This window comes from Apodemus sylvaticus, chromosome 14 (genome assembly GCF_947179515.1).
Source record: "Apodemus sylvaticus chromosome 14, mApoSyl1.1, whole genome shotgun sequence".
Taxonomy (NCBI): Eukaryota; Metazoa; Chordata; class Mammalia; order Rodentia; family Muridae; genus Apodemus; species Apodemus sylvaticus.
This window is the reverse complement of record NC_067485.1, coordinates 278,013-422,191: the sequence shown is the minus strand read 5'-3', so window position 1 is coordinate 422,191 and position 144,179 is coordinate 278,013. Positions and strand designations below refer to the sequence as shown.

The 144,179-nt window shown below is 39.3% G+C and overlaps 3 protein-coding genes across 5 annotated transcripts; 1 reads left to right on the top strand and 2 right to left on the bottom strand.

Moving 5' to 3' along the window:
* The first annotated feature begins 6,969 nt into the window (after window positions 1–6,969).
* LOC127664415 (spermatogenesis-associated protein 31D4-like) lies at window positions 6,970–11,461 on the top strand. The gene is given in 5 exon segments (XM_052156378.1): window positions 6,970–7,146; window positions 7,793–7,835; window positions 8,819–8,879; window positions 9,174–11,220; window positions 11,222–11,461. Coding segments are annotated over 5 exon segments (2,568 nt in total).
* Window positions 11,462–28,830: 17,369 nt separating this feature from the next.
* On the bottom strand, window positions 28,831–35,985 carry LOC127665157 (putative serine protease 47). Its single transcript, XM_052157587.1, has 4 exons — window positions 35,819–35,985; window positions 33,397–33,674; window positions 30,394–30,557; window positions 28,831–29,273 (listed from the first exon to the last, which is right to left on the bottom strand). Exons 1-4 carry the CDS (start codon window positions 35,962–35,964, stop codon window positions 28,956–28,958), a joined length of 906 nt encoding a protein of 301 aa, XP_052013547.1. The 5' UTR covers window positions 35,965–35,985; the 3' UTR covers window positions 28,831–28,955.
* A 28,492-nt stretch (window positions 35,986–64,477) lies between these two features.
* On the bottom strand, window positions 64,478–127,564 carry Mfsd14b (major facilitator superfamily domain containing 14B). 3 transcript variants are annotated; one of them, XM_052156900.1, is made up of 12 exons: window positions 127,089–127,564; window positions 109,360–109,455; window positions 105,956–106,018; window positions 84,369–84,496; window positions 80,894–81,008; window positions 76,862–77,080; window positions 75,354–75,467; window positions 73,778–73,849; window positions 72,164–72,276; window positions 68,953–69,050; window positions 67,130–67,272; window positions 64,478–66,173 (listed from the first exon to the last, which is right to left on the bottom strand). In XM_052156900.1, exons 1-12 carry the CDS (start codon window positions 127,200–127,202, stop codon window positions 65,925–65,927), a joined length of 1,524 nt encoding a protein of 507 aa, XP_052012860.1. In that variant the 5' UTR covers window positions 127,203–127,564; the 3' UTR covers window positions 64,478–65,924. The 3 variants fall into 3 exon arrangements, with proteins under 3 accessions (XP_052012860.1, XP_052012861.1, XP_052012863.1); XM_052156901.1 differs by lacking the exon at window positions 127,089–127,564 and adding an exon at window positions 126,623–126,642; XM_052156903.1 differs by lacking the exon at window positions 67,130–67,272 and having other exon boundaries at window positions 66,007–66,173.
* Window positions 127,565–144,179: the final 16,615 nt, after the last annotated feature.

The following is a 144,179-nucleotide window of genomic DNA, read 5'->3' as shown; positions in this document are numbered from 1 at the left end:
TACATAATGAACTCAGAATTGCTGTGCCTTTCAGATGTATTGTCCATCTCATTTCTAAATTGGGAGCTAAGGGTCAGTAAAGTTCAACACAAGGTCACAAAGCAAGGAAAAAGCAGGGCTAGGTAGAAGGTGGAGATTACTGTCACTGGCAAATCTTCCACAGTTCTGAAATCTACCCTCATTTCTAACCCCAGTCAGTCACAAGATACTGCAAAATATACTTCCCTCTACTATACAAGTTAATTCCTACTTCCAGAATAGGATCTGGGAAATCCAGATGACTCTTGAGGATTCTACTTCCTTATTAAATTGTAGTTTGAATGTCTTTTCCCTTTCTTGTACCATTTGCCCCTTGGCTAGGATGAGTTATAAGTGCTTTCATTATATTTACAATGAACTCACCACACAAGACCAGATACAAAATACACAGCTTTTATGTTATCTGCCATGTTTGAAACAATGAAGCATATGCCCTAACCCTTCATTTTGTTCCCAAAGTTTAGTACAAAAGCTATCTAGAATTGACCATTCTACTTCTTGTGTCTGCATGTTTCCCAGTCTACTAGAGTTTTCATCCTTTTCATTCTACTGAATCTCCTCTGGGCAAGACTAAGTAGATTGGTGAATCTACTTAATCCTAAAGCAGCATTTTGTTCTCAAGGATTGGGCCTATAGGATACATCTGGTATTTTCTTTAATATCCTTCTTTGTCATTTAGTTTTCAAAAGCTGTCTTTCCAATTGCCATTGTTAATGAGCCTTACTCTGCTCACTCTGTGAATGTGCCATTTCCTTACTATATTGAATCTTGGGCTTAAATGGCAGGTTTCTATTTGTGTGTGATGAATATTAGTAAAGACCTAGGAAATGAGGAAAGCAGATTTAACATTCCGTCTGTTTCCACTCTTGTTTGAAGTATATATTTTCCTCATGAGCAAGAAAGAACTGGATAGCAAAAGCTGAGGATGTCTGAGAATCAAAACTTATACAGAACATTACCAGAGCCAGAAGACCAAGCTTCATTCAATTTAAGGAAGCAAGGTTGACATCTACTAGTACTTGAGCCCAATGTCATAATCTCAGGAACTACACAGGTCTGGGAACCTCTCAAGCTAACTTCTTAGCACTTATAAAGAGGTCTCACTGAGGGCATATCCACTGGAAGCCAGGCACTGAGAGATCGTCCTCACATGGTAGGCTCATTCAGAGCTTCCAGAACTTGAGGTTACTTAACTTTGGTCAAAGAAATGAATAAAAGTGGTGGTTGTCACGTTCATTAATACTCTTTTGAGTTGCTAAAAGTAGACTGGCTTAGAGACCCATGCACTAAATATGGGCAATGTAAAGTCAGTGGTATGCTTCGGTAGAATGTAGTATGGTGTGCAAGCATGAGTGGAGAACATTCTGAATCTCTCTAGGTTCAGCACTGAGTATCTTTGTGATTAGAGAAGTAATTTTCACCCCCTAGGAATAACCTTTGTGAGCAAAAGATAAGTATGTGTTTCTCTGCTTCCATTGGCACCACTGAAAACATGTGTTACAGTATGACACAAAATATTAAGTGAATATTTTTACACATTTCTCATGAAAAGTGGCATAAGGAATATGAGCATTTTTATTGGTCAGTAAGAACTTAGGTGATTTTTGGGCCCTTTTACTTCTACACAGATTTAGGGATCCTTTGTCAATCACATTGAGACAATTTGTTGTTTTTTATGGTTTATTCATTAATGTTCTTGGAATTTTGCTTATGTTGATTATTCTATTGTACTAGCATGATAAATCTTTATAACCATTAAAGTCTTGATTTGTGTCCTTCAACTGTTAAATTCTTTATTACATGTCTTCCATTATTTTAGTTTAATTCTAAGGGCTTTGTCTACAGTCATCTTTCAGTTCATAATGAGGTTGGTATTTTAGTGTCTGAATCTGTGCTGTGATGCCTAATGAAAACTATGAAAGCTGATACCAAAGTGATTCACTTCATACTTCATTTAAAATGATAATATTCAGAATTCTCACTTTATAAGACTAAGATGTAAACATCAACCATTATTTTGAATATTTAAAAAAGCAGAGACAAACATGTTTATTAAGAGCTCACTTTGTACTCAGAAATAACATTATAAACTTATAATGTAAATTTAGCATCTGTCAAAAATACTTAAGGTTTTTTTATATTCTTAATTTTTAAGAGGTAAATAAATTCAGAGACATTAGCTAACTTTAGAACTTTATAACATCTAATTGTGGAGTCAGTATTCAAACTCAGGACTGCTCTACTGATTCTAAGTTTTATTAAACTCTGCTTTATATGAATAAAATTTCATGAGCTAAGAAAACATGGAATCCTTTAAACTTGCAAATAGAAAATAGTCATTTTAATACCATCAAATAACTCTAAAGAAATATACAACTGTTACCAGCAGGTCATCCTTACAGTGTGTTTAACAAGTATTATTAAGTAATTTTTTGCATTAGCATCAGCAAAGGCTGGGGCCTCCAGTAGAAAGACAGAATTGAGACTCCCCAGTATCACAGACCTCCATCCCTCCTAAAAAATCTGAAAACAAGAAAATTGACTTATTCAAGAAAGAGAAATGCAACAAGAGAAAAACAAGAGGTGGGTTTTAGTGGATGCAGACACAATTCCAATAAGCTGAGCCTTATTAACTGGTTCTTATATCAAGACTTGATTCATGGCACAAAATATACTCGAACCACTCAGAAAGAAGTTAACCAGCATGAAGTGGGGGCTGGCCTAATGCTTTGACTGAAGACAGCATATCCTTTGAGGTGTTGTGTATGATGGAGAATCTCCTTCTAATTTCCATATCAGTAGCTTGACAATTTCCCTATAGCAGATATCCTTCACTGCATGGAACCCTTTGCCTTGATATACAGTTTGGGAGACTTGCTCCAGTTTGTTTATTTGAGAATATACTTTGAATATTAGTGGTTTTGCTTCTATACTTCCATGTTACAGTTTCCCCAAGTTAAAAAAGAAAATGCCAAGTGTCCAATTTTAAGAGATTACAAATTTTGTCATTGAAGAATGTTAGTAACAGAAAAGAAATAGACATATGGTCCCAACAAACACAAAAAATGCAATGGGGGCTAGAGAGATCACTCAGTGCGTTAAAATACTTACCGCATGAGCATGACTACCTGAATTCAAATGCCCGCATCCACATAAAAATCTTCAACCCTAACACTGTAGCTGATGGAGAAAGGATCATTTGGGCTAAGTAGTTAGCTGCCATATTAGATCTAGGTTCAATGAGAAATCATAACTAAAAGGAATAAGAGTAACAGAGCAAGATTCCCAACATCAATGCATAGGCATACACAGAGGGGGGGGGAGGGAGAGAGATGGAGAGAGAGACAAAGACAGAGAGAGAGAGAGAGAGAGAGAGAGAGAGAGAGAGAGAGAGGGAAACAGATACAGACACACAGAGAGAGAGGGGGGGCATGGGTCCTCACTCCACCAAATATTGCCAAAGGATCTTTTTAAATTGTTGTGGAATACAAAGAATTTTAAATTTACCATTCAATTCTAAGTTCACAGTTCAGCATTAAGTACATTCCCATTGCAGTACTGTCCTAGTCAGGGTTTCTATTCCTGCACAAACATCATGACCAAGAAGCAAGTTGGGCAGGAAAGGGTTTATTGAGCTTACACTTGCACACCGCTATTCATCACTAAAGGAAGTCAGGACTGGAACTCAAGCAGGTCAGGAAGCAGGAGCTGATTGGAGGCCATGGAGTTCCTTACTGGCTTGCTTCCCCTGGCTTGCTCAGCCTGCTTTCTTATAGAACCCAAGAATACCTGCCCAGAGGTGGTACCATCCACAGGGGCCCTCCCCCCTTGACCACTAATTGAGAAAATGCCCCCACAGCTCAATCTCATGGAGGCACTTCCCCAACTGAAGCTCCTTTCTCTGTGATAACTCCAGCCTGTGTCAAGTTGACACACAAAACCAGCCAGTACAAGTACATTGTGCTCCAAAACCTTATCATCCTACAAAACAAACTATTTTCCAGTAGACAGTTGGTCCTCATTTCTTCCATCCCAACCCTTGGCAACATGAATTGAGTTTTCAATCTTTGAGTTTTACATACAGGAATCATATAGTATTTGTAGCTTTGAAACTGGTTAACTTTGTGTAATTTAATACCCTCAAGGCTTATTAAAGTTAAAGCATGAGTCAGAATATTCTGGGAGGAGCAGGGAATAGAAAGTCCTTAGAAAAATGAAGAAAGGTCATTATTCACTAAGGCTAAGAGCCAGTTCCAGAGCCAAGGCCACTGGAAGAGCCCTTCTTCACACTGCCATGTCCTTAGTCAAGTGTTCAAGGGCAGAAAGTGTATCTGTATCCAGATGAGGTACATCATTAAGCGCTATGTCATCTCTGTAGCCAAAGCTTAACCATAATTCCCTTCCTGAGAAGCTAAGTAAATAAAAGAAAGCTTTAAATTTCCACTAAAGATTTTTTTAATTCAGAAATTATCCTATAAAAGTTCTCCTGGTACAAGACAGACAAGAGCAATGCATGATATGAAACTGGCAGAAATTGTAAGCAACACATTTCTGATTGGTAACCTGAGGCATATAGCCCTGCACAAGTAAGCAGATCATGGAGACAGGAAAACAAAGATAAAGATAAAGAGGGGACATATATATATATAATCAATCTTGGTAGTAGTGGATGGTTCTGAGGACTATGGGAAAACTGGTAGCCAAAAGGTGTTTGCAGGAATAAATGAAGGATATCCATGGCCAAGTACTCTGATGTGCTTTCTATCTCCAATAAAGAAAACTCAACAATATAGCATCCAAAGATATCCATCTTGACTATCAGGAACTAATGACTGAGGGGTGCACCACAGAGGAACTAAGTATAAAGTGAAAAGAGAAGCATTGCACTATGAATGTGTACCTCTTGTTTGATGGACTCAATTCTGGAGAAGAATATTCTTCCAGGTGACACCACCTTACTCAGGTACATGGAGTCTGCTGCTGTTCCTTTCCTTACATGGTCCTTCATCATGATCATGTTCCCCTCGTCCACTGTGATATTTTGATCATGAAATAAACTATTACATAGCAGCTTTCTGTGTACCTACCTAGAAAATGGATATCTATGGTCCAGGTTTAGATCTGTGATAAATTAGAACATTTTGTTTTGAATTGTATGTACTTGTCAAGTTCTAAGGCTCTCTATTAGTTGGGGAAACCAAGTGCTTGAGAACTTCTCTAGCACTACAAGTGAGGGTAAAGCAGAGATGAGCAGATCAGGCTGGGCATTGCCTATGAGTATGTTTAAATCTCCTGAAAAATTAACAGGATGTTATTGACAGTTTCATTTTTATAATCATAAACTAGTCCCCCCCCCCTTTTTTTTTTTAGAAATGCCCTTTCTTTAACATTTGTTTCTAGCAGAATTAATCTGAAAATGAAATGTTTGGGGCATCTATTCCTTTTTTGATTGCCTAAAGAAAGAATAAAAAGTTAAACTTTTTCTATCAAAATCTATGCTGAGCTGAAATATTTCAATAACAAAAGGAATAACATTGGAAAGATGGAAGAAGGATAAGAAATTGTCCTCAAAAACTGCCATGAGAGCAGGATATGGTGGCACAACACACCTGTGAGGATCAAGCTCAAGTTCATTCTCAGCTACAGAGTGGGTTTGGGGACATCCTTATCACACAAGTCCCTGTCACCAATCAGATAACCAGCCAAAACCAAAGTAAAAGTCTGCTGAGGAACTGAATGTGACTATGTATAAACTCCAGTCCTTGAAAAGCTGAAACAAAAGAATAGCTTACAAGGTCAGGGATAGCCTGGGCTATATGGTGAGACCCAGCTTAGCTTAGGCTATAAAGTGATACTTGTGTTAAACAAAACATAAATGCCACTTGATGTGAACAAAGCTAAAGGTTAGGGACAGGCAGCAGATTACAGATGTATATATTTCCAGGTAGGAAAAAACTACCTGGAAAGTTGGTGGATGCTGGATGTTCAGAGTTCAGTGGATGGCTGGTGAGAGAACAAAACCTAGAAAAGAAGTGTAGTTGTCTGTGAAATCTTGGCCAAAAGCTTCAATAACTTCAGAAAAGTAAATGGAATAGCCCACTAACCCAGGAGGTTTGAAGTTGTAAGTTTGTATATACATGTTTTATCTGTTAGTTTTGTGATTCAGCCTGTCCCTCTGATTAAGAACACTAAATGTTAAGTGAAGCAAAGTTCACAAAAGTAAATGTATGGGGAAATAATTTTGTTCTATAGCTGAATTAGAACAAAAATTCTGTAGAGAAGAAATATTATATTTGAGCAGTGGTTCTCAACCTTCCTAATGCTGTGACTCTTTAATACAGTTCTTCATGTTGCAGTGACTCCCAAACCATAAAATCACTTTGTTTCTACTTCATAACTGTAATTTTGCTACTGTTATGACTCATAATATAAATATCTGACATGCAGGTTATCTGATATTTGACCCCTATGAAAGGCTCATTTGATAGCCAAAGGGGTCATAACCCACAGCTTTGAGACTGCTATGTTAGAGGGAGGACATTTGAGCTGCTGAGGCTAAATATCTGGGCCAAAGCAAAACTTCCCAGCATAGTTTTGGACGTTTTAGTCTGGAGAATTGATGGAGTCCAATTCAAGAGTTGCAAACACTAAAGAGTGGGTTGGCATCCAGATTACAGAGGTAACACAAAAGTTCCATGAGGAACATAACGTGAGATCAGGAGGGAAGGGTAGAAATGGAGCAGCAGTCTCAAGCAGAAGTCAGTGATTTGGCTTGGAGGAGGGGGAGGGAGGAGCTGAGGAATCACCCTTCTCTCTGTCCTCACAAACCCTCTATGACTCTCCCTTGCTCTGTGATGCAGACCTAGGCCTACAGTGAAGCCCATGCAACTTCAGAACTCAGATACTTCAGGCATCCATGTGACTCAGTCTATGGAGAACATCCTCTCTTTTCTAAATAGATCATGGTCAGGCTTTGGATCGGCATTCTTGGATACTGGCTGCAATTACATCTTTCTGAGTGGAGTGGGGTCTATTCTTCTTTACCTATGGTATTTGATATTGAAACCATTCTTCCCACTACCTTGGAAAAGTCAGGACATCAAAAAGGTGAGGATATATGATGAACCCTCAAGAGATATTTTTATTGGTATACTATAGAACTCAATGAGTCCTGGATTAGTACTAGATGAAGTTGTCTCAGAGACCTGACTGAAATGGGATGCTGGGGAGAAAAAATAACATTGCTATTCTAGGGCATGAGTCCTGGCTTGGGAAGAATACAGAGAGGACTAAAGTTTCCACTTAAATTCAAAGGAGAATAGCTTCTCCTGATGAGCTCCTAAATGAACATCCCAGGGCTAATTCTCACCCTGCCTGTACATTTACCTGTCCTCTAGGTTGAGCTGGTCAACCTAGAGTGCTGACTTGATGACTCTGAGTAGAACCTGAAATCCGAGCTTTGTCCCACTGGACAACGGTGTTTCCAAAAAAAGCATAGATATTGCTGCTGTCCTCGTATTTCTGAATGATAATCCCAAGTATGGCTCTTACAGAAAAAAAAAATCCTCCTTTGATTTCCCAAAGAAGGAAAAACAAAACATCAGGCCACCTCCAAAAGTTAATTTAAGAAAGAACTAAATTTCATTAACTGAACAAATGTCGTAATATTCTTGGTTTATGAAATCTGGGATTATTCAGAAGATAAACATGAGGAAAAAATTCTAACACCTTGTTCATTTCTCTGTGTCCACAGTGCCAGGGCATAGCTAACAAAGGAAGGAGGAGGTCACTTAAAGGTAGGTATCTATCTGTTGGATCTCTTCTTACCAGTTTCCCATTCTGTCATTTCCATAAGGTCCTAGGTCTATGATCTGAGGACGTAAAGTTGCCAGATAGTCAACTGACAAGAAATAGTCCTCAAAGGAGAGACTCACAGGAAGGCAGCATGAAAAACATGCCAGAGTCAATTCTCTCTCTCTGCACTCCTGTGGACATGAAGCTGCCACACACCATCAGGATAGTGGGTTCCACATATGCAATGAGCACTGGTTATATCCAGGGAGTACTATGTGTTTGTTTGTTTGTTTGTTTGTTTGTTTGTTTGTTTGGTTGGTTGGTTGGTTGGTTGATTGGTTGGTTGTTTTGGAGCCACACATTCCTGCCTCCTGATATGATACACATGCTTAACACCTAGGTGCAAATATACCTCTGAGGAAACCAAGACTTGTGTGCTTTACATGGCATTTTAAGTATCATTACATGGGATAATGTAGATAAAGATACTTTTTATATAAAGTCACATAACATGCAAGTCATCTTAATATTTATTTATTTATTTATTTATCTAATGTATATGAGTACACTGTAGCTGTACTGATGGCTGTGAGCCATCATGTGGCTGCATGGGAATTCTGAATTCAGGACCTCTGCTTGCTCCCATTTACCCCACTCACTTCCGCCTAAAGAAGATTTATTGTTACATCTAAGTACACTATAGCTGTCTTCAGACACACCAGAAGAGGGCTTTAGATCTCTTTATGTATGGTTGTGAGTCATCATGTGGTTACTGGAATTTGAACTTGGGACCTTTGGAAGAGCAGTCCATGCTCTTAACCGCTGAACCATCTCTCCAGTCCCATTTGAGTCCTCTTAATGACAATTTGACCTTGTTTACTTCTTGTTGATACTTTCAGACTTTAATAGCCTAAGTATTTTCCTTTAAAATGACTATTGTTTGATATTTCTTTCTTCCCTACAACTAATACTTCTGCTTTCCTAGGGTGTAGAACTACCCAGAGAAAAACACAGGAGCAGAGGAAACTGCTGTCTGTTGTGCAAAGGTGATTATTCTCTTTTTCCTGGGCCTCATTTTCTTATGATCAAAGCATCATAGAGACTCAGCATAGCTTGCTCTTGTCAAGGGAAAGGCATCCAAAGGGACAAGTACACAAATGAGAAGCATGAAGAGAGTTTATAGCATCTCTAGAAGCCATGGGTGTCATTATATATATATATATATTATTATAGCATTATATATATATATATGCTCTTCAAATATCTCCATCACAGCTAAGCAAGAAGGCCCTTTTCAATGCTGGTCTTTACAACAGAATTGAAATTTCTATCTTCCACAGCCCCCTAGGTGAGCTGTATGATTCCTCCAACTTTCCGCAACTACTATTTCCAGATCCCTTCTGTGGTGTGTGTAATGGAGCAACTGCTAAGATCAGTCGTCTGCTTTGTCAGGCCACCCTCCAAGATGGTGCTGCCTCTATATCCAGTATGGACTCCACATTTTCTGCGACTGAGACATCACTGACTTTATCCCTTTCTCTCCCAGAAAATGCTGTAGGATATTCAATTTCAGACCCTACATATGAGCCTTCTCTGCAGTCTTCCTCCATTATTTTACCTCATCAGAGTGTGCACCTGGAAGACATACTTTCTGCCTCACCACTGGATGACACTGTACTATCAGAGTCTATTCCTCCTGTGAATGCCAAATCCCTACTGGACCATGATTCTCTCCATCCATTTGCCTCTTTGCCTCTTCCACAATATGCCACTCAGGAAACAGAACTGCTTCTCCAACCAACAGCTATTCTCTCTCTGGTAGGCATTCCTGGGGAGCTTTTTACTGATGTCCCAATAAACAACAGCATTTACAGTTCAAGTCATGCAGTGTCAGAATTTATCCAGCAGCAGACTGATACAGGCAACTCTTCCCAGTTGGAGCCAGCACACTCAGTTAACCAAGAGCTTCTTGATCTCCATTCTTCTGAATCCTATTTATGGGGAAACACCACAACCTACCTCAAATTGCCTGGAAACCTTCACTTTTCCAGTTTTGGTACTGTGGCACTACTTGAGACACAAGATGGAAGGAAGGCTGATTCACTTAAAACTTGGGGGAAAACCTCGGAGTTTGATCATCAGAACTTGGCAGTTTCCCATCCTTTGGGGAGCAGCAAAGAGAGACTTCACATACCCCAGCAGCTGTCTTATTCCAAGACCTCTGAAGATCAGCTAGAGGATAAACACACCCAATTCTTCTGTGGACTCCCTTCTCTACACAGTGAGTCCATGAACTCTATTGCTACTGTGTTGACTGAGAGTTCCCTGACCTCTAGATGCTTCAACAGATTCTCAGATTCCCCAGTACTTACCCACCATGCACCTCTGCCCTTGCCTGAAAGTCAGCTACATAACTTGTCCCAAAGTCTGTCCCAATCTCAGTCCCAACTTGTACCTCAAGTCAATCCCCAGGTCCAGCTTCAACCCCCAATTCTAGTGCTGTCACCGTCTCATTCCCAACTCAGAATCTGTGGGGTGTATTTTCACAATCCCCAGGATGAGGCACAACTTCTTGAGCCATCTGCAATCCACTGTCTGGAATACAACATCTTGAAAAAGAAACAGGAAAGAGTATGGGGTTTACTCACTGTAGTCAAAAAGTCCCAGCAAAAATTTTGTCCCCCACCTCCCAATCCCTCATTGGTCAGTCAGCCCTCTAAGACCCATGTTCCAAGGTCTATCTCTTTTGAAAACTGTCTTATCACCAGTGAGCTCCGGAAGAAATTTGAGCACCACCTCCGAAAGAGGCTCATCCTACAACGCTGGGGCCTGCCCAAGAGGATCCGTGAGTCTTTGTTATGGAAGAATCCTCAGGCAGAACTTCCAGAGTCACCCTCATCCAAAAGCAACTATGGGCTTTCATGGATTCCTTTCTTTAAGCAACAGTGCAGGAAAGACCTACACAACATTGTATTGAGCCAACCTGGAAACTTCCCAGCAAAGCAATTAGAGAAGAAACTGTTGAAAGCAAAGAGATATAGCCTAGATACTGTTGAAAACCAGAAGACATGGAGTATCACTAAGGGCACTCTAGATAATAGCCTGCAGTCTGGCTGTGAGACAAACCTACAATGCCACTCAGACATTCTTTCATGCAAACTCTCAGAGACCTCAGAGGTGAGCCAATGTCAGAAAAAACTTGAAATTTCTATGAAAGAACATTGGACCATGCATCTCAATAAAACCAATGAGAATCAGATAACTAGCACTATGTCCAAATCAAGGCATGGCCCTTTCCCTTTTACCTCTTATGTGAACAAGGAAGACCGCAAGGCCCAGAAGTCTTCTGATAACAAGGATGGGTATATAAAGACCATATCTACAGTGAAAAAAGTCTGTCATGCAACAGACATCCTTTGACAACACCAGCCTGGAAGAGTAAAAGGGCAATAGACATAGCTCAGATATGCCCAGAATGTTGGCTGAGGTCGACCCCGTGCCATTGGGTAAGAGACTAAATTCTGGCAAAACAGTCCAGTACCCTCAAGAAACAAAGATGACTGGCAAAAAAGTATTTGTATCCAATAAGGTTTGTAAGGGAGGGCATCTCAGTAGTCTTCAACCATGATCTACCAAGATCTTGAATACCAGCCAGTCTAAAAGTGCTCAAGGGGCAGATGTGAATACAACAAAAGCACAAAATACACTGTTAGTTGGAAGGGCCTGAAGAGATTATCAGGTCCCCAGGAAAGTCAGGCATCTGACTTTAATGGTCAGGTGTCCAGGGAAGAGAAACTTAAATCAGAAAGCAGTCAACCCATCAAAGCTCTATGGCCCCAAAATGACATGCTTTCTGTCTCAGATAAATTCACTTACAAACTGTTACTCATTTGTGACCAGAGCCTTTCCAAGTGGACCCATGAATAACACTCAGGTGCATCAGGTTCACTTGTTCACAGCAGAGTTTAATGCAGAATAGCAACAGGAGCCCTTAATGCTTCCATATGTCTTAGACAAGTGCCAGAACAAAGGACTTCCCTCCTACAGCCTGCAAAACAGGAGAGCTTGGTGCGGGTGATGCTTTTATTGGTCAAAAGAAATGGATAGGAGACAGTGACAGACAGATCCATACAATTCCAGAAATTCATGGCTTTACAGAAGAAGCTACTGTGTTAGAGGCAGCACCCATCCATGCCCCCACAGTAGCCAGAGATTCACCAATCTCATCTGTAGGTACCTTCAGTTGCAACCCTGAATTGTAGACTCTCTGCCAGGAAGCACATCTCAATTTTACAACATAAAATTCTTTTCCTGAATTTCTCCCAGAAAAAAAATCTCTCCCAAAATCAGTACTCCATCCTTTATTGACAATACTGATTATCCCCAATAAATGTTCAGATAAAGTGTTTATGTATGTGTGTGCTTTCTCCATGTGACATGGCTTTCAGGTAACATGGAGCATGTGCTCAGAAAAAAAGACAAGTCAGTTTGCTCTCTCTTATTTCCTTGATGGGCTTCTGAAGTATGACTTGATTTCCTGAGGCTCATTTTGAAGAATGGGTCTGATATGTTGAGAGAGAACTTTCACTCTCTGGTGATTTGTAGAGGCGCACTGCTTCACACCTCTTAACTTAGCCTTATTGCCAATATATAGCAGCCTGTATCTTCTCCCTCATTGACTTTTGTATCCTTAAGAGCAGAGGTCTTCTTACTATGTTGTGCCACCTACAAAGAACAAGTACATGTGTGAGATTTTTTGGGTGATTTTGTAATTTTTAATGTTTAGAATTTAATACCATGTACTTTGATCATTTTCACTCCCACTCCTCTTCCTAACTCCTCCCATATATGTTGTGCGGCTTTGAGGGGGAGAAGCTGTGAAGCCATAACACAGCATAACTTCTTAATTCTGGCCCACAAGGAAACAGCTAAAGGGGAGAGTGGCCTTATTTCTCCAGGCTTAGGACATGATCTTTTTTAAATGATCTGCAAGGGGATCATTGTTAGGAAGAAGCCCGTTAACAGCTTTTAGAATATCTGCCCTATGAACCAACAAAAAGCCCAGTAATAATGAGTATTTTTGCCTATTGTCCTACTTAAGTTGGTTATATAGCTTAAATCTTATAAGATCTTTTGTTATAGTCAAAAATTGAAAACCACATTCATTGAAATTGTATAAAATATGAGTGTCCATTTTTTCCTTAATTTTCTTTCTTTTTTATTTTATTTATTTATTTTTATTTTATTTCTTTGAGGCTTATGATGAGGCATTTATTAAATACAGCTTTTACTATACTGGAGATCTCAAGAGATACTTTGTCTTTGTAATGTTTTATAAAAACAAAGGTACACACACACAAAGTTTTAAACTCAGGCAAACAAAACCTAGCCTTAAAATGTGTACTTAAGTAATCAGACCTCTACTTATGTTTGTATTATGGGTGTTCTTATGAACAGGCTGGGCTGTGGGCCTACATCTGAAATCACATTTATAACCCCTGATTCTTAAACCCAGCTCCAGTACTAAAATGCATGTTGCAGCATGTTTCTGAAATTCTCCACATCCTTCAGGAATGAAGAGCTCCCTGCAAGGAAGAGGAATGACATTTGGAAAACAGGAACTGTCTGTGCACCTTGCAAGGTTATACCCCTCTTCATTTCTGTCACCAAATCTTAGAACTTGGGGCCAGGTGGAGACTAAAGGCTGGTGGCTAACCAGTTAGCTAAGGCCACTTTCCCTGGAGGAGTGAACAAGGCAGGTGAAAAGTCCCAAAAAGCTGAGAAGCGATGACTGCCACCTGTCCTAGGTCCAAGTGTGACCAGGGTACACAGCAGGGATGGATTTATTTTTCCTTATTTTTTATCTGATCTGTTTCCTTAACTGTTTTGACTCTGATTCATAGGGACATTACCTATATATTTTAGGCTACAAATAGCTTTGCTTATTTTGTTCATTATTTGTGCTATATTTAAATGCCTTAATATTTAAGAAAACAAACATATGTATATTTCTTCGAGCTACAATGTTAGACTGCCCTGCCATGATCCTAAGGCCTATCTTGACCTTTACCTTGAGAGTTTCATTTCTCTGACTAGAAAGGTAAAGCATGCAATCCTTCAGGAAATCTATATCATCTATCCCTGTGATGGTTTGTATATGCTTGGCCCAGGGAGGTATAGCCTTGTTGGAGTAGGTGTGTCATTGTGGAGGTGGTCCTTAATCCCCTTGTCTTGGCTGCCTGAAAGTCAGTCTTCTGCTAGCTGCCTTCGGAACAAGAGGTGGAACTCTCAACTTCTCTAGCCCTACATCTGCCTGGATGCTGCCATGCTCCTGCCTTGATGATAATGGATTGCACCTCTGATCCTGTAAGCCAGCCCCAATTAAATGTCATCCTTATGAAAGTTGCCTTGGTCATGGTTTCTGTTCACAGTGGTAAAACCCTAAGACAATGCCTGATCCCACAAATGTCTTAGTCAGGAACTTATAAGTGACTAAGCCAAGTAGACATTCTTGAGAGTAGATTTATATGAATGTTACTTCTAAATATCTTTTCTTTTCAGTTAAAAATTTATGGTGCAAACTGAACATACTCAGAAGCATTTCTGTTTACTTTAATCATTTATGTATTCTAAGACTTTGAACTAAATGCCCCCCAAAATAAATCTACAATAGCTTAAGATCAATATGCTTAAGAATTGGCCTATCCACATTTGAGTACAAATGGCATCCCATAGTAAAATCCCATGCTTCTTCTATTTAGGGGGAAAACATTGTTTTGGGAATCATTCCTATTCCTTACTCACCTCACTTGCTGCAGACAAGTTTGCTCTACTTTTTTGACATCATGGCTGTGCCTATTTTAGCTTTGTATTCACCAAGTTTTGAATTCACCTACTCAATTGCATTTGGTCACATTCCCAGCACCATCTCTCACTGAAGTCGGTTCATTTCATTTCACTCCAAAGTATGACCAAACTTTACTTTGGCAATATGAATAGTTACCATTACATCATCATGGAGGACAGGGCTAATTATAGATCTTTCTAGTCTTCCTCTCTGGTGATACCCCCATTATCTAGCAAGCCTAATCCCAGGTTCACTGACACTATACTATAATATCTCCCAGAGTTGATATCTAATGCTCATTCCCAGGATATGTCAGATTAAGCCTTTATTTACTAGAAATATGAGGCTTGGGCAGCAGGCTGTAGGTAGTGTTGTAACTCAACAGACTCCTCAGGGTCTGAGTTCAGGTGCACAACTCCTCAGCACACAGCTTGACAAAAGATTGATGCAAGAGCATGAGGTTTTTTGTTCCACGTACGTGGGGTCACTCATCCTCACAGGGAGAGTTTGCCCAGAACACAGAAAGCAGACATCCATGTACTCATGTACGTGGGGTTGCTCAGCCATGCAGGCAGAGTCAACCCCGAACACAGAAAGCATGCATCTTTTATACCCTATTTGCAAGGGTTGTGGATTACTATGAGTAATATGTTTTTAAATTTACAGGTCAAGAGAGATTTTTGCCATAAGATTGTTGATAGTTTGTGGCTTTCCCTGGGACCCAGCAGCAGGAGGGGCTGGGGTGGGGGTGATTCAGGAAACTGTTATTTTTATTTTGTCTTGTCTTGGTCAGAATGGTCAGAATAGCTTGGTCACTTTGTACGTTAAAACTTTATGTTCTCAAAAAACTCTGCTCTCTAGCTACCAGCAAAGGTCAGGAGCCTGTCAGCTCTTCAGCCAGGCTGATCACTGTTTCTTTTTTTTCCATATTCTTTGTTGACATTCCAAATGCTTTCCCTTTCCTGGTTCCCCCTCTTCCTTCTGCCCATTCCCCAATCACCACCCCCTACCATGTCTCTGTCCTTGTACTCCCCTAAAATGCTGGATCAAGCCATTCCAGGACCAGGGCCCTCTCCTTCCTTCTTCTTGGGAATCATTTGATATGCTAATTAGGTCTCGAATATTCATAACCTTTGGGATAATTATTATCTACTTATCAGTGATTGCATTCCATGTGTATTCTTTTGGAAAATAGGATGATATTTTCCAGTTCTAACTATTTGCCTAAAAATTTCATGAATTCATTGTTTTTAATTGCTGAGTAGAATTCCATTGTGTAAATATACCACATTTTCTGTATCAATTCCTCCATTGAGAAATATCTGGGTTCTTTTCAGCTTCTGCCTATTATAAATAAGGCTGCTATGAACATAGCGGAGCATGAGTCCTTGTTGCGTGCCGGGAAATCCTCAGGGTATATGCCTAGGAGTGGTATAGCAGGGTCCTCAGGAAGTGTCATGCCCACTTTTCTGAGGAACCACCAGACTGATTTCCAGAGTGGTTGTACCATCTTACAATCCCACCAGCAGTGGAGGAGTGTTCCTCTTTCTCCACATCCTCATCAACACCTGATGTCTCCTGAGTTTTTAACCTTAGCCATTCTGACTGGTGTGAGGTGAAATCTCAGGGTTGTTTTGATTTGCATTTCCCTAATGACTAATGATATCTAACATTTCTTAAGGTGCTTCTCAGCCATCCGAATTTCTTCAGGTGAAAATTCTTTGTTTAGCTCTGTATCCCATTTTTTAGTAGGGTTATTTGGTTCTCTGGAATCTAACTTCTTGAGTTCTTTGTATATATTGGATATTAACCCTGTCAGATGTAGGGTTGGAGAAGAACTTTTCCCAATTTGTTGGTAGCTGTTTCATCATTTTGACAGTGTCCTTGCCTTACAGAAAATTTGTAATTTTATGAGGTCCCATTTGTCAATTCTTGATCTTAGAACATAAGCTATTAGTGTTCTGTTCATGAACTTTTCCCGTGTGCCCATGTCCTCAAGGGTCTTTGCCAGTTTCTTTTCTATTAGTTTCAGTGTGTCTGGATTTATATGGAGATCCTTGATCCACTTGGAGTTGAGCTTAGTACAAGGAGATAAGAATGGATCAATTCGCATTCTTCTGCATGCTGACCTCCATTGAACCAGCACCATTTGTTGAAAAGGCTATCTTTTTTCTACTGGATGTTTTCCTCTCCTTTGTCAAAGATCAAGTGACCATAGGTGTCTGGGTTCATTTCTGGGTCTTCAATCCTATCCATTGATCCACTTGCCTGTCACTGTACCAATACCATGCAGTTTTTAACACTATTGCTCTGTAGTATTGCTTGAGGTCTGGGATACTGATTCCCCCAGAAGTTCTTTTACTGTTGAGAATAGTTTTAGCTATCCTGACTTTGTTGTTACTATGAAGAACTGAATTGGGATTTTGTTGGGGATTGCATTGAATCTGTATATTGCTTTTGGCAAAATGGCCATTTTATCTATATTAATCCTACCAATCCACAAGCATGGAAGTTTTTCCATTTTCTGAGGTCTTCAGTTTCCTTCTTCAGAGACCTGATGTTCTTGTCATACAGATCTTTTATTTGTTTGGTTAGAGTCACCCCAAGATACTTTATATTATTTGTGGCTGTTGTGAAGGGTCTCATTTCCCTAACTTATTTCTCAGCCTGTTTATCCTTTGAGTATAGGAAGGCTACTGATTTGCTTGAGTTGATTTTATAACCATTTTGCTGAAGTTGTTTATCAGGTGTAGGAGTTCTCTGATGGAGTTTTTGGGTCATTTAAGTAGTCTATCATATCACCTGCAAATAGTGATAGTTTGACTGCTTCCTTTCCAATTTGTATCCCTTTGACTTCCTTATGTTGTCTGATTGCTCTAGCTAGAACTTCAAGAACTATATTGAAAAGATATGGAGAGAGAGGCAGCCTTGTCTAGTCCCTGATTTTAGTGGGATTGGTTCAAGTTTCTCTCCATTTAGTTTGATGTTGGCTACCGGTTTGCTGTATATTGCTTTTACTGTGTTTAGGTATGGGCCTTGAATTCCTGTTCTTTCCAAGACTTTTAGCTTGAGAGGATGCTGAATTTTGTCAAATGCTTTTTCAGCATCTAATGAAATGACATGTGGTTATTTTCTTTGAGTTTGTTTATGTAGTGGATTGCATTGACGGATTTCCGTATATTGAACCATCCCTGCATCCCTCAGATGAAGCCTACTTGATCACAGTGGATGATTGTTTTGATGTGTTCTTGGATTCGGTTGGCAAGAATTTTATTGAGTATTTTTGCATCAATATTCGTAAGGAAGACTGGCCTGAAGTTCTCTTTCTTTGTTGGATCTTTGTGTGGTTTTGGTATCAGCATAATTGTGACTTCTTAGAACGAGTTGGGTAATGTTCCTTCTGTTTCTATTTTCTGGAATCGTTTGAAGAGTATTGGTGTTAGGTCTTCTTTGAAGGGCTGATAGAATTCTGCACTAAAACCATCTGGTCCTGTGCGTTTTGGGTTGGAAGGCTTTCTATAGCCCCTTTTATTTCTTTAGGGGTTATGGGACTGTTTAGATGACTTATTTGATCCTGATTTAATTTTGGTATTTGGGGTCTGTCTAGGAAATTGTCCATTTCCTCCATATTCTCCAGTTGTGTTGAGTATAAGCTTTTGTAGTAGGATCTGATTTTTGAATTTTTTTGAATTTTCACAGTTTCTGTTGTTATATCTCCCTACTCATTTCTTATTTTGTTAATTTGGATAATGTCTCTGTGCCCTTTGGTTAGTCTGGCTAAGGGTTTATCTATCTTGTTGATTTTCTCAAAGAACCTGCTCCTGGTTTTGTTGATTCTTTGTATGGTTCTCTTTGTTTCTACTTGATTGATTTCAGCCCTGAGTTTGATGACTTCATGTCTTCTACTCCTCTTGGGGAAATTAGCTTCTTTTTGTTCCAGGGCTTTCAGGTGTGCCATTAAGCTGCTAGTGTATGCTCTCTCCAGTTTCTTTTGGAGGTACTCAGGGCTATGAGTTTTCTTCTTAGCACGGCTATCATTGTGTCCCATATATTTGGGTATGTTGTGCCTTCATTTTCATTAAATTCTAAAATGTCTTTGATTTCTTTCTTTATTTCTTCTTTGACCAAGGTATCATTGAGTAGAGTATTGTTCAGGTTCCATGTGTATGTGGGCTTTCTGTTGTTTTTGTTGCTATTGAAGACCACACTTACTCCATAGTGATCTGATAGGAGGCATGGGATTATTTGATCTTCTTATATTTGTTGAGGTCTGTCTTGTGACCAATTATATGATCGATTTTTGAGAAGGTACCATGAGGTGCTGAGAAAAAGGTATATTCTTTTGCTTTAGGATGAAATGTTCTATATAAATCTCTTAAATCCAATTGGTCCAACGCTTCAATTAGTTTCACTGTGTCCCTGTTTAGTTTCTCTTTTCCTGATCGGTACATTGAGGAGAGTGGAGTGCTGAAGTTATCCACAATTATTGTGTTAAGTGCAATGTGTGCTTTGAGCTTTAGTAAAGTTTGGTGCCCTTGTATTTGGAGCATAGAAGTTCAGAATTGAGAATTCTTTGTCGTGGATTTTTCCTTTGACCAGCAAGAAGTGTCCTTCCATGTCTCTTTCGATGACTTTAGGTTGAAAGTCAATTTTATCTGATAATAGAATGGCTACTCTGGCTTGTTTCCTGAGACCATTTGCTTGTAAAATTGTCTTCTAACCTTTTACTCTAAAGTAATGTTTGTCTTTGACACTGAGGTGTGTTTCCTGTGTGCAGAAAAATGTAGTCCTGTTTCTGTATCCAGTCTGTTAATCTATATTTTTTAATTGAGGAATTGAGTCCATTGATGTTGAGATATTAATTAATTAATGATTAGTGATTATTACTTCCTGTTATTTTTGATGTTATTTTTTATATTTGATTGGTTATCTTCTTGAAGTTTGATGTAATTCTGATACGTCTTCCTTTATATGTTGCTTGGCCTTTTTATTTTACTGCCTTTAATATTCTTTCCTTGTTTAGTATATTTGAGGGTTTGATTATTATGCAACGGGAGGTATTTCTGTTCTGGTCCAGTCTGTTTGGAGTTCTGTAGGCTTCTTGTATATTCATGGGCTTCTTTCTCTTTAGGTTAGGGGAGTTTTCTTCCATAATTGTGTTGAAGATATTTGCTGGCCCTTTAAGTTGTAAATCTTCACTCTCATCTATACCTGTAATCCTTAGGTATGGTCTTCTCATTGTGTTCTGGATTTCCTGGATGTTTTGGGTTACAAGCTTTTTGCATTTTGCATTTTCTTTGACTGTTGAGTCTATGGTTCTATGGTACCTTTGGCATTTGTTCTATGGTATCTTTGGCATCTGATATTCTTTCTTTTATCTCTTGTATTCTGTTCTTGATATTTACATCTATGGCCCCTGATTTCTTCCCAAGGTTTTCTATCTCCAAAGTTGTCTCCATTTGCAATTTCTTAGTTGTTTCTACTTCTGTTTTTAGATCCTGGATGGTTTTGCTCAGTTCCTTCACTTGCTTCTTTGTGTTTTCTTGTAATTCTTTAAGAGATTTTTGTGTTTCCTCTTTCATGACTTCTGCCTGTTGACCCAAGTTCTCCTGTATTTCTTTAAGTGATTTTTATATTTCCTCCTTATTGGCTTCTATCTTTTGACCCATATACTCTTGAATTTCTTTAAATGATTTTTGTGTTTCCCTTGTAAGGGCTTTTAACTTTTGATCCATTTTCTCCTGAATTTCTTTAAGAGATTTTTTTATGTCCTTTTTGTGTTCCACAAACAGCATCATGAGATGTGAATTTAAATCCAAGTCTTGTTTTTCTGGTGTGTTGGGGTATCCAGGCCTTGCTGTTGTTGGAGAATTGGGTTCAGATGCTGCCATTTCGCCTTGATTTCTGTTAGTAATGTTCCTACGTTTGCCTTTTGCCATCTGGTTATCTCTGGCATTAGTTGGTCCTGTTGTCACTGGCTGGTGCTTGAACCTCCTGTGAGCCCATAAGGCTATTTCTGCACCACTGGATGACTGGGTTTCCCCTGGCACAGATTTCTGATGTGCTGCCCTCCTCTTGGGGGCTGTTGGAGCCCTGGTGTGTCTTGCTCCAAACAATGTTATACTCGGGTTGTCTCTGTGAACCTGGTATTGCCCGTCTGCTCAGTCAGGGAGCAAAGATGGTGGCGGGGAGCCCCTCCAAATGCTGACCACCCTGTAGGGCACAGGACCCACAACAGGTTGGCACACAGATGAACCGCCGATCTACTTAGGTCCTGGTCACAGGCAGCAGCCCAGCAGTCTGCATCCCCAGAGATCTTAAACTCGGGAAATCTCAGGAGCTGCTTGTCCTGTCTGACTAGGAGCAAGGATGGCGGTGGGCTGGATGTTTCTTATAAACAAATCCTAGAGGAACTAGCCCAGACTTAATGGCTCAAATACCTTAAGAGACCTAGCAATGCAATACTCTTAAAATATCTCTTACATTCTAAGAGTCAGGAACTTTTGCTGGACCTCACAGGCAGAGTTAATAATACACCCTGATCTCTTAAACGGGAAGCTATAGATTAAGTTTTCAGCAGCTCATCACAGAGAGGCACTGTTACTGGGAAGTAACCTTGCCTTCCACAGTAGATCCTGTAACAAGAGAAGGTATTTAAGCCTTCTTAAGAGGTCTCTGAGGTTGATCCTTGTTCTAATACTTACTACTGATACCCTCTCTGGGTAGTTATTCAATACTAATAGAGTTTACTTTACCTTCACAAGAATTTGAATAGTGAGTACTTCATATGGTATAAAGTTATAGATAAATCAGGCTAAGCTAGAACCGAGTTTTGTTATGTTCTTTATTGGGTTGAGAACTACAGTTTAGACGGTAGAAACATTGTGGTGGTTTGAATAAGAATGGTCCTGTGTTTCTTTTAGACAGGAAAAGTTTAGGGTCAAAAATTTTGTGGGTAGGCTAGTGTCCTTATTCCTCCATTGGAGGTCCTTCCTGAGTACAGGAGGTAACCTCTTTAGGTTCCATGTTCCCACTCTTAGGCATCTTGGCTAAGGTCACCCCCATTGATCCTGGGAGCTTCCTCCATCTCAAGTCTCTGGGACTTCCTAAAGATCCCCCTGTCCCCAGAAGCTGCAGATTTCCATTTGTTCTCCTAACCTTTGGGTTGTCTCTTCTGTCTCTCCCCACACCTGTCCCTATTTCCCCTTATCTCCTCTCTCAGGCACTTCCCTCCCTCCTTCTGCCTCCTATAAAATAGTCATTTTGTTCCCCCTTCTAAATGTAATTTATGCATCTTTGCTTGGGCCTGCCTTTTTGTTTAACTTCTTTGGGTCTGTAGGGTATATCATGGCTATTCTGTACTTTATGACTATGTACTTTTCAGTGATTACATGGAGCAAAGACTAATGGAATGGCCAACCAATAACTGGCCCAATTTGAGACCATCTTTTGGGCAAGGACCAATCTTTAACATTATTAGCAACACTCTATTATGCTTTCAGACAGGAGCCAGGCACAACTGTCCTCTGAGAGGCTTTATCCAGCAACTGGTTGAAACAGACTCAGTTAGCCACAACCAAACATTGGACATAGGTCAGAGACTCTTATGGAAGAGACTGGAGAAGGATTGAAGGCACCAAACGGGATATAATCCCACAAGAAGACCAAAAGAGTCAAGTAACCTGGGCTGGAGCTCTCAGATACTGAGCCACCAACCAAAGGAAACACATGGACTAGAATGAGGCCCCTCATACATATGTAGCAGATGTTCTGCTCAATATCAATATGGGGCCCCCAACAACTGGAGCAGAGGCTCTCCCTAAAGCTGTATCCTGACTGTGGTATCTGTCCACTAACAGGGCTGCCTTGTCTGGCAGTGGGAGAAGATGTGACTAATCTGGCAGAGACTTGATATGCTAGGGTTGGGGGATAGATGGGGTAGGGGGCACCCTTTCAGAAGAGAAGGGAATGGAGGATGGGGAAGGGTCTCTGTGAAGGGGGAACTGGGTGGGAGACATCGTTTCATCTATAAATTAAAAAAAAGAGAGAGAATAGCACCCTAAGGTAAGGCTCATATATAAGAATGCTTAGTCACCTGGGAATAGAACTCTGAAAGGATTAGAAGGATTAAGAGGTGTGGTCTTGTTGGAGGTTTGGCTTTAAGAATTCAAAACCCCAGGTTTCTAGAATGTGAATAGTCTGAGGGGATGTCATGGTAACTATAGGGCCAGTGAAGGAACTCATAACTCATATTGAGCCACCTGAGCTTCCTTGACTGAAGAATATGTATGGAGCATACCACTGTCAGCCTAATGTCTCCATAGACTTTAGAGCTCTCAATAAAGAGAAGAAACTACTAACTGGCATGGCAGAGTCGTAATGAATTTTGCTGCAGGACCCTATGACCAGGCTTGTCTCAGGTGAATGGTTTCGAGTTCTTAATTCCATAGATCTTGGAGAAGAAAGGTATAGTACTAATACGGATGTATAAGTTGCTATAGAAATAAGAGTTGATGCCATATGCAGGGTCTGCCAAGAAAGTCTCTAGCAAAAATGGACTAAGAAGATGTGTGTGTGTGTGTGTGTGTGTGCGCGTGTGTGTGCGTGTGCGTGTGCGTGCGCGTGCGCGCACGTGTGTGTGTGTGTGTGTGTGTGTGTGTGTGTGTGTGTGTGTTTAGGGGGTAGGGGCCAGGGACACATGCTTTTATGCATCTCAGGCTCACTTGGAACTTACTGAGTAGCTGAAAATGTTCTTGAGATCCTCAGCCACAGGGTAGTGTGGGGAGACAGCTAGCCTTCCTGGGGTGCAAACAGGTCTGAGAGTGCAGATTGGACCACCCCTGCTGCTCAGAGGAACAGGCCTGCCCGGAACACTTAGGCAGGAGCCTTCTGGTTTCTGTCTGCTGCTGTAGACCATCCTCGACCACAGGGCTGCATACCCAGGTGGCACAGGGAGATAGATAGCCTTCCAAGAGTGTGATCAGGCCTGAGAGTGCAGGTAGAACCACCACTGCTGCTCTGAGGAGCTGGCCTGAAACCCTCAGGACACAAGAACCCAGGGATAGCCGGGGACAGGAGTCTTCTGATTTCCATCTGCACCCAGAGCTGATCCTGGACCACAGAGCTACATATACAAGGGAGCTGGTCTCCCAGGAGTGCTCACACACCTGTGTATACAGAGAGAACTGGTCTCCCAGTAGTACTGATACACAGGCTTGCAGGACAAACAAGCCACAGTCAGAGACAGCAAGAGCAGCTAACACCAGATATAAACAAAAAGCAAATGTAAGAACATTATGAACAGAAACCAAGGCGGCATAGCAGCATCCAAACCCAGTTTTCCCACAACAGCAAGTCCTGGATGCCCCAACACACCAGAAAAGCAAGATTTGGATTTAAAATCACAGCTCTTGATGCTGATAGAGGACTTCAAGTAGGACAAATAACTCCCTTAAAAAATTATAGGAAAAGTCAAACAGGTGAAGGAATTGAACAAAACCACCCAGGATCTAAAAATGGAAGTAGAAACAGTAAAGAAATCACAAAGGGAAACAGTTCTGGAGATAGAAAACCTACAAAAGAAGTCAGGAGACATAGATATAAGCATCAACAACAGAATACAAGGGAGAATCTCAGGTGCAGAAGACACCATAGAAAACATTGGCACAACAGCCAAAGAAAATGCAAAATGCAAAAAGCTCCTAACCCAAAACATTCAGGAAATCCTGGACACAGTGAGAAGACCAAACCTAAGCTTTATAGGTAAAGAAGAGAAAAGATTTACAACTTAAAGGACCAGTAAATATCTTCAACAAAATTATAGAAGAAAACTTCCCTAATGTAAAGAAAGACATGCCCATGAACATACAAGAAGCCTACAGAACTCCAAATAGAATGTACCAGAAAAAACTCCTCCCATCACATAATAATCAAAACAACAAATGCACTAAACAAAAAAAGAATGTTAAAATATTCTTTAAAATATTAAAATATTAAAAGCAATAAGTGAAAAATGCCAAGTAGCATATAAAGGCAGACCTATCAGAATTACACCTATCAGACTTCTCACCAGAGACCATGAAAGTTAGAAGATCCTGGGCAGATGTCATACAGACCCTAAGGGAACACAAACCCAAAAGAAGGTAACCACACAAACATAAAAATAACATCAAAATAACAGGAAGTAACAATCACTATTCCTTAATATGTTTTAACATCAATGGACTAAATTCCCCAGTAAAAAGACACAGACTAACTGACTGGATACATAAACAGGACCCAACATTTTGCTGCATTCAGGAAATGCACCCTCAGAGTAAAGGGCTGTAAAACAATTTTCCAAGCAAATGGTCCCTTGAGACAAGCTGGATACCGGACAAAATCAACTTTCAACCAAAAGTCACCAAAAAGATAAGGATACTTTATACTCATCAAAGGAAAAAATCTACCAAGAAGAACTCGTTCTGAACATCTATGCTCAAAATGCACAGGCACCCACCTTCATAAAGAAACTTTAGTAAAGCTCAAAGCACACATTGCACCTCACACAATAATTGCAGGGGATGTCAACACCCCACTCTCATCAATGGACAGATCAGGGAAACATGAACTAAACAGAGACATAGCGGAATAAACAGAAGTTATGGACCAAATGGATTTAACAGATTTATATAGAGCATTTCATCCCAAATAAAAAGAACATACCTTCTTCTCAGCACCTCATGGTACCTTCTCCACAACTGACCATATAACTGATCACAAAACAGACCTCAACAGATACAAGAAGATTGAAATAATCCCATACTTCCTATCAGATCACTACAGATTAAGGCTGGTCTTCAATAGCCACAAAAACAACAGAAATCCCACAAACACATGGAAGCTGAACAATGCTCTACTCAATGATTACTTGGTCAAGGAACAAATAAGGAAAGAAATTAAAGACTTTAAAATTTAATGAAAATGAGTGCACAACATACCCAAACTTATGAGACATAATGAAAGCAGTGTTAAAAGGAAAATTCATAGCTCTGAGTGCCTCCAAAAGGAAACTGGAGAGAGCATATACTAGCAGCCTAACAGCACACCTGAAAGCTCTAGAACAAAAAGAAGCTAATATACCCAAGAGGAGTAGATGGCAGAAAATAATCAAACTCAGGGCTGAAATCAACCTAGGAGAAACAAAAAATACTAAACAAAGAATCAACAAAACCAGGAGCTGGTTCTTTGGGAAAATTAATAAAATAGATAAACCCTTAGCCAGTCTAACCAGAGAGCACAGAGACAGTATCCAAATTAACAAAATCAGAAATGAAAAGGGAGATATAACAACAGAAACTGTGAAAATTCAAAAAATCATCAGATCCTACTACAAAAGCCTATATTCAACACAATTGAATCTGGATGAAATGGACAATTTTCTAGTCAGATACCAAATACCAAAGTTAAATCAGGATCAGATAAACTATCTCAATAGTCCCATGACCCCTAAAAAAATAGAAGCAGTCATTGAAAGTCTCCCAACCAAAAAAAGCATGGGACACATGTTCCACTATGTTCACAGTAGCCTTATTTATAATAGCCAGAAGCTGAAAAGAATCCTGATGTCCCTCAACAGAGGAATAGATACAGAAAATGTGGTATATTTACACAATGGAATATTACTCAGCTATTAAAAACAATGAATTCATGAAATTCTTAGGCAAGTGGATGGAACTAGAAAATATCCTGAGTGAGGTAACCCAATCACAAAAGAACACACACGGTATGCATTCACTGATAAGTAAATATTAGTCCAGAAGCTTGGAATACACAAGATACAATTCATAGACCAAATGAAGCTCAAGCAGAGGATGGCCTTGTTGGTCATCAAAGGGAGGAGAGGCCCTTGCTCCTGAGAAGGCTGGATACCTCAGTACAGGGGAATGCAAGGACAGGGTAGAAGGAGTGGGTGCATTGATAAGTAGGGGAAGGGTGGATAGGATAGGGTATTTTTGGAGGGGAAAGCAGGAAAGGGGATAACATTTGAAATGCACATAAATAAAATACCTAATAAAAATTTAAAAAAAGAAAAGAAAATGGTCTTGAATAATTTCCTCTTCCCCTTCCCCTTCCCCTTGTTGTTGTTGTTGTTGTTGTTGTTGTTGTTGTTCTTCTTCTTCTTCTTCTTCTTCTTCTTCTTCTTCTTCTCCTCCTCCTCCTCCTCCTCCTCCTCCTCCTCCTCCTCCTCCTCCTCCTCCTCCTCCTTCCTTCTTCCTTCTTCTTAACTCCAGATTTTATTTCTCTCCCACTCTACCCTCTGAATGTTCCACATCCCATACCTCCTCCCTGCCCCCCACTGTCTCCATGAGAATGTCTCCACCGCCACCCCTACCTCACCAGATCTCTAAACTCCCTGGGGCCTCCAGTCTCTTGAGGGTTAGGTACATCTTCTCTGACTAAACCCAGACCAGGCAGTCCTCTGCTGTATATGGTCTTGAACATGTCTGGGGCCTCATGTAAGCTGGTGTATGCTGCCTGGTTGGTGTTCCAGTATCTGAGAGCTCTCCAGGGTCCAGGTTAATTGATTCTGCTGGTCCAAGTGATGTAACTGAGACCCAAAAGGACATGCATGGTATGTACTCACTAATAAGTGTATATTAGCCCCCCAAAAGTGCTGAATACCCAAAATCTAGCCCACAGAAACAAAAAAGGTCAACAAGCTGAAGGGCCCAAATAAGAATGCCTCAGTCCCACTTGGGAGGGAGAAGAAAGCAACCACAAGGGGGGAAGGGACCTGGGATGGAAAGGGGATGGGGCAGAGAGGGGAACATGATTGGGTATTGAGTGGGGGAAAGGACTAAAATCCCTGAGGCCCAGCAGAAAGAATTTAAACATGTAACCTTGGGAGGTAGTAAGTTGGCAGAACCTCCAGAATGTACTAGAGACCTGGAAGGTGAAAGAATCTCAAGTCTTGAACTTCTAATCCTTCTGTTGCTACCTCCAAAGTCCAGGGATTTCAGGTGTTCATCATCATGCCTTATTTATGTAATACTGGGGATAAAATGGGATTGTTTATGCTAGATATGCACTTTATAGACCATCTTTTAGGGAGTATACTTTCTTGAGTGTCCACAAGATCTTTTTGTGATGAAGTTCTGTTGAACAAGAATCAAAAGATTGCTGCTAATGAACACATGTACATCTGTACTAGCAGTAAGAATCCAGGAAGTTTAGAAAACACCAGGATTAGGAAGGATTTGCACTGAACCTCATGAGTGCTGTCTGGTTCCTGTGAACCTGGGGTAAATAGGAGATGTCCTCTTTATTGAGAATTCTAAAGGCTGGAATAGACAGCATTTGAGAGGCTTCTTAACTCCTGCTGGTCACATAAATACTCTGTGCTGGGTACACTTGCAGAACACCATTTTTTTTGTTTTAAATCTTCCTAGATTTCTTAGTCCTAGTCAACTAAACAAAGCTTACATTAAATTCTAACCACTGAAGTATGGATAGAGAATGGTGTGGTCTGTGCTTCATACACAAGGGACCAGGCTCCTGGGGAGAATTGGGCCTCTAAGAGCAGATGAGTGTGATACTGAATATTCACTCAGAGAGATTTGAGCACTTAATGCTTAGTTTCCATCCAGGCACTAGAGCAACTTCTGTCTGGTTTTGACCAATGATCTAGTTCCCCACATCATCACAGGTTACATCTATCCCTTATCCTAAAACCTTAGACCCACAAAATCATTTAAAATAGTCCCCCAGGTTCCCTTGTGTATTGGCTCTTTTTCCTCAAAATCCCAGAAGTGCTGCTGCCATAGCCTGAGGAAGAGGCCCTTGCTCCCCTGTACTTGAAGACCAGGTGTAAAGTTTTACTTTCCCTGAAGGATTTGGAATTCCCCAAAGCAGGGACAGCCTGCCAGGCCAGATAAACTTTACTCTCTTCCCAGGATGCACCCTTACTCCCCAGAATCCCTGTAGCGCACCCCCAATTTTCCTGCCTTTTCCTTAAGGAGAGTTTTCTTGAGATGCTCCATCTTTTCCCTTTTGATGGCTGATGGCTAACTCCATGGCAATTGTGGTCACTGAGGGATATAGGAACCCTATAAGGTCAGTACAATCAGAGCTGAAGAAAGATGAAGTTTTATTGGTGGGTTTTTCTATGCTCTTTTGGGTAGTAACAGTGAATGGCCAGATATGCTGAAGAAAAGGTGCAGATGGTAAACTAAGGTGTAGAGGCTGTATCTCAGAAAAAAACAGTTTGAGTAAAGAATGCCTAAAGGCCTGGTGCTCACCCTGGGGCCCACTGTGGAGCTTCAGGGATAAATAACAGTAGGAACCAGATTTGTGCATCCATAAGGTTGCTGCAGGGTTGTGGGGAGCCAGCAGCCTTCAGAGGTCTGGGTTGAAGTTCTGTGTGAAGAGACACAGATACAGGTTCTGGAAGTGGAGTGAGTTTCTTGACTTGGCTGATCCAGTCAGTGAAGTAGGTGACTCTGGTGAAGACACTGGGGTAAATGGGATATCGGCAGTCCAGACCCCAGCTGGCTAGTCCTACCAGGACCCATGAACTGTTGTAGTAGCAGATGAGGGGTCCCCCAGAATCACCCTGAGGAGAGAGAGTAGTTTAATGTTAGATATGCTTAGGGCCAAAAATATCAATTGCCTGTCAGAACCTTACACACTCCCATTAGGCAAAATATAGGTAAGGGACATTGGGGTTGAACATCAAGAAGCTTTTAAGTCAGTTTACCAGGTAGATGAGGGCATCTATCAGGATATAGACATATGGACCTTGTGCAACACTCCCTTTGCTTGACATGCCTGATTCTAGAAGGTAAAATTTAAGGACTTGAAAGCAAGATGGTTCTGCTAACACCTATGTGTACATCCTAGCTCTGTAAACTTTGATCTGCAACAACATATCCAATTAACTCCTCTGCTTTTGGTCACCTTGACCTGAAATTTTTTCTCAACTTACGAACTGGGAGTCTTAAAAAAAAAAGTCTATCGTCTAGCTGGATGAAGGCAGCTCATATCACCAGGCAATAGGCAGGGCTGTCTTCAGAACACTACTAGGAGTTACTGAAGTTGTGAAATGCCTTTAGGAAAACCCCATGGGGAAACCAGTCTATAATGGAGGCTGTGTCATCTCAGGAGGCTGAAGCCTGCAGAGATGGGAATGGAATTGGAGTCCAAACGTCTAGGCCCTGGTTGTGCCATTTCACTTCAGACTAGCCATTTCCCTCTCTGGGATAGTTTCCAAGACAATCCTTCATGTCTAATAGCGAACTTTCATCTATACCATATAAAAAGTTGAAAAACGGACAACCCAGCAACAAAATGAGAAACTTAAGATTTCACAGTAGATAGCATACAACAATGTACAGACAAAAATAAACTTAGTAGCAAAAAGAGAGATAGGTACCAGGAACATGCTAAGTCAGTGCTAGAAACTTTATCAAACCATTTACTTACAGATTACATATTTCTATATAGGTTATGCCTCAGCTAAAGGTATAAAATATGCAACAAAAATTGATGTTAGGATTTTCTAAAAGAACAACTACCCTCTACTGTAGTATGACTATTGAAGTATGAACCCAAGAAAAACAAATAGAGATAATGAAACAGGAAGGGTCTCCACAGAGACTAGAGGTCAATACAGCCACCCTTGGAGGAACTGAGATAAAACAGACATGAGGAGAACATACTATTGCCTTACTCACCCTGCAGATGGACTTTCCTGTGGATAGCCCCCCTGCACACAGCATTTCCTCATGCACATAGTTCCTGCTTTGGCCTGGTCTTTGCCCATACAAGGCATTACAGAACTCATTCTCAATGATGCCCACCTTACCCTCCTGGAGTGAGAATGGTGGTAACAGTTTTGCTGTGAAAATAAGAAGGAGGTCAGCGATGGACACTGGCTTAGTTGGGAAAGTCCAGACTACTATGACTGATGCTCATCATAGGACAGCTGAGTGTCAGATTGTTTCCATCTTCTATCTAGTCCCCATGAACTTCTCTCCTTTTTCTCAGAAACTCTCACTTACCATCTTTACTGCTCTCATGGCAACAGATCCCATAACTAGTGTAGAAAATGGCAAAACCTACTAACACACATTGTGCCCAATATTGTTCACCAACCTTTCACTAACAGTTTCACTTTGATGAACAGTACTACCCATTCTCTATGATCCATCTCTAGCCTTTATTCTATATCTTTATCTAACCATTAACCTACTCATTTTTCATTCCCTTCATCAGTCTATCCATTTACCACATGTGTCCTTCCATCCATCCATTCTTTCATTACTATATCTATCCTTCTTCTTCTTACCTACTAACATTTCTATCCACAACATCCAGATCCACTGATCTCCCTCTCTCCCTCCATCCCTTCCTCCCTCCCTCCTTTCCTCCCTCCCTCCCTTCCTCCCTTCCTTCTTCTCCCCCACTCACTAGACTTCATCTCACTCACCTATCCATTGACTATATCACCAGTTAAATTATTTATATTTATGATAGGTTAAATGATACAAAGAAACATTTTTAGTAAGAAGAATCAGAAAAAATAAATGTGCTCATTAGTGTTAAAGAAATAATACAGGAAAGGGTGATCATACAGGTTACTTTAGCTCATAAAATTAAGTAAAATTCAGATAGGAGACTGTGAATACATAATAGATTGTGCCAAGACTAGAGAGGAGAGGAAATTGCATAGAAAAAAAGTAAAGCAAGGGTCCTGGATATAAATGACTTCAACATATTCAAGGAGTAGCAAGGAAGCTGAATTTGGGTATATGAGGGAAGTAATGGAGGAAGCAGAGATGAATCTGGGTGCTCTCATCACATAAGGCTTTATGCCATGACAGAGATTTTTATTTTTGATTAAGATCTCAAGTGAGAAGGTAGGAGAGGGTCTTGGAAAGAGAAATGGTATGTCTATGTTTTAACATAATGCTGATAGATACATGGAAACTCATATAAAAGCACACAAGAATAGAAGTGGGGAACTATTTTGGAGATTACAGTAAAAACTAAATGAGAATTAAATATGCCAGGGTAAAGAGCAGCAACACAGTGGAGTACCCGTTGAGTACTAGACTGGTATTGTAAAATAAAATGTGGGCTCTGCCTTCAAGGATGTGTGTTTGTGTGTGTGTGTGTGTGTGTGTGTGTGTGTGTGTGTGTGTGTGTGTGTAAGTGGAGAGAGAGAGAGAGAGAGAGAGAGAGAGAGAGAGAGAGATTAATTTACAGGACAAGGACAAGGATGCTAAAACTAAGCAAAGCTCCTTAGGAAGTCATGTTTTTCCTTGAACACCCAAAGTATGTCTTTTGAGAAGAAATATGCCAAATTATGAACCTATAAAGAATTTAAAAATCTACATTATTTTTTCATTTACATTATTCCATAAGTATATTTCCCAAGTCATAATCCTTTAATAAATACTTCTGGGTATGACTCTACATAGTCTCCACTTTCATTATAAAATGATAAAAACAAGTGTTTTTAGTGTTTCATTGGTAGAGCCTTTTTTAAGTATGTATGAAATACTGGGACCAATCCCCAAATACCAGAAACAAACAAGCAAACAAAACAAAAAATATTTCTCCATTATGTAATTCACCTGGCAAGTCTGTAAGGCAAGATGAGAACCAGATAAGATTAAGTGAGATTAAACATTCTGGAGCTGCAATAGTTCTTAATCATGCATTCTCAGTGGTCACACAACACATGTGACTTTCCACTTTATCCAAGTATTTACCAAGATATTCAGTAATGTCATGCATTAAACTTTGGATAGAGTGTTGAGGCCAATGTATTTTAGGCTTTGTCCTCAGCCTATGACACTATTAGTCATAGAATATCCTATTGGTAACAGGTAGATCACAGTGGAAGCAAGTTAGGTCATTGGGTATGTGTATCTGTTAAGAAGGTATGAGTACAGCCGGGCGGTGGTGGCGCCTGCCTTCAATCCCAGCATTTGGGAAGCAGAGGCAGGTGGATTTCTGAGTTCAAGGCCAGCCTGGTCTACAGAGTGAGTTCCAAGACAGCCAGAACTACACAGAGAAACCCTGTCTTGGAAAAACAAAAACAAAAAAAAGAAGAGGAAGGTATGAGTACATTGGCCTCTCCTCTTCCTCTTTTTGTTTCCTGACCACCATATGGTATGCATCATTGTTCTAACATACATTTCCTCACCACATTGTACTGCATCACCACTGGTACAAACCAACAGGGCCAAATGATCATGCACTTGAAGTTCTGAAACTATGAGCTAAAATAAACCTTTCTTTAAAACTGATTACCATGGGTAACCTGGAAACCTGACTAACATGGAATGGTTTGGCTGCCACACATGACCTTTGAATTTAATCTACTTTCCTCAGATCTATGACTGATTAAAATCTTGGAATAAAAAGATCATTAGTATTCAAGGAGCCCAGACTCCTGATAGCAAATGTCAATAGTTTCCCCATCTTCAGAACCTGAGCTTCAGGGTAGTCTGTGGCTGTGGACTCTCACACTTTCAGAGCTAGAAGGACCCTAGAATGGCCTTTTTATGCCAGGCCATAAAGGTGAGGCACAGAAGGCAATATCCAGTAACTTCAAAAACCAGCCTGGGTCTCTTGCCAGCAGAGTCACTCTTTCCTTCCTCCTCATACACCTCTTGTCTTCCTCCACTCTCTACCCTCACTCCCTCTCCAACTTCTCTTTCCCTTACTGTCTTCAGAAAGCATTCCCCAACCAGTTATCCAACAGGATGTGTGGTTGGAGAGCTGTGTGTCTTTGGATGGGAGGCAGGCAGGTACAACATAGGATGTGAAGTTTACGGGCAGACGCAGCTGCAGCATTGCAATGTCACTCCCGAAAGAATGAAACTTCTCAAAGTCTGGATGATTGATGATATGGTTCACAGAAATCTTCTGAGTATACTTTGTTTCCTGGTACAATTGATTATTACCCAACAGTACCTCATAGTCCTCTGGGGTCTGGGATTTGCTGAAAGATAAAGAATTTCATCATCACCATTATCCTTGAGTGGGAGGATATCCCTGTTTTCTTAAACCCTCATGTATCACTCTGCCCTGATTCCATTCAGTTTGTTCTTCCCCTTTCTGTGAAGTGATATGGTAGTTTAAATGAGAATGACCCTGATAGGCTCTTGCATTTGAATGTTTGTTCCCTCTTTGGTGGAACTGTTTGGGCAAGACTAGGAGATATGGCCTTGATGGAAGAAGTGTGTCTCAGAGGTAGTGGTAAGCTTTGAGGTTTCAAAAGCCTAAGCCATTCTCTCTCTCTGTCTCTGTCTCTGTCTCTGTCTCTCTCTCTCTCTCTCTCTCTCTCTCTCTCTCTCTCTCTCTCTCTCTCTCTCCCCAACCCCTTTGTGTCTGTGAATAAGGATGTAAGCTATCAGCTACTGCTTCAGCTGCCATGATCCCTATTGTAATGGTCATGGACTCTAACCCTTTGAAACTGTGAGCCCCAGTAAACATTTTATTTTATGTTTCCTTTGTCATAGTTTTTTTATCATGTCAATAAAAAAGTATGTAAGATAGGAGCCTTCTTTCTGCAGGCTGATGGATATTCCACTCACACCTCATGACAAAGTATTCCCCCATTACATCTTAGAATTGAAGGAACAAAGAATTCCAGCACTAGAAGGGTTTTTGATAGGGACACCAAATTAAACCTTTTAATTTAATTTAAGAAAAACTATGGTGAATCCTAGTTTTACAATTTGAACTTTAAATGTCTCCTAGGTCAATAACTAAAGGCATACTCATCAGCCTATGGTACTACCCAGAAAGGGTGGAACATTTAGGAAGTAAGCTTAATGAAAGAAGCTTTGTTATTAGAATGTCCTTGAAAGCCTCCTTCTTTTCATTATCTTTATTTCCTAGTTACCATGAGGTCAGCAAGCCCTATCCACCATATGTTCTTGCTATGATGAACTGCTATCATAGATTCAAAAGAAAAAGGCTAATTTTAGACTGAAACAATAAGCCAAAAGACTCCTTCCTACTTTTGTTCATTTTCTAAGTTATTTGGTCAGGGAGATTGAAATCTAGCATCTTTTCTTGATCCCTGTGCAATGGATTGCTTCTCCACTTGGTAATGAGCATTCATATAGAATTTGGTAAATGCACATGAGCGCATAAAAGGGAAGCTTCCCTTGTTTGTGACTAGGACTGTGTAAACAGCCTATCTTTACAGCTCCCAGGAGACCCTTCACCCACTCCACATACTCAATCCCTCCATTTGGTATGCTTTGCAACTCCTTTGCTCTCCCCCTAGATTGCAGCATCTTTATATTCGTTGGGGCTGCCTTAACACACTTTGGCATGTCTTGCCTAAATCATACTAATTGAAGCTTATTAACTCTAAAGAAGAACAAATATTGACCTGGGATCTACTACATTGTTACCTAAAGGGTCTCAGGTGAACTCAGCACAGAATAGGTGCCAACAGGATTAAGCTAGAATCTAAAAATTAATAAGCAAAGTTTCAATGCCCTGACCTGAATTGTATAGTAACCATTCCCTCTCGGTCCCTCCATATCTTATCAGAAACTAGACCCTCAATCAGGTTCCAGAGAGCCAGAGGAAGTATATTCTTGACAGCCCATATCATTTGTTCTGGTCTAGGGACCTGCATTTCCCATCCATACAGCCTAATAATGGCATAAGCATGACCACAGTTTTTCTCAGGACTGAATTTTATAAAATTGGTAAGAAATTGCCTGGCTGTTAGCCATATGTGGTTTTTGTCTAGAACCTGGATCACAGTAAAGTTAGGGACAGGAAATAAATTGAGGTCTACCAGTATATATCAAAGCATGGCCAATCCTCTTGGAAAACATCTGTATTAGCAGACACAGAGAGTATAAGGATTTCTACAGGAACTGAGAATGAAAGATAATGAAGACCTGGGCAGATGAAAGAAATTCTGTTGGTATATGAGGGATAATACAGGTAGATTGGATTATGTGTCAAGGAAGGACCAATGTGTCTTTGATAGAAGTAAACTACCTCAGAGAAAAGCTCAGAGGAGAATGGCATATTATCTCTAACCTTCCTCCTCACATCCGACATCTTTTTTAGCACTCAATCCCTCTCTGGGGGCTCCTGATAAAGCAAACTCACTTTCGAAAACAGTGGGCTGTGGAAACCAGCCAGTGGGAGTCAATGAGGACAGCTCCACAAAGATGCACACCCCGGTAAAGCAGGCTGGCCTGCCATGGCCACTGGCCAGCCAGTGTGTCCTTGCCACCGAACACTTTCCCAACCATCTTCGGCTTTCCACATACTGTAGAGACACACCATGAAATCTGTTAGAGACACAGTTCCTAAGTGGCAGAATAATACCACAAGGAGGCTCTTTCTCCACTTCACAGATTGGAAGACCATGGCAAAAGACAAATGACTTGTATAAATGTCTTTGGCGACTCTGGTCTCTACTTTTCACCTTGGACATGAAAAATTCTGCTAATGGTTCTGTGAAAGCAAGAACCCAGGAGTCTGGGAAGATGGGATAGGGTAAATAAAAGGTGGTCACAACAGCCCATCTTTAAGTGTTCCTGGCAAGGGTGGATGGACAGATGGGAGGCTTTGGGACTTCATTCCCGCTCAACAACAGAGCTCTGTACTTACTTCGCAGATCAAAGAACTAGAAGTCTCTTGGGTTACTGATATTAGTTGCTCAATGTCATGGCTTAATGCCCTGGATTGGCAGGTTGTATTGACCTGTTCCCGGGAATGGGCACTCTACACAGAGAGCTTTGTTCTCTTTGCCCCTACTCTTAGAAATCCCATGTTCTCTATTAGCACTGCTGGGACAGCCCTGAACACCTTTTTGGTTCCATGGCAGCACACCAGGCTCTAGGGTGTAGAGTCAGTCCCTGAGTGGGAACCTAAAGCCCCTTGATTGATATTTTCTTTGGGAACACCTGATTCTGAGGGGAAGGCAAAAGGTAAACCACTTCCGGTGCCTTACCGGGGATTTTATGGCCCCTACCCATTCATTGCCCGCCCACTGTCTTTCAAACAGACCTGGTCTGCTCGCAGGATTCTGGTTCCTGCTGTCCAACGGTTCCCAGCCTTGTTGTGGCTGCGGTCTTCCAGGTACTATCCCATGAACCTTTGAAGGGCTGGAGATGCTAGACTTTAGGACAGGACCGGCGCTGGGGCTCAGGGGCAGTAGTAACAGCAGGGGCCAGAGTAGGGGACCAAGCCCACAGGGGATCCTAGCTGACCTTGTGCCCATCCCAGATGCTAGGACCTGTGGGGAAGTTGGTTGTGACCTAGGCCTGACCCCGCCCTGACCTGGGTTTGACCCCTGCTAAGACAGTTCTGTAGACAGGACCCCAAGCTCTATTTGCTTTCGGCCTTCCTACCTGCTTTTACCCTATCAGGATTCCTCCAAGACCATAATGACCCTGGCTCTAATTATATCATTAACCTCTAACAGATGTTTAGTGTTGCCAGCAATAGTGCAATGGGAGGTTCCAGCACATCGATGAGCAAAAGGCAGGGAATCTAAGCACAGAAAATAGGAGATGGCATGAAAAAGGTAATTCAGCTGAGGACATAGCTCAGTAGTAGTAGTAGTAGTAGTAGTAGTAGTAGTAGTAGTGGCCTGAAGTCATTTACACAAGGACTTCCCCATGCACCCATATACCCATACACAGAGAAAGTTAATTCATGGAAGGGAGAATTAAAAGATCCTCACATAGAGAAAATATAACTAGCTGTCAGGTGAATGAAACATGAAAAGTTATCATTTCTAGCCATCAAATTGCAAGAATGGGATGGGACTTATAGTTTCCCAGCCATTCATTAATCAGTATTTTCGGGCTGGGGAGGTGGCTCAGTGGTTAAGAGCACTGACTGCTCTTGCAGAGGTCCTGAGTTCAATTCCCAGCAACCACATGGTGGCTCACAACCATCCATAATGAGATCTGATGGCCTCTTGTGGTGTGTCTGAAGACAGCAACAATGTACTCACAAACAGAAAATAAATAAATCCTTTAATCAGTATTTTTCTTCATAGTGGTAAGCAAGCGTCTAAATGTCAAAGACATACTCTCTTCTTTTCCTACATGTAATCATAATTTATGTAAGAACCTGCTATTTCACATTTATTTATGTCAGTCTTCATCACTCAGACATAAACTTCAGGCTATAGGAACTTCTATTTACCATGGCCTTGGGGAGAGGGGATTCAATGTAGCAGAATTGGCTGAGATCATTAATGTAAACCTGGCCACTATCAATCAGATCCTAGAGACTTCCCAGCTAGATCTCTAAACTGAACTGTTGACATTCCCCTGATCCTGTGCTGACTTTTAGCCTAGACTAAGTAGGGAGTTTGCTGCAATATTCAGGCAGTAGACTTTGGAAGGGGCTATCCAGCAGAACTTGATACCTAGCAGCCTATGTAGGGTAGCAGTGGGGGACAGGTATGTCCTGAACGGTTTGATTCTTAACACTGTATGTGGGACAGAAGTTTGAGTGATTTTTAGCAAGGCCTGAACACTAGTACTATATTTAGGTGTTGTGAGGAGTAGGTATCCTGCATGGCCTAATCCCTAAGTTTAAGTTTGGTGGTAGGTGTCCATCGAGTCCTGAACCTGAACAGTGTTTTTGGTGTGCTGATTGGGTATCTATGTTGACCCTAGCAGTGTATGTGAACCCTCTACTACATATCATACTAAATACACTCTGTTCAGTATCACTCCTGCTGTAGTTTCCCTTGGTATACACTTACAGAAATTAGGCCATCAACTTCGGTTTCCCCTAAATGCCCCACATACCTTAGTAGGTATTGGTCTATGATAGATGACTTTGGTTATCAACTTGATTACATCTGGAACCAAGTAAAACCCAAGTTGCTGGGAACTCCTGTGAGGGCTTGTCTTTTGTTGTTGTTGTTTTGTTTTGCTTTTTGTTTAATTAGTTGGTTTTTGAGACAGGGTTTCTCTTTGTAGCCCTTGCTATCCTGAAACTTGCTCTGGAGACCAGTATGGCCTTGAACTCGAGGATCTGTCTACCTCTGCCTCCCTAGTGATGGGATTAAAGGCATGTACCACCACTGCTCAGCAAGCGATGGCTTTTCTTAATCATATTATTTGAAGCAGGAAGGCACATCCTAAATTTGAGCCCCATCTTTGCCAGCCCTGGTGGGCAGTTTCTTCTTTCTTATTAATTCTTCTTGAGGTAATGGAGGGGGAAGAGCATTGGTGGAGGGTAAGACTTTGTCTTATGATATATATTTAGGGTTGCTATATAACAAAAAGTTTACTTATCTAAGTCTAAGTTACTATATTACTGTAGCTGACCTACCTTCTGTGATCCTCTGACTCCAGAAACTGCAGTTTCTGGCACTTAGCACCTCTTCCTCAACCACAAAGGATTAAGTACATAGCCTTTGTACTATCTCAGCAGGAACTCCTGGGCTCTACATTCAACCTGCTAGTCAGAAGTACCAGGAAGAGAAGAAACACTTAGAGAAGTGATTATAGAAATTATTAACTAAGTTGTAAAAAGTTTCCTATGAAAGCTATCTAAGGGGAAAAACAGAAAAATCCTAAGTGGGGAAAAGCAAAAATTCTTTTAAGTGGGGAAAGAGAAAAAAATTCTACTCTAAGTGGGGAAAGGCAAAAAAGTCTTCTCTCTCCTCTTTTTCTTCAGTACTTATACATCTTTCAGAATACATGATCACAAGTTACAAAGTTCATCACAAGTTCACATAAAAAAATCAGATCATAAATTGAGATAGAAGTTTACAACAGAGAATGTTTACGTGCATATCTGTGAGGTAACCCAATCACAAAAGAACACACATGGTATGCACTCATTAATAAGTGGATATTATCCCAGAAGCTTGGAATACCCAAGACACAATTCACATATCAAATGATGCCCAAGAAGAAAGAAGAACAAAGTATGGATACTCTGGTCCTTAGAAGGGGGAACAAAATACCCACAGAAGGAGATACAGAGACAAAGTGTGGAACAGAGACTGAGGGAAAGACCATCCAGAGTCTACCCCACTAGTGATCTATCCCATATACAGTTACAAAAGCCAGACACTATTATTGATGCCCACAAGTACTTACTGACTGGAGCTGGATATAGCTGTCACCTGGGAGGCTCTGCTAGTGCATGACAAATACAGAGGGGGACACTCTCAGCCATCCATTGAACTGAGCACAGGGTCCCCAATGGGGGAGCTAGAGAAAGGACCCAAGGAGCTGAAGGGCTTTGTAGTGCCATAGGAAGAACAATGATATGAGCCACCCAGTACTCCCAGAGCTCCCAGGGACAAAAACCAGATAGTACACATCTAATAAAAAAAAAAAAAGAAATCAAAATAAATAAATAAAACAAAAAAGGGAGTAATTATCTGGCTAAACAGCCATCACCTGTCTCAGTTCCACAGGTTCACTGAAAGTTTAAAACTATAACTAAGTTTTTAGTGGTTTTGTATAGATGAACCCAGTCAATATTTTATCTTCTGTCCTAGTACCTGTAATAAATCATTAATGTCCTTTTTTATTACCTTTGGTTTTACAATGTTTTGGAATGTGCTCTGAGCAGAAGAAAGTCTGGTTACCATCTAAGAGCAATTAACTGGTAATACTTGGGAGACTGGCAGAGTTCTCATGCAGTTTTGACTATTAGAAAAGGAACTAATAGCAGTCCCACTATAAAAGAGCTAAATAATAAAGATATCATTTTAGGAATTCTTATAAGATCATCATTAAAATTTGAGTCATCTATTTGTCTACATAGCATCACTACAAGACAGTACATCGTGGATCTGCAGAGATCTGCTCCAAAGGGATATGCTACTACCTAGTGATATATATGTTTAATAATAACAGGAAAAGCATATTAATAGCAGGAATCTTTCCAAAAATGAACCCCTTAGAGCCCTGCTTAATAAGGGCACACCTGTCGCAATTATATAATAATTTGAAGCAAGCCATTTCAGAATGATCCCTGCTAGTTATTACCTTGTTCCATTATAGCTCCTGACACATCTTTTGGTGGCAGTCCATATAAAAGGACATGGAAGAAGAAATTTTTGCTTTTTGACCATTTAGCCTCATTCTTGCTGGAAAGTTCATTTATCCTCTTATTATGGCCAGAAGTATTCCAACACAGACTGAAGACCTCCAAGCTTCAGCTCTCCAAGAATACTCTAGGACTTTAGCACCAGATTTGAACTGCTGAGATGGCCAGACTTAAGGACTAAACAACTACCAGATTTTTGGCCTCTCCACTGCAGGACAGCCATTGTTGGAGCACTGAGATCACATCTTGTAGATCCCCTTCTCAGTATATGTGCACACACACAATAATACAGAATCTAGTCAGGAAAGATCAGTGCTCTGCTCAGTCATTAGAGAAACTTCTTCCTGCAGCAGACAAAAACAAATACAAAGACCTACAGTCAGACATTATTTAAAGAGTGAGACATCTTGGAACACTCAGCCCTAAATAGGAGGTCTTCATTAAATTTCTCTCCTCTCGGATCAGGGAAACCTGAGCAAGAGAAAGAGTAAAGACTGTAAGAGCTAGAGGGGTTGGAAAATACCAAGAAGATGAGAACCTCTCTATAAACACGATTGATGCACATATGAACTCACAGAGACTGAGAGAACATGCAAAGGGCCTGCATGGATCTGCAGTAGTTGGGGTCTTAGAGCTGAAAGTATATGCACAATCTCACCCCTAGTTCAGAAGCTATCACCAACTGATGACCACTTGCAAATGAAAACATAGTTTCCTCCAAGGGAGTCTCACTAGGAAAGCAAAGTACTCTTAAAAGTAGGTTGCAGCTGGTCATGGTGGCGCATGTCTGTAATCCCAGCACTTGGGAGGCAAAGGCAGGCAGATTTCTGAGTTCGAGGCCAGCCTGGTCTACAGAGTAAGTTCCAGGACAGCCTGGGCTACACAGAGAAACCCTATCTTGAGAAAAAAAAGTAGGCTTCATTTCCAGCAGTAGATGACTAGCAGAAAATGAACTCAATCTGATGTCAACACCCCACACATTACTGTGCGTGGGTCCCTTCCGGCCATACTTTCCTTCCCTGATGCCCCACATATACTGCTATGTATCAGTTATAGTTACTATCTTAGTATCAGGGTATATTGACTATTTTTATGTCAACTTGACCCAAACTAAAGTCAACAGAGAGGATAACTCAAATGAGAAAATGTCTTCATAAGATTGGGCTATAGGCAAGCCTATAATACTTTTTTTTAATTAGTGTTGAGAGGGGAGGGCTAATACCATTGGGGGGTGGAGGTTGGGCTAGTGGTCCTGAGTTCTATCAGAAAGCAGGCTGAGTAAGCCATAAGGAACAAGCTAGTAAGCAGCACCCCTCCAAAGCCTCTGCATCATTTTCTGCCTCCAAGACCTTGCCCTGTTTAAGTTCCTGTCCTGACTTCCTTCAGTGATGAACAATGATATAGAGCTGTAATAGACAAAAAAACCCTTTCTGTCAGAAGCCATCTAGGAAAGGTTATAGCAAGCAAGTAAGTTTTCTGGAGATGGCCCACCATTTTGCATGACTGCAATGGGTGCACTCAGAATTGCAGGGTTCTCAGAGACCTCATCCCAGAATTGCTTCTCAATGCTGATAAACCTGCCCTGACACTATTACATAGCTTAATGATTTTTCTGGGCATTCGCCCACCCTATATTAGGTAGATCTTCTATAGAATCAACATGAAGTTATCCTTTCATGTAGTAATGCTGGGTAGATTGATAATTTCAAATTTCTGATAATGATTTTATAGAATTCCTAAATTAATACAAGTTATTTCAAACTCCCTGTATACTAAAAGTTGAAGATAGAGCTCTGTAAACCTTCATGTGTCACAGGCTAATTACACTAGAAAAGGAAAACAGCCTTGGAACAAAGTTCCAATCTAGGAAAAATCCTTCTAAGTTAGGAAAGAGGCCCCTATCTGGTAACTAAAGGTCATAAACTGGGAGCTACAAGAACAGAAAATAAATTATGGACTCGTTTATACAAGACTTCAAAATAATAAGACACAAGGCAGATTATTTGTCTCGATAAAATCATGCTAACTACTGCTTTAAACTTACAATTAACTTATGGAGCTAGAAAATAAATGAGGAATGTTTATTCAGGTACTAGGTTTTTTTTTTAAATCCACAACCCTATGACATGACTATTGCCTTAAACTTATGGAATGCAAAAATGCTTAAAACCCATGTGATTATCCCGAGAGGTAAAAACTAATAACAACAATAAAGTGGTGGTATAGTTCTAGGAGCCATCTAGGAGAAGCTAAAAACTAACTTCCTGGGGTGGTTTCACTATGGACTATAAAATCATGATGATTGAGCCCTTCTAGGCAATGCAGAAGGAAGTACTATATTAGTCAGGATCCCCTAGTCACAGAATTTATGGAATGTCTCTCTATATTGAAGGAATTTATTATGATGACTAATAGTCTGTAGTCCAACTAACCCAACTAACCCAACATTCATGCCCAGCTATGAATGGGAAGTCCAAGTATCTAGTAGTTGCTCAGTCCCATGAGGCCAGTTGTTTCAGATGATCTTCTATAAAAGTAGTTTCTAACAGATGTGCTGGCAAGTTAAATGAAAGCAGGTAAAAAAAAAAAAGTGTGACTTTTCCTTCTTTCATCATCCTTATGTAGGCCTCCAACAGAAGGTGTGGCCCAGATTAAAGGTGTATGCCACTACACCGGATCTGGGACTTGCTTTGTCCCTGGTTGACCTGGAACTCAGAGATTCCCTTCCTCTTGGGATTAAAGGAGCTACCTTGCTTGGGCCTAAGCTTTTCATGGCCACTATGCCTCAAGATCACAATACCAAGATCCAGGTCAGTTGTGTCTTCCAGCCTCAATATCTGGATCACAGGTGAGCCCTCCAATTCTGGATTATAGTTCATTCCAGATATAGTCAAGTTGGCAACCAGGAATTGTGGACGAAAAGAGGGGAGGGAGTGTGCAAGCCACACTGGCAGGTTCTTCATATGAGAGCACTGGCACACAGAGCCTCAGGGGATAGGAAAACCAGCAGGACCAAACAAGCGAGTCTCTACAAGGAGTGCCCCCCACCCCCCCCACCCCACCCCCCACCCCCACCCTCACCCCACCCCCCCTCCCCCGCCAAGGCCCACAGGATGAACCGCTAGCGGAGATTATTTTGCCCGGAGGGTGGGGCCGCGCAAAAGGCCCCAAATACCTGTTAGGGCGAAGTTGCTTGGCTGAGAGGTGGCTGATCCTTTCCCATTGTGGCTGGAAATGCTGAGGCTTGCTCCATCTTTTACGCAGCAGGTTTAATAAAAGAGACAGTTCATAATTTTATGCTTTATTATTAAAAGAGTAAAATGAGAAAAGGAGAAAGAGAAGATAGAGATGAGGGATGGCCATGACCACGTGGAAGAGAGGAGAAGAAGAGAGATAGATGAGAGAGAGAAATAGGGAGCGGAATAAAAGAGAGCAAGGAGGGGTGGGAAGCCTTTATTTATAGTAAGTTGGGGTACCTGGCAACAGACAGGTAACCGAGGGGGCGGGGAAAGCCTGGTTATATAGCCAGGTGACTGCAGAGGTATAGTCCAGCCAGAACCCTAGGGCGTGGGGCATGGCACACATTTATCTAATGGAGTCCAGTCTCTGGAGTGGCCTTGCCCAACCAAGCTATACATACCACAGTCCCACAAGAAATAGCAATTTCAATTACATTTTAGGAAAAATTATTGCTATTAATATGCTTTTTCTGTTATTATTAAATATTATGTAACAATCACTAGGTATTAGTCCACCCTTTTGAGCAGATTTCTGCAGATCATTGAAGATGTACTGTCTTGTAGTGATGCTATATAGATATATAGATGATTTCTTAATTCTTAATGATGATCCTAATTATTAATCCCTTTATAATAAGACTAATATTTTTAATGTTCTTTTTTTTTAATTTAATATAGTCTTTATTTACATTTCAAATGATTTCCGCTCTCCTGGATTCGCCCTCCCCGAAAGTTCCATAAGATCTCTTCCCTCCCCTGTTCCCCAAACCACCCCTTCCTACTTCCATGTTCTGGTATTCCCCTACACTGCTGCACTGAGCCTTTCCAGGACCAGTGGCCTCTCCTTCCTACTTCTTGGGCTTCATTTGATATGTGAATTGTGTCTTGGGTATTCCAAGCTTCTAGGCTATTATCCATTTATCAGTGAGTGCATACCATGAGTGTTCTTTTGTGATTGGGTTACCTCACTTAGGATGATATTCTCCAGTTCCATTCATTTGTCTAAGAAATTCATGAATTCATTGTTTTTAATGGCTGAATAGTACTCCATTGAGTATAAATGCCTATATATACCACATTTTCTGTATCCATTCCTCTGTTGAGGGATATCTGGGTTCTTTCCAGCTCCTGGGCATTATAAATAGGGCTGCTATGAACATAGTGGAGCATGAATCCTTATTAAATGCTGGGAAATCCTCTGACTATATGCCCAGGAGTGGTATAGTGGGGTACTCTGGTAGTTATCATGCCCAGGTTTCTGAGGAATGGCCAGACTAATTTCCAGAGTGGTTGTACCAGCTTGCAAACCCACCAGCAGTGGAGGAGTGTTCCTCTTTCTCCACAACCTTGCCAGCACCTGTTTTCTCCTGAGTTTTTGTTCTTAGCCATTCTGACTGGTGTGAGGTGAAATCTCAGAGTTGTTTTGATTTGCATTTCCCTGATGACTAAGGATGCTGAACATTCCTTTAGATGCTTCTCAGCCACTCAATATTCCTCAGGAGAAAATTCTTTGTTTAGCTCTGTACCCCATTTTTAATGGGGTTATTTGGCTCTCTGGAGTCTACCTTCTTGAGTTCTTTTTATCTTGGATATAAGCCTTCTATAGGAAATAGGGTTTTTGAAGATCTTTTCTGAATTTGTTGGTTGCCATTTTGTTCTATTGACAGTATCCTTTGCCTTACAGAAACTCAGTAATTTTATGAGGTCTCATTTGTCAATTCTTCATCTTAGAGCATGAGCTATTGGTGTTCTCTGTTCAGGAAAATTTCACCTGTGCCCATGTCCTCAAGGGTCTTCCCCAGTTTCTTTTCTATTAGTTTCAGTGTGTCTGGCTTTATGTGGAGGTCCTTGATCCACTTGGACTTGAGCTTAGTACAAGGAGATAAGAATGGATTAATTTGCATTCTTCTGCATGATGACCTCCAGTTGAACCAGCACCATTTATTGAAAAGGGTATCATTTTTACACTGGATGGTGATAGCTCCTTTGTCAAAGATCAAGTGACCATAGGTGTGTGGGTTCATTTCTGGGTCTTCAATTCTATTCCATTGATCTACCTGCCTGTCACTGTACCAATACCATGCAATTTTTAACACTCTTGTTCTGTAGTACAGCTTGAGGTCAGGTATACTGATTCCTCCAGAAGTTCTTTTACTGTTGAGAATAGTTTTAACTATCCTGGGTTTTTTGTTATTCCAGATGAGTTTGAGAATTGCTCTTTCTAACTCTATGAAGAATTGAGTTGGGATTTTGATGGGGATTGCCTTGAATCTGTATATTGCTTTTGGCAAGATGGCCATTTTCACTATATTAATCCTGCCAATCCAAGAGCATGGAAGATTTTTCCATCTTCTGAGGTCTTCTTGGATTTCTTTCTTCAAAGACTTGAAGTTCCTGTCATACAAATCTTTCACTTGTTTGGTTAGAGTCACACCAAAATATTTTATATTGTTTGTGGCTATTGTGAAGGGTGTCACTTCCCTAATTTCTTTCTCAGCCTGTTTATCCTTTGAGTACAGGGAGGCTATTGATTTGCTTGAGTTAATTTTATAACCAGCCACTTTGCTGAAGTTGTTTATCAGCTGTAAGAGTTCTCTGGTGGAGTTTTTTGGGTCGTTTAAGTATACCATCATGTCATCTGCAAATAGTGATAATTTGACTTCTTCCTTTCCGATTTGTATTCCTTTGTCCTCTTTTTGTTGTCTAATTGCTCTAGCTAGAACTTCAAGTACTATATTGAATAAGTATGGAGAGAGAGGGCAGCCTTGTCTAGTCCCTGATTTTAGTGGGATTGCTTCAAGTTTCTCTCCATTTAGTTTGATGTTGGCTACCAGTTTGCTGTATATTGCTTTTATTATGTTTAGGTATGGGCCTTGAATTCCTGATCTTTCCAAGACCTTTAACATGAAAGGATGTTGAATTTTGTCAAATGCTTTTTCAGTATCTAATGAAATGACCATGTGTTTTTTTTTTCTTTGAGTCTGTTTATGTAGTGGATTGCATTGATGGATTTACATATATTGAACCATCCCTGCATCCCTGGGATGAAGCCTACTTGATCAAGGTGAATGATCATTTTGATGTGTTCTTGGATTCAGTTGGCAAGAATTTTATTGAGTATTTTTGCATCGATATTCATAAGGAAAATTGGTCTAAGGTTCTCTCTTTTTGTTGTTGTTGGATCTTTGTGTTGTTTTGGTATCAGCAAAATGGTGGCTTCTTAGAACTGGTTAGATAATGTTCCTTCTGTTTCTATTTTGTGGAATAGTTTGAATAGTATTGGTGTTAGGTCTCCTTTGAAGGTCTGATAGAATTCCACACTAAAACCATCTGGTACTGTGATTTTTTTTGGTTGGGAGACTGTCAATGACCACTTCTATTTCTTTAGGGGTTATGGGGTTAGACTGCTATTTAAGTTCTGATATAAAACCACAAAAAGAACTGTCACAAGTTAACTGCTTCTGAAAAAGAAGGCAGGCATTTATAACTTAGAACACATTCCAAGAGGTTGTAAACCATTTAACCAAAGGTCATAAAAGGGATTCACTATAGATGCAAGGAGAGAAGATAAAATATTGACTGGGTTTATTTATACAAAACTTCTGTATCAACTTATATATAAAAATTATAGTTTTTAACTCCCCATGAACTTGTGGAGTCAACAACAATTAATATTTAGCCAGATTATTCTTTTTTAATGATATATATATATATATATATATATATATATATTTAATTTATTGATATATTTATTTACATTTCAAATGATTTCCCCTTTTTGGACCCCCACTCCCCGAAAGTCCCATCAATCCCCTTCCCTCCCCTGTTTTCCCACCCAACCCTTCCCATTTCCCTGTTCTGATTTTGTTCTATACTGCTTCACTGAGTCTTTCTAGAACAAGGGGCCACTCCTCTGTTCTTGTACCTCATTTGATGTGTGGATTATGTTTTGTGTATTCCAGTTTTCTAGGTTAATATCCACTTATTAGTGAGTGCATACCATGATTCATCTTTTGAGTCTGGGTTACCTCACTTAGTATGATGTTCTCCAGCTCGATCCATTTGCCTAAGAATTTCATGAATTCATTGTTTCTAATGGCTGAATAGTACTCCATTGTATAGATATACCACATTTTTTGCATCCACTCTTCTGTTGAGGGATACCTGGGTTCTTTCCAACTTCTGGCAATTATAAATAGGGCTGCTATGAACATAGTGGAACATGTATCCTTATTACATGCTGAGGAATCTTTTGGGTATATGTCCAGGAGTGGTATAGCAGGATCTTCTGGAAGTGAGGTGCCCAGTTTTTGGAGGAACAGCCAGACTGATTTCCAGAGTGGTTGTACCAATTTGCAACCCCACCAGCAGTGGAGGAGTGTTCCTCTTTCTCCACATCCTCACCAACACCTGCTGTCTCCTGAATTGTTAATCTTAGCCATTCTGACTGGTGTAAGGTGAAATCTCAGGGTTGTTTTGATTTGCATTTCCCTAATGACTAATGAAGTTGAGCATTTTTTAAGATGTTTCTCCGCCATCCGAAATTCTTCAGGTGAGAATTCTTTGTTTAACTCTGTACCCCATTTTTAATAGGGTTGTTTGGTTTTCTGGAGTCTAACTTCTTGAGTTCTTTATATATATTGGATATTAGCCCTCTATCTGATATAGGATTGGTGAAGATCTTTTCCCAATTTGTTGGTTGCCGATTTGTCCTCTTGATGGTGTCCTTTGCCTTACAGAAACTTTGTAATTTTATGAGGTCCCATTTGTCAATTCTTGCTCTTAGAGCATATGCTATTGGTGTTCTGTTCAGAAACTTTCTCCCTGTACCGATGTCCTGAAGGGTCTTCCCCAGTTTCTTTTCTATTAGTTTCAGAGTATCTGACTTTATGTGGAGGTCCTTGATCCATTTGGATTTGAGCTTAGTACAAGGAGACGAGGATCGATCAATTCGCATTCTTCTGCATGCTGACCTCCAGTTGAACCAGCACCATTTGTTGAAAAGGCTATCTTTTTTCCATTGGATGTTTTCAGCCCCTTTGTCGAGGATCAAGTGGCCATAGGTGTGTGGGTTCATTTCTGGATCTTCAATCCTGTTCCATTGATCTGCCTGCCTGTCATTGTACCAATACCATGCAGTTTTTAGCACTATTGCTCTGTAGTATTGCTTGAGGTCAGGGATACTGATTCCCCCAGACTTTCTTTTGTTGCTGAGAATAGTTTTAGCTATCCTGGGTTTTATGTTATTCCAGATGAATTTGCTAATTGCTCTTTCTAACTCTGTGAAGAAATGAATTGGGATTTTGATGGGTATTGCATTGAATCTGTAGATTGCTTTTGGCAAAATGGCCATTTTAACTATATTGATCCTGCCGATCCATGAGCATGGGGGGGTTTTCCATTTTTTGAGGTCTTCTTCCATTTCCTTCTTCAGAGTCTTGAAGTTCTTGTCATACAGATCTTTCACATGTTTGGTAAGAGTCACCCCAAGATACTTTATACTGTTTGTGGCTATTGTGAAGGGGGTCATTTCCCTAATTTCTTTCTCAGCCTGCTTATCCTTTGAGTATAGGAAGGCCACTGATTTGCTTGAGTTGATTTTATAACCTGCCACTTTGCTGAAGTTGTTTATCAGCTGTAGGAGTTCTCTAGTGGAGTTTTTTGGGTCACTTAGGTAGACTATCATGTCATCTGCAAATAATGATAGTTTGACTTCTTCCTTTCCAATTTGTATCCCTTTGACCTCCTTATGTTGTCGAATTGCCCGAGCTAGTACATCAAGTAAATATTGAAAAGATAAGGAGAAAGGAGGCAGCCCTGTCTAGTCCCTGATTTTAGTGGGATTGCTTCAAATTTCTCTCCATTTAGTTTGATGCTGGCTACCGGTTTGCTATATATTGCTTTAACGTTGTTTAGGTATGGGCCTTGAATTCCTGTTCTTTCCAAGACTTTAAGCATGAAAGGATGCTGGATTTTGTCAAATGCTTTTTCAGCATCGAATGAAATGATCATGTGGTTTTTTTTTTTCTTTGAGTTTGTTTATGTAGTGGATTGCATTGATGGGTTTCCGTATATTGAACCAACCCGCATCCCTGGGATAAAGCCTACTTGATCATGGTGGATGATCGTTTTTGATGTGTTCTTGGATTCGGTTGGCAAGAATTTTATTGAGTATTTTTGCATCGATGTTCATAAGGGAGATTGGTCTGAAGTTTTCTTTCTTTGTTGGATCTTTCTGTGGTTTTGGTATCAGCGTAATTGTGGCTTCGTAGAAGGAATTGGGTAGTGTTCCTTCTGTTTCTATTTTGTGGAATTGTTTGAAGAGTATTGGTGTTAGGTCTTCTTTGAAGGTTTGATAGAATTCTGCACTGAAACCATCTGGTCCTTTACTTTTTTTGGTTGGAAGACTTTCTATGACCCCTTCTATTTCTTTAGGGGTTATGGGACTGTTTAGATGATGTATTTGGTCCTGATTTAATTTTGGTATTTGGTATCTCTCTAGGAAATTGTCCATTTCCTCCAGATTCTCCAGTTGTGTTGAGTATAGGCTTTTGTAGTAGGATCTGATGATTTTTTGGATTTCCTCAGATTCTGTTGTAATATCTCCCTTTTCATTTCTAATTTTGTTAATCTGGATACTTTCTCTGTGCCCTTTGGTCAGTCTGGCTAAGGGTTTATCTATCTTGTTGATTTTCTCAAAGAACCAGCTCCTGGACTCATTGATTCTTTGTATGGTTCTCTTTGTTTCCACTTGATTGATTTCAGCCCTGAGTTTGATGATTTCCTGTCTTCTACTCCTCCTGGGTGAAATAGCTTCTTTTTGTTCCAGGGCTTTCAGGTGTGTCATTAAGCTGCTAGTATATGCTCTCTCCATTTTCTTTTTTGGAGGCACTCAGGGCTATGAGCTTTCCTCTTAGCACTGCTTTCATTGTGCCCCAAAGATTTGGGTATGTCATGCCTTCATTTTCATTAAATTCTAAAAAGTCTCTGATTTCTTTCTTTATTTCTTCTTTGGCCAAGGTGTCATTGAGTACAGTATTGTTCAGCCTCCATGTGTATTTGGGCTTTCTGTTGTTTTTGTTGCTATTGAAAACCACTCTTATACCATAGTAATCTGATAGGAGGCATGGGATTAGTTCAATCTTCTTGTATTTGTTGAGGTCTGTCTTGTGACCAATTATATGGTCGATTTTGGAGAAAGTACCATGAGATGCTGAGAAAAAGGTATATTCATTTTGTTTTAGGGTGAAATGTTCTATAAATATCAGTCAAATCCAATTGGTCCAAAGCTTCAATTAGTTTTACTGTTTCCCTGTTTAGTTTCTGTTTTCCTGATCTGTCCATTGAGGAGAGTGGAGTGAAGTCCCCCACAATTATTGTGTTAGGTGCAATGTGTGCTTTGAGCTTTAGTAAAGTTTCTTTTATGAATGAGGGTGCCCTTGCATTTCGAGCATAGATGTTCAGAATTGAAAGTTCTTCTTGGTGGATTTTTCCTTTGACCAGCAAGAAGTGTCCCTCGGTGTCTCTTTTGATGACTTTAGGTTGAAAGTCAATTTTATCTGATATTAGAATGGCTACTCCGGCTCGTTTCCCGAGACCATTGGCTTGTAAAATTGTCTTCCAGCCTTTTACTCTAAGGTAGTTTTTGTCTTTGACATTTAGGAGTATTTCCTGTATGCAGGAAAATGTAGGGTCCTGTTTCCTTATCCAGTCTGTTAGTCTATGTCTTTTTATTGGGGAATTGAGTCCATTGATGTTAAGAGATATTAAGGAATAGAGATTATTACTTCCTGTCATTTTTTATGTTATTTTTATATTTGAGTGATTATCTTCTTTTGGGTTTGCTGAAGGAAGGTTACTATCTTACTTTTTCCAGGGTGTAGTTTCCCTCCTTGTATTGGAGTTTTCCTCCTATTATTATTCTTTGTAGAGCTGGGTTTGTGGAAAGATATTGTGTAAATTTGGTTTTGTCATGGAATGTCTTGGTTTCTCCATCTATTGTGACTGAGAGTTTTGCTGGGTATAATAGTCTTGGCTGACATTTGTGTTCTCTTAGAGTCTGCATGAGATCTGCCCAGGATCTTCTAGCTTTCATGGTCTCTGGTGAGAAGTCTGGTGTGATTCTGATAGGTCTTCCTTTATATGTTACTTGGCCTTTTTCTCTTACTGCCTTCAATATTCTTTCTTTGTTTAGTGCATTTGGGGTTTTAATTATTATGTGGCCAGAGGTATTTCTGCTCAGATCCAGTCTGCTTGGAATTCTGTAGGCTTCTTGTATATTCATAGGTATCTCTCTCTTTAAGTTGGGAAAGTTTTCTTCCATAATTTTGTTAAAGATATTTGCTGGCCCTTTCAGTTGTAAGTCTTCACTCTCATCTATACACATAATCCTTAGGTTTGGTCTTCTCATTGTATCCTGGATTTCCTGGATGTTCTGGGATACAAGCTTTTTGCATTTTGCATTTTCTTTGACTGTTGAGTCAATGGTTTCTATGGTATCTTCGGCATCTGAAATTTTTTCTTCCATCTCTTGTATTCTGTTGTTTATATTTGCATCTATGGCCCCTGATTTCTTCTCAAGGTTTTCTATCTCCAAAGTTGTCTCCCTTTGTGATTTCTTAGTTGTTTCTACTTCTGTTTTTAGATCCAGGATGGTTTTGCTCAGTTCCATCATTTGTTTGTTTGTGTTTTCCTGTAATTCTTTAAGAGATTTTTATGTTTCCTCTTTCATGACTTCTGCCTCTTGACTCAAGTTCTCCTGCATTTCTTTATTTCTTTTTTTTTTTTTTTTTTTTTTTTTTTTTTGCGTTTCTTCTTTATTGGCTTCTATCTCTTGAACCTTATTCTCCTACATTTCTTTAAGTGATTTTTCTGTTTCCATTATACGGGTTTCTAGTTTATTCATGTTCCCCTGTATTTCTTTAAGAGATTCATTCATGTCCTTTTTGTGTTCTTCTAGCAGCATCATGATCAGTGATTTTAAATCCAAATCTTGTTTCTCTGGTGTGTTGGCATAACCAGGACTTGCTGATGTTGGAGAGTTTGGTTCAGATGCTGCCATATTGCCTAGATTTCTGTTAGTAGCGTTCCTGCGTTTGCCCTTTGCCATCTTGTTCTCTGGAGTTAGTTGGTCTTGTCCCTGGCTGGTGTTTGGGCCTCCTGAGGGACTCTGGGGCTATTACTGCAACATTATATGGCTGGGTTTCCCCTGTAGCAGATTGCTGATGTGCTGTCCTCCTCTTGGGTGCCCTTGCAGCTCTAGTGTGCTTTGCCCCAGATTGTGTCTGTGAACCAGATGGAGCCTGTTTGCACCTTCAGGGAGTGCTGATGGTGTATGCTGCCCGGACCTTTTCTGTGTGCTGATCCCTCTGCTGAGCAACCAATCTCCCAACCGGGTTGGTGCACACAAGGCTAACCTGGCTGCTCAGGCCCTGGGTCCAGGTAAAAGCCTGGGAGGCCAAGGTCCTAGCAAAGTTCCCCTCGGGCTATGCCTGTTAATTGGGTCTGTCAGGTGGCCAGGATGGCGGGCGTGTGCGCTCACGCTCCCTGAAAGTGCCGGGAGAGTCTGCTGGGCTAACAACCTCCTGGGTGGGTTGACACACAGATGGCCCACCAAGCCGCCCAGTTCTTGGGGTCAGTCCAGGGCCTGTTCGGGCCTAGACCCCCGCTTTGTTAGCCTCAGGCTATGCTTTTTTGTAGGGAGCTGCTTGCCCATTAACTGTCGTTAACAGTTAACAAGTCCTTATTTGGGTGGAGCCTGTTGAGTCTTGCACCTTCTGCGTGGATACAGCCTATCAGCAATGCCCACGTGGCTAAGCCAGATTAGCTGGCTATTAGTATTTAAGGGCTGGGCTGATTCTCTCTGGGGTCAGAAGAAGTACAGGGGAGAAGAAGTAGTACAGGGATCCTGAATAAACTGCTTGAAGAAGATCTTCCTGTGTTGTGTCATTCCTTGCCGGCGAGGGTGGTCGTGACACCTGTTAGCCGGCTTTGCCTGCTAGAGCTCTCTGGCATCCTGTAGGCAAAATGGCGGCGCACCAGCGTGGGCAAAAAAACCTCCTGACTGGGTTGGCACCCCGATGGCCCCCCGAACAGCCCAGGGCCTGGATGCAGGCCAATGCCCGTCGGGCTTAGACCCCCGCGATGTTGGCCTCGGGTTATGCTTGTGTACCTCAGTCTGTCCAATCTCTCTGGAGTCCAAAACCAAGATCTAGCCAGATTATTCTTAATGAAAATACATGCAAACGTGTCAGTTGTAAATTTATTCATGATTTGAATTTGTTTGAACTTTTAGTGAACTTTTGTAAAACAAAAAAGGGGGACAGATACTTGGGAAAAATGTTATCTATTCACCTAAGGAAGGTACCAAAAACTAGGAACAATTCGCAGAGTATTATTACATCAGAGCAGAAAGAGAGAGCAAGATTAGGAGGAAAAAGGACAGGTGAGTATTGTAAATTATAAATTAAAAGGGAACTTAGAATTTAAAAGAGCAATACACAGAATGCAGAGAGAAAGAGGGACAAAGAAGAAGCTACAGAAAGCAGAAAGAGCAGGCAGGCTTCTCCTAGCCATGGGATGGAACATGTATTTTTCTTAACAGCAAGGCAGGCTCAGTCTTACTAAAGAAGACAAAGTTTTTTCTAACAAACTTGGGTTTAATTCATTTAGTAAAAGCTTTTTCTTTCTCTATATAATAAAGATTGGAGCTCATTTTTCATCCAGAATGAGTGAATTCTTCCTTTACTGGTGCTTGGGCTTTTGCATCATATGCATATGTAAGTATGGATGTGGGTGTAAGTATGTAATTATAAGATAAGTATGTAGCTGAGCCCAACTGGCTTGTATGAAAGTATATGACTATGCATACATACATTTGTGTATGAATGTATGTGAGTTTATGCATATTTGCTTGTGTAATAGTTTTTCCTTCTGCAATGGGATGTAACTCTCTTCTGGTTCAATAAAAGTTTATTGTTCCAAACCTCTCTCCCACATGGTTTATGGGAAGGAGAGACAAAAGCCCTAGAAATTAATCCTTTATTTAATTCTCCTCTGTTAGGCTACCGGTGTTAATTGCCCAAGTCAGAGGGTTTTTAACCTCAGAAAAAGCAAGAAAGTTATTAGGATTTTGTAGAAACCACTAGCATTCTGTATGCAACATAGTTAGAGATTTTAAAGTCCAGAGACCATCAGTCTTTAAAACTATATCCAGAGACAATCAGCCTTTATTTTTTCCTTTCCTTTCTCTCTTTTTTATTGGATATTTTATTTACATTTCTTTTCTTTTTTTGAAGATTATCATGGAAAATTTTATATAGATATAATAATGGTAAGCATAAAAGTATTCCTAAGTTGATTGAAAGTGGAATTATAAACATTTTCTGATAAACTTGAAGATTTACATGGAAAATATTTCTGATAAAATTTAAGAAATATATAGAAAAACATGTTAAAATTAAAGATTATCATGGAAATTATATAGATAAAATGATAGACATAAAGATAATTCTAAGTCTATTGAAGATGGAATTATAAACATTTTCAGATAAAATTGAAGATTTACATGGAAACGCTAATAAAATTCAAGATGTATATAAAAACACGTTAAAATTGACTATTTCATGGAAAATTTTACATATAAAATTCTAGACATAAAAACTCCTTCTAAATTAATGGAAGGTGGAATTAGAAACATTTGTGATAAAATCAAAGATTTACATTGAAAACATTTCTGATAAAATAGAGGAAATATATAGAAAGACATATTAAAATTGAAGATTATCATGAAAAATAATGCAGATGAAATGGTACACATAAAAACATTACTAAATTAATTAAAAGGGGAATTACAAACATTTTCTGATAAAATTGAAGATTTACATGAGAAATATTTCATTAGTCTATGTCTTTTATTGGGGAGTTGAGTCCATTGTTAAGAGATATTAAGGAATAGTGATTGTTGTTTTCTGTTATTTTTTATCTTATTTTTATGCTTGCATGGGTATCTTCTTTTGGGATTGTTGGAAGAAAATTACTGTCTTGCTTTTTCTTGGGTGTAGCTTCCCTCCTTGTGTTGGCGTTTTCCATCAATTATCCTTTGTAGGGCTGGATTTGTGGACAGATATTGTGTAAATTTGGTTTTATCATGGAATATTGGTTTCTCCATTTATGATGATTGAATTTTGCTGGGTACAGTCGCCTCAGCTGGCATTTGTGTTCTCTTAGGGTCTGTATGACATCTGCCCAGGATCTTCTAGCTTTCATCATCTATGGTGAGAAGTCTGGTGTAATGCTGATAGGTCTGCCTTTATAAGTTACTTGCCCTTTTTCCCTTACTGATTTTAATATTCTTTCTTTGTTTAGTGCATTTAGTGTTTTTATTATTATGTGCCAGGAGGAGTTTCTGTTCTGGTCCAGTCTGTTTGGAGTTCTGAAGGCTTCTTGTATGTTCATGGCCATCTCTTTCTCTAGGTTAGGGAAGTTTTCTGATTTTGTTGAAGATGTTTACTGGCCCTTTAAGTTGGAATCTTCACTCTTGTCTGTACCTATAATCCTTAGGTTTGGTCTTCTTATTGTGTCCTGGATGTTTTGGGTTACCAGCTTTATGCATTTTGCATTTTCTTTGACTGTTGTGTCAATGTTTTCTATGGTATCTTCAGCACCTGAGGTTCTTTCTTCTATCTCTTGTATTCTGTTGTTGATGACTCCTGAATTCTTTCCAAGGTTTTCTATCTCCAGAAATGTCTCACTTTGTGATTTCTTTATTGTTTCTACGTGTACTTTTAGATCCTGGATGGTTTTGTTTAGTTCCTTCACTTGATTGTGTTTTCCTGTAATTCTTTAAGGGATTTTTGTGTTTCTTCTTTAAGGGCTTCTGCCTGTTGACCCATGATCTGCTGTATTTAAGGGATTTTTGTGTTTCCTTTTTAAGGGCTTTTACCTGTTGACCGATGTTCTCCTGTATTTCTTTAAGGGAGTTATTTAAGTCTTTCTTGAAGCCCTCTATAAGCATTATGAGAAACGATTTTAAATCCAACTCTTGCTTTTCTGGTGTGGGGGTATCCGGGACTTGCTGTGATGGGAGAACTGGGTTCTGACGCTGCCATGTGGCCTTGGTTTTTTGCCTTTTGCCATCTGGTTATCTCTGGTTTTACTTGGTATTGTTGTCTCTGGCTGGAGTTTGTTCCTCCTGTGAGTCTGTGAGCCTGTAAGCCTGTTACTCTTACTCCTCTGAGCTCAGAAACACTGCTGGGAGATCTCTGTCTCCTGGTGGGCTATGCACAGAAGGCTGTGGAGTCTCCTGGCTCCCTGGTGCAATGGCACCAGGAAGACCTCTGTCCCAGTTGCTCCACTGATCTTATGCTCTGTGTGCTCCTAGCTATTCCCCTTCAGAGAGAAGGTGGAGATCTCACCTCTGCACAGAAGTGAAAGCACTGCTGGAGATCTCTCTCCTGGTGGGCTATGCACAGAAGGTTGTGGAGTTTCCAGGCTCCCTGGTGCAAATGGCCTTTATTTACATTTCAAATGCTATCCCCTTTCCCGATTCCCCCCCCCCAAATCCCCTAACCCCTCCTCCCCCTGCTTCTATAAGGGTGTGCCACCACCCACCCACTACAACTCCCCACCCTGGCATTCCTCTACACTGGAGCATCGAGCCTTCACAGGACCAAGGGCCTCTCCTCCCATTAATGCCTGACAAGGCCATCCTCTGCTACACATCCTGCTGGAGCCATGGGTCCCTCCATGTGTTCTCCTTGGTTGGTGGTTTAGACCCTAGGGAGCTCTCGTTGGCTGATAATATTGTTGTTCTTCCTATGGGATTGCAAACCCCTTCAGCTCCTTCAGTCCTTTCTCTAACTCCTCCATTGAACTACATCCAGAGGACATCAGTCTTTAAAGCTACCTCTACATCCAATTCTGTGCCACTTCGGCTCGTTGTAGGCTGGGCAGGCTCCCAGAAGTGTAGCCCTTTTCTGCTTCATCCAGTGTACATGTGTCTGTGTGTGTGCCTGACTTTCCTTTCCTTTTTCCTTCCTTTTCCTTCCCTTCCCTTCCCTTTCCTTTTCCCTTCCTTTCCTTTCCTTTTCTGGCTCATGAAGAATTAAGGAACCCCAAGCCTCTGGCCTGGCCAGTGAGAGACCTGAGTCAAAGAGAAAAGACCCCCAAGTAACTAAATTTCTCATGTTAATACCTGCTGCAATTTGCAGGAGTTAATTGCTAGAAGCCAACAGCTTTTGGCCCCAGAATAGAGAGTTTAATTGCCAAAAGTCATCAGATTTTGGTCTCTACTGATGTCACCCTCACTGCGTTCCTCAGATACCTGAATCCCAAGCTGGACCTCAGCACCTTTCCTTCCCAACTAGATTTAGATCATGGTGTTTCATCACAGCAGTAGTAACACTAACTAAGACACAGGTCCTACTAGATAATAGACTCACCACTCTAGGGCAACTAAATATACATTGCTATATTTATGAGACATTGCTGGGGCATTACTACTATATATGAACTTCTAAGTAGTAGGCCCTATTGGGCACTCTACACTCAGGGAACTACCTATACTACTAGATGTTAGGATATTTTAGATACTCATCTACCATTACTGAAGCCCCACATACACTGATTTCTAGCAGTGTGGTATTGGGCAGGATCTGATATCTAACAGTATATGTGATGTAGCATTATAAAAGTACCCAGCATGGACTGAAAGATAGCAGTATACACTGGGTGGCAACAGAGAACATGTCTACTGGGGCTTCATAATGTCATTAAGGAAAAGGGGAGGAATCCAGTACAATCTAATTTCTAGCAGTGTATGAGGGCGGGGGAGATCCTGGTCAGTTGTTCAGTGGGTTCTGTATGTGGGACAAGAAGAAGTGTTCGCCAGCTGGTCCTGATATTTTTCAGTTAGTATTGGGTAGAGAGTGGAAATTCAGCAGGACTGTCTTGGGTGGTACTAAGGACCCCAGTGTTTGGGACAACCACAAAATTGCAGTGTTACCTAGAAGTATTTAGAGTGAGGGTAGAGGAAACAGTCTAGACAAATCTTCCCCAGTATGTAGTGCTATGAGGGTATCTAGAAGGGTTTGAAATCCAGGAGTCTATGAAGGACAGTGGTGATGGTGATGGTGACGGGTGTGTGTGTGTGTGTGTGTGTGTGTGTGTGTGTGTGTGTGTTCCAGTAAAGCCTGTTTCTATGGGATGGAGGAGGGTCGAGGTGAACCAGATATTTAAATGTATTAGGGCTGAAGGGCAGTGTCCAACAAGATAGGGATTCCTATAGCTTTTGGGGTGAGGTCACGGTGGGATGTGATTTTATTGTATATGGGTATGTATGGGTATGAAAGTATTCAGCAGGAACTGATAATATTGGGCAGCAGTAACGATTGTGGTTAGCATGTCCTGTTTAGAACTTTATAAAGGATGGGAGCAAGGTCTCCATTTGGTTCTGATACACAGTGCTTTATGTGTTGCTGTAGCCAGGAGTGATCATGTCCAGCAGAATATACACAGAATATCTGTGTGCTATTGAGTATAACTTGATACAGTATATGTGAGAGGCTGCAAATGGACTGTCCAGCAGGATCTGGTATGTAGCATTATGTTGGTTGGTAGTGTTGAAAACGATGTCTAACAAGTGTATATGCCCAGAAGTTTATGTAGGGTCATAAAGCTTAGGGGTTAGGAGAGTACATCCAGTAAGATCTGATACATTAAAATGTGGGTGACAGTTGTGCTGCCTTCCAGGCCTGATAAGACCTGTTATCTTGCAATATATTTGAGAGCATTGGTGGCTGGGTGTCTGCAGTGTTTAGCCTAATACCTAGCAATGTATGTGAGTTGGCAGCAGGGTTGGAGAAACATAGCAAAGCCTGATGTATATATGGGACTGACCTATTGCCACGGTCCAGTTAGACCTGATACTTAGGATTCAGATGTGGGGCACCTAGGAGCAGTGTGCAGCATGTCCTGAAATCTAGCAGTCTATGTCAGGCTGTGATAGGAATGGAACTGCATAACCAAAGCAGCCTGAGACTAGCACTTCATTTGGAGATAGGAAAGGTTTTAGCAATATATATGGGTTAGGACAAGGGATGTTAAGTAGGGCCTGATAACTACCAGTACTGTATGTGATCATCAGTGTGAGGAGGATATCTAGAAAGGCCTGAAATCTAGTAGTTCATGTGGGGTAGAGGGATAGTAGGACATACTTAGTAGTGTTTAAGGGAAAGCAACAAGGAAGGTATCCAGAAGAGCATGATTCTTAGCACTTTATGTGAAGAAAGGGGAGAGGTCTAATATAATGATTCTCAACCTTCCTAATGAGACCCTTTAATACAGTTTCTCTAAAAGTGTAAGTTGGGTGGTTGTTGTCTGAAACTCTAAGTGTATGGCTGGAAGATTCTGATTGAAAGTCCACCAAGGCTGGATTTCTAGAAGTATATGTATATGATGGCTGGTCAGATACAATCAGGGCCTAATTCCTAACAGTATGTGTGGTTCTAATTGAAGTCTAGCAAGGCTTGATACCTAAGAGTATATAGAAAGGCTGCTGTGTGGTAGGGAGTGACATGGCCTAATCCTTAGGAGTGTGAGTTGGGTGGTGGTAACCCAGCCAATAAGGTGTTAGGTATTAGGCCAATCTAGACACTTCCTCCTGCCACCAAGATAACCTACCTGTCACTTTCACATATAAACTTCCACAACATTAAGCCCTGATGGACATCCCAACTCTTTTGCCATTTCACACATACCATTAGCTATCAGGACTTGCTTGAACCCCACTTCATCCCCCTGCATACCCTGCCCCTTAGCAGTATAGTAAAGCAGTGCCTGTTTGTTGACATCCAGCAAGGCCTGATATGTAGCAATGTATGATGTTTGGCAGAAATAGTGAGATATCCTGTAGAGTATGTTATATATAGCATTGTATGTGAGTTACTACATACATAGTTATTACCTAGTTGGGCCTGATACCCAAACATGAGATGGTGACAGGAAGGTATCTGGCATGGACTTTAAATTATCAGTGTATGTTGGTCAACAACAGGTGAAGTATGGCTATCATGACCTGATACTTAACACTTTATGTGGACAGATGGAGTCTATTCAGCTGATACCCAGGAATATGTAAAGTGATGGTAGGGGTGGGGGTACCCAGCAGGACCTGATACAAAGCATTCTCTTTTTTTTAATTTTTTTTATTATTGAATATATTCTTCATTTACATTTCAAAGGTTATACCCCTTCCTGGTTTTCCCCCTCCCTGAAAACTCCCAACCCATCCTCCCACACCCTGCCTCCAAGAATATGCTCCTCCACCCAGCCCACTCCCATGATTCTCACTCGATTTCACTACACTGGGACCTCTATTGAGCCTTCACAGGACCAAGGACCTCTCCTCCGACTGATGCCCGAAAAGGCATTCCTCTGTCACTCTTTTGGCTGGAACCATGTGTACCTTGTTTGATCGCTGGGAGTCCTGGGGCATCTGGTTGGCCGACATCGTCATCCTTCCAATTGGGCTGCAACCCTCTCCCTCTAGTCTTCCCTCCAACTCCTCCACTGTGAACCCCGCACTCAGTCCAATGGTTGGATACTAGTATTCGCCTCTGTATCTGTAAGGCTCTGGCAGGGCCCCTCCAAAAGACAACCATAACAGGTTCCTTTCGGTACATACTTCTTGTCATCCATAGTAGTTTTGGGGTTTTGTGACTGTTTATAGGATGAATCTCCAGGTAGGACAGTCTCTGGGTAGCCTTTCCTTCAGTCTCTGCTCCACACTTTGTCTCCATAGTTGTTCCTGTGAATATTTTGTTCCCTTCCTCAGAGGAACCAAAGCACCCCCTTTGGTTTTCCTTTTTCTTGAGTTTCCTATGGTCTGTGAGTTGTAACATGTTTATTTTGAGCTTTTGGTAAGTGGGCTAATATCCACTTATCAGTCAGTGCATACCATGTGTGTTCTTTTGTGATTGGGTTACCTTACTTAGGATGATACTTTCTAGTTCCATCCATTTGCCTAAGAATTTCATGAATTCATTGTTTTTAATAGCTGAATAGTACTCTATTGTGTATATATACCACAATTTCCGTATCCATTCTTCTGTTGAAGGACATCTGGGTTTTTTCCAGCTTCTGGCTATAAAAAAGGCTGCTATGAACATAGTGGAGCATGTGTCCTTATTACGTTTTGGAGCATCTTCTGGGTATATGCCCAGGAGTGGTATAGCTAGGTCCTCGGGTAGTACTATGGATACAAATCATTCTTTGTGGGATTTTGGTGTAGAGAGGAGCAGCATCTAGCAGTGCAGGTGATGAGTTGTGGAGAATGTTCCACAAACTGATTAATAACAGAGTATGCTTAGCAGCAATGGGGGTGAGGTTGTCTAAGTCTGATACTTAGTACTTTATGTGGAACAGTATGTATTGGGAGGGGTCCTTTTGGACTTTAAACAGTACTTGTACATGGGGCTCAGAGGGTTACTGGGTATCAAGCAGAGCCTGATTCCTAGCAGTATATTTGAGCTGTAATGGTAGAGTGATGGCCAAGAGGACCTTATAGTGTATGTGATGATATGGCAGGTAGGTTCAGAAGGGTCTGAACCTAGTGTATGTGAGTTTGCCAAAGGACAGTGTCCAGCAAGAACCTGAACTATCAGAATATTTCAGTTGAGGTATGTGTTAGTTTGTCCAATAGGGTCTGATATCCAAAGTGTATGTGGTTCAGCTACAGGGGTGAGTTGCCCAGTTAAGGCTTAATTACACATTCATATGGGATGTCAAAAGAAGAACAAACACACAGAATGAAAATCAGCACTGTATATGAAGCAGTGATAGAGGAAGGTGTGTCCAGAACATACAACTTCTAGGTCTCAGCCCTTGCAGGACACATCCCACTCCACATAAACTTAAGGTATCAACCTCTGCTAGACACCATTTTTTGGGGAACCTAAAGGTTTCTAGGTATCAGGTTCTGTTGTCCTCTGTGCATACCCCAAATATATTGCTAGCTAAAAGGAGCCCTGATGGACTCCTGCTGCCCAAACACAGCAGATAATCCCATTATATTGAAGATACTAGTCCCATGAGATGACCACCAAAAACAGCAGCAGCAGAGAAGTGGAACTAACTAGAGCTAAGAAGACAAGTTGAGTGTGCTGCAGAGGTGAAATGACACAAGCCCCTTGGAGAAGCCCAGAAGACCATGGGAGAATCTCGGACATTGTGTTATTTATGTATTTGGAGTTTGGTTTTTGTTTGATTTGATTGTGACTGTGCCCTGGTTCTTCCCTCTTGAAGTAAGCATTTTTGATTTTACAGAAGCCCACAGTTGAGAGTTTTTGAGTTTTAAAAGACTGGATTTTAAGAAATTGGGTGTTTTACAGACTGAACTTTTAATGTGTTAAAATTTGTAAAGTTTAAAAGTTACTTATATTTTTAATGTGAAATCTTGGGGATGAATGAGAAAGGAAAGGTGATTTAATGTTAATAGAAATGCGTCTTTATGTAAGTTTGACGAGAGGCCAATTGTGTTAGGTGGTTTTGTGTCAACTTGACACAGGCTAAAGTCATCTGAGAGGAAGGAAACTCAACTGAGATCTCCATAAGATGGAGCTATAGGCAAGCCTGTAGTGTGCTTTCTCTTGATTAGTGATTGATAGGGGAGGACCAAACCCATTGTAGTTGGTGTCATCTCTGGGCTGGTATTCCTGGGTTCTGTAAGGAAGCAAGCTGAGCAAAGCCATGAGAAGCTAGTAAGTAGCACCCTGCCATGGCTTCTGCATCAAATCCTACCTCTAGGTTCCTGCCCTGTTTGGATTACTGTCCTGACTTTAATAAAAAACAGTGATATAGAACTGTAAGCCAAATAAGCCCTTTCTTCCCCAACTTGCTTTTCGGTCATGGTGTCTTATTGTAAGTTATCCAGCAGGGTCTGGCAGTAACAGTATATCTGTTATAATGGCCTTGGGTAAAAGTCTCAGAAGGCCTTAACATATAGAAGTTTATATATGGGTTGCAGGGTGTCTAGCAAGCCATAATAAATGGATATAGTGCAACAGTAGGAGTGTCTGAGTATAGATTTGTGCAAATGAGTACAGCCAGAAGGTATCACACATTTCCTGAAGCTGGAGTTGCAGTGGTTGTGAGCCTCCCAATGTAAATGCTGGACAATGAGAATTGAACTCTTTCCTCATCAAGAGCAGCAAGTATTTTTTCCAGATTCAGTTTTTTTGTTTGGTTGTTTGGTTGGTTTTTTGTACCATCTAGCTATTAGGAACAAGAAAAAATATTTCTACACCCATAGCAGCATTGTTCAAGTTTCTATTAATATGACGTATGTTTGATAGGTAATTTTCAAGAAACTTATCATTTTTTAAAACCATGTTTTTAATTAGTTGAAGGATTATTACCTAGCTGTGTTGATTGCCACCCCCCCAAAAGCATCCAAATGAGCAATGACATAAATTGTTTTTAAGCCATATAAGTATCCATTGAAAATTTATTATGCATTAGGAAGCTTAACCTAAAAACCAACAGCATAGTAAAAAGATATGTTTTATCTGTTCATGGAAGAACAGGCTTCAAAATATATTTTCCTTTAAATGTATTCAGTCAATACATGATCCCTTATAAAAGTTGTATATATTTTTCTGTCAATACCTTCATTATTTATAAATACAAGATTTACACAGCACCCCCGTCAAAAAATTAAAATCCTTACAAATATCTACATGTTTTCATTCCTATAAAACTTTCAAAGGAGTACTTTGTTGAAGATAGACCCAAGTTAATAGTCCATTTACTGTGCAGCAAAATATAAAATCTGTAGTTTTCTTTTTCCATAAAACATCTCAAAAATTAGCAATACACTTATCATGAAACTAAGCTTCACTAACCCTCATATTTTAGAAAGGAATTTGATGTGCACATTCCTATGGGATTCAGAAAAACATACCAAAATACAGATTAGTCAAAAACAAACACATTCTACATTAACAGTTAAGGCAGGAGTAAGGTAAGGGAAACAGAAGTAGGACAAGGAGATATGGGGAAGAGCATACAGTAACATATAAGCATGAACTTAGAAATAAACTCCATTGAGATCTGTTACTCTCCCCCCTTTCAGAAATATTTAAAATTTTAAAACAAAATAATAAACAAAAAAACTTTTCTTGAAGTATACTGATTTCTTTGTTGTCACTAGAAAGCTTCATGGTTGGTTGTTTTGCCTTGAGATAGGATCCTAGTATGTAGCCAAGGATAACCTCAATCAGGACACAAAGTCCAAGAATCTGAGCTGCTTGTTCAACATAATTTGAATTTTCTAAGAAAGATTTCCTTTATCTGATAAAAGTGATCATAGATCAATATTAATAATGTTCGTTTTCAAGAAGCTTAAGAAGTAGAGAAAATAAATGGAAAGCAAAACTAGGTTTTCATCCAACCTCTGGACAAAGTCAGTCCTTGATACCAAGTGACTCTTATCATCTCATCAACATTTACAAACTAAGAGGGAATGATTCACAGAAAGATAATGAAAGAAGGCAGTTAACACTATTGTCCCATCTTATATCAAAAAGGACATAGAAAAATTTCTTTCACTCTTATTCTAGTTACTAAAGGGAAAGACCATCTTTCCTATCACAGACATGATTTTTCTATTAAAGTTTTAAAGTCTAGATTCTAAATAACCTTGAAGACTTTTCAATCTTTCTTAGAATATATAAAAAGAAAAAAAGAATGGGAGTAAAAGAACAGAGAGAGACAGAAGAGTAAAGGGCAGGGGCATGGGAAGAGTAACTTATTAAACTTGGCCCAAAGGATGCTGCTAGCATCATCGCCTCTCCAGCACCATGAAGTCTCCACATGGTGCAGCTTCCTCTATGGCTCTCAGAGATGGTGTCTGCAGAATCTCCATTACTACTGGGTTATAGCTCAGTGCACTGATTTCCAGGCTCTTCAAAGGAAAGCTCCCAGATGTTGCTATCTTGCAGTAATGGCTCAATGTCCTCATCACTGCCCTGTTCAGGGGGCGTGCTTAGGCTGCCACTGATGCTGTTGTTATGTTTTTGAACTCCATTGGTTTTACGGTATTCAGGGATGAATAAGGCAACCAAAAAAGACATAAGAACTATACATGCTCCAAATAAAAATGGTGGGCCTGGGATGAAAGCTCCCTGACAGATAAAAAAACAAATGAAGAAGAAGTTTAGTTAAGGTTTTTTGTTTTGTTTTAAGGCAGAGTCTTGTACTATTTAGAGTGGCTTTAACATCACAAACCTTCTGCCAGTATTCTCCCCAAATGCTAGGATTAGAAGCATGCATTCCCATACCCAGCATGGTTAGGCTCTTTTCTTAAACTCTAAACTAATTTTGAATGAACTTTTTAAAAAGCCACTATATAGTTAATGGTTTTCTCATAAGCCTGTATATTTCATTAACCAAGACAAATTCTAATACAGTTTACTGTTTAGAAAATAATACAGAGTAACTAATCATTGCTTTCTTTTTATACCATTTCTAATTAATAGAACCTAACCAATAATGTCCATAAACAACAATTTTCTTTCTGTAATCTCTTCTTATGACCTCAGATCATGCATTTCTACATATTAACATTAATAACTTCATGCTTATACAGAACTCTATTAAATGTTTCTATGTTTTTCTTTTTAAAAATGAAAACTTAGGCATTCACTCATACTTATGCAACCAAGAATGACCCACCATGAACTTAAGACTTAAGATATCTGGCCTTTACCTTCTGAATGTTAGAATTATAAGCATGCACCATCTCACTTTTGAGTTTTATACATTTTAGGCATGCACTTACCAACTGAGCTACATTCCAAGTCCCTTTAGTTAAATTTTTAGGTAACTTCTTTTTAGACTGAATTTAGTCAGATAATAGCATACTATTCATAGTGAGTATATAGATGAAAAAAAATATAAAGTACAGATACATATTTTCCATATAAGACCATAAATGCCTGTTATGAATTCTTTATGATTCCAATGAACACAGACCTTGCTACTGTTAGAAATAATGATAATAAACAAATAGAAATGTAAAGCTACAAGATTATGTGATAATCAAACAGAACCATTATTATAATACAGATCACCAAATTACCTGTAGGGGATCATCATTAGAATTCAATTTTGGGCCCAACTCACTCAGTTCAACATGGAACATGTAGAATATGAAGCCATATAGTGCTGGCCCTAGGCCATTGCACAGCCCTCGTATTCCAGTTACGATCCCCTGGGCAACCCCTAAACCACAACAATGAGAGGGAAATCAGTCTTCTTAAAAAAGTGCTTCAACCTACAAAGCTTATCTAGCACACTCTATCATATTATGACACACATATCTGACTGGACCAAGTAATCATAGCTTAGGCTAATTACCTTATGGAATCTATTACAGTCATTAGGTTTCTTCATGATATTTTCATTCATTACTCAAGTTTTTTTGGGGGATATACTATATCTACTGAATAGGTTTACAAGGAGAAAAAAATAAAGTCAATTTTTGAAATTCTTTTGGACTAGATCTACCATTTAGTAGAAAATAATAAAATACAAAATTATCATTTCTTTTATGGGGTAATTTCATTTTTTCTATAGATTAAGACTTCCTTGTCCCATTTAATTGTTCATGTACACTAAAAATAGGACCTTTCCTCAGACAGTTTTGAATACAGACAGGCTCTCCTGCCCTCGGGTTGTCATCTGCAACCTTCCAGCTCATGCAGACCTCCACTCAAAAATTGTGGAAGCACCGATTTCAAGGTATCTCTACTTTCTAATATAAGCAAAACATTAATATGAATATGGATGAATATGAAATGGATATTTCTGTAAGTCAAATACAGTCAAGTTTAATAGTATTCATACCCAGCTGAGTTACTGCAGTTAATGATGATTATACAAAGGTGTATACAATGTATCTATCACAAGGGTGATACATAAAGGGTGTCACTTAAAGTCCATAAATCTAAGAATGGATACATATAACAACAAATTCATTATGTGGAAAAGTAGGTGTAATGATAATGAATAAACTATCTGATAAATTTTAATTTTTGTAGAAAAATTTAAAAGCCCTCTTAAGAGTTTAAAAATTCCCTTTTAGGGGCAGAGGTGTAGCCTAGTACTATATTCTAGGCACTGAGTTTGATACTGGCATGAAACAAAATCAAGCCACTGTTTATATATGTTATTTTATACATATACAATATACACACACGCACATATAACATTTTATAAGTCCTCTAAAATTCTCCATTTTCCTGTAACACAAATGAATCTTACAATGAATATTTACAATGAAGTAAAAAAATGAAATAAAATCTCCTACTTCCTGACTACAGTAAGGTGGGCTATTAGAAGATGGAGAAAAGGGGGTTAATTTTGGCATCAGAATTTGCTAAAAAAGGAAACAGAGGAAGAAGAAATAAAGTCTATTTTCTGCACAGCAGTTCTAACTTATTTCATCTCGCCTTATAGCCAATTAGTAACAACCAAACAGATTTTTCTTCATCCTTTCAAAGATCTATTTCTTAAATTAAGCTTCTAAGACTCTGAATCATCTCAATTTAACTTTAGTGGATATTCCATTACCAATTTGCTATTAATAGGAATCTGCTGAAATAAGATTATAAACTGGTTAATCCTGATGGCAATATAGAATCAGACCTGAGAATAGAAATCGATCTTTGCTATTTCTAACTCTACTAATATAATAACCTAACTGGCTGACTCTAGATTGCTAAAGTGTGAGTGTAAGCAAGGAAGAAATCAGAACTTTTATATTGACAAAATAAGCAGGTATACTCCAATGACAGGGGCCACTGTTGTCAATTGCTATTGTTGTGGAGAATGCAGGATTTCATATTTCAGGGCAAAGAGGTTCCAGCTGGAGGCACAAAATGCAAGGAATACAAATCTCACCTTGCTGATCTGACTCTGCATTCCGAGAGATGAGGGCACTGACTGCTGGGAATGTAATGCTGGACATGGCAGCCACAGTTCCTGCTGCCCACATCATCCTGCAAAGATTAAGGGAAGCTTCAGTCAGGCTTTAAGATGCTTTTAGTCAATATGGTCAGTGTTAATAGTACAAATGCCTTGTAGTTTCTTCATTTCCATTATATTTATTTTTCCCTCTTTAAAGATGGATTTCTTGGATAAGGCATGGCTTTCTCGGTAATCCTAGTAATCTCAGCATCCAAAGGTTCAGGTAGAAGTAGCCTGAGTTCAAGGCCAATCTAGGCTACAATTTAAGTCTCTGTATGAAAGAATCCATACTATTAAAACTGATTACAGGTTACCCCACTGCCAATTTCAAGAGTAGGTTCAATAAAGTTCTTAAAAAGATGTCTGTTTTCTTTGTTTTAAATAAACACCATATCTCTATCTACCTCCCTCATACCACCACCACCACCACCACCACCACCACCACCTACTACATGTCTTTTGCAACTACCCTTAGGCTATGTAGTCTGTCACCTTCAATACTGTCTGCTACCAAATGAATGAACAAAGACTATTTGCTTCAGATCTTAAGTCCTTTCCTTAGTTGGGGGAAAATGTTTATGTGTGAGTCATAACAATATATGAGAATTAGGATCTAAGGTTCTTATGTCCCCCTGAGCTATATACTTCCTTGGGATAGTCTTTACTGAATATGAAAAATCTCATTATCATAAAGTCTTTTTAAAACTTAAAGGATTTTGACTAGCTAGATAACTGAACCAGAGATCGCAGGACACAGAATGGCTAAGATTAAAAACTCAGGAGACAGCAGGTGTTGGAGAGGATGTGGAGAAAGAGGAACACTCTTCCACTGCTGGTGGGATTACAAGCTGGTACAACCACTATGGAAATCAGTCTGGCAGTTCCTCAGAAAACTGGGCAGGGCACCTCCGGAGGACCCTGCTATTCCACTCCTGAGCATACACCCAGAGGATTCCCCAGCATGTAATAAGGATACATGCTCCACTATGTTCATAGCAGCCCTATTTATAATAGCCAGAAGCTGGAAAGAACCCAGATGTCCCTCAATGGAGGAATGGATACAAAAAATGTGGTATATATACACAATGGAGTACTAATTCAGCTGGGCGGTGGTGGCACACGCCTGTAATCCCAGCACTTGGGAGGCAGAGGCAGGTGGATTCCTGAGTTCGAGGCCAGCCTGGTCTACAGAGTGAGTTCTAGGACGACCAGGGCGATACAGAGAAACCCTGTCTCAAAAACACCAAAAAAAAAGAAAAAAGAAAGAAACAATGAATTCATGAAATTCTTAGACAAATGGATGGAGCTGGAGAACAACATCCTAAGTGAGGTAACCCAGTCTCAAAAGAACACTCATGGTATGCACTCACTGATAAGTGGGTATTAGCCTAGAAGCTTGGAATACCCAAAACACAATCCACATATCAAATGATGCCCAAGAAGAAGGAAGGAGTGGCCCCTGGTTCTGGAAAGGCTCAGTACAGCAGTGTAGGGGAATACCAGAACAGGAAAGTGGAAAGGGGTGGATGGGGGAAGAGGGGGAAAAGGGCTTATGGGACTTTTGGGGAATGGGGAGCCAGAAAAGGGGAAATCATTTGAAATGTAAATAAAATATATTGAATAAAAAAAAAGAACCAATTCATATGGAGACTGAGACTCTGCAGTATCCGGCAATCAGGTACATAGGGCACTTGCCACACAAAAATATAGAACTCAGGACTCTTTCTGTTCTTTTTTATTAATAGGCCTTAATTTGATCATTCTTTCCATTTACAGGAAGCTAAAATATGAATACTTAAAGCCAACAGGATACTCACGAGACTTTGGAAGGCACTGGTGTTGATCACTAATTTATTTTATGATAGTTATATTACTAAGTTAAGTATACCAGCAAAGCCTGCTAGAATCAGTTGTTATTCAATGTCTTTTTGTTTTGATTATATATCATATCCTGAAACTGTATAAATATGCTTAAGAAGTAGAAGTACAGAGGATATGACTTCAGTGCTCACTTTTAAACCAGACATTTATATCATACCTCCTTCCCACAAGGCTTAGGGATCATCTAAAAAGAGGGGAGGGGAAACTTTTTTTTTTTTTTGGTTTTTCGAGACAGGGTTTCTCTGTGTAGCCCTGGCTCTCCTGGAACTCACTCTGTAGACCAGGCTGGCCTTGAACTCAGAAATCCGCCTGCCTCTGCCTCCCAAGTGCTAGGATTAAAGGCGTGCGCCACCACCGCCCGGCCTAACTCTTTTTTTTTGAGGGGAAACATTTTAAGAGTGAGAGGCAGTGCAGTAAAAAAGTCTTTGCACACATGAACTCATGGCAAAACCTGTACAAGAACTGGCCAGTCAAACTACCAGCATGGATGGAGGAGTTCATGAAGTCTCATACCAATCAGAAGAGCTAACTGACAACTGATAGCTTCTGGGGAAATGGAGTGGGGAATGTCAATTTTCTTCAATGATGCAGTTGAAGCTACTCATGTTCCAGTAGATGTCCTATACTTCTGTACACAGAAATAGTACCAAGTGGACATAGTGAGTTTAAAAGCAAAAGATCACATGAAGTAAGGGAAAAGTGGTAATGGGCATAGAGGAAAAATTAGAATAGAGGGAAGAGAGTATATATCTAATCAAAACATATATACATATATGATATTCTCAAACAGTTAAAAGAGAAAGTGAACACAAAGCCGCCTGGTGGCTCACACCTATAATACCAGAATTTAGGAGGCTTAGGCAGAATTACTACAAGTTTGAGAGCATCTTGGGATACAACACATTTCAAAAACCAAACACAAACCCACTCACCCCCAAAAAAAGAGAAGAGAAGGAGAGAGGAAAAGGAGGAGAGCAGAAGAGAGAAAGAGATCATGAGCTCATGAGAACTTTATTTGAGGGCTGGTAGATGACAACACACATTCAATTAAGCAATGACTCCAGATTTAGTAAAAATCTTTATAAGTCATATCAAATCATCTAGTTCAACTCTTGCCCATGGGTAAAATGTTGAATGCACCAAACTAATGAAATAACCCTTCTTTTAACATAGTTAAATGTTTTTTGCTCCTCTAAGGTTTATCACATCTGTTAATTCAGTCCTTTTGTTTGTTTTGATAATATGTGAATTAGGAGAGGCTTACCAGGCCTGAGTTCCAAAACCATACCAGGCAAGCTGGAGCATCTGAAAACCCAAGCCAAGGAGGACAGTATTCTTATTCCCTAGTGATCTCATCAATTTGCTAAGGAAGACTGTCTGCAAAGGAAAGAAGACAACTCTGAGAAGCCATATGAGCACATAAGACTTTAATCACAAACTCAAATTCAGTGCATAAGCTCTTTTAGTGAAGTTCACTCACTGGACCTTTAAGGGAACATTGACAGTCTATGATCCCTAAGGCCAGGCAGTAGTGATAACTCTTCGCAAATAGAGTTTCAGGAGTTCCAGTGCTGACCAAGGTTTGAAGCTTTTGACCTTCTTCCAGAGAAGCTATCTAGCCGGTTCTCTGCTAGGACCTCTCAAAACATTAATACAACTGCACTCCAGTTATAACTGAAAGAACTACACCTTAGTCTTCTTTGGAGAATGTCAACAAGCACTTAATGTTCAAAAGCACAAAGTTAAGAATGATATGAGCTTTAATAAATGTATATTCTGTTAACTGCAACTTGTAGAGAAAATATGAAAATGAAGAAAAAGACACCTAAGGACAAACAGCTAAGGTTAATGTAAGAAACAAACACAAATCACAATAAATGTGGACGTTTAGCATAATTTCAATTTGTTGATACAGCTAAAGCAAAAATAGCGAGAAATAGCCTTTGCTTGCATATATTCCCAAGAGCCTTGTCGTTCTTTCATTTGGTAAGACATGTTAGTTTCCCAGACTTCTCATTTCCTCTGCAAAGAGTTGGTCACAGAAGAACATGAAGCTTGGCCTAAATGCCATTTCATGGCAACAAGCCTCTAAGCAATCCACAAAAGCTGCATTGAATGCTCCTGAAAGACAACAGGACATATATTCTTGCCTTTCTAGATTGACAATTATAATAGGTTGGAAAGTGTTTACTGCTATTTACTCACTAAATATATTGTAATGTACTGATTCTTATTTGTTTACTCCTGGAGACAGCAGGATCTAGAAAACATTTATTTCTACCTAATTTTTTGTCATTAAGGAAACACTGAAACACAGTCCTCTGGTTAATTTTACAGTATCTGGTTATTTTTACATTTTTCCTTTAAAATAGGTTTTATACTTATTTGTTCCATGTTTGTATACATGTCCCAACAAGTACATGAAGATCAGAGGACAATCTTCAAGATCATTTTTCCCTTCTACCATGTAGATTCTGGAGACTGAACTCGGGTCATTGCTTGGTGACAAGTATCTCTTGCTGAAATCATTTCACTATCCCCTTAATCTAGCTGTTTTGGAAGTATATATAAGAAGAGTTGATCCAGAACAAATTACAAACAGCATTCTAATGAAATATGTATGAAGTTCTACTGAATCCTGAGGACATGAATAGTCTGTAAAAGACCCAGTTTTGTGAGCTGGGTCCCTGTCAGATACCTGAATTCGGTGAGGTTCTCTACATGAGCAAGATGAATTGCAGCAAGAGCTAAAGCAGCTGAGGTAACAGCTTGGAGGAACTCTTAGAAACTTGTATCCTCGACTTACTATAGATCTGAGGTTATCAGGATTGAAGAAAAAAAAAACTTCAATTTAACTCACATGTAAAGAAACACTCACCTGAGCCACAATGGACAGAATTCCTACCATAGCAATGAATGCTACAATTTTCACAGATCCAAAACCTATTACCTGTAAAAGTAAAAGCAAAATAAAACAAAGAAAAATAAATGCTTTTGTAATACAGGTATTAGAGATACAATTAATAAGAAATGATAGGAAAATAATTGAGGAAAGTTCACAAGAACAGTAGAAATTAGGACAGAGACAGGAACTGAAAAATCCCTATAATTTATATTTAAATATGATATAAAATAGTTATAATTAGTAGGCATGCATTGTGAATTTTTTAAAAATGTTATTATGCCTGATGTTTAGTACTTCCTCTCTTAGTCTATCTCAGTTTGGAGACAATGAAAGCATACAACAAGGAAAGGGTAAAAGAAAGTAATTTGACTTTTAATGTTGCCAAAGCAAAATTGGACTATCAGTGAAGTCAGTGGCTCTTGAGTCTGGTTGTATTTTAAATTTATGTGGGCAACAGAGAAAAGGACAGAAGGGAAGGAAAGGGAAAAGAACAATAGGATGCCAGAACCCACTGAAGATCAATTACATCAGACTTTGGGGTATGGTTCTAAGATGGTTGTGCTCTAAAAATCTCCCATACACTTCTAAGTAAGCAGCTGAGTCTGACTGGCAACTGACTTCTAAACCTCCAATTATAACAGTAACTATGAAATAACTAATACTTTAAAAAATATATTACTTTGTCTTCTACTAAAATTCTACAAAATATAGGAACAAACATTAAAAATAACTTTATACAGTTTTATTTCATAAATAAGTATCTTCTTCACAATCACAATTAGATGACAAAAATTCTAGGGCTAGAACTACCTCTGGCTTTTCTATTACTACCTCATCATATTCAATTACAAAATTTGAACTGGTGGGGGTAGATCATGCCTATAATTTCAGTGCTTAGGGAGGTGGAGGTAGCATATCATCAGCTTTATTCATTAAAACATGGAAGCAAAACCAACAGTGAACTTATCACAAACTATAGATTAAACAGTGCTAATATATAAAAGTATATAGGCTCATAAAATGTACCAAATGAACCATTTTGGTACAAACTGCATACCTATGGTGAAGAGATGATATCTCTGTATCTTCTCTTAGTTTGGTTCGATCTAAACCCTATTTTAGAAAAGGATCTCAGAGCCAGATTTGATGGTGGATGGCTCTGAGTTTGATCTTAGTCTAGTCTACACAGTGAATTTTATGCCAACTAACTAGGTATACAGTCTCAAAAGCCTCAGAATGTTGTTTCTGGTAATTCTCTCTGCTAAAGGAACTTCTGCACAGATGTCTTATTATATTGCCCACACTGTTCTTAAACCCTGATATAAGCAATACCCCTTCCTCAGCAAGAAGCTAGGCATGGTTATACACACCTGTAGTTCCAGTTACTTATGAGGCCATGACTGAAATCATTGGATTATACAAGGTCCCTGCTTATAAAGTCTTTAGAAACAATGGTTTCTATCCATTCTAACAATGGAAACTTATCTTAGACAAATCCCAATCTTTGATAGTCTACATGTTGAAAGGCTTCTAAAGACCTACTACTCACCTGCCTGAGATAGAGAAAAAAGCTTGAATACTGTCCAGCTTCAGGAAGGTATGAGAGAAACACTGTGATGCAGATGAGTAAGACAGTAGAGTCTTTTCCAACTTTCTTTAAGGACTGGAAATAAGCAGAAAGCAAAAACATGTCAGTGTTCTTTTGATACTGACTTCACTATTTTCATGTATCTTCTGTAAGAGGTCCTGAACATCCTATAAAGGGATCAAGAAAAAAAATTCTATACAACTCTAAGAAAAATTGATTTTCTCTGGATTTGTAAAGTAACTTCTTCTAAGTAATTTTAACTACAAGATTTTCTTTCTTTTATCTGACACAGGGTCTCATATAGCACAAGGCTGGCCTCAAACTCAATATGCTGCTGAGAATGACCTTGACATTTTGATCTTCCTTCCTGCTTCTTGCATAGTTTTCATTATACATAAATTCACTCTGGTCTTCAAAAAACTGATGATATTCAAGTTGCCTGCAACAGGAAGACAATTAGCATATTCTAAAACTTTTATTACTGAATGACAAGTGTCACAGAACTTTTAGGCCACCATAACACCCAAAACAACTAATGTCTACTAAAAGTTTGCTACATAAGACATTAGGCCAGTTAACTTACACATATTAACTAGAGTTCTTATAGCTGCCCTGAAAAATAAGCCATAGTAGTTATGTTTTACAGAGAAGTTTCTACCCATAACTTGATCACTACAAGACAAAAAGGAAAAGAAAAATACTTGCAAGTGCCCATTCCTGCTTCCTTTCCCCAACTCCTCTTCCACTATTTTGACAATATAACACACAAGAGGAACGGGCAAGATCTCCAGGAAGTTATCTGAGATGATTTTAGAAAATAATTTCAAGGGATTTGGGAAGATGATTCAGTTGATAAGCAAAAGAAACCAAGTTCGATTTTCAGCACTCACATAAAAAGCTAGGCATTACTGTGCTTGCCTATAACCCTAGTTCTAGGAAGGCAGAGACAGAAAGATCCTTGGAGCTTACTGGCCAGGTAGTCTTGCAAGCTTAATGAGCTCCAGGTTCAGTGGAAACCCTGACTCAAAAAATAAGGAAAACAGTAATAGAGGAAGATATCAGACATCCACCTGTGGCCTATACAAGCTCACACCATCTAGTTTACAATTGTGCTATAGAAGTAGGTGTGGCAGAGAGAGGTGGGTAGAGATATTTATTACAGTATTATTTCTTGTTAGTATGATATAATTCCTAATACCTCCCTCTCCAACCATCTTCATTCATTCATTTTATTAAGTGATAAAAACAACCATGTCCTTGAGGGTGACCTTTTGTCTCATGATTTACATGGCTTAATTGCTAAGTCTATATATTTCTCAGTCTCTTAGCCCCTTACTTGTAATTAATGTTTTTCTATTTTTTACTGTAAAAGAAATAAATTGACAACTATTGTGACTCCTTTCAGCTGTATATAAAGTCTTAGAGAAAAGAGATATATAGGAAGTAAATATTTTTATATATTAATTTACCGCAAAAGGGTCTGCTTGTTTCCAAGAAATCTGAGCTCCCCAGGAAGCAGGTCTAATTTTCTCCGACAGAGATTCTGGAACTACCACCAAAATGAAGCAGATGTCAAGGAGAGCCACCACTGTGGCTACTAGCACAACAAGACTGTCTCCATAATTTGCAGAGAGGTATGTCCCAATGGCTGGGCTGCTAACCAGACTAGCTGCAAAGGTGGCTGAGACCTATGGGGGAAAATACAATCATTTAGGATCCTAATAGACACATCAGTGGAGAAAGCATGCTCTTTCTAGAGTCCCACACACTTCAGATACACAGCTGCATAGCTTCAGCTTTCCTCTTGTTTTCTGTTTGTTTTTGTTTGTTTCTTGTTTTTAAGATTTATTTTATGAGTGAATATCTAAGCACCATGTACATGTCTGTTACCCACAGACATCAGAAGAAGAACTGAAATTATGGTTGGTTAAGAGCTGCTATGTGGGTGCTGGGAATCAAAGCTGAGTACTCCATAGGAGCAACTAATGTCTCTTAACTGCTAAACCATCTCTCCAGTCCCCTCTCTTGGTTTCAGCAAGACAAATGTGTTCTATATAAATTTTAAGAATTAAAAAGAAGAAATGCAATTTTGCTTAAAAATGTATTCATACACTGTTAACTAAGTGAAGATATGCTGGGGAGCGATGATTAAAATATAATAGAAATTAACACTGCAGAAACTCTCCTCATAAAACATTCACTGTTTTTGTTTGTTTATTGGAAAACAGACATGTGAAAAGAAGAGTATGAAAACAATTCCTTCAGGGCTGGGATTATAGTTCAGCAGCACAGCACTTGCCTAGCGTGTGATAGTAGTTTATGCCTATAATCTGAGTTCAAAGCTAGTTTTAGGGGCAGAGAATAAAACTGTCGAAAAAACAAAATCACTGATGGTGAAATCTACAAATTTCTCAGAAACAACTATATCTGGTTCATTCAAAAATACTATACATTCCCTCACACCTATCTATGACTTTATGGCCATTTCATTACCACAGTGGGGAGAAGGAGGTAAGCTGGTATTAAGAGAAAAAGCTGCGACTGAAGGAAGGAAGAAAGGAAGGAAGGAAAGCAGACAGGCAGGGGATATAGAGCTAAGTAGTAGACCATTTGAATGCATACTCAGGATGCTGGGTGTGATCATTAATTAGCATCATCCATACCAAAACCCATACAAAAAAGAATGCAAAAGATTTGTGGAAAGGTTGACACTTTCTGGCCATGGGTAGTTAGCCTTATTACACTGCACCCCTATGTTTTCCATTTGTAAATATAATATAAATTCATTCTCTAAATTATATACAGAGTAGAGTATCAAAAGCATACTGATAAGTTATTAAAACTAGAAGAGTCTATTTGAAACAAAAGAAGTCACATAAGAACCCAGTGAGTTAAGAAAATAAAAAACATAATAAAGAGAACATAAATTGGAAGATGTGATGGATTTGGAAGGAGTATGAGATGGATATAATCAATGTACATTAAGTACATGTACGGAATTTTACAAGAATAAGTAAAAGTGCTATTTTAAAAGAAACAACAGAAATCACTATATCTAACTATGATTCCTGATAAGTTAATGGCATTCTTATATCATCTGTTATCCCACAACTGAATAAAAACTATAACTCATATAAACTTATACTATGCTAAAAAGTTTTAAAGGCTGTATTTTGGAATGGGGAATAAAGATGTGGAGAACTTTCCTACGAAAAACTAATTCCTGAATCTCAGTATTTATCAAGTATCTGATGATGACAGAAATCCTAACAGTTTATTTGAAAAAAATCCAGGCAGACACATAAATGCACCACAAATACAAATTGCAAAGACATGCAAATAGTTATGGGAGCAGTGCTATACTCTCTTAAGATGTTGTGTGAACAAAAGGTAGTATCCTCAAGTGTTATGGGAACAATATTACTTAGGTTTTCATAAAGCCAAAGTTCTCATAGTACCTGATGATACTGCCAAGTAGGCTACTTTATGTTTTTGGGTTTAAACCCAATATAATATCTAAACCCATATTTAACGACATTCATTAGAACTCTCTGTTGTAGTGAGGTCACCCTATAGATTCATTCACCAGATGCAGTGAGGATTAATTTACCAGTAGTATTACTCATTGCTATAGTCCTTAAAGAAACTCTTGGTTTCCTGAAGGAATTTTATGTAGTAGAGCCAATTTAAGCTTATCCCTCACTAGCCTACAAATAAATGAGACTCAGACTATGGCTATTTTATTTGGCTTGACAATTACTGGGGGGAACCCTTATTCTACTTTTCTAACTGCTGGCCTGGCTACCTCCCCAGCAGTGTACCCCAGATACTTGCTGTTTCCCCTGGCTTCGTGATCATTGTTCATCTCTCCTCTCATGGTGCCTTTCATAGTGTGTAGATTAGGGGTTACCCCCCACCTCAAGTAATTGTCAAAGCCAAATAAAATAGTCATAGTTTGAGTCTCATTTAGTTCTAAGATAGTCAAGAATAAGCTTAAATTGGTTACATTACAGTTTCAGAAAATAAAACATATTTTAACCTAACATGAATATCAAAAACACCCTTTAGAATTTAATTAACACATCCTGAAAATAACTGGCAGTAAATTTTCTGTAAGATAGGCTTAAGGAGGCTACTGGCAAAGATCCTAGGTCTGAGATAAAGACAGTTGCCTACTGCTGAGCTGCAGGAGCTGAAGGGATCAGACTTCAGAATTACACTGTATTCGCTGGGATGCTCACTTACTGGCTTCTTGTCAGGTCCCATGAGTAAGTACTAATTCTAACTGCCATTTTATAACAAGGAAATGAGCTGAAGATTAAGTAATTAATCGAATTAAGTGAAAGTCACTGCTAGTGGCTATCAAAACCCTTCACATATTCAGAACAGAAGCACTGTGAATTATTTTTCCACTGAAAGCCAAACATACAATGGCGTACATGTGTGCGTACACACACACACAGAGAGAGAGAGAGAGAGAGAAAGAGAGAGAGAAAGAGAGAGAGAGAGAGAGTAAATAAATGCCAGAAAAGAGAAAAAATTTAACCTTTAAAAAAGCAAAATGTCTAACCAATCAGACATTATATACAGAATGTGCATCAACCTTACATGAGTTATCTTCCATTAATATGTACAAGTTTTATATTTTCATGTATCTATGTCCATGGGCATTTCCCATGATAAAGATGAAGACGAAAGATGCACTATGAGGTACAGAATTTTGATGCTTTCACAGCTCTGATGGCTAACACAGCCCACCTTGAATGTGTTTCTGACCAAAAAAAATGCTTCTACTGACATTTTCTTTCTTTTTTTTAAGAAGAATTTTTTTATTGAATATAATCTTCATTTACATTTCAAATGGTAAAACCTTTCCTGGTTCTCCCCTCCCCAAAAAACTCCAACCCCCTGCTACCCCTTGCTTCCTAGTATATGCCCCTCCACCCAACCCACTGCCACCTCCCTCCTTCCCCTTTGTAACTATAATATCATCATTATGCTGAGAGAATGAGATTGTCTAGTATCCACTGAGAGAATGAGACTGTATAATATCAAATTATCAAAAGAAATAAATTTTTCCTATAGCTTTCATTTATTCAACAACTATCTGCCAAATGAATAACCTTTTTTCCCCTATAGTATTATGTCTCAAATGAGTGCCTGAGACACACTGTTGAGATCCTCACATTTCTCAAATCTATTTCTGATGTTATTTTAAACCTCAATTTCCAGTCAATTTTTAGTAAAATGGTAATTATTACCATTTACTTCTTTTTAGAAAGTCTAAAAGCTGGGCATCATAGTGGATGCCAGCAGTCCTTAGTGAATGTGAGACAAGCCTCAAAGCAACAAAAAAATTCTAAGACAGGTAAATTACTAAACACCCATAATACCAGCCCTCAAGATACTATGAAAGGAAGATTCTAAGTCTGAAGTCAACTTGGCCTATATAGGTGTTGGTTTCAAAACAAAACAAGCAAACAAAAAATCTACTATCTTACCCATCCATAAGCAGTACTTCTTTCATGCTCTTGAGTGAAGTCAGCTACGTAGGCAAAAATTACAGAGAAAGTGACTGAGAAGACTCCAGATACAGAAATCATGCCAAAATACCACCTATAAAAAGATTGTTTTAAAAAGAATATGATTAATGATATCATCTTCTACCAACTGAAAGACTATTTGAATTACCCAAGAGAGTTTTGTAATCAAAGTAAAGGATAACCATGTAAATATTATACCCTAATGAAAATAAACTGAGGTATCTGTATATATACTTAAAGGCAAATATAAAATTAATTGGAATTTTGACAATATTGAAAGGAGTATATGTTGGCAAAAAAAAAAAAAAGAAACAAGAAAAATGCAAAAGAAAAAAGAATGAAGATAAAAGTTTTAAATAAAAAGGAAAGAAAGAAGAATAAAGAAAATAAAAAGCTACCTTGAGGCCTAATGAAGAAAAATTACAAGTCTTTACAAAACAGAAAAACAACCTATAATCATCATTTTAATTTATTAGCTAATAAAATTTTAAAAAGCACTGAATACATAAAAGTAGAAGGAATAAGGTAAAATTATTTTCAGATAATGTTAATACACCTAGACAAATTCTAGCAACATGAATAGAATAATTTAAGCTGGCAAACAGGATTTTTAAAAAAAAAAAAATCTCTCACTAGAAAGGCATGACGTGTTAGTATTTTTGCAAAAGTTAATTATGTGGTAGAAGATAAAATTATTACAGTAGCCAACAAATTTACAAATGTTAAAAAGAATTCCTGATAACCATATGAATGTATTTTCTCATAGGTAGAGCATTTCAGCACGAGGAATATTTGCCAAGGACCAGTCCCAGCATTCAGGTACTGAGATGTGACACAGGATGAAGACCAAAGGCTGATGACTTCTGTTCATGTAACTCTTAATATTCTGGTAGCCAGAAGCTGATAGCTTCTGGCAATTTAACTCTTACTGTTCTGGGGTCAAAAATGACTTTTAGCATTTTCAGAGAGGAAGAAAAATAAAGAACAAAAGTCAGGCATGTGCACGCGCGCGCGTGCACACACACACACACACTCACACACACACTCACTCACTCACACCCACACACACTGGCTGGGACTATCTGCTTCATCAATTTAACACATGTACATGCATACTTATATACATACATATATATCTACATATGCAATATATGTACACACATATAGACAGATACATACATATAGACATATTGTACACACAATAAACAGAGAAATATATGCATTTGGTGAATGGGGCAGAGTCCCAAATGCCACACGTATATACATTTGTTGGATTGAGTAGAGCCCCAATAGCCACACTATATTTCTTCTCTCTGGTCTTCTTATACTTTCTTAGAAAAAAGTTCTTTATAAAATCATATCATGGATAAAATGTTACACAAAGCAGTAATTACAGAAGGATACTGACAGCAAGTTCAAAGTAGTACTCCATTCTATAAGTTCAAAGCAACAGTTTCACACGGCCTTGCTTTTTACTATAGTGTACATCTGTGGTTTCATCCTTGGATTTGACTAGAATGAATATTTTTCCTTGATCACAAATCTGACCCAAGACTATTTTTCTTCTTCATGAAACTTATGAAAGCTCATTGTATTCCTTATTATGTAGGCTTTACTTACTAGTCTATGAGAAGGGAGAACATTCTATTTTTGATTCTAACTGTAATATATCTTTCAGGCAAAACAATTAAAACCATCTCCTTAAATTTTCTTCTTGGAAAAGCCATCAAGAGACTGCTCCACCCGGGGATCCATCCCATATACAGACACCAAACCCAGACACTATTGTGGATGCCAAGAAGTGCTTGCTGACAGGAGCCTGGTATAGCTGTCTCCTGAGAAGCTCTGCCAAGAGTCTGACAAATACAGAGGCAGATGCTCACAGCCAACCATTGGACTAAGCATGGGATCCCTAACAGAGGAGTTAGAGAAAGGACTGAAGGAAGGAGCTAAAGAGGTTTGCAACCCCATAGGAAGAACAGTATCAACCAACCAGACTCCCTAGAGCTCCCAGGGACTAAACCACCAACCAAATCGTACACATGGAACAACCTATGGCTCCAGCGGAATATGTAGCAGAGGATGGCCTTGTTGGGTACCAATGGGAGGAGAGGTCCTTGGTCCTGTGAAGGCTCAATGCCCCAGTGTAGGGGCATGCCAGGATGGAGGTGGGAGTTGGTGGGTGGGTGGGTGAACACCCTCACAGAAGTAGGGGGAGGGGTAATGGGATGGGGGTTTCCAGAGTGGAAACCGGGAAAGGGAATAAATGTAAATGAAAATATCCAAGAAACGAAAAGGAAAAAAAACTTTCTTCTTATAATTATTTTAATCAATTTATCTAAACAGATTTAATTTATCCAAGTTCATCTTTATTTTGACCTGAAGGAAATTTGCTGAATACAGTGGACTAATGCCCAGGAATTACTAGGCTATCTGATAGTGGCAGGAAAGGCATATCAACAGTGAGAAGCAATCCTAAAATAAAGTCTCTGCTGTGCCTCTTTAGAGTGCACCCATTGCAGTCATATAAAACAGTGGGCCAAGTGAGTTTCTCAAGGAAACTCACTTGCTTGCCATAGCCTTTCCTAGATGACTTCTGTCAAATACTGGCTAAAATACTATCCCCTAGTCTAAAAAGATTAAAATTAAAACAAGGGGAAAAAAAAGAAGCTTGAGAAAATCCTAACTTTTCTAAGATAATTAAATTATCTGGATTCATTATACTGAAGAAGAAAATTGACTAAATTCATACCATGTTTTAGAATAAGCTAATGGTCTTTATTGAGTGTACAAGTGAAATAATGCTCATTAGTGCCACCATGCAGTGAGATGACAAAAACAATACAATCAATCACAAAGTCAACCAAGTCACAGTGGTGAGGGCAGGAACTGTTAGCACACTTTCAGCACTGACCGACCCTACAACTGATATTGTGACATACCAGCTGCTCTTAAAGGCACCTTGAATTTCTTCAAGTAATTTATTTAGTAATTTAGCTTATTTTGAAATGGTTAAAGAGTATTCTGCAGATTAAAGTAAAGGTTGAGTTTATAAATGATTGAAATTCAAGTGTTTTGGATTTTTTTTCTCCTTTTGGAATTTTGCATGTATATGATGATCTATCCTAAGCATAGGACCCGAATATAAAATAGAAACTATTCATATTCTATATATTTCTTATATATATAATCTAAAAGTCATTTTATACAATATTTGAAATACTTTTTCATTTTTTAAAATACTTGTTCATTATGATGAGGTAAAGTTTATATACATTTGATCTAGTCATAATTGTGTTATTATCAGTGCTCAAAAACATTGGGATCATTTCACATTTTTTGAATATTTGGATTAGGAGCAGCGGCCAACATAATTTTATTTAAATAGGACTCAAACCACACCAGTATGATAGTGAAGAGTTCAGCAACTCACCATGGGCTAATCCTCATTAGTGGGATAGGGAAGCAGGTAAAGAAGACAGTGCCAAGGAGAAAAGGCTTCCTGCCCCAAACATCAGAGAGAGCGCCTATGAGTGGAGCACTCAGAAAAGAGAGCAGGCCCTAGAGAATAAACAGAAACAAAGGTTAGATTTAAAATGTGATCCTTCTAATACTTATAGTTCTTTCTTTCTAGATCTATTGGCTTCAATTCCTCTTATTTCCCAAAAAAGTAACATGTGACACTGAGAAAGAAAGAAAAGAATCCAATTTTAGATAATCCCACCACCTCTCCTCCCACCTTCATCAGACCTGCTGATCCAGAAGCATACAGGATAGATTCCCTTCCTGCACCCATCTTCCTTGCCTCCAGAATCTTCTGGGGTACCCCCAGCTGTCCTGAGCCACATGCTATCCTTGTTGAACACCAATTTTCCTGCTGATACAGCCCAAGGATACCCATCAGAAGCTTGCCACACCAGGATCATCAAGGTTAGGTTGCCTCTCAATACCTACTACAATCGGAACATCCAGGGACTAAAGCCATCAAGATGGCTAAAGGCCCGTGAAAGAACACAATCAAGAAAAGCCAGGACAATATGATACCTTCAGAACACAGCTACCATACTACAGCAGGCCTTAGATAGCCAAACACAACCAAAGCACAAGAAAATGACCTTAAATCCAATGTTGTGAAGACGATAGAGGCCTTTAAAGATAAAATTAATAAATCCCTTAAATAAATACAGGAAAATATAATCAAATGGGTAGAGGCCTTTAAAGAGGAAACAAATCACTTAAAGAAATAGAGGAAAATACAATTAAACAGGTAAAGGAAATAGATAAAACTGTTCAAAATCTGAAAATAAAAATAGAAGCAATAAAGAAAACACAAAGTGAAGGAATCCTGGAAGATGGAAAACCTAGAGATGTAAACAGGAACAACAGATATAAGCATCACCAACAGAGGTCCCTTGGGGGATAGGAATTCCACAGGAAGATCAACATAATCAAATAACCTAGAATTTTGGGGTTCTCAGAGACTGAACCACCAACCAAAAAGCATAGATGGGCTGGACCTAGATACCCCACACATACATAGCAGATGTGAATTTTCTTGTCAGTCCTGAACAACTAGATCAGGGGTTATCCCTAAAGCTGTTGCCTGTCTGTGGAGTTTATCCCCATTCCCCTAACTTGGCTTTCTTGTTGACCTCATTAGGAGAAGCAGCACCTATTCCCGCAGAGACTTGCAAAGGGTGGGGGTGGGGGCTTCACTCTCAGTAAAAGGGTAAGGGGATGGGGAAAGGGACTAAGGGGAGAGCAGGGACAGTGATCAGGATGCAAAGTGAATAGATAAGCTCAATTAAAAAAACAAAAAAGAAAGAAAGAATCCAAATTTCCAACACAGCTGAGGTTAATGAGAGGCAAAACAAAACAACTACTCCTTGCCCATTATTTGCCAGTCACTGCCAGTCATTTTTAAATTATTATCTCCAATAGGTAGGTGGGCAGTGGATAGATGAGACAGGTGTAGAAAAATATCTATATGAACTTGGGTAATGAGTATATGGGTGGCCACTATATTATTTCTATATTTAATTTTTATAACATTTTTAAAATTCTCTACATATCATACAAATAAAATTTGCTCAAATCTAGCCCATATACATGCTATGTCATCACAACATGTAACACAGCTTTATGAACATACCATATTCTTTTGTTTAAATGGGCTTATACATAAAATACTTCTGATGCCATGCCTAAAGCCAGAAAATTACTGGGTTGTTTTTTGTGTTTTGTTTTGTTTTGTTTTGTTTTGTTTTTTTAATCAGGAGCAGAAAGAATCTAGTCTTTTAGATACTGGAGCAGAGTTCTTTGCTCTATGAAGAGGAAAGAGCGTTTCAGACTTCTCCCACCTGGTATCTATCTCGTTTAGAGTAATTTCAATACTCTACCACAATATTTTTGTTACTTTATCTTCTCTATTGGATTAAAAACAGACTAATGTCACTAGGTGTGGTTCTCTTTCAACTCTGTACTCTTGATACCTGTAACAGGGTCTTATAAATAGCAGCTTTCAAAGATTAGAGGTAAATTAAAATTGTAATAGGAAATCAACTAACTAGGAAGAAAACAGGAACAGGTTCCAGCATTCTAGGCAACATTTGAAAGGCACAAAACAGCAGACCCAGGCAAACTGAAGTAGAGGAGGCAAGAGGAAAAACTCAATGGAAAAAAGGAAAGCTAAATTTCTGGGCTCCTATTAGATTGAAAAAAAATTTGCAGTCAAGCAATCAAATCTTATGATTTCCAAGTCACAAATTTAGTATATTCTCATATTTAAGGAAATTCACTCAATCTCCCTTGTATTACTGCCATATTAACAGCTAAAACATTACAATGATTACAGAAGAAAACCTCAGATTTAACACAATCAGCTTCATGAATTAAAAAAAGAAACAAAAATCTCTCCAGCGACTGAGCAGGGAACACAGGAGTGGCAGAACAGCTGGGAAAGGGTCCGGCCTGACTCCACCTGCACCCAGGAGTTGGGAGGTACCACCACACTCTGTGCCAGGGGAGAGCTGGTCACACAGGGGTGCTGAGACAAGCTTGTGGCCCCACAGGGAAAATCACCAGCCTGAGACAGCAGGACCAACTAACATCAGAAATAACCAGATGGCAAAGGGCAAATATAGGAACCTTGCTAACAGAGATCAAGGCAATATGGCACCATTCAAACCCAATTCTCCCACAACAGCAAGTCCTAGATATCCCAACACAACAGAAAAGCAAGATTTGGATTTAAAAATCACAGCTCATGATGCTGATAGAGGGCTTCAAGAAGGACATAAATAACTCCCTTAAAGATATACAAGAGAGGAACCGCCAGATGGATTTCCAGAGTGGTTGTTCAAGCTGATTTCCAGAGTGGTTGTTTGAGCTTATAACCCCACCAGCAGTAGAGGAGTATTCCTCTTTCTCCATATCCTCGCCAGCACCTGTTTTCTCCTGAGTTTTTGATCTTGGCCATTCTGACTGCTATGAGGTGAAATCTCAGGGGTTTTTTTATTTGCATTTACCTCATGACTAAGGATGTTGAACATTTCTTTAGGTGCTTCTCAGCCATTAGATATTCCTCAGGTAAAAATTCTTTGTTCAGCTCTGTACCCAATTTTTTATTAGGGTTATTTGGTTCTCTGGAGTCTACCTTCTTGAGTTCTTTGTATATTTTGGTAATTAGCTCTCTGTTGGATATAGGGTTGGTAAAGATATTTTCCCAATTTATTGGCTGCCATTTGTCCTTTTGACACTGTCCTTTGCCTTACAGACTGGGCATGATACTACTGGAGGACCCCGCTATACTACTCCTAGGCATGTACCCAGAGGATTCCCCAGCATGTAACAAGGATACATGTTCCACTATGTTCATAGCAGCCCTATTTATAATAGCCAGAAGCTGGAAAGAACCCAGATGTTCCTTAATGGAGGAATGGATACAGAAAATGTGGTATATTTACACTATAGAGTACTACTCAGCTATTAAAAACAATGAATTCATGAAATTCTTAGGCAAGTGGGTGGAACTGGAGAATGTCATCCTAAGTGAGGTGACCCAATCACAAAAGAACACACATGGTATGATCTCACTGATAAGCAGATATTAGCCCAGAAGCTCAGAATACCCAAGAAACAATTCACATATCAAATAATGCCCAAGAGGAAGGAAGGAAAGGCCCCTGGTCCTGAAAAGGCTCAGTGCAGCAGTGTAGGGGAAAACCAGGACAGGTAAACGGGAAGGAGGTGATTGGAGAACAGGGAGAGGGAAGAGAGCTTATGGAACTTTCGGGTAGGGGGGATCCAGGAAAGGAGATATCATTTGAAATGTAAATAAAGAATATATCAAATAAAAAAATAAAAAATACAAGAGAACACAGGCAAACAGGTATAAGCCCTTAAAGAATTAGAGGAAAGCACAACAAAACAGGTGAAGGAATTGAACAAAACCATCCAGGATCTAAAAATGGAGGTAAAAACAATAAAGAAATCACAAAGAGAAACAAGTTAGGACATAGAAAACCTAGGAAAGAAGTCAGGGGATGCAAGCATCAACAACAGAATAAAAGAGATAGAAGAGAGAATCTCAGGTGCTGAAGATACCATAGAAAGCATTAGAAAATGAAAAATGTAAAAAGTTCCTAACCCCAAAACATCCAGGAGATACAGGCCAAATGAGAAGACCAAACCTAAGGATTGTAGGTATAGAAGAGAGTGAAGATTTCCAACTTAAAGGGCCAGTAAATGTCTTCAACAAAATTATAGAAGAAAACTACCCTAACCTAAAGAAAGAGATGCCCATGAACATATAAGAAGCCTACAGAACTCCAAACAGACTGGACTAGAACAGAAAGTCCTCCCGGCACATAATAATCAAAACACCAAATGCACTAAACAAAGAAGGAATATTAAAAGCAGTAAGAGAAAATGGTCAAGTGACATATAAAGGCAGAACTATCAGAATTACACCAGACTTCTCGCCAGAGACTATGAAAGCCACAAGATCCTGGGCAGATATCATACAGACCCTAAGAGAATACAAATGCCAACCCAGGCTACTATACCCAGCAAAACTCTCAATTACCATAGATGGAGAAACCAAGGTATTCCATGAAAAAAAAAACAAGTTTACACAGTATCTTTCTACAAATCCAGGCTCTCAAAGGAGAACGAATGGAAAATACCAACAAAATGAGGGAAGCTACACACTAGAAAAAGAAAGTAGTCTTCTTTCAACAACTCCAAGATAGTCACACAAACATAATTCCACCTCTAACAACAAAAATAACAGGAAGCAACAATCACTTCTTAATATCTCTTAATATCAATTGGCTCAATTCTCCAATAAAAAGACATAGACTAACAGACTGGATACATAAGCAGGACCCAACATTTTGCTGCATACAGGAAACTCACCTCAGACACAAAGACAGACACTACTTCAGAGTAAAAGGCTGGAAAACAATTTTCCAAGTAAATGGCCCCAAGAAACAAGCTGATATAGCAATTCTATTATCAAATAAAATCATCTTTCCACCTAAAGTAATCCAAAAAGATAAGGAAGGACACTTCATACTCATCAAAGGAAAAATCTACCAAGATGAACTCTCAATTCTCAACATATATGCTCCAAATACAAGGGCAACCACCTTCATAAAAGAAAGTTTACTAAAGCTCAGAGCACACATTACATCTCACACAAGAATAGTGGGGGACATCAACACCCCACTCTCATCAATGGACAGATCAGAGAAACACAAACTAAACAAAGAAACAGTGAAACTAACAGAAGTTATGAATCAAATGGATTTAACTAATATCTATAGAACATTTTATCCTAAAACAAAACAATATACCTTCTCAGCACCTCATGGTACCTTCTCCAAAACTGACCTATACTCGGTCACAAAACACACCTCAGCAGATATAAGAAGATTGAAATAATTCCATGCACCCTATCAGATCACCACGGACTAAGGCTGGTCTTCATTAACAACAAAAACAACAGAAAGCCCACATACATATGGAAACTGAACAACACTCTACTCAACAATAACTTGGTCAAGGAAGAAATAATGAAAGAAATTAAAGTCTTTTCAGAATTTAATTAAAATGACAGCACAACATACCCAAACTTATGGGTCAGAATAAAAGCAGTGCTAAGAGGAAAGCTCATAGCTCTGAGTGCCTCCAAAAATAAACTGGAAAGAGCATACACTAACAGCTTAACAGCACAGCAGAAAGCTCTAGAACAAAAAGAAACAAATACACCCAAGAGAATTCGACTGCAGGAAATAAGCTCAGGGCTGAAATCAACCAAGTAGAAACAAAAAGAACTGTAGAAAGAATCAACCAAAGCAGGAGCTGGTTCTTGGGGGAAAAAAACCCAACAAGATAGATAAACCCTTAGCCAAATGACCTGATGGCACAAAGACAGTATCCAAATCATCAAAATCAAAAGTGAAAAGGGAGACATCTGTCACTGACAGATACTGAGGAAATCAAAAAAATCATCAGATCCTACAACAAAAGCCTATATTCAACAAAAGTGGAAAATCTAGAGGAAATGGACAATTTTCTAGACAGATACCAGATACCAAAGTTAAATCAGGATCAGATAAATGATCTAAGTAACCCCTAAAGAAATAGAAGCAGCCATTAATAGTCTCGGAACAAAAAAAAAAAAAAAAAAAAAAAAAAAAAAAAAAGCCCAGGACCAGATGGGTTCAATGCAGAGTTCTATCAGACCTTCAAAGAAGACCTAATACCAACACTCTTCAAACTATTCCACAAAATAGAAACAGATGGAGCACTACCCAATTCGTTTTATGAAGCCACAATTAATCTGATACCTAAACCACACACAAAGATCAAAAAAAAGAAATAGAACATTAGACCAATTTTCCTTATGAATATTGAGACAAAAATACTCAAAAACATTCTTGCCAACCGAATCCAAGAACACATCAAAACGATCATCCACCATGATCAATCAAATAGGCTTCATCCTAGGAATGAAGATGGTTCAATATATGAAAATCCATCAATGCAATCCACTACATAAACAAACTCAAAGAAAAAAAAGCGCATGATCATTTCATTAAATGCTGAAAAAGCATTTGACAAAATCCAACACCTCTTCATGATAAAAAGCCTTGGAAAGATCAGGAATTCAAGGCCCATACCTAAACACAGTAAAAGCAATATACAGCAAACCAGTAGCCAACATCAAACTAAACAGAGAGAAACTTGAAGCAATCCCACTGAAATCAGGGACTAGATAAGGCTGTTCACTCTCTCCCTACCTGCTCAATATAGTACTTGAAGTTCTAGCTAGGGTAATTAGACAATGAAAGGTGGTCAAAAGGATTCAAATTGGAAAGGAAGAAGTCAAAGTATCACTATTTGCAGGTGATATCATAGTATACTTAAGTGACCCCACAAATTCCATCTGAGAACTCCTAAACCTGATAAACAACTTCAGCAAAGTGGCAGGATATAAAAATTCACTCAAACAAATCAGCAGTCTTCCCATACTCAAAGGATAAAGTGGCTGAGATAGAAATTAGGGAAATGACACCCTTCACAATAGTCACAAATAATCTTAAATACCTTGGTATGACTCTAACCAAGCATGTGAAAGACCTGTATGACAAGAACTTCAAGTCTCTGAAGAAAGAAATTGAAGAAGATCTTAGAAGATGGAAAAATCTCCCACGTTCGTGGATTGGCAGGATTAATATAGTAAAAATGGCCATATTGCCAAAAGCAGTCTACAGAGTCAATGCAATTCCCATCAAAATTCAAACTGGATTTTCATAGAGTTAGAAAGAGCAATTCTCAAATTCAACTATTATCAACAATAAAATAATTTCTGGCAGAATCACTATCCCTGAGCTCAAGCAATACCGAGCAATAGTGATAAAAACTGCATGGTAGTGGTACAGTGACAGGCAGGTAGATCAATGGAATAGAATTGAAGACCCAGAAATGAACCCTCACACCTACAGTCACTTGATCTTTGACAAAGGAGCTAAAAGCATCCAGTAGAAAAAAGAGCATTTTCACAAATGGTGTTGGGTCAACTGGCAGTCAACATATAGAAGGATGCAAATTGATCGATTTTTTTTATATTTTTATTTTCTATATTCTTTGTTTACATTCCAAAACTGATCCATTTTTATCTCCCTATATAAAGCTTAAGTCCAAGTGGACCAAGGACCTCCACATAAAACCAGATACACTGAATCTAATAGAAGGTGGGGAAGAACCTAGAGCACATGGGCACAGGGGAAAACTTCCTGAAAGAACACCAATATTATATGCTCTAGGATCAAGAATTGACAAATGGGTCCTCATAAAATTGCTAAGCTTCTGTAAGGCAAAGGACAGTGTCAATAGGACAAAACGGCAGCCAACATATTGGGAAAAGATCTTTAGCAATCCTACATCCGAAAAAGGGCTAATATCCAACATATACAAAGAACTCAAGAAGTTAGACTCCAGAGAACCAAATAACCCTATTAAAAATGGGGTACAGAGCTAAACAAAAAATTCTCAACTGAGGAATACCAGATGGCTGAGAAACACCTAAAGAAATGTTTAACATCCTTAATCATCAGGGAAATGCAAATCAAAACAATCCTAAGATTCCACCTCACACCAGTCAGAATGGCCAAGATCAAAAACTCAGGGGACGGCCCACGAGAGTGCAGCAGTGGCTGGTCCAGCCGAAGGGCCATCAGCAGTGGAACCAAGGCAACACAGGGTCCAGTTAGGCCCTGCGCCCACGACCACTGACCTTCGCTGGCCAGCCGGGCTGCAAGCAACTGCGAATTTATGGTGCCTTTCACCGCACAGAAGCCACATCAGAACTCTGCCTCCCGCCAGTCACGAGAGACTCGCCTCCATCTTGGTGAGGTACACAAACATAACCCGAGGCCAACATCGCAGGGGTCTAAGCCCGACGGGTATAGGCCTGCACCCAGGCCCTGGGCTGTTCAGGGCGCCATTGGGGTGCCAACCCAGCCAGGAGGTTTTTTTGCCCGCGCCAGCATGCGCGTCACCATTTTGCCTACAGGACACCAGAGAGCTCTAGCCTCTAGCAGGCAAAGGCAGTAAACAGGCATAGCCTGAGGCTAACAAAGCGGGGGTCTAGGCCCCAACAGGCCCTGGACTGACCCCAAGAACTGGGCAGTTTGGTGGGCCATCTGTGTGTCAACCCGCCCAGGAGGTTGTTAGCCCAGCAGACTCTCCCAGCACTTTCAGGTAGCTCAAGCGCACACGCCCGCCATCCTGGCCACCTGAAAGAAAGACCCAATTAACAGTCATAGCCCGAGGGGAACTTTGCTAGGACCTTGGCCTCCCAGGCTTTTACCTGGACCCAGCGCCTGAGCAGCCAGGCTAGCCTTGTGTGCACCAACCCGGTTGGGAGATCAGCTGCCCAGCAGAGTGATCAGCACACAGAAAAGGTCCGGGCAGCATACACCATCAGCACTCCCTGAAGGTGCAAACGGGCTCCATCTGGTTCACAGACACAATCTGGGGCAAAGCACACTAGAGCTGCAAGGGCACCCAAGAGGAAGACAGCACATCAGCAATCAGCTACAGAGGTAACCCAGCCATATAGTGTTGCAGTAATAGCCCCAGAGCCCCTCAGGAGGCCCAAACACCAGCCAGGGACAAGACCAACTAACTCCAGAGAACAAGATGGCAAAGGGCAAACGCAGGAACGCTACTAACAGAAATCTAGGCAATATGGCAGCATCTGAACCAAACTCTCCAATATCAGCAAGTCCTGGTTATGCCAACACACCAGAGAAACAAGATTTGGATTTAAAATCACAGATCATGATGCTGCTAGAAGAACACAAAAAGGACATAAATGAATCTCTTAAAGAAATACAGGGGAACATGAATAAACTAGAAACCCGTATAATGGAAACAGAAAAATCACGTAAAGAAATGCAGGAGAATAAGGCTCAAGAGATAGAAGCCAATAAAGAAGAAACGCAAAAAAAAACTTAAAGAAATGCAGGAGAACTTGAGTCAAGAGGCAGAAGTCATGAAAGAGGAAACACAAAAATCTCTTAAAGAAGTACAGGAAAACACAAACAAACAAATGATGGAACTGAGAAAAAACATCCTGGATCTAAAATCAGAAGTAGAAACAACTAAGAAATCACAAAGCGAGACAACTTTGGAGATAGAAAACCTTGGGAAGAAATCAGGGGCCATAGATGCAAATATAAACAACAGAATACAAGAGATGGAAGAAAGAATTTCAGATGCCGAAGATACCATAGAAACCATTGACTCAACAGTCAAAGAAAATGCAAAATGCAAAAAGCTTGTATCCCAGAACATCCAGGAAATCCAGGATACAATGAGAAGACCAAATCTAAGGATTATAGGTATAGATGAGAGTGAAGACTTACAACTGAAAGGGCCAGCAAATATCTTTAACAAAATTATGGAAGAAAACTTCCCAACTTAAAGAGAGAGATACCTATGAATATACAAGACGCCAACAGAACTCCAAACAGACTGGATCTGAGCAGAAATACCTCTGGCCACATAATAATTAAAACCCCAAATGCACTAAGCAAAGAAAGAATATTAAAGGCAGTAAGAGAAAAAGGCCAAGTAACATATAAAGGAAGACCTATCAGAATCACACCAGACTTCTCACCAGAGACCATGAAAGCTAGAAGATCCTGGGCAGATCTCATACAAACTCTAAGAGAACACAAATGTCAGCCAAGACTACTATACCCAGCAAAACTCTCAATCACAATAGATGGAGAAACCAAGACATTCCACGACAAAACCAAATTTACACAATATCTTTCCACAAACCCAGCTCTACAAAGAATAATAGGAGGAAAGCTCCAATACAAGGAGGGAAACTACACCCTGGAAAAAGTAAGATAGTAACCTTCCTTCAGCAAACCCAAAAGAAGATAATCACTCAAATATAAAAATAACATAAAAAATGACAGGAAGTAATAATCTCTATTCCTTAATATCTCTTAACATCAATGGACTCAATTCCCCAATAAAAAGACATAGACTAACAGACTGGATAAGGAAACAGGACCCTACATTTTCCTGCATACAGGAAATACTCCTAAATGTCAAAGACAAAAACTACCTTAGAGTAAAAGGCTGGAAGACAATTTTACAAGCCAATGGTCTCGGGAAACGAGCCGGAGTAGCCATTCTAATATCAGATAAAATTGACTTTCAACCTAAAGTCATCAAAAGAGACACCGAGGGACACTTCTTGCTGGTCAAAGGAAAAATCCACCAAGAAGAACTTTCAATTCTGAACATCTATGCTTCAAATACAAGGGCACCCTCATTCGTAAAAGAAACTTTACTAAAGCTCAAAGCACACATTGCACCTAACACAATAATTGTGGGGGACTTCACTCCACTCTCCTCAATGGACAGATCAGGAAAACAGAAACTAAACAGGGACACAGTAAAACTAATTGAAGCTTTGGACCAATTGGATTTGACTCATGTTTATAGAACATTTCACCCTAAAGCAAAAGAATATACCTTTTTCTCAGCACCTTATGGTACCTTCTCCAAAATCGACCATATAATTGGTCACAAGAAAGACCTCAACAAATACAAGAAGATCGAACTAATCCCATGCCTCCTATCAGATCACTATGGTGTAAGAGTGGTTTTCAATAGCAACAAAAACAACAGAAAGCCCACATACACATGGAGGCTGAACAATACTCTACTCAATGACACCTTGGCCAAAGAAGAAATAAAGAAAGAAATTAGAGACTTTTTAGAATTTAATGAAAATGAAGGCACGACATACCCAAATCTTTGTGACACAATGAAAGCAGTGCTAAGAGGAAAATTCATAGCCCTGAGTGCCTCCAAAAAGAAAATGAAAAGAGCATATACTAGCAGCTTAATGACACACCTGAAAGCCCTGGAACAAAAAGAAGCTATTTCACCCAGGAGGAGTAGAAGACAGGAAATCATCAAACTCAGGGCTGAAATCAATGAAGTGGAAACAAAGAGAACCATACAAAGAATCAACGAGTCCAGGAGCTGGTTCTTTGAGAAAATCAACAAGATAGCCAGACTGACCAAAGGGCACAGAGAAAGTATCCAAATTAACAAAATTAGAAATGAAAAGGGAGATATTACAACAGAAACTGAGGAAATCAAAAAAATCATCAGATCCTACTATAAAAGCTTATACTCAACACAACTGGAGAATCTGGAGGAAATTGACAATTTCCTTGAGAGATACCAAATACCAAAATTAAATCAGGACCAAATACATCATCTAAACAGTCCCATAACCCCTAAAGAAATAGAAGGGGTCATAGAAAGTCTTCCAACCAAAAAAAGCACAGGACCAGATGGTTTCAGTGCAGAATTCTATCAGACCTTCAAAGAAGACCTAACACCAATACTCTTCAAACTATTCCACAAAATAGAAACAGAAGGAACCCTACCCAATTCCTTCTACGAAGCCACAATTACGCTGATACCAAAACCACACAAAGATCCAAGAAAGAAAGAAAACTTCAGACCAATCTCCCTTATGAACATCGATGCAAAAATACTCAATAAAATTCTTGCCAACCGAATCCAAGAACACATCAAAACGATCATCCACCATGATCAAGTAGGCTTTATCCCAGGGATGCAGGGTTGGTTCAATATACGGAAATCCATCAATGCAATCCACTACATAAACAAACTCAAAGAAAAAACCACATGGTCATTTCATTGGATGCTGAAAAAGCATTTGACAAAATTCAGCATCCTTTCAGCTTAAAGTCTTGGAAAGAACAGGAATTCAAGGCCCATACCTAAACATCGTTAAAGCAATACACAGCAAACTGGTAGCCAGCATCAAACTAAATGGAGAGAAACTTGAAGCAATCCCACTAAAATCAGGGACTAGACAGGGCTGCCCCCTTTCTCCTTATCTTTTCAATATTGTACTTGAGGTACTAGCTCAGGCAATTCGACAACATAAGGAGGTCAAAGGGATACAAATTGGAAAGGAAGAAGTCAAACTATCATTATTTCCAGATGACATGATAGTCTACCTAAGTGACCCAAAAAACTCCACTAGAGAACTCCTACAGCTGATAAACAACTTCAGCAAAGTGGCAGGTTATAAAATCAACTCAAGCAAATCAGTGGCCTTCCTATACTCAAAGGATAAGCAGGCTGAGAAAGAAATTAGGGAAATGACCCCCTTCACAATAGCCACAAACAGTATAAAGTATCTTGGGGTGACTCTTACCAAACATGTGAAAGATCTGTATGACAAGAACTTCAAGACCCTGAAGAAGGAAATGGAAGAAGACCTTAAAAAATGGGAAAACCTCCCATGCTCATGGATCGGTAGAATCAATATAGTTAAAATGGCCATTCTGCCAAAAGCAATATACAGATTCAATGCAATACCCATCAAAATCCCAACTCAATTCTTCACAGAGTTAGAAAGAGCAATTCTCAAATTCATCTGGAATAACAAAAAACCCAGGATAGCTAAAACTATTCTCAGCAACAAAAGAAAGTCTGGGGGAATCAGTATCCCTGACCTCAAGCAATACTACAGAGCAATAGTGTTAAAAACTGCATGGTATTGGTACAATGACTGGCAGGCAGATCAATGGAACAGGATTGAAAATCCAGAAATGAACCCACACACCTATGGCCACTTGATCCTCGACAAAGGGGCTGAAAACATCCAATGGAAAAAAGATAGCCTTTTCAACAAATGGTGCTGGTTCAACTGGAGGTCAGAATGCAGAAGAATACGAATTGATCCATCCTTGTCTCCTTGTACTAAGCTCAAATCCAAATGGATCAAGGACCTCCACATAAAGCCAGATACTCTGAAGCTAATAGAAAAGAAACTGGGGAAGACCCTTGAGGACATCAGTACAGGGAGAAAGTTTCTGAACAGAACACCAATAGCATATGCTCTAAGATCAAGAATTGACAAATGGGACCTCAGAAAATTACAAAGTTTCTGTAAGGCAAAGGACACCATCAAGAGGACAAATCGGCAACCAACAAATTGGGAAAAGATCTTCACCAATCCTACATCAGATAGAGGGCTTATATCCAATATATATAAAGAACTCAAGAAGTTAGACTCCAGAAAACCAAACAACCCTATTAAAAAATGGGGTACAGAGTTAAACAAAGAATTCTCACCTGAAGAATTTCGGATGGCGGAGAAACATCTTAAAAAATGCTCAACTTCATTAGTCATTAGGGAAATGCAAATCAAAACAACCCTGAGATTTCACCTTACACCAGTCAGAATGGCTAAGATTAAAAATTCAGGAGACAGCAGGTGTTGGCGAGGATGTGGAGAAAGAGGAACACTCCTCCACTGCTGGTGGGGTTGCAAATTGGTACAACCACTCTGGAAATCAGTCTGGAGGTTCCTCCGAAAACTGGGCACCTCACTTCCAGAAGATCCTGCTATACCACTCCTGGGCATATACCCAAAAGATTCCCCAGCATGTAATAAGGATACATGTTCTACTATGTTCATAGCAGCCCTATTTATAATTGCCAGAAGTTGGAAAGAACCCAGGTATCCCTCAACAGAAGAGTGGATGCAAAAAATGTGGTATATCTACACAATGGAGTACTATTCAGCCATTAGAAACAATGAATTCATGAAATTCTTAGGCAAATGGGTGGAGCTGGAGAACATCATACTAAGTGAGGTAATCCAGACTCAAAAGATGAATCATGGTATGCACTCACTAATAAGTGGATATTAACCTAGAAAACTGGAAAACCCAAAACATAATCCACACATCAAATGAGGTACAAGAACGGAGGAGTGGCCCCTTGTTCTGGAAAGACTCAGTGAAGCAGTATAGACCAAAATCAGAACAGGGAAGTGGGAAGGGTTGGGTGGGAAAACAGGGGGAGGGAAGGGGACTGATGGGACTTTCGGGAAGTGAGGGTTCAGAAAAGGGGAAATCATTTGAAATGTAAATAAAGATATCAATAAATTAAAAAAGAAAGAAAGAAAGAAAGAAAGAAAGAAAGAAAGAAAGAAAGAAAGAAAGAAAGAAAGAAAGAAAGAAAGAAAGAAAGAAAGAAAGAAAGAAAGACAGACAGACCTCAGGGGACAGCAAATGCTGGAGAGGATGTGGAGAAAGAGGAACAGTCCTCCATTGCTGGTGGGACTGCAAGTTGGTAAAATCACTTTGAAAATCAGTTTGGTAGTTCCTCAGAAAACTGGACATAGTATTACCAGAGGACCCAACTATACCACTCCTGGGTATATACCCAGAAGATGCTCCAACATGTAATAAGGACACATGCTCCACTATATTCATAGCAGCCTTATTTATAATAGCCAGAAGCTATTGAACCCAGATGTTCCTCAATAGAGGAATGGATACAGAAAATGTGATACATTTACACAATGGAGTACTACTCAGCTATTAAAAACAATGAATTCATGAAATTCTTAGGCAAATGGATGGAGCTAGAAACTATCATCCTCAGTGAGGTAACCCAATCACAAAAGAACACACACGGTATGCACTCACTGGTAAGTGGTTAATTAGCCCAAAAGCTTGGACTACCCAAGATACAACTCACAGACAACATGAAGCTCAAAAAGAAGGAAGACCAAAGTGTGAATACTTTGATCCTTATTAGAAAGTGGATCAAAATACCCATGACTCAGCCGGGAGGTGGGGGTGCACGCCTGTAATCCCAGCACTCTGGGAGGCAGAGGCAGGCGGATTTCTGAGTTCGAGGCCAGCCTGGTCTACAGAGTGAGTTATAGGACAGCCAGGGCTATTCAGAGAAACCCTGTCTTGAAAAAAACAAATCCAAAAAACACCCCCAAAAAAACAAACAAACAAAAAAAACCAAAAACAAACAAACAAAAAAACCTATGGCTCACAGCCAACAAATAGAATGAGCATAGGGTCCCCAATGGAGCAGCTAGAGAAAGGACCCATGGAGCTGAAGAAGTTTGCAGCCCTCAGAAGGAATAATATGTACCAACCAGTACCTGCAGAGCTCCCAGGGACTAAACCACTAACCAAAGAGTACACATGGAGGGACCCATGGCTCCAGCTACATATGCAGCAGAAGATGACCAGTTCAGACATCAATGAGAGGAAAGGCCACTGGTCCTGTGAAGGCTCAATTCCCCAGAATAGGGGAATGCAAGTCAGGAAATTGGGGGAGTATGTGGGAGGGAGGGTTGGTAAGAGGAAGGGGGATGGGCTAGGGGGTTTTCGGAGGGCTAACTAGGAAAGGGAATATCATTTGAAATGTAAATAAAGCAAATATCTAATAAAAAAAAAAACCTTGGGTTGTTTTTTTTTTTTGGTTTGGTTTTATTTATGTATATGTATAACTGTGTGAGTTTATTTGTACCATATATGCTCATATATCTGTAAAAGCCAAGGGCATCACATCTTCTGAGCTGGAGATATAGGCAGTTATGAGCCATCTGACATGGATGCTGGGAACTAAACCTGGTCCTCTGCAAGATCACCACGCACCGCCAGCCCCTTATAAAGCATCTTTTGTTTAAAACTAAGTATCAACATGTGAATACCTAAATAGCAAATCAAACTAATAAAAACAATGAAGAAATGTAAATACCCAGTGCCAAAACTGTAACCAAAATTTTTAACATACAAAAAGAAAAAAAAAAAAAACCTTATTTCAGATTTCATACAATGCTTTATTTTCAGGCTAGTAGTCAAACCCAGGGCTTTAGGTATGTGAGTCAAATGTTCTATTACAGATCTACACCCTCAGCCCCACATATGTCCTTTTAAAACAAAGTATATAGGATAGCTAAAGTGTTAAAGACAATTAAAATAATCTAGTTTTATAGGAAGGTATAATCTCCTAGATATAGAATTTACATTGTATTTTAATTATTGTTTAAGCCAAATTCTGAGACAATAACAAATATTAAAAATACATTCTATATGATGCTAAGACATAATTTTATAAAACCTGAACATCTTTGGAAATCTTGTATTTCATAAAATCCATACTCTCGGCTGTTTAGAGTTTTAATGACCCTAACTGGCCCTTCATCACAATAGGCTATAGACTCAGAGCTGTGGATAAAGTAGGACACTGTGTAATTTGATTTACTGAGCAAGTGCTTCCTCAGTACTAATCTGCACAGTCCAACTTTTAATTTTAAAAGGTTTTGTAATTAAAACCAGAGTGACAGCAAAATCCTGGGACCATGATAAACAGTACAGAGTATGACCTCCTTCACTTCAACCTCCTATGGAAACACAACAAACTCAAAATTGCCCCTGCTCTCGTCATGCCTTCGTCAGTAGTCAAATTGTAATTATGGAATACAAAAACAACAAAATTGACTATTCATATTACTGAATTAATTATTAACACAGGTAGCAAATTTAATCATTAGCCATATTTCAGGTGGCATAACTAGCTATTCAGTGTGCAATTAAAGGTTCTCATCTGGCACAGGAATTAAAACTTCAATAAATTCAATTGTTTTTATTTTTGTTTAGGGGGAGGGTCTCATTCTGAATCCTAAGCTTGCCTTGAACTGATTGTGTAGCCAAGATTGGTCTTAAACTAGGGATCTTTCTGCATTAGCCTGAGTACCAAGTCTATTTAAAAAAAAAAAAAAAAAAAAAAAAAAAAAAAAAAAACTTCCTGAAGAACATAAAAACAGAAATTATAGTTCACCTGAAATAAATATATAAAAATTTTATAATTAACAGCCATGACAAAAGTTTTAAACATTTAACATATACAGTTGGTACAGTATCTGCTATCTTTAAAAACCTTAAAACATTTTTGTTTACCTTTAGATATTATCATGAAACTTACAACTGACGTTGTAGTAACAAAGCCAACCAATGGCAAATGTAGTACAATTTGTATTTCTGAAACTTCATTTTCCATGAAGTTAATATTTTATGACGAGTTTTCAGTTTTCTTTAATAACATATAGAATATACAATATATAAACATTGTTTATCCCCTAAATTAAAATCACTTTTGTTTTTCAAATGCTAAATTTATCAAGAGATAAACATGTGAGTATGTGAGTGTGTGTGTGTGGGGGGGGGGTTGTTGTTGTTTTTAAGAAATTTGCCCCCCCCCCAGCCATTTTCACATTTGGAGACTCCACAGCCTTCTGTGCACAGCCCACCAGGAGAGAGTGATCTCCCAGCAGTGCTTTCACTTTTGAGCACAGCACAGAGGTGAGATCTCCACCTTCTCTCTGGAAGGGAACAGCTAGGAGCACACAGAGCATAAGATCAGTGGAGCAGCTGGGACAGAGGTCTTCAGGCTGCCATTTGCACCAGGAAACCAGGTGGCTCCACAGCCTTCTGTGCACAGACCCTGACAGAAGAGAGTTGGTCTCCCAGAAGTATGGACACAGGCTTATAGGCCCACAGGAGGGACAAGCTGCAGCCAGAGACAGCAAGACCAACCAGCACCAGAAAAATCCAGAGGGTGAAAGGCAAGCACAAGAACCCTACCAACAAGAAACCAAGGCTACTTGGCAACATCAGAACCCAGTTCTCCCACCACAAATCCCAGATACTCCAACACACTGGAAAAGCAATAGTTGAATTTAAAATCTTATCTCATGATGCTGATAGCCAGCTTCAAGGAGGACTTAAATAACTCCCTTAAAGAAATACAGGAGAACATGGGTCAACAGGTAAAATCGGAAAAGCAAGAGTTAGATTTAAAATCTTATCTCATGATGCTGATAACCGGCTTCAAGGAGGACTTAAATAACTCCCTTAAAGAAATACAGGAGAACATGGGTCAACAGGTAAAATCCCCTAAAGAGGAAACAAAAAAATCCTTCAAAGAAATACAGGAGAACATGGGTCAACAGACAGAAGCCCTTAAAGAGGAAACACAAAAATCCCTTAAAGAATTATAGGAAAACACAAACAATCAAGTGAAGGAACTGAACAAAACCATCCAAGATCTAAAAGTGGAAGTAGAAACAAATAAATCACAAAGTGAAAAATCTCTGGAGATAGAAAACCTTGGAAGGAATTCAGGAGTCATAGATGCAAGCATCAATAAGAGAATACAAGAGATAGAAGAAAGAATCTTGGGTGCTGAAGATACCATAGAAAACATTGACACAACAGCCAAAGAAAATGTAAAATGCATAAAGCTGGTAACCCAAAACTTCAAGAAAATCCAGAACACAATGAGAAGACCAAACCTAAGGATTATAGGTATAGAAGAGAGCAAAGATTTCCACCTTTAAGGGACAGTAAATATCTTCAACAAAATTAAAGAAGAAAACTACCCTAACCTAAAGAAAGAGATGCCCATGAACATATAAGAAGCCTACAGAACTCTAAACAGACTGAACTAGAACAGAAACTCCTCCCAGCACATAATAATCAAAACACCAAATGCACTAAACAAAGAAAGAGTATTAAAAGCAGTAAGAGAAAAGGTGCAAGTAACATATAAAGGCAGACCTATCAGAATTACATCAGACTTCTCACCAGACCCCATGAAAGCTAGAAAATTCTGGGCAAATATCATACAGACCCTAAGAGAACACATATGCCAACCCAGATTACTATACCCAGCAAAACTCTCAATCACCATAAATGGAGAAACCAAGATATTCCATGATAAAACCAAATTTACACACTATCTTCCCACAAATCCAGTTCTACAAAGAATAATTGATAGAAAATGCCAACACAAGGAGGGAAACTACACCCTAGAAAAAGCAAGAAAATTATCTTCCAACAAACCGAAAAGAAGATAACCACACAAACATAAAAATAACACCAAAAATAATAGAAAGCAACAATCACTATTCCTTAATATCTCTTAACATCAATGGAATCAATTCTCCAATAAAAAGACATAGACTGACATAAATATTTTTCATGTAAATCTTCAGTTTTATCAGAAAATGTTTGTAATTCCTCTTTCAATTAATTTAGTAATGTTTTTATGACAACCATTTCATCTGCATTATTTTTCATGATAATCTTCAATTTTAACAAGTTTTTCTATATATTTCTTCTATTTTATCAGAAATGTTTTCAATGTAATTCTCTGATTTTAATCACAAAATGGTTTTAATTCCACCTTCAATTACTTTAGAAAGGTTTTTTTGTCTACCATTTTATCTGTATAATTTTCCATGAAATAGTTAATCTTAATGTGTTTTTCTATATATTTCTTGAATTTTATCAGAAATATTATCCATGTAAATCTTCAACTTTATCAGAAAATGTTTATAATTCCACTTTCAATCAACTTAGTAATACTTTTATGCCTACCATTACTATATCTATATAAAATTTTCCATGATTATCTTCAAAAAAAAAAAAAGAAAGAAAGAAAAAATTTGGCTTGTTTTGTCAGGCAGTTAAGACAAGGTTTCACTCTGTGGTCCATGCTAGCTTGATATTTGCTTTGTAGATCAAACTCCTGAGCCTCTTACTTTAGCTTCCAAATATTGTAAGCATATGCCACAACTTCTTGCTAATATTAAGAAATGTTAACAGACCTATGTTTTACTAGAGTTATGACTTTTTATCTCTACAATGAAAACAAAACAAAACATTCAATTATTAAAATGATTAAGTATAAACTTCAGTTTAATATTAAAGTTCAGTTATTGAAATTCAGTGTTTATTCATGCTCTTGAATAAACCAAAATTCTATTTCTATTTGTCTTCTTGAATAACATTACTTTGTTATTATTACAGTCAGAATTCTTTTTTATGTTTTTTTTTTTTTTTTTTGGTTTTTTTTATCCGAGACAGGGTTTCTCTGTGTAGCCCTGGCTGTCCTGGAGCTTACTCTGTAGACCAGGCTGGCCTCGAACTCAGAAATCCACCTGCCTCTGCCTCCCAGAGTGTTGGGATTACAGGCGTGTGCCACCACCGCCCGGCTACAGTCAGAATTCTTAAATCTCAACATAACACCCAAAGACTAATATAAATTTTAATTAATGATGTTCACGTTACTAAAGTATGGTTTTTATTTTAAATTATGCTAACACACAGTATAATGCACAGACAAGTATTATATAAGCTGGAAAGGCTAAATAGAACTGCCATAAATTTTAAGGTAAAATTGTAATACATAATATTTTAATCTTATTCATAAAGATATATTTTATCAACACTGAAATAATGAAAGGTTAATTATATCAAGTCAAGGAGAGCTAGGAAAGTTTTGAACCAAGCATTGGCCTGGCCAAAACTAAAACCTCCAACTTGATTGTTTCTTTATTCCTCAGTCTCAATGTCCAAGAAGATAGTAGAGTTAATTCATTTTATTTTGTTGCCTGGCAGAGCAATTAAAGGTTTGTCCTGTGTGTGTGTGTGTGTGTGTGTGTGTGTGTGTGTGTGTGTGTATACATACATACATACATACATACATATATATATATACATACATACATACATACATATATATATATATATATATATATATATATATATATATATATATATATATATATATATATATATATGGCCTGAGGCCTTTTGTAGGTTTAACTTTATTTTTTCTTTCACCTATACTGACTGTTTGTATTCTTCATGGGCTTTCCTGTCTCCTAACAATATCTGCCCTGGCTCAGCTCAGCTTTCTATCTCAACTGTTAACAACTGTTTTCTCTTCTCACTGTACTCTCTCACCCTATTCTTCTGTCTCCTTTTGAATCCTGACTCCTGAATCCTACTCCCCTCCTCATCTCTCAGCCTCTGCTGTTTTTTCATATCCTCTCCTGTTCCCAGAATTCCAAATGGCAACAAACACTGAAGAGCATAGAGCCCTTTAAAGGGCCAGGCACAAAAAAATATATCATGCTACAACATGTAAAGAATTTACTGGGCTTTTTAATATTAAATAATTAATGCTTTATAAGTATTCGTGCTGTATTTTGATCTTTCTAGGGATTCCCGGTTTGAGCTGATTATAAATTAGCACAATTGTTCTTACCTTTACGCCTTGAATGAGACCATTCATGAGGAATGTGTGTTGAGGAAATGTTTCATGTAAAACCTATAAAAGCAAACAAACATCAAGATATACTAAAATACAAATGGTGAAGATTTTATATTTTATTATTAGAAGGCTAAAAAAATAAGATCAACTGTAAAGGCAAATACTAACTGTAAATGAAATCTTAAAAAGACAAACAAATGAACAAGTCCCTTCAGTCAGGGCTACAGAGTAAAACCTTGTCTCACAACTAAAATAAATACCTTGAAGAAATGAAAAGGCAGCAACATAATAAAATACTATGCAACAACCAGACAAAGTAAGCCCCAGCACTCATAGGTGATTTTGTCATAAATTACAGCTAAAGGAGTATCCAATAAAGAATATATTTTTTGCTGCAACATAAGTGTTTATTCCCAAAGGATGATTCAAAACTCAAGGATGGACTCATGGTTCATCACTTGAGGGTAGTCTAGGAAAAAAAAAAACAATCAAGCCTTAAATGTGCATTATAGTGATCCTAATCTAGCTTGTAGAAAACTCAAAAATAGCTTTTAAGAAAACATTTTTGCTCAAATACAATGATCAGCACCTAATTAAAGATATAGATATTGATATAGATATAGATAGATATATGAATGAAATGGGGAGAAGAAGATACTATAAGTAATAAACACCAAAAATCTGATTTAAGAGGAAAAAAAAATCCAGTGACTTGAGAGATGGCTTAGCAGTTAAAAGTACCTGATGCTCTTTCAGAAGATCCAAGGCTAGTACCCAGTAGCCACATGGCATAATTTACAACTGACTATAGCTCTACTTCAGGGGATACATCAGCCTTTAAGGCGTCTATGGGCAGCTATACTCTCATGCACATGCTATACTGACACATACTCACAAATATCTTTTTTTAAAAAACTATTAAAATGTGACCCAAATATCAAAGGTACATACCCCCTCATCAAAGCTGATAGTTAAATAAATGTATAAAAAAGTAAAATATATCATTTAAAAATGCATACCAAATCAAGATAGCTACAAGACATTTGTAAGACAATCTATTGGATCTACCAGCCAATATTAAAAAAAAAAAAAAAAAAAAGATGACAGTAAATACAAACAAGGATAGGGGCCAGCAGAAATTGAAACCAATCTGAAAAAGCTGTATTCTGAAACACAATGTTCTAAAAAAGAAACACTACATAGAATAGTAAAAAAGATTACTGTTTGTCATTGTCATGTCGACTGCCCTGGAGTAGCTGATTTTTAAAAAGGAGGCTTACAAGGATCATGGCTGTGGAATATAGGAAATCTTTTTATTACCTTCCTCTCATTTTTTTTTATGAAATCAAAACTTTTAATAATGAAAGAAATTAAAATATATTTACATTGTATTTCCAATCTTGGTATTTAAGCTCTATTTTTTCTATTGAAAATGAGAGTGAATCAAAGTTATTAGAAAATTCTTTCAATAGCAAATTTCAACATTTAGAAGGATGTATAACTCTTTTTTTAAAAAAGGGGGAGCCAATCTGGCCACAAACAGAGACAGTTTGACCCATCAGGAGTTCTGATACACTAGGCTCAGAGGAGATCTGCCAAAGCCAAGCTCACAGATCAGGTGCTCCAGACTACCTCCCACACCCAGAGATAGCCTTACCCAAGGAGATGCATCATAACCAGGCTCACAGGAGGGACAGACTCCAGTCAGAGACCAGTTAACACCAGATGTTAACCAGATGGCAAGAGGCAAACTCAAGAATATATGTAACAGAAACCAATGCCACTTGGCACCATCAGAAGTCAGTTGTCCCACCACAGCAAGCCCTGAGACACACCTGAAAAGCAAGATTCTAACCTAAAATCCCATCTCATGAAGTTGACTGATGACCTTAAGAAGGACACAAAATAACTCCCTTAAAGAAATACAGGAGAACACAGGTAAATAGACAGAAGTCCTTAAAGAGGAAACACATAAATCCTTTAAAGAAATACAGAAAAACACAATCAAACAGGTGAAGAAATTGAATAAAACCTTCCAGGATCTAAAAATGGAAATAGAAACAATAAAGATATCACAGAGAGGGGCAATCCTGGAGGTTGAAAACCAAGGAAACCAAGGAAAGAAATCAGGAGTTACAGATCACCAACAGAATACAAGAAAAGTAGAGAGATTCCTAGGCATAGATGATACCCATAAAAATATTGGCACAACAGTCATAGAAAATACAAAGTGAATAAAAGCTCCTAACCCAAAACATCCAGGATATTCAGGACACAATGAAAAGACCAAACCTAAGAATAATAAGTATAAAATAGAGTGAAGATTCCAAATTCAAAGGGCCAGGAAACATCTTCAACCAAGTCAAGGAAGAAAACTTCCCTAACCTAAAGAAAGACATGCCCACAGGGCTGGAGAGATAGCCCAGCAGTTAAGATCACTGACTGCTCTCCCAGAGGTCCTGAGTTCAGTTCCCAGCAACCACATGGTGGCTGGCTCACAACCATCTGTAAAGGGATCTGATGCACTCTTCTGGTGTGAGTCTGAAGACAGCTACAGTGTACTCATATAAATAAAAATAAATAAATCTGAGAGAGAGAGAGACAGAGAAGCAGAGAGAGAGAGATCCAGCCCATAAATGTACAAGAAGCCTACAGAACACCAAATAGATTGGACTAGAAAAGAAATTCCTCCCATCACATAATATTCAAAACACAAAATGCACATCAAAAGCTGTAAAGGGGAAAGGCCAAATAACATAGAAAGGCAGACCTATTAGAATTACACTAGACTTCTCAACAGAGACTCTAAAAGACAGAAGATTTTGAACAGATATCATACAAATCCTAAGAGAACACACATGCCACCCTAGGCTATTATACACAGCAAACTCAATCACCATAATGGAGAAACTATTCCATGACAAAACCAAATTTAAACAATATCATTCCACTAATCCAGGCCTATAGAGGATAATAGAAGGAAAACTCAAATACCCACCAACAAAGAGAGAAACTACACCCATGATAAACCAAGACATCAATCATCTCACAACAAACCCCAAAGAAGAGAACCACAAAAACATAATATCATCTCTAACAATAAAAATAACAAGAACTAACAACCACTGGTCTTTAATATTGTTCAACATCAATGGACTCATTGCCCAATAAAAAGACACAGACTAACAGACTGGATACTTAAACAGGACCTAGCATTTTGTTGGATTCAGGAAATACACATCAGTGACAAAGACAAATACTACCACGTATAAAGCACTTACCTATTTTCTATTTATTATGTCTTTAAATCAAAACCCATTAACATCCAAATAAAGAAACAATTTCAACAATGCCTTGTATTTCATATACACCATGTCTAAAGGTCCAGTAGTACTTACAGTCAACATTGGAGTTGTTAACAGGCCCCACGCAAAGAATTCAAAGAAGATGACAATAGCAGCATGGTAAACACTTGGCTGGCCAAAACCTTGTAGCTGAAAAGGAAAGAAAGCCATTACAAACAATAATAAACATAAGATATTATCATCAATGGCATGAAGAAATATACAAACTTTGGACCATCACTATCACTTAAAATAAAACCATACTGGGGTCCAACTATGTATTGTTTATTTTTCATCACTGTGATAAAAAGCTATGGCCAAAAGCAACTTAAGGAAGAGTTTATTTTAGCTTACAGTTGCAGAAAGAGAATCTATAATGGCAGAAGGTAGGGAGTGGAAGCATGAAGAAAGCAGCTAGAACAGATGGCTGAGAGATTACTACAGAGAGACTACCAGGACACTCTCACCTGTGTTGGTTTGAATGTGCTAGGCCCGTGGGAAGTGGCACTATTAGGAGGTGTGGCCTTGTTGGAGGAACTGTGTCACTGTTTGAGTGGGTTCCTAGTGCTCAAGCTTAGCTCAGTGTAGAAGAGAGAGCCTCCTCCTGGCTGCCTGCAGAAACCAGTCTTCTAGCTACCTTCATATTAAGATATAGAATTCTCAGCTCCTCCAGCATCATGTCTGCCTGCATGCTGCCATGCTTCTCACAATGATGAATAATGAATCGTAATCAAATGTTTCCCTTTATAGGAGTTGCCTTGGTCATGATGTCTCTTCAAAGCAATGCAAACCCCAACTAAGATATCACTCAAACCACCACTATTCCACTCTCTGGCATCCCCACAGGATCACAGCCATCGTCATAATGCAAAATGCACTTAGTCCAACTACAAAAGTTCAGTAGTCTTTAACAGTTTAAACACCATTTAAAAATCCAAAGTCAAAGCCAAGTGTGGTGGCACACCTTTAATCCCACCACTGGGGAGACAGAAGCAGGCAAATCTCTGGGATTAGTGTTAGGGCAACCTGGTCTACAAAGAGAGTTCCAAGGCAGCCAGCACTGCAGAGAGAAGCCCTGTCTTGAAAAACAAACAAGCATTAAAAAAGTTTACAGTCTCCTTTGATACTTAAGGTAATTTCTTAACCGTGATTCCTTGTAAAATAGAAAGGCAAATTACACACTTCTAATATCCAATGGCATAGAACATATATTTCAATTCCTTCCAACAGAGGGGAACAAAGCAAGACTCCAAACCACCAAAGCAAACACAACATCCTATAGTTTCATGTCCATTAACAGAAACTTTAGTTTCAAGGAGTTTGGTTCAGCCCCTCTAGTTTTGCTGCCTGCAATTTCTCCAGGGCTGGTCTTATGGCTCCATCATCTCCAACATCTCAGTGTCTCCACTGTAACCCAGGCTTCTTATACAGCTTCACTCAATGGCCTCTCTGGGCATCTTGGCCTCTTAGGGACTTCCTGCAGCAACTCCAATATTACTACATATTACCTGGCCTCAGCAGTTCTCTGTAGTCATGGAGGAAGAAACCAAAATGACCTCACTCTGGTATCTTTCATACTTCCAAAGCCAGCACAGTGTGGCTTATACTGCTATATTCCTGCTAATTCTACTACCAGTTTAGAATGAATCCTTCTTTCCCTTTGACTACATTAGCTACAAGTTTGTTAAGTGGAAACTGCTTTCCAGGAACAAAACAAATCAAAACAAAACAAAAACCCTAAGGCTGTGGTTCTGAACTCATAGGTCACAACCCTTTTGGGACCCAAGGACCCTTTCATAGGAGTCACCTAAGACAATGGGAAAAGACATATTTATATTATGATTCACATAGTAACAAAATTACAGTTATGAAGTAGTAATCAAAATAATTTTATGGTTTGATATCACCACAACATGAGGAACTGTTTTAAAGGGGTGCAGCTTTAAGGTTGAGAACTACTGCCCTAGGGCTTTTCCTTTCAGGAACTGAAAGCTTACTGAGAAGTATGTGTGGGGTGAGGTGGGGGGTGTATTGCTCTCAGGGTACCCTTTCCTTAGTTCCAAGGAGAGGAGAAGGCCTCCCAATGGTGCTAATCTCTTAATATTTACTCCTTCAGCACAAGCCTTTGCTATGTTAGGCTTCCTAATGCTCCTTTTCGACTTCCTGTCCTTAATTCCCCTTTACACTATTATTTTCTGAAGGATTTCTAATAAATTTATGACTTGTTTCAGTTTATCATCTAGCTCCCTGGAATGGAAGCACCCTCAAAAAAGTGAAAGTAAAACCCTGTTATCTTCTCTGATCCATCCATACCCTCTGCAGCACTCAATTTGTCTTTTACATCCTGGCTGGTTCCACTCCACTGCTGATGCTGCTCTTGATAGTCATTCCAGTGTACTGACATCTCCAAAACTGCAGGGCAGGGGACCCTTGCTGCAACTGGACTACACTTTCACCAGTAGCCTCTCGTAGGATATCTTTAAGGACTCCTGCCCTGCCACACAGTTGCCAAGCCTCAGCTGCTCTTTATGGCACCTTCATACCTTCAAAACAAGCATCACCTAAGTAACTACCACATTTGGCTGCCAGCACAAGGTACAGCCTTGGCCATATCATGTCTGGAACAAAGCTCTGTGTGCTGACTCTCAGGAAACACTTCCCAGAAGATTTCACATCAATGATACTCTTCCTCCTCCTCTTCCTCCTCTTTTTTGCTTTGTTGACCACGCTGGCCTCAAACTCACAGGGATTCACCTACTTCTCCCTCTGGAGTACTGGAATTAAAAGCCTATACCACCATGGTCCAGCTGCTGCTCTCTTTTCTTTTTTTCCAACATATTTTTATGGATTATCTGGGTATTTTATATAATGTACCCTAATCACATTTGCTTCCCTCCTCTCTTATGCCCTTGGCCAAAAAAAGCAAAGCAAAACAAAACAAAACACCAAGTTCAATTTGCATTGTCTAAATACTCATCAGAGCATGATCAAACTCCCAGTGGCCAGCCACTTACAGATAACTGAGCCCTACACACATACCACCACCACCACCACCACCACCACCACCACCACCACCACCACCACCACCACCACCACAAGCCATCAACTGTGAAGAGATACATTTCATCATTTTTATCACAACTTTTAAGGACTCACTTCAATGGCTTCCTGTCTAGACATTTTATTGGGGAGTAAGGGGAGGCTTCTGGAGGAGGTGAGTTTGCCACAGAAGCCTTCAATGTTTCTCATTCTCAGTTATGAGTTTTCAGTCTTTGATACCACTGCAAAAGAAGCTTTCCTGGCCATAACAGCCAGTGGCAGCATACATCATGAATTTCTACATGGTTTGTGGAGGCAGCACAGACATGGACCACCTCAACATGACATTCTGCAGCAACATGGACCACAAACAACAACACAGCTCATGGATGAAGTGGGCCACAGACACCACCACAGCACTCTGTGGAATCATTAACCACAGACATCAGCATGCCTCCTACAGCAACAGGAATCACAAACACCAACATAAATCCCAGCAGCAACTTGAGCCACCAGACCACCAATACCAGAATGACCATGAATGGAGCCCCAATCCTGAAAACGAACCATTCTCCATCTTGGATATCCCACTTTTGCTCAGATCCAGGGTAATTGTGCACTGTGCAATGTGGTAGGGGGCAGAGCCTGCTCTAGCTCCAAACTGCTGAATACTACCCAACAACAATGTGCAGCCTACTCCCACACCAGTTGCCTCCTAGTCATGTATCTTGTTCCACCTTTCTCCACTGCTCCACTTTACCCACCTTTCCATTACACTTTGATTTAACATTGCAAACTGCCGTGTGTCACACAATATATTTGTTTGCCCAAACAGCTTTACATGTAAATACTTATTGCAATGAGTCATTGGTCTGGTTCAAAGTTTCTGGTTTCTGAAGCACTCCTCTTGGATTCTGATACTGCCCAGAGTCAGGGTTATCTTGTGGCTGGGCAGGGTATCTGGGGGCAAGATCCGTCAGAGTTCCCAAATCACTTAGCACAATTCTTCGTGCTTGCAAGAAACACAGGCAGAACCACAGCCCAGAGCTCTCCTCCTCCAAACAGGGCGAGCAGTGTGAACTACAGCAGCAGCAACAACAGCAACAGCAGCTCCATACTGTGGGCCAGCCCACTGGTCCTAGCCAGGCCCTACTCAGAAACAATATTCTCCTTTTTGTAATTCTTTTTATTAAAAAAAAAAAAAAGTTTGCTGCAAATATGATTACAAGCATGGAGCCAACCACTGGAGTGTGGTCAACCTACCAAATGCTACTCAAAAGAAAATAGACTCTCCATTTCCCCTGAAACCAATTAACCAATCATATCAATTGAACCTGATCTAGGGCAGCATCTCTGGTTCAGCTGTCTCCTCTTACTACTTTTCCTTGTGTCCTCAAATATTTGTTAACCTTCCACTCACTGATCTTTCTACACTTACCCAATACTCCACTGAAAAGCTTAAAAAATAACTTATGAATTACTGCTGTCCGTGGACCTTTCTTTTCACAATATGACACTGTGGCTGAAAATATATGTAGCTCAGTGGCAGAGCAAATGTTTAGTTTGAAGTGAGACCTTTGCTTGAAACTCCAGCACAACTTAAAAAAATAAATTGTGGAACTCTGTTACTGATACTACTTTCAGTTCTTCCTGTTGCTCAGCAACCTGTTCTGAGAAACAAAAGTCAAGGGAAATAACAGACTTGTGAACTTAAAACATTTTGAGTTCTCATGTGGGAAAATGTCTTGTATCCACAGGAAGGTAAGAACATAGACTTTTTCCATTAAAGCTTACATCAACAATCATCAAGCTACCACACTTTGGAGATGATGAGCTAAGATGGCTTACTCCTATCAAACTTCCAGAAAATGTAGAAACACAAGGAACCCAAGTAAAAGAAGCAGAATTTCAGATTGATATCCCAAAGAACTATCAACAAAAGAGGTTGATTTAAGCAGCTACGTAATAGCAGTTTGTACAGCAATTATTAACTACTGTAATCCTATCTCTGACCTCATGCTAAAGATGAAACTTTTAAGAATTTTCATGAGATCTTTTATAGCTGTTTAATTTCATCTCTTACAAATACATAAATCAGCAGATCCAGCACTCCAGACCCCCTCCCATACCAAGACAGCTTGACTCCCAGAAGCTCCCACACAACCAGGCTCACAGGCAGATCACCCTTGACCTAATACTTGGCCTAACTGGACCCCCACAGGTTCCAGCAGAGGCAGATCCTATCCACCCTGCCCTGCCAGAGAGACACATCTTCCATCCAGCCCACAACTCAGCTCTAGGCATACCCTGAGACACCTTGACTCCCAAAGGTTCCTTCACAATCAGGTTTACAGGTTCTCAGGAGGTACAGGATCCAGTTAGACAGCAAAAACAGGCAACGCCTGAGACAACCAGATGGTGAGAGACAAGCTCAAGAACATATGCAACAGAAACCAATGCAACTTGGCACCATCAGAACTCAGTTCTCCCACAATAGCAAGTCATGGATATCCCAACACACTTGAAAAGCAAGAGTCCAACCTAAAATCCCATCTTATGAGGATGATAGAGGACATAAATAACTCCCTTAAAGAAATACAGGAGAACACAGGTAAATAGACAGAAGTCCTTAAAGAGGAAACACATAAATCCCTTTTTAAAAAAACAGAAAAGCACAATCATACAGGTGAAGGAGTTGAACAAAACCTTCCAGGATATAAAAATAGAAATAAAAACAATAAAGAAATTACAAAGGAGGCAACCCAGGAGTTGGAAAAACTAGGAAAGTGATCAGGAGTTACAGAGAATCAGGAGATAGATGAGAGAATCTCAGGCATAGAAAATACCCATAGAAAATACGGCACAACAGTTAAAGAAAATACAAAGTGAAAAAAAGCTCCTAACCCAAAATATCCAGGATATTCAGGACACAATGAAAAGACCAAACCTAAGAATAATAAGTATAAAATAGAGTGAAGATTCCAAATTCAAAGGGCCAGGAAACATCTTCAACCAAGTCAAGAAAGAAAACTTCCCTAACCTAAAGAAAGACATGCCCACAGCGCTGGAGAGATAGTCCAGCAGTTAAGATCACTGACTGCTCTCCCAGAGGTCCTGAGTTCAGTTCCCAGCAACCACATGGTAGCTGGCTCACAACCATCTGTAAAGGGATTTGATGCACTCTTCTGGTGTGAGTCTGAAGACAGCTACAGTGTACTCATATAAATAAAAATAAATAAATCTGAGAGAGACAGAGAGACAGAGAGACAGAGAGACAGAGAGAAAGACAGAGACAGAGACAGAGACAGAGAGGCAGAGAGAGAGAGAGATCCAGACCCATAAATGTACAAGAAGCCTACAGAACACCAAATAGATTGGACTAGAAAAGAAATTCCTCCCATCACATAATATTCAAAACACAAAATGCACAGATCAAAAGCTGTAAAGGGCACCAGTCAGAATGGCTAAGGTCAAAAACTCAGGAGACAGCAGGTGTTGGCGAGGATGTGGAGAAAGAGGAACACTCCTCCCCTGCTGGTGGGGCTATAAGATGGTACAACCACTTTGGAAATCAGTCTGGCGGTTCCTCAGAAAAATGGACATGACACTTCCGGAGGACCCTGCTATACCTCTCCTGGGCATATACCCAAAGGATTCCCCGGCATGCAATAAAGACACATGCTCCATTATGTTCATAGCAGCCTTATTTATAATAGCCAGAAGCTGGAAAGAACCCAGATGCCCCTCAAAGGAGGAATGGATACAGAAAATGTGGTATATTTACACAATGGAATACTACTCAGCAATTAGAAACAATGAATTCACAAAATTTTTAGGCAAATGGTTTGATCTGGAAAATATCATCCTAAGTGAGGTAATCCAGTCACAAAAGAATACACATGGAATGCAATCTCTGATAAGTGGATATTAATTAGCCCAGAAGCCCTGAATACCCAAGGCACAAATCGCATAACAAATGACTCCCATGAAGAAGTATGGAGAAGGTCCTGATCCTGGAAAGGATTGATCTAGCATTGGAGGGGAATATAAGGACAGAGAAAAAAAGGAGGGAGGTGATTGGAGAATGGATGGAGAGAAGAAGGTTTATGGGACATATGGAGAGGGGGGATCCGGGAAAGGGGAAATCATTTGGAATGTAAACAAAGAATATAAAAATAAAAATATTAAAAAAAAAAAAGCTGTAAAGGGGAAAGGCCAAATAACATAGAAAGGCAGACCTATTAGAATTACACTAGACTTCTCAACAGAGACTCTAAAAGACAGAAGATTTTGAACAGATGTCATACAAATCCTAAGAGAACGCACCACCCTAGGCTATTATACCCAGCAAACTCAATCACCATAATGGAGAAACTATTCCATGACAAAACCAAATTTAAACAATATCATTCCACTAATCTAGGCCTATAGAGGATAATAGAAGGAAAACTCAAATACCTACCAACAAAGAGAGAAACTACACCCATGATAAACCAAGACATCAATCATCTCACAACAAACCTCAAAGAGAACCACATAAACATAATATCTCTAACAATAAAAATAACAAGAACCAACAAACACTGATCTTTAATATCTTTCAACATCAATGGACTCATTGCCTAATAAAAAGACATAGGCTAACAGAACATCAATGGACTCATTCCCCAATAAAAAGACATAGGCTAACAGACTGGATACTTAAACGGGACCTAGTATTCTGTTGGATTCAGGAAACACACATCAGTGACAAAGACAAATACTACCACATATTAAAAGGTTGGAAAAAAATTTCCAAGTCAATGATCACAAGAAACAAGCTTGAGTAGCCATTCTTTTTTTTTTTTGGTTTTTTTGAGACAGGGTTTCTCTGTGTAGCCCTGGCTGTCCTGGAACTCACTCTGTAGACCAGGCTGGCCTCGAACTCAGAAATCCACCTGCCTCTGCCTCCCAAGTGCTGGGATTAAAGGCATGCGCCACCACCGCCAGGCTGGAGTAGCCATTCTAACATCCAATAAAATAGACTTTCAACCAAAACTTACTGAACGAAATGGCAAAGGATACTTCATACTCAAAGGAAGAAAAGGTTGCTGCCATATGCTAAGAAATAAAGAGTTGTTTAAAGGACAGTTTCTGTTTTTTGAGATGTAAAAAGTTCTTGAGATTGAATACACAATATGATAAAATGCAATGCTATTTTAAAAGTTATGAGTAAATCTTGTTATATGTATTTTAACATACACACACAAACAGAGAGAGAGAGAGAGAGAGAGAGAGAGAGAGAGAGAGAGAGACAGAGAGACAGAGAGACAGAGAGACAGAGACAGAGATTGCTAAAGGTGCCCCAAAGCACATTTTTATCCTTTAGGCTACTCATCTTCAAAAGCAATTAAGATTAAAGGAAAGGAAGTTTCTATGATTAAAAAATATAACAAAGCATCCATTTGACCCCACTGCTTCAGAACATAAACCACACATAAAAAGAACAAAGAACATCTATGGAACTGGTAGACCATAAGGGTTTGTGCTTGTTTGATTTTACACAGCAAATCATTTTGTTCAAACCAACAGAACTTAGGAACTCATTTTATTTAAAAAGCAGGTCTCAGTGACTCCCAATTGCCCTATTCTCAGGTATGAAATCTGCAGCAGGGTATAAGGGTTAAGAGGTGATGGAAGGAACAGAGTTAGAGGAACATGTGTAGCTTGGATGAGGTCACAATGGGTAGGTAAAAATGAGCGATTATCATGACCAGAATAATGAAGTATGCTACATCACTGAGCTCACTATGGAGAAGTACCTACTTCAAGAGACTGAGTCAGACTAGAAAGAGCTCCACAAGTTGATGTATAAGCTTATGGCATGTCAGTTAATATAAATTTGAATCCTGATTAGAAATAAAACTAAACAGCAATCTGGAAAAAAAACTAAATTTGAACTCCTCATCTACAAAATATTAAGATTACCAGTTAATTCATAATTGGGAGAGTTAAACAAAAAGTCTGTGGCCTATGAACTTCAGAGAAGAAAAGCAAGAGATTTCTGGCATAGGAAATCTACATAATGTAGATGATGACAGTGGCAACCTCATGGGTTGTTAATCTTGGCAAATATGAATTCTAAAATCCTAGGGGTCTTTCATTTTCTTTGCAAGAAATCCATTTCTACCTTTCTAAGAAAAAAGAAAGGGAGAGGGAATAGTGAGAAAACTGGGGGCTTTGGGTATCCATAGTATTCCCTTTATAAATTAAGTGGCACTGGTATTCCCTCCTGGTTCTGGTGATATAGGACAGGGATTCCCTCAAGGTGGTAGGGCACCTTATTCTTAGGGAAACATTCACCAAACACTATTAATGTGAGAGAGAATTAGCCAGTTTAGGGTTCTCCAAATAAAACTATTCTATATGTAGATATTTAAAAATGTAGAACAAAGAGGAATATTACTGAGTGTATAAGAGTTCTCAACAGAATTGGGGAGTACCTGCAAGTTGTGGTGCAAACAACTGCAAAGAAAATTTAGTGTTAATAAAAAAGTGGAATGTACTAGCATCCGCTTATTAGTGAGTGCATACCATGTGCATTCTTTTGTGACTGGGTTACCTCGCTCAGGATGACACTTTCTAGTTCCATCCATTTGCCTAAGAATTTCATGAATTCAATGTTTTTAATAGCTGAATAGTACTCCATTGTGTATATATACCAGTTTCTGTATCCATTCCTCTGTTGAGGGACATCTGGGTTCTTTCCAGCTTCTGGCTATTATAAATAAGGCAGCTATGAACATAGTGGAGTATGTGTCCTTATTACATGTAGGAACACCTCTGGGTATATGCCCAGAAGTGTTATAGCTGGATCCACAGGTCTATGTCTAATTTTCTGAGGAATTGCCAAACTGATTTCCAGAGTGGTTTTACCAGCTTGCCATCCCACCAACAATGGAGAAGTGTTCCTCTTTCCCCACATCCTCTCCAGCATCTGCTGTCCCCTGAGTTTTTCATCTTAGCCATTCTGACTGGTGTAAGGTGGAATCTCAGTGTTGTTTTGATTTGCATTTCCCTAATAACTAAGGATGCTGAACATTTCTTTAGGTGCTTTAGAGTCATTTGAGTTTTCTCAGTTGAGAATTCCCTGTTTAGCTCTGTACCCCATTTTTAATAGGGTTATTTGATTCTCTAAAGACATGCCATGGCTATCTCCAGAGAGGCCCTGCCAGAGTCCTACAAATACAGAGGCAGAAACTAGCAACCAACTATTGGACTAGGCTTGGGGTCCCCAATGGAAGATCTGGAGGGTGGTCCGGAGGAACTGAAGGGGTTTACAATCCCACGGGAAGAACAATGACTTCAGATACCCAGACACCCCAAGACTCCCAGGGACTGAACACATGGTTCCAACCAAAAATGTGACAGAGGAATGCCTTGTTGGGCATCAGTAGGAGAGATCTTTGGTCAGGTAAAGGCTCAATAGAGGCCCCAAAAAAGGGAAACAGACAGGGGTGGGAGGGGAGGTGGGAGTGTGTCGGGTAGAGGGGCATATACATGGAGGCAGGGGGTGGAAGGAAGGATAAGGAATCTTTGGGGAGGGGGGCTTTTGGGAAGTGGGAAATTGGGAAAGGTTTTTACCACTGGCAATGTAAATGAAGAAGATACTCAATAAAAAAAAATTTTTTTAAAAGTGGAATGTAGAGAAGAATGAAGGTTTATAGAAGGAATAAGAGTGATTCTATTTGTACCTCCTTATTTCCATGCTGCTGGTGCTGAAATGCCCTGTTTGCAAGATCCCAGCCAATGTTACAATGATTACTAGTAGAAATCCTCCAGGTCTACAGAAGAGCAACATGAGAACAGGACGCTTCACAGAGTCTGATGTACTTTCCACCTACTTTAAGTTTGAGTAGAAGCAATTTTTTAGCTCAAAGCAAATTCATGTAAACATACCACCTGGTTGGAGGTGGAGTGGCTAAACCAAATACCATAATATGCTGTTTTAGTTTTTGTTTTTGTAAACTTGACACAAGCTAGGGTCATCTGTGAAGAGGGAACCTCAACTGAAAAATTACCTCTATAAAACTGGTCTGTAAGCAACTAAGTCTGTAGGGCATTTTCTTGATTGATGATTGGTATGGTAGGTCACAGCCTACCAGGGATGGTGCCACACTGAGCAAGGAGTATTGGGCTATATAAAAATTCAAACTTAGCAAAACATGAAGAGAAGGCAATAGGCAGCATTACTCATAGTCAGTGCCTAAGTTCTTGAGATTAGGTTTATAGTCTGCTAGAGTTTCTGCCTTGCCACAATGATAGACTGTGTTTGAGATGTATAAACTAAATAAAACTTTTTGTTCTTGTAGTCACAAAAACATTCTCTCTTGAATGAGAATGACCCCATGGGCTCATATATTTGAACAACAGGTTCCGGTTGGTGGAATTGTTTGGGAAGGATTAGAAAGTATGGTCTTATTGGAGGTGTGTCACTGGGGACAGACTTTGATGTTTCAAATTCTATGCCCCATTCCCAGTGTCTCTTGGCCTTCTGTTTTTGGATGGCTTTCAGCAGTTCCTGTTACCATGCCTTTGTTCTACTATCATCATGGACTCTAACCCTCTAAAACCATAATTAAACACTTTTTTATTTTATAAAAATATAAACTTTATTTTTATAAGCTACTTTGGTCATGGTATTTTGTTACTGCAAAAGAAAACTAAGACAGTTTCCAAGTTGTTTTTTGTCATAGTGTTTATCACAGCAACAGAATCCGTAACTAGAACACATAACAAAGTCATTCAACATGGAAGTTTCTCCCAGACCTGTTTTCTGTAGATGCTCAAACTAGGCAATTACTGTAACCAACCCGGAGGGAACAAATATATTCTAAGAGACAGTATATCCCCTCCTTTTGGCTGCTGAAACAATGGTCCAATCAGAATGTCTATACAATTATCTTTTTTTGGAGAGCGGGGGGGGGGGGGGGGTAGGGGGGTGATAGAGTATGTTCCCAACTAGAGGAGGAACTTCTCACCCAAGAAGGAATTGCACACATTTATGACTGGTCAGACCATGTGGGAATAATGGAAATTAGATAAGGATGGATCAGTAAGAAGCAGGACTATACCTTAACTGAGACTGCTTGTTTATAGATAACTTTTGCCTTCTATTTAAACTTAAATGTCATGTCACAAGATCGCTTTCTTGGCTCATCTTCCCAATGTAGCCACAATTTTCTAAGTTTTTTGTTGTTCTGAGACAAGGACTCATATAAGTACTGGCAGGCCTCAAGCTGACCATATATGAATTTAAAGTCCGTTAACCTCTGGACCTGAGTGTTTCTGTCTTCCTATTTTAGAATTGAACCTAGATCCTCTGGTATGCTAGGCTGACACTCTATTATAAATGGGGTCACATACATCCACAGCACCAACCCAGCCACATCAAATGAATCTCCTTTCTCCACTCTGCATTAATACTCATATCTTTAATTGGGCTACTAAGGACTTATTTATTTATGTCATTTATGTCTAACAATTCAACTAATGCATATGGTCTCTACAATAACTATATTTCAAGTGGATTAGTTTTGGAAGACTGCTGACATTCCTTGGCTTTGTCCCAAATTGCAGCATTATGCTGGCAAAGTCATGAAAATATTGAACTTTAGGTTTCCAATTAAAAAAAAAAAAAAGAAAGAAAGGACATTTAGGAGGTCAGAAAAATTCCAGAACTGAGGTAAAGTACTGATACTGTGCTTCCAACATTAAATTCTAACAAAAAATAGTATTCAGGATTAGAAGCAATTATCTACGTCTTATAGATGAGAAAACTCAGATATAAACAATAAATGAGGTGGCATTCAATCAAAATGGTCACACATCTCCAGTGTGTTTCTTTCATTAGAATATGCTATTTTCCTTATGCAAATAGAATCAGCATATACAAATGGCAGGCACCCTGCATCCCAGAAATCTGAGCAAGAACTCACAGGAATCAACATTAGTAAAGCAAAATTCAGATCTTCACCCTTATTTCCTACACTAAAAAGTTTGACTTGGCTACTATGTAGTTCCCAATGGTGCTTTTATCCTTTCTCAATATACTGTTGGGGTACTCTGTGTGAAATTGTGTTTCTGTCCTTCCTCACCTACCTAAGGCATTCTCTAGTTGGCTTTAATAAATAGCTGATGGACAATTAGCTGGGCTGTAAGTAGAAGGTAAGATTTACTGGGAGGGAGAAAGGAACTCTTGGAGGAGGAGGAGGAAAGCCTTTTCACCAGGAGACATAAGAGACAGCCGTGATCACAGGCCTGGAAGGTATAGGATGGACAGGGCTAGGTGGTTGAATTAACTCAGGTGAGCTAGTTGAGAATCTGCCTAGCTAAGGTCTAAGGCTTTGAAATATTAAAAGGTCTCTGCAAGGTTATTTGGGAAAATACTGGTTAAGGAATAATTGCTGTTATATTAATTTCCATCATTAATTAATATATACAAAATTTTAATAAATCATTTAATCTATAAATCTGAAAAGTTCAGATGAATTAGGGCATTGACTTTTCTCAATCTGATCTGTCTGTCAGAAAGACTGTTGTTCCAAACATGATCCCCAACTTTAAGAACAAAGTACACAGTAAATACCAATCCCTGCCAGCATGGAAGACAAGAGAGATCATCTTGCCTTGATCTTAACCTAATGTGCAGTCACCAGTTATTTGTCCTTCATGCCTCAGCCCACTTTCTTTCTTTACAGGATAGTCAACACTAAAGAACAGATGGTATGGCATCAATAAATATATTTTATGAGATAAAAAGCTATTACATTTTAGGAGACAGAGAGTTACTGTGTTACTCTCTAGTAACAAATGTGTTACTAGTACCAGATAAAATGTGCCAGTCCCTTGAAGGAAGCTATATTAATTATTCAAGAAAAGAAAAAAAAACCTATCCTCAAAACTCTAAATTCGATTGCCAGTTTTGTAATATAAAATAAAAGTTAGCTATGGACAATAAAGCTCTATAGATCTATTTTAAGCCAGTTACCTATAGCTAATATCACATTTATTATACTGCCAATCTTCCATAATTTGTAACTTCCACATCCATCAACAGACTCAACTAATTATAAATTGAAAATATTCAGAGATAACTAGAAATTCAGAAATTTTTCTCATCTTTATTCCCTAACTAGTAAGATAACAGCAATGATTTATACAGCATTTATATTGTATTGCATAAGTTATCCAGAGATGGTACACAGATACTTCTTTGCCTGACAAACTGCTAATCAATTGTACAAAAAAAAAAAAAAGAGTGTGTAAAATCAAACAATTATTGACAATAAGTCATAAATTTATTTTAATATAATTATCTGATATATATCACTATTAAAGATGAAAAAATTAATATTAACAAGATGGATATGCTTTATATTTATTAAAGAATTAAATATTGCCTAAATATCTGATACTCAATCACCCACAGTTGGTTTATATTTAGACTTTATAATTGTCAAAGTTGAGACTGATAAACTTTTTACCTAAGTAGTGAGAACATGTCAGGTCTGCATGATGGAGCAGCAAGCTCTTTTTCCTACCAAGCCATCTCGAGTGACATCAAACGTCACTAGAATAGTACTGACTGTATGATCTCTTAATCAGTGCTCTTTATTGAAATCTAAATACTGGCTTCTTGGAGTCTACTCCATGAACAAATCTTAGAATATTATACTGAACAGTCTATTTTCTTTGCAATAAATCGTTAACTGTCATCAGATGCCTAAGAATAAATGGCTGCAAGACTAGAGAGATGGCTCAAGCTGTTAAGAGCATTTGCTGCTCTTCCAAAGGACCCTGATCTGGTTCCAGTACCCACAGGGTGGTGCACAACCATTCATCTCTCTAGTTCCAGAGAATGCTTTCCTCTACCTCTGCAAGTACCAAGCACATAATGAGGTTTACATATATACATACATACATACATACATACATGCAAGCAAAACACTCATATGCATAAAATAAAATAATCAAAAAATTAAATTACTGTAAAACAACTTGCTTTACTTGGCTATAAAAACTATATATAACAGAAAGTATATATTCAGTAATTAAAATAGTTTTGATAAAATACCTGAAATTGTGTATTAATTCATAGCAAGGAAGAACAGAAATAATAAAATGTGAGCTTAATTGACAGACTTCCCTATCTTAGACAGAGGATCTCATGGAAAAAATGCCTCATTCCATGAATGCTTAGGTCCCTGTATTTTTCAGATAATGGTCTTTTTGAGAATGTCTTTCAAGTTCATGTATATTTTTGCTAATGAGGTAGAAAAAATTTGGTTGAATAAGAGTCCTATGCCCAGGCAGTCTTCCCTATGATTAGTAGTAATATCAAAGAATCCAAAAGTATATGTATTCCTAAGGATAACTCATTAGAATAAAACCAAATCATGGAAATTACAGTATTTGAAAGTAATTCTGGAAAAAAAAACTATGAAAATAAAAAATGTGTAATTTGGAAGTACTGGCATATGACATAAACACCAACTATTACAGGTATCCGTTTTTACACCCTCCATTGGGCCCTGCACATGCTAGTTATCTCATCAACTCTACGGGAAAAAGAAAAGAATAAAAACAGTATTCTCAGCAATCAAACATGACTGTACCTACTACTCCGAAAGTTGAGGAAAAAAAATGTGAGTAATTTACCTTTGCTTAAAATTAGATAAGCATTAGGATCCAAAGAAAGGTAAGGGAATAAACAGAGTCTAGGTTTCTTTGAATAAATAACCCTACAAAAGTTCCTGCTTTAAGCACATTGGTTTAGACTGGGGTCTGGCTCCTTACTAAATTAGAAAATGGGAAAGAACTGAATATTTATCACCATACATGGGCTGAGGAGATAGTTCAATAAATACCTGATATACAAGCAAAAAGATCTAAGTTCATATCTAACAGACATATAAAAAACTGGGCAAGGTGGATGTGCTGGATATCCAAGTACCAGTAACAGGAGGAAGGGATGGGATGAGGGCACAAAGCAGAGATAGGTAGATCCTTGAGGCTCACTAACCAGCCAGTCTAGAAAAGCTATAGCTAAGATGTTTTGCCTTGACAGTTTACTTCTTATTGTGTATGCCAAAGGGAGTCAGCTTGGGGGAAGTATGGGGAAATGGCACTACCAATAATATTAACATGTTCATTCTCACTAACCAACAATGTAGAGGAGGACAGACTAATGGTAACAGGGTCTCAAGAGACAGGGGCAAAAGAGCTGAGGACCTGAACCCTAGGGATACAAAGGAGAGGACAAGAAGCTAAAATTTGTACACATAGATGCAATGTTGTAAGATTGGGAAGAGATAAAGGAAGACACTCCTTAGGCTATTGGCTTGTCCACTAATTAGTACTGTCCACCCATTAGTGGAAGCCAAGAAGGGGAACAGGTCATTTATTTTTGTTTAGAGTGTAGAATGAAGTGTAACCAATTTAATGAGAAAAAAAACAATTTTACAGAACTTAACCCACAATGTTAAATTTTTCTACATTAAAAAATCTTAGCTTTGAAAAAATTATCCCCCCCATGCTTCTTCAATACACAACCATTTAACAAATCAGGCACTGAGTGGTAAAACTCTGGTAAAAATCAGGACTAGAAGCCAGCTCTAGTCTAGGTCTAAAACATCAAGGAAATGAACAACAAGAATGCAGACAGAACAAAACTTTAAGGTCTATACATTGCAGACTTTTGAGACTGCCAGCAATTTTGTACCTAGTAAGCCCTTACTAAAATATTATGTGGTTCTGTTTTACCTCAATATTTTTGCATGTTTGAATTTTAACTTAAGATTCATTCTGCATACTACTACTAATTCTCTACCTTCCCAACTGTACCAAAGGTGAATTCACATAGTCAAATATGCACTTGCAATCACTTAGTATTCTTTAACAGAAATTCAATATGCAAGCTTAAAAACTGGAAAAGCACCTGACTACACATGTCTTTATTTAAATTCCTATTTCTCATTGGACAAACTTTCCCATAGTTGCAAAAGTTTGTACTCACTGCAAAACCTTAAGTTTTAGATCCTATGTAAATCCTTCCCCAACGATCCTTTTTATACTTATGACTGAAGAAATGACATTCCCTGTGCTTAGTTTCCAACCATTAAAAAAAGAAGAAGAAATGGCACTGATAAGGTCTGTACTGTGAATCCAGGTCAAGGAAAATAATCTGTCAAAAATATGTCAACTTTACGTGTCACTACAGATCAGGCTGAACTTTCACCTTCGGGTACAGAGATCTTCAGCTTCCTCTTAGTACATCAAGGTCTCTTCTGAAACCCAGAGGAGGAGGAAGTATCAGAAAGGCGCCTCCCACTTTGACCTAAAGCATCCCTGTAGGCTATTCAGGAAACTGGGCAAAACGAAGGTTCTAAGAGGTCCCTCCCGTCCCCGTCCCCCCCCCCACACACACACACACACATCCACTATCTAATTTGCTTTGGACAAAATTTGTGCCCAGAAGATTTCTGTCAATTGACACAGAATGGAGAAATTCTGAGATATCCAAATTATATTTGCTATTATACTATATTATATAGCCCGTGTCTGGTGGCTTTTGAGTCAATAACCAAATCTCCTAGATGTTCGTCTAGAGAGGAGTTGCTAGGAAAGCTAGCCTCTCAATGAACCTGGCTCTCCTAGAACAGCCACAATTTCAGAGTCCCTGTCCGAACCTAGTAAAAACTTACCCAGCTGCTGCTCGCGGCCTGAGCGCTCCCGCGCTTCTCAGGCATGGCTGACACCTTGGGTGAGGCCACCGCCTTCCACCCCGGCTCCTCCGGCGACTCCCCGTCCGTGCTCATGCCGCCGTCATGCCAGAGCAGGTTCGGATCGCTCCAAGACACCGGCGACGCCGCGATTGCGGCGGCGGGGCCCGAGCCTTCATGGGCTCCGCGGTCCGCAGCGGCCTGCCGCTCCGGCGCCGGCGCCAGTAGCGACACCCGCTGCTGAGGGGACGCCGAGGCTGAATCCGTGCAGGAAGCGAACAAGGCCCTCAATTATACAATGGTGGTCGTGAACACAAGACCCCAACACTGGTAGGAGTAGTTTTCAGTAGCGCCCCAACAGTCGGGAGACAGCGTCCGGCCGAGAGAACACAGCAAAGGCAGCTCCCGCCTAGCACGCCCACCCTTCTCTAGTAGCTCAGGCAAGCTCCGCCCCGTCTGCGTAGCGCATCAAAAATGCGTCATCTTCTAGGGACTCCAGGCCTATTGCTTCTTACCGAGACTGGAAGGACCCAAAGCGTTCCTGATTGGGCTAGGCTGGCCACAGAGCCTGTTTCCTCCTACCACCGGCAAGGATTCCAGCTGCACGTCTTCACACCTTCCTTTTTTTGTGGGTTTTAGGTATCCGACTTGGGTCCTTAGGCACCATAGGAACTGAGCTCTTTCCAGCCCCTACCCCAGTGAATGATTAGTGATGATAGTTATAAAAATGAACAAACTGACACACAGCCCCTGGATCTGGAATCCTGCAATGGGGAAGTAGCCTACAATAGAGAGGATTTCAGAAGCCTCCAACCATGCACTGATTAACAGAAAATTCCACAGAGTAAGTATATTGTTCACTGGTAGAGCTCTTGCCTGGTATTCGCTAGGCTCTAGCTATGCTCACTCCCCTGAGGCAAGTACGCACGCACTTACAAACCTAGAGATTGCTTCTCCTCAATCTCTGGCAGATTGTCTTCAATCCTTCTCCATATATGACCCAGACAGTCCTTAAATACATGATGATCCTGCTTCAGTCTTTCCATATGCTGGTGTAGGTTTAAGCCACCACACTGGACATTGTTCTCAACTGTTAAATATAACTAGAGATGGTATGTTAAACAAGTCAAGCACATTTACAGATTTCTGTCATTTTTATAAATTATATTGTTAATTTCACAGATGTGAGGAGAAAGACCACCAACCCAAATTATGGCCAAATTAAAGCAAGATTTATTGTGTACAAACTAGAGCCAAATCAGCAGCTGTCTCCCCCTAAAATGAGGTTCACAATACCAGCCCCAAGTCAACTTCTCAAGCCCTTTATGTAGGGCAAAACCATAGGGGGCATTTTGCATGTAATTGTAGTTACAGAAGTGAGACCAGATGGTTAAGGTTAAAGTGGGTCGTGGAACAATGGGTATAGAACATTCTCAAGAACAGGTGGTGGGGGGTGAGGGGGTACAGTACATTCTATGGTTACTGCGGTAGGGTGCAGCACAGCTCTGAGAACTATATAAACTTCAAGTTTTATAGTAAATGGAAACTTAACTTGGCTCAAATTGAGATGGGCTGGCTTCTCGATATCCTTTTAATGAGCCAAAGTTTTCCTCCTGTTTCAACCATGTTTTGTTGATTCTGAGTCTGCCCTCCATACCTACACAAAAAACTCTAATATCATTTGGTTAAAATGCCAGCCTGGACATCTTGCCTTTCAGATATTCTTTGATTAAATTCCAGTTTGTAAAAACTCAAATTAAACTTCAATGATTTAAAATATAACTTTGAGGACTGGAGAGATGGATCAGAACTAAAAGCACTTGCTGTTCTCGCAGAAGACAGAATTCTGTTTCCAGCACCAGTGTGGCAACACACAACTGTAACTCCAGATTTGGGGATCTGATACATTCTCTGGGTTCAGCATATACATGGTACACACACATATACACACATGCAGGGAAAACACACACACATATAAGTATATATAAGCATGTTTAATGCTTTGAGCTGGGGCATGAAACTCATCAAGCACACCACCTTTAAGTCATTTTTCATTTTTATTTATGTACATAAGTCTGAATGTTATATGAATATGTGGTGCACATGGATAATCATGGATGCCTTTTTAAAATAGCAGATTCCCTAGAAGTAGGGCTATAGGAAGTTATAATCCACCCTGCATAGGAGCTGAGAGCTAAACTCCCATCTTAGGAACCAAACTCAAGTCTTCTGCAAGAGCAGTGTGGGCTCATAATCATTGAGCAATCCATACAGATTTGTTTGGTTTTGTTTGTTTACCTTGAGAGTGGGGTTTACTAAGTAGCGCTAGCTATCCTGGAAATACCTATGTAGATCAGGCTGGCCTTGAATTCACAGAAGTCTATCTACCACTTCCTCTGAGAGGTGTGATTAAAGGTCTATACTACCAGGCCTCACCTCTTCTCTTAAAATAAAGAATAATAAATAAATAATAATAAATGAAATTGCATTTATTGCTGGGTATGTTGTTTAATGTATATGTGAGTACACATGTGCCACAGCTCATGTGTGAAGGTTAGAGAAGAACTTTTAGGGCTTTCCTTACTTCTTTCACCACATGAGTCCCTAGTGTTGAACTCAGGCATTCAGGCTTGGAAAAAAAAATCCCTTTTCTCTAAACCGTCTCATTAGCCCTTTATGAAATAATTTTTTAGAGATTATTGTATGACATTTAAACCATGGGAATTGATTAATTATGTTCTAATTCAAGTGGATACCATGTATTCCATATAATTTGGTGTCTTGTAGACTTAGAAAAATATTGATTCTCACTAACCAATATTACCACGTCTGATCCAGGAGTGCTTTGTATTGACTCATGACTTAGAGTCATGTTAATAAAAAGATACACAAGGGGAGCATCTGTCTCATGGTGGAAAATAACTTTGGGTTAAAAAACAAAATGAAAATTATTTCTCCTTATTAGATTTCCACAGTCATATGATATATATAGTTTCTCAAATTTACTTATATATACTACTCTTATTCTCAGAACATGGATTAATATCTTACATAATGTGTAAAACATGGTATGGAAAGTAATGCTTACATTTCTTATCTTTGAAAGATAGGTGTTAAGCAATAGAAAGATACTCATTTAAAATTACAGCATAAAAAGTTTAGGGAGAGGGCTAGTGAGATGGCTCAGTGGTTAAGAGCACTAAATGCTCTTCCAGAAGTCTTGAGTTCAAATCCTAGCAACCACATGGTGGCTCACAAACATTTGTAATGGGATCTGATACCTTCCTCTGGTGTGTCTGAAGAAAGCTAAAGTGCATTCATATAAATAAAATAAATCTTAAAAAAAAGTTTTGGTAGACTCTCATAGTGAGTGAACTAGCATTTTATAAGAAAAGATAGGTTGATTATGATGGTACATGGCTTTAATTTCTAGCACTTTGTAGGCAGAGGCAAGTCAAGGCCATCCTGGTCAACTTAGAAAGTACCAAGACTATACCAGAGCTACATACTGAGACACTGTCTGAAGAAAAAAAAAAAAAAAGAAAGAAAGATGTGAAGGTTGCCCAGGTAGACAAAGAGTTAATTCTCTAGTGTGTATAAACTTTGTAAAAAAAAAAAATAAATAAATTAGGGCCTGCTTGCTAATCCCAGTTTCTCGTCCTCAAAATATATGCAGCTGCTAATTGCTGTCCCTGCATTATTTACAATATGAGCAATACTATCTCTACACCCAAAGTAGAAACTAGTATTAATGTAGGTCACTCCCTCCTTATCTCAGACACTCCCTCATGATCATTCATCAAATGTTCCATCTATCTCACACACCTCCTACCCTTCTTTTCCCACTCCTACTTACATCCAAGCAACCACTGTGCCCTATTTATTACAAATCATTCTGTGCCTGCTCCTCACCACAGCATTGCCTTAATTCATAGCCTTCTTATTACTCACCTGTATAGTATCTTTTTTTACATCCATTTTCAAGTAAGCATCCATTTTTGAGACAAAATAAGTCTTTCTAAAACACGAAGGTATCTTATTATATCACATCTGTGCTTTCATACAGGATTAGGCTGCTCATTATTATGACCTGTGCAGCTTAGGCTCTGACTTCTTGTGTGTCAGCCTCATTTGACACCATCTATATTACTTATGTTATATTGTTCCCTTGCCTTGTGATGCCTCTTCACTTTAGATTCTCCCTTTCTCTTTCCACTCCAGTGTAGCAACAGCTCCTGTTACATCAACACTTGACTCAGGTATCTTCTCATCAGATGGTGGTCATGGTGGCTCTTAGTATCACTTTCTCTTTTCTTATACCTTCTGTGCACTTTGTGTAAGCTTTTTCTTTAACATTTACAGAATTATGTCTTGGTAGAAAATTGTATGCAAAAAAAGTGAGTATGTGCCTACACTAAATTTATCTCATTAACAAAAGAACCCAAGCCAGGTATATTGACTCATTCATGCCTTTAATCCTAGCACTCCAGAGGCAGACAGGTCTCTGTAAGTTCAAAGCCAGTCAGGTCTACATAGTGAGTTCCAGGAAAGTTGGAGCTACATACTGTGACCCTGTCTTAACAAAAGCAAAAAATAAGCAAAACAAAAAAACAAAGGAACCCATAGAAATAACTTAAAGAGAGAATTTGAAAATCTAAGATTTCAAAGATAGTTTAAACAAGATAGAATAGCATACTGCATAACTAATTTAAGTTGAATTGAATCTGTGGGGCAGTCGGTTGAACACACACGCATGTTAGGTATGTGCTCTACCATTGAACTGTACCTTCAGCCCAAGATCTGAATTTTAAAAAATGACTGCTGTATTAGATGCAGTCCTAGTTAAACTGTAGAATATATCAGCTAAGTTTTATCCCAAAAAAGACAATCAACTCATCAGTTTTGCCTAATTTCAAACTTTTATGAATATTAACTATCCAGGCCTAATAAATAATATAATGCCAAAGAGAAATAGTCATAGCAATTTTATAAATATATTTAGATAAGTTGTTTAAAAGTTATCTTCTAATGTGACACTGATTGAAATGACATCTTTCTTTTATTCCTAAATTTGTAATTTATCTCAGCACTGTGCTTCTTCCCTTTCTCTTTCTTTTCTTTGTTTAAGTGTTCACAGTGTATTTCTTTTTTTTAGATGTATTTATTTATTATATGTAAATACACTGTAGCTAGACTGCCCTACCTGGGGATTCATCCCATAAACAGTCTCCAAACCCAGACTACTATGGATGACAAGGAGTGTATACCAAAAGGAGCATGCCATGGTTGTCACCAGAGGGGCCCTGACAGAGCCTTACAAATATAGAGGCAGATGCTAGCAGCCAACCATTGGTCTGGGCGTGGGGTCCCCAATAGAGGAGCTGGAGAGTGGTCCAGAGGAGTTGAAGGGGTTTACAACCCCATTGGAAGAGCAACGTTGTTGACCACCCAGACGCCCAAGGACTCCCAGGGACTAAACCATCAACCAAGGAGTCCAGCCAAAAATGTGGCAGAGGAATGCCTTATTGGGCATCAGTGGGAGGAGTGGTCCTTGGCCAGGTAAAGGCTCAATAGATGCCCCCAACAAAGGGAAATCGAGGGGGTGGGAGTGGGTCGGGTGGAGGGCATATACATAAAGGCAGGGAGTGGGAGGAGGGTTTGGGGGTCTTTTGGGGGGGGAATCTGGAAAGGTTTTACCATTGGAAATGTAAATGAAGATAATATTCAATAAATAAAATTTTAAAAAAAGTACACTGTAGCTGTCTTCAGACACCCCAGAAGAGGGCATCAGATCTCATTATGGATTGTTGTGAGCCACCATGTGGTTGCTGGGATTTGAACTCAGAACCTTCTGAAGAGCAGAAGGTTCAGTGCTCTTAACCGCTGAGCCATCTCTCTAGCCCCTCTCTATTCTTTCTTTCTTTCTTTCTCCCTCCCTTTCTCCCTCCCTCCCTCCTTCCTTTCCTCCTTCCTTCCCTCTGTCTCCCTGTCTCTCTCTGTCTCTCTGTCTCTCTTTGTCTCTCTGTTTCTCTCTGTCTGTCTCTGTCTCTCTGTCTCTGTCTCTATGTCTCTGTCTATCTCTGTCTCTCTGTCTCTCTCTGTCTCTCTCTGTCTCTCTCTGTCTCTCTCTCTCTGTCTCTCTCTCTCTGTCTGTCTCTCTCTCTCTCTCTCTCTCTCTCTCTCTCTCTCTCTCTCTCTCTCCCCCCCCCCCTTCTTTTTTAAATAGCCTTCACAATGTATCACAGGCTGACCTGGAACAACTCATGGCAATACTATTGCTTCATCCTCCCAAGTGTTGGGTTTACAGGCATGTGTTGCAACAGCCAGCAGTATGTACTTTTTAACTCATTTAGTCCTGGTCTACACTATGAACTCTGGAAATCTACAGCTTTGTTGTTCAGTCTAGCATATATATTTTCCAGGTGATATGTAGATAGTCTCTCGAAGTTCATATGGCCCCAAATAGCTTGCAGATAGCCAAGTACTAAGCCTTTGTCCTAGAGCAGTGGTTCTTAACCTTTCTAATGCTGTAACCCTTTTATAGTTTTTCATGTTGTGGTGACATCCAACCTTAAAATCATTTTGTTACTTCTTCATAATTGTAATTTTGGTATTGTTATGACTTGTAATGTAAATATTTAATATGCAAGATATTTGATATGTGCCCCCCCCAAAGAATGCTGCCCTGGAGTATATGATTTTCTATAGTCAACCTGGCCCCCAAAAGGTGTCCTTGTTCTAAAAGTCCACCTTTCAGTGACTCTTCTGACATATGACCAATGTCTCCTACCATTTTTTATGGTAATTGTAGAGTAAACAATGGTATCTCACCATCTCAAGTGCCAGGCAAAAAGAACAACACTGAAGAACAACACCAAAGAGAAAACATTGACCCAAGAGCATCCTTTTATCTAATATGAAACTGACCCTTGTCAAATTGCCTATCAGGAACTCTGAATACCACATTTTTAATTACATATAAAATAAGAGCTTTTACAGGTTGTAGTGATAAAAATCTGTTTATATATCAACATTTAAGAGGTAGAGGCATGAGGATCAGGAGTTCAAGATCAATCTGGGCTACATGGGGCCAACCCTGACAAACACACACACACATACACACACACACACACACACACACACACACACACACACACGTATAACTTGTGGTAAGATAGTCATAACAGAAATCATTGTCTTCAAGTGCAAAGCTTCATTTTATTAAGCTCATATTGAATTGCTGTGCATTGATTACTACCATCCATTTCCATAATTTTTAAGCTTCTACACTTGAACCCGGAATCTACAAAAGACTGACTTTCTACTTCCTTTTCCCTTCTATCCTTGAAAAATGACATTCTGCTGATTCTTCAATTTTGATTATTTTAAATACCTCAAATAAATGAAATTATTTCAAATTTATCCTTTTATGTCATTGAGGTTCATAATTTATCCTTTTAAAACTGATCAAATTAAATGTATATGCTGCATTTAATTATACATTTTCAATGGGCATATTTCTACCCTTGTCTATTACACACAGTGCTTATACTACATTAATTAATATGCAAGTTTTTACTTGGACACAGTTTTCAATTTGGGGGGTACCTGCCTCAGGAGTAGAAGGCTACTTACTTCTTTTTTAAGTTTTTAAGGAACTGCCAAACTTTTTACCTGTGGCTGTCCTGGTTTACATTTTGCCACCAGTGTGGAGGGGGAAGTTCACTCTTCACATTTAAACCAACACCTATTATTTTCAGGTGGAAATACATATCTAGGTAGAGAACTTACCCAGATTCACATGGACCTGGATTCACTCTTCAGCATCAGAAAAATAAAGCTATAAAATAGTACAGTGGCTGGAGAGATCGCTCATCAGTTAAGAACACTAGATGTTCTTCACCATTGTTCATTTCCCAGCACCCACATTAGAACACACAATGGTCTGTAACTTAGGAGATCTGCAGGCATCTAGCATACAAATGGTATAAAGATGTATATGCAGGCAAAACAAAACAAAAAATTAAATAATTTTTAAAAGTTTTTAATTTTCCAAAATTTAGTTATAGTGCCATTATCTTTTTGGACATTAAATGGTACCTCATTGTGGGTTTTATTAGTAGTATTCTGTGACAATTCCATAAGTGTATAAGATGCATACTGTACAGACTTTTATCTCCACTTTTACTTAATCTTTTCCCACCATCTGATCCCTTCCTCTACCAAGTCCTCATTCCACTTTCATGTCTTTTTGTTTTTGTTGTGAGCCACTGTGTTTAACCAGAGCATGACATACATGGGCATGTGTGTGAAGGATCCACTGAAGCATGAGTTACTCACCAATGGCTATATCAGTGAAGACAATGACTTACTCCCCAGTAGCTTTTGATTGTCATTACCTTCCCTAGGTTCCAAAAACTCCTGCCCATCTATGACTGAATGATTAAAGGCTTGGCCTTGTTTAGGTCCTATGTAGGCAACCTGGGAGATGAGAGACTCTCAGGACTCAAAGGGAAGGACCTAGGATGAAGTGCTCTATAGTGGGTAGATGGAACTTGTAGCGTCTACCTCTAGTGGAGGGACACGACATCAAGTGAAGGGATGGGGTTGCCACCTCACAGTCAGAAGCTCTGACCTAGACTTGTTCCTATCTGAAAAAACTGCAGAGACAAAAATGAAGAAGAGCATGAGAGAAAGGAGGTCCAGTGGCAGGCCCAAATTGGGATCCAGATGAGGCCCAAGGCCCTGACACTGTGACTGATGCTGTGGTGTGCTTGCAGACAGGAGACTAGCATGACTGCCCTCTGAGATGCCCAACAAGCATCTGAAAGAGTCAGATGCAGATACTAGCACCCAACCAATGGACAGAAGCTGGGGACTGCTGTGGTTAAATTGGGGGAAAGCTGGAAGAAGCTGAGTAGGAGAGTGGCCCCAGGGGAAGACCAGCAGTCTCAACTGACATGAACCCCAAGATCTTTCAGACACTGAGTCACCAACCAGGCAGCATACACCAACTTATATGAGGCCTCTGACACATATACAGCAGAGGAGTGCCTAGTCTGGCCTCAGTGAGAGAAAATGCGCCCAACCCTAGAGAGATTTGATGTCCCAGGGAGTAGGAGGGCCTGGTGGGTGGGGTGGGGTATAGGGACATCGTCTTGGAGCCAGGGCAGCAGGGGGTAGGGGTTGGGAGAAGGTATAGGATGGGGAGCAGTCAGGGGGGCAGACTGGCAGGGGGATGAAGTCTGGACTGTAGAAAGGATTAAAGAATAAAAATAAATTGGAAAAAAAAGTATCTGCAAGATTTGGCCAAAAAGAAGTTGGTGTCATTGTTACATGATACAAAATGTATTCTAAAATCATTTTGTAAATATGGACGTCTTAACTCTGTCAATCACGTTTGAAAGTGAAACTTGTGTAATAATTACTGCCATTTTTTGCACAAAGAGGTCATTATTTGTAAGATTATTACAATAACTTGTAACACTCAAAAAAAGAAAATTATGAAAACGAATCTCAACAAGCAATTTAAAAAAATCAAAATCAAAATGGATTGAATGCAGAAGATGTGAGAACCTTAAACTCTCTGTTAATGCAGATATTTTATTATGGTAGTTTGTTTTTAACACTGAGTTGTAAGAATTCTTTATATATTTCGGGCACCAGTCCCAAGATTTCCTTTTTAAAGATATTTTGTAGCATATGATCTTCCAAAGGTCTTTAAAATGGCTTACAAAAATAGATAAGAAGAGTCTTAGATGCAAAGGGGAGGGAGAATGGGGTGAAGAATTCTTGGAGGGGGGACTTGGAAGGGGGACAACATTTGGAATGTAAATAAATAAAACAATTGTTTAAAAAAAAAAAAAACTAAAGACCAAAAAAAATTTCTGTTTTAGGGAACTGTGAATAAAAGAAAAGTGGGTTTTTGTTGTGTTTTGTTTTGTTTTGTTTTGTTTTGTTTTGTTTTGTTTTGTTTTGTTTTATCATCTAAGGCCTGATAGCCTTAGCTGATTGCAAGAGATTAGCTAGGAAAGCAGTTTAACCACTCACCAATATTAGGTAGGTAGTGTTTTTCCAACTTGTGTAGTTTACTGTTCACTCACCTGGAAAACAGTAAATTCAAAATACAATTTGGTCCAGATCAAATTGTCCTCGGTAACAGCCTTTATTATCTGACATACCAGTTAATATAATAGAGCAGGGGCCCAGGGTGTTGCCATTGGCCCCACCCTCTGAATTTCTCAACTGAACAGGAAATGCTTGCTTTCTGAGGCTGCAATCACTTGTGGTCACAATTTCTGACTTTTATGGCTGTAGAATTTCTTTTTTATTATAATTATTTTATTTGTTTACATTCCAGTTGTTACCCCCTCCCACGGTTCCTCAACCCATTACTCCTCACCCTTGCCTCTGAGAGGATGCCCCTTCACCAAGCCTCCCTGTCTATCTACTGAAGGTACTCTTTGAGTTCCGTCTCCCCAGTGTTGCGCATTTTGGCTAAGGTCACCCCCATTGAGTCCTGAGAATCTCTCACCTCCCAAGTCTTTGGTACTTTCTAGAGGTGTTGCTTGTGCCCTGGACAGCTCTCTGCTTAACCCTACCTGTGCTGGGTAGTTGGGGGTGAGTTGGTGCAGAATCAACCACACAGACTCTGTGAACAGGTGAGATATGCTGCAACAAGCTCATCTGAACACTGCTACAATCTCTTTTAATACCCTACACTCACACCCCCATTGGTCTCAAGAAAGCATATCTTCTAAATAGCAGTTCCTGAATGGCTGGCATTGTTTGCACTAGCAATCCTTGGTCTCTCAGGCAGACCTCAATTAGGTCCTCCTGCAGGAAATGCTTTTGCAGCTGTAAGGCACCCAGCATTTACACAGAGGCAGCCCCACCATCCCTGCTATGTAGAGGATCCCCCACCTCCCACCCACTGAGGATGCATATTTCCATTGATTCTCCTGGTCCTCTGGGCTTCTCTCCTGTACCCCCTGCTCTGTCCCTCACCATACCTGATCCTGCTCCCTCTCTCCCACCTAGGTCCCTCCCTCCCTCTGTCTCCTATGATTATTTTGTTCACACCAATGATTATTTTGATTGAAGCATCCTCACTGGGGCTTTCTTGTTAAAATTCTTATGGTCTGTGGGTTGTATCCTAGGTGTTCTGTATTTTTGGCTAATATCCACTTATCGGTGAATACACACTATGCATGTCCTTTTGGGTCTGGGTTACCTTGCTCAATGGACTATTTTCTAGTTCAACCATTTGCCTGCAAAATTCATGATGCCCTCATTTTCAATAGTATTGCATTATGTAAATGAACCACATTTTCTTTATCCATTCTTCAGTTGAGGAACATCTGGGTTTTTCTAGCTTCTGGCTATTGCAAATAAGGCTGCTACAAACATGATGGAACACAACGTGTCCCTGTGGTATGGTGGGGCATCTTTTGGGTGTGTGCCCAAAAGTGGTATAGCTGGGTCTTCAGGTAGAACAATTTCCACTTTACTAAGGAACCACTAAGGCAATCCCACCAGCAATGGAGGAGTTACTGTCACTTGAGTTTTTGATCTTAGCCATTCTGATTGTTGTGAGGTAGAATTTCAGGGTCGTTTTGATTTGCATTTCTGATGACTAAGAACTTTGAATACTTCTTTTTTTTAAAAAATTTTATTATGTTTTTATTGATTTATTTCTTTTTTCCCTTAATATCTCTTTTTTTATTTTTTATTATTTCTTTTATTTTTGAGATTATACTATAATTACATTACTCCCCTTCCCTTTCATCCCTCCAAACCCCCCCTTTCTTGCTTACTCTTTCTTTTTTTTTGTCTTTTTTTTATTCGATATATTTTTTATTTACATTTCAAATGATTTCCCCTTTTCTAGCCCCCCACTCCCCGAAAGTCCCATAAGCCCCCTTTTCTCCCCCTGTCCTCCCACCCACCCCTTCCCACTTCCCCGTTCTGGTTTTGCCCTATACTTCTTCACTGAGTCTTTCTAGAACAAGGGGCCACTCCTCCTTTCTTCTTGTACCTCATTTGATGTATGGATTATGCTTGGGGTATTCCAGTTTTCTAGGTTAATATCCACTTATTAGTGAGTGCATACCATGAGTCACCTTTTGAGTCTGGGTTACCTCACTTAGTATGATGTTTTCTAGCTCCATCCATTTGCCTAAGAATTTCATGAATTCATTGTTTCTAATGGCTGAATAGTACTCCATTGTGTAGATATACCACATTTTTTGCATCCACTCTTCTGTTGAGGGATACCAACCCAGGATAGCTAAAACTATTCTCAGCAACAAAAGAAATTCTGGGAGAATCAGTATCCCTGACCTCAAGCAACTACAGAGCAATAGTGTTAAAAACTGCATGGTATTGGTACAGTGACAGGCAGGCAGATCAATGGAACAGGATTGAAGATCCAGAAATGAACCCACACACCTATGACCACTTGATCCTCGACAAAGGGGCTGAAAACATCCAATGGAAAAAAGATAGCCTTTTCAACAAATGGTGCTGGTTCAACTGGAGGTCAGCATGCAGAAGAATGTGAATTGATCCATCTTTATCGCCTTGTACTAAGCTCAAATCCAAATGGATCAAGGACCTCCACATAAAGCCAGACACTCTGAAGCTAATAGAAAAGAAACTGGAGAAGACCCTTGAGGACATTGGTACAGGGAGAAAATTTCTGAACAAAACACCAACAGCATATGCTCTAAGAGCAAGAATTGACAAATGGGACCTCATAAAATTACAAAGTTTCTGTACGGCAAAGGACACCATCAAGAGGGCAAATCGGCAACCAACAAATTGGGAAAAGATCTTCACCAATCCTACTGATGTATAATCCTACTGATTATAGACGGCTAATATCCAATATATATAAAGAACTTAAGAAGTTAGACTCCAGAAAACCAAACAACCCTATTAAAAATGGGGTACAGAGTTGAACAGGGAATTCTCACCTGAAGAACTTCGGATGGCGGAGAAGCATCTTAAAAAATGCTCAACTTCATTAGTCATTAGGGAAATGCAAATCAAAACAACCCTGAGATTTCACCTTACACCAGTCAGAATGGCTAAGATTAAAAATTCAGGAGACAGCAGGTGTTGGAGAGGATGTGGAGAAAGAGGAACACTCCTCCACTGCTGGTGGGGTTGCAAATTGGTACAACCACAGTGGAAATCAGTCTGGCGCTTCCTCCGAAAACTGGGCACCTCACTTCCAGAAGATCCTGCTATACCACTCCTGGGCATATACCCAGAGGATTCCCCACCATGTAATAAGGATACGTGCTCTACTATGTTCATAGCAGCCCTATTTATAATTGCCAGATGCTGAACACTTCTTTAATTGCTTCTTAGTCATTCAAGATTCTTCTGCTGTGAACTCTTTGTTTAGCTCTGTACCCCATTTTTAATTGGGTTATTTGGGCTTTAGGGGGTTAACTTATTGAGTTCTTTATATATTTTGGACATTAGCCCTTTATCAGACTTAGTGTTGGTGAAGATTATTTCTCAATCTGTAGGTTGCTGATTTGTTCTATTGACAGTGCCTTTTGCCTTACAGAAGCTTTTCAGTTTCATGAGGTTCCATTTATCAATTCCTGATCTTAGAGCCTGAGCCACTGTAGTTCTATTCAGGAAATTTCCCCCTGTGCCATTCAGTTCAAGGTTCTTTCCCACGTTTCTTCTGCTAAATTCAGTGTAATTGGTTTTACATTGAGGTCCTTGATCCAGTTGGACTTGAGCTTTGTGCAAGGTAATAAATGCAAATCTATTTTCATTCTTCTACATGCAGACCACCAGTTAGACCAGCACCATTTATGAAAGATGCTTTCTTTTTTTCCACTGTATGTTTTTGGCTTCTTTGTCAAAGATCAAGTGTCCATAGGTGTGTGGGTTTACCTCTAGATCTTCCATTCCATTCCATTGATCAACCTGTCTGTCTCTGTACCAATACCATGTGGGTGTTTTACTTTGTTTTGTTTTATCACTATTGCTTTGTAGTACAGTTTGAGGTCAGGGATGGTGATTTCCCCAGAAGATCTTTCATTGTTGACAATTGTATTGGCTATCCTGGGTATTTTGTTTTTCCATATGAAGTTGAGAATTGCTCTTTCCATGTCTGTGAAAAATTGTGTTGGAATTTTGATGGGGATCGCATTGAATTTGTAGATTGCTTTTGGTAAGATGGCCATTTTCGCTATGTTCATCCTACCAATTCATGAGCATGGGAGATCTTTCCATCTTCTTTTTTTTTTAATTCAATATATTCTTTATTTACATTTCAAATGATTTCCCTTTCCTGGATCCCCCCTCCCCGAAAGTCCCATAAGCCCTCTTCCCTTCCCCCTGTTCCCCAATCTACCCCTTCCCACTTCCCTGTCCTGGTATTGCCCTACACTGCTGCACTGAGCTTTTCCAGGACCAAGGGCCACTCCTTCCTTCTTCTTGGACATCATTTGATATTGTGTCTTGGGTATTCCAAGCTTCTAGGCTAATATCCATTTATCAGTGAGTGCATACCATGAGTGTTCTTTTGAGACTGGGTTACCTCACTTAGGATGATGTTCTCCAGCTCCATCCATTTGTCTAGAATTTCATGAATTCATTGTTTCTAAGGGCTGAATAGTACTCCATTGTGTATATATATGCCACATTTTCTGTATCCATTCCTCCGTTGAGGGACATCTGGGTTCTTTCCAGCTTTTGGCTATTATAAATAGGGCTGCTTTGAACATAGTGGAGCATGTATGCTTATTACATGCTGGGGCATCCTCTGGGTATATGCCCAGGAGTGGAAAATCAGGGTCCTCTGGAAGTGTCATGCCCAGTTTTCTAAGGAACCGCCAGACTGATTTCCAGAGTGGTTGTACCATCTTGCAACCCCACCAGCAGTGGAGGAGTGTTCCTCTTTCTCCACATCCTTGCCAGCACCTGCTGTCTCCTGAGTTTTTGATCTTAGCCATTCTGACAGGTGTGAGGTGAAATCTCAGGGTTCTTTTGATTTGCCTTTCCCTGGTGACTAAGGATGTTGAACATTTCTTTTTTTTTTCTTCTTTTATTTACATTTCAAATGATTTCCCCTTTTCTAGCCCCCCACTCCCCAAAAGTGCCGAATATTGCTTCACTGAGTCTTTCCAGAACCAGGGGCCACTCCTCCTTTCTTCTTGTACCTCATTTGATGTGTGGATTATATTTTGGGTATTCCAGTTTTCTAGGTTAATATCCACTTATTAGTGAGTGCATACCTTTTGAGTCTGGGTTACCTCACTTAGTATGATGTTCTCTAGCTCCATCCATTTGCCTAAGAATTTCATGAATTCATTGTTTCTAATGGCTGAATAGTACTCCATTGTGTAGATATACCACATTTTTTGCATCCACTCTTCTGTTGAGGGATACCTGGGTTCTTTCCAGCATTTGGCAATTATAAGTAGGGCTGCTATGAACATAGTAGAGCATGTATTCTTATTACATGGTGGGGAATCCTCTGGGTATATGCCCGGGAGTGGTATAGCAGGATCTTCTGGAAGAGAGGTGCCCGGTTTTCGGAGGAACCGCCAGACTGATTTCCAGAGTGGTTGTACCAATTTGCAACCCCACCAGCAGTGGAGGAGTGTTCCTCTTTCTCCACACCCTCTCCAACACCTGCTGTCTCCTGAATTTTTAATCTTAGCCATTCTGACTGGTGTAAGATGAAATCTCAGGGTTGTTTTGATTTGCATTTCCCTAATGACTAATGAAGTTGAGCATTTTTTAAGATGCTTCTCCGCCATCCGAAGTTCTTCAGGTGAGAATTCTTTGTTTAACTCTGTACCCCATTTTTTAATAGGGTTGTTCGGTTTTCTGGAGTCTAACTTCTTGAGTTCTTTATATATATTGGATATAAGCCCTCTATCTGATGTAGGATTGGTGAAGATCTTTTCCCAATTTGTTGGTTGCCGATTTGTCCTCTTGATGGTGTCCTTTGCCTTACAGAAACTTTGTAATTTTATGAGGTCCCATTTGTCAATTCTTGCTCTTAGAGCATACGCTATTGGTGTTCTGTTCAGAAACTTTCTCCCTGTACCAATGTCCTCAAGGGTCTTCCCCAGTTTCTTTTCTATTAGCTTCAGAGTGTCTGGCTTTATGTGGAGGTCCTTGATCCATTTGGATTTGAGCTTAGTACAAGGAGACAAGGATGGATCAATTCCCATTCTTCTGCATGCTGACCTCCAGTTGAACCAGCACCATTTGTTGAAAAGGTTATCTTTTTTCCATTGGATGTTTTCAGCCTCTTTGTCGAGGATCAAGTGGCCATAGGTGTGTGGGTTCATTTCTGGATCTTCAATCCTGTTCCATTGATCCTCCTGCCTGTCACTGTACCAATACCATGCAGTTTTTAACACTATTGCTCTGTAGTATTGCTTGAGGTCAGGGATACTGATTCCCCCAGAATTTCTTTTGTTGCTGAGAATAGTTTTAGCTATCCTGGGTTTTTTGTTGTTCCAGATGAATTTGATAATTGCTCTTTCTAACTCTGTGAAGAATTGAGTTGGGATTTTGATGGCTATTGCATTGAATCTGTATATTGCTTTTGGCAAAATGGCCATTTTAATTATATTGATTCTACCGATCCATGAGCATGGGAGGTTTTCCCATTTTTTGAGGTCTTCTTCCATTTCCTTCTTCAGAGTCTTGAAGTTCTTGTCATACAGATCTTTCACGTGTTTGGTAAGAGTCACCCCAAGATACTTTATACTGTTTGTGGCTATTGTGAAGGGGGTCATTTCCCTAATTTCTTTCTCAGCCTGCTTATCCTTTGAGTATAGGAAGACCACTGATTTGCTTGTGTTGATTTTATAACCTGCCACTTTGCTGAAGTTGTTTATCAGCTGTAGGAGCTCTCTAGTGGAGTTTTTTGGGTCACTTAGGTAGACTATCATGTTGTCTGCAAATAATGATAGTTTGACTTCTTCCTTTCCAATTTGTATCCCTTTGACCTCCTTATGTTGTCGAATTGCCTGAGCTAGTACCTCAAGTACAATATTGAAAAGATAAGGAGAAAGGGGGCAA

What these genes read in the sequence shown, in the direction of transcription:
- Mfsd14b (XM_052156900.1), bottom strand. Translation starts at nt 127,202, where the DNA reads ATGAGCACGGACGGGGAGTCGCCGGAGGAGCCGGGGTGGAAGGCGGTG. An exon ending in TAACAACTCCAATGTTGACT is followed by an intron (nt 106,019 to 109,359) that starts GTAAGTACTACT and finishes TTGCTTTTATAG; the next exon opens with GTTTTACATGAAACATTTCC. An exon ending in TTTTTCTCTATCTCAGGCAG is followed by an intron (nt 73,850 to 75,353) that starts GTGAGTAGTAGG and finishes TTACTTTTACAG; the next exon opens with GTAATAGGTTTTGGATCTGT.
- LOC127665157 (XM_052157587.1), bottom strand. Translation starts at nt 35,964, where the DNA reads ATGGTTGGGAAAGTGTTCGGTGGCAAGGACACACTGGCTGGCCAGTGG. An exon ending in ACAGCCCACTGTTTTCGAAA is followed by an intron (nt 33,675 to 35,818) that starts GTGAGTTTGCTT and finishes TTTATCTTTCAG; the next exon opens with CAAATCCCAGACCCCAGAGG. An exon ending in GGGAATGCTTTCTGAAGACA is followed by an intron (nt 30,558 to 33,396) that starts GTAAGGGAAAGA and finishes TTATTTTCACAG; the next exon opens with CAAAACTGTTACCACCATTC.